Source organism: Rhinolophus sinicus, chromosome 12 (genome assembly GCF_057876585.1).
Source record: "Rhinolophus sinicus isolate RSI-liver-muscle chromosome 12, RSI-T2T, whole genome shotgun sequence".
Classification (NCBI taxonomy): Eukaryota; Metazoa; Chordata; class Mammalia; order Chiroptera; family Rhinolophidae; genus Rhinolophus; species Rhinolophus sinicus.
Window position 1 is genome coordinate 53,142,819 of NC_142512.1, and position 104,449 is coordinate 53,247,267.

At 51.5% G+C, this 104,449-nt stretch overlaps 8 protein-coding genes and 1 long non-coding RNA gene across 28 annotated transcripts; 3 read left to right on the plus strand and 6 right to left on the minus strand.

Moving 5' to 3' along the window:
• Positions 1-527: 527 nt before the first annotated feature.
• On the minus strand, positions 528-5,176 carry TRIM47 (tripartite motif containing 47). 4 transcript variants are annotated; one of them, XM_088802391.1, is made up of 6 exons: positions 4,391-5,176; positions 3,267-3,386; positions 2,628-2,858; positions 2,254-2,452; positions 1,726-1,797; positions 528-1,481 (listed from the first exon to the last, which is right to left on the minus strand). In XM_088802391.1, exons 1-6 carry the CDS (start codon positions 5,069-5,071, stop codon positions 841-843), a joined length of 1,944 nt encoding a protein of 647 aa, XP_088658517.1. In that variant the 5' UTR covers positions 5,072-5,176; the 3' UTR covers positions 528-840. The 4 variants fall into 4 exon arrangements, with proteins under 4 accessions (XP_088658517.1, XP_088658516.1, XP_088658519.1 ...); XM_088802390.1 differs by having other exon boundaries at positions 1,726-1,800; XM_088802393.1 differs by having other exon boundaries at positions 3,291-3,386; positions 4,391-5,175.
• Positions 5,177-10,851: 5,675 nt separating this feature from the next.
• TRIM65 (tripartite motif containing 65) lies at positions 10,852-17,133 on the minus strand. 2 transcript variants are annotated; one of them, XM_019745550.3, is made up of 6 exons: positions 15,804-17,133; positions 14,451-14,546; positions 13,949-14,182; positions 13,689-13,863; positions 13,486-13,554; positions 10,852-12,013 (listed from the first exon to the last, which is right to left on the minus strand). In XM_019745550.3, the coding sequence occupies exons 1-6, from the start codon at positions 16,239-16,241 to the stop codon at positions 11,439-11,441; spliced, it is 1,587 nt and encodes a 528-aa protein (XP_019601109.2). In that variant the 5' UTR covers positions 16,242-17,133; the 3' UTR covers positions 10,852-11,438. The 2 variants fall into 2 exon arrangements, with proteins under 2 accessions (XP_019601109.2, XP_019601110.2); XM_019745551.3 differs by lacking the exon at positions 13,486-13,554.
• Positions 14,542-15,745, plus strand: LOC141568960 (uncharacterized). The gene is made up of 2 exons (XR_012492298.2): positions 14,542-15,227; positions 15,512-15,745. It is a non-coding gene; the product is annotated as an uncharacterized LOC141568960 (long non-coding RNA).
• A 138-nt stretch (positions 17,134-17,271) lies between the features above and the next one.
• On the minus strand, positions 17,272-22,560 carry MRPL38 (mitochondrial ribosomal protein L38). Its single transcript, XM_019745558.3, has 9 exons — positions 22,269-22,560; positions 21,957-22,136; positions 20,563-20,691; positions 20,278-20,486; positions 19,493-19,565; positions 19,310-19,355; positions 18,219-18,377; positions 17,855-17,991; positions 17,272-17,642 (listed from the first exon to the last, which is right to left on the minus strand). Exons 1-9 carry the CDS (start codon positions 22,333-22,335, stop codon positions 17,506-17,508), a joined length of 1,137 nt encoding a protein of 378 aa, XP_019601117.3. The 5' UTR covers positions 22,336-22,560; the 3' UTR covers positions 17,272-17,505.
• Positions 22,561-24,812: 2,252 nt separating this feature from the next.
• FBF1 (Fas binding factor 1) lies at positions 24,813-45,919 on the minus strand. Of its 3 annotated transcripts, XM_019745552.3 has the most exons (29): positions 45,789-45,919; positions 45,243-45,400; positions 44,663-44,748; positions 44,054-44,081; positions 42,795-42,836; positions 42,094-42,187; positions 41,382-41,442; positions 40,783-40,833; positions 39,105-39,246; positions 38,501-38,578; positions 37,898-37,997; positions 36,368-36,832; positions 35,619-35,690; positions 35,196-35,294; positions 34,827-34,915; positions 34,608-34,666; positions 33,661-33,816; positions 33,424-33,524; positions 33,085-33,291; positions 32,255-32,362; positions 32,033-32,172; positions 31,831-31,949; positions 30,798-30,920; positions 30,527-30,712; positions 29,959-30,135; positions 29,729-29,866; positions 29,512-29,629; positions 28,308-28,426; positions 24,813-27,620 (listed from the first exon to the last, which is right to left on the minus strand). In XM_019745552.3, the coding sequence occupies exons 3-29, from the start codon at positions 44,663-44,665 to the stop codon at positions 27,549-27,551; spliced, it is 3,147 nt and encodes a 1,048-aa protein (XP_019601111.3). In that variant the 5' UTR covers positions 44,666-44,748; positions 45,243-45,400; positions 45,789-45,919; the 3' UTR covers positions 24,813-27,548. The 3 variants fall into 3 exon arrangements, with proteins under 3 accessions (XP_019601111.3, XP_019601116.3, XP_019601115.3); XM_019745557.3 differs by lacking the exon at positions 35,619-35,690 and having other exon boundaries at positions 36,368-36,829; XM_019745556.3 differs by lacking the exon at positions 35,619-35,690.
• Positions 45,920-46,385: 466 nt separating this feature from the next.
• On the minus strand, positions 46,386-68,368 carry ACOX1 (acyl-CoA oxidase 1). 3 transcript variants are annotated; one of them, XM_019745477.3, is made up of 15 exons: positions 68,208-68,368; positions 67,782-67,941; positions 63,908-64,068; positions 58,236-58,393; positions 56,201-56,308; positions 54,891-55,010; positions 54,640-54,755; positions 54,062-54,231; positions 52,861-53,023; positions 52,245-52,435; positions 51,796-51,975; positions 51,558-51,663; positions 51,268-51,411; positions 50,928-51,134; positions 46,386-50,268 (listed from the first exon to the last, which is right to left on the minus strand). In XM_019745477.3, the coding sequence occupies exons 3-15, from the start codon at positions 63,970-63,972 to the stop codon at positions 50,218-50,220; spliced, it is 1,779 nt and encodes a 592-aa protein (XP_019601036.1). In that variant the 5' UTR covers positions 63,973-64,068; positions 67,782-67,941; positions 68,208-68,368; the 3' UTR covers positions 46,386-50,217. The 3 variants fall into 3 exon arrangements, with proteins under 3 accessions (XP_019601036.1, XP_019601035.1, XP_019601034.1); XM_019745476.3 differs by lacking the exon at positions 63,908-64,068; XM_019745475.3 differs by lacking the exon at positions 58,236-58,393.
• Positions 68,369-68,483: 115 nt separating this feature from the next.
• Positions 68,484-82,043, plus strand: TEN1 (TEN1 subunit of CST complex). 3 transcript variants are annotated; one of them, XM_019745485.3, is made up of 4 exons: positions 68,484-68,687; positions 75,465-75,599; positions 77,456-77,613; positions 81,604-82,043. In XM_019745485.3, exons 2-4 carry the CDS (start codon positions 75,508-75,510, stop codon positions 81,723-81,725), a joined length of 372 nt encoding a protein of 123 aa, XP_019601044.3. In that variant the 5' UTR covers positions 68,484-68,687; positions 75,465-75,507; the 3' UTR covers positions 81,726-82,043. The 3 variants fall into 3 exon arrangements, with proteins under 3 accessions (XP_019601044.3, XP_074176793.2, XP_088658531.1); XM_074320692.2 differs by lacking the exon at positions 68,484-68,687 and adding an exon at positions 69,760-69,876 and having other exon boundaries at positions 81,604-81,858; XM_088802405.1 differs by lacking the exon at positions 68,484-68,687 and adding an exon at positions 71,245-71,333 and having other exon boundaries at positions 81,604-81,858.
• A 16-nt stretch (positions 82,044-82,059) lies between these two features.
• CDK3 (cyclin dependent kinase 3) lies at positions 82,060-85,796 on the plus strand. 7 transcript variants are annotated; one of them, XM_019745481.3, is made up of 7 exons: positions 82,504-82,844; positions 83,184-83,261; positions 83,341-83,461; positions 83,552-83,722; positions 83,816-83,917; positions 84,197-84,400; positions 85,519-85,796. In XM_019745481.3, exons 1-7 carry the CDS (start codon positions 82,639-82,641, stop codon positions 85,642-85,644), a joined length of 1,008 nt encoding a protein of 335 aa, XP_019601040.3. In that variant the 5' UTR covers positions 82,504-82,638; the 3' UTR covers positions 85,645-85,796. The 7 variants fall into 7 exon arrangements, with proteins under 7 accessions (XP_088658528.1, XP_088658530.1, XP_019601040.3 ...); XM_088802402.1 differs by lacking the exon at positions 85,519-85,796 and adding an exon at positions 82,060-82,198 and having other exon boundaries at positions 82,715-82,844; positions 83,341-83,722; positions 84,197-84,675; XM_088802400.1 differs by having other exon boundaries at positions 83,341-83,722.
• Positions 85,797-86,450: 654 nt separating this feature from the next.
• On the minus strand, positions 86,451-103,837 carry EVPL (envoplakin). 4 transcript variants are annotated; one of them, XM_088802396.1, is made up of 24 exons: positions 103,719-103,837; positions 103,539-103,612; positions 102,858-103,061; positions 100,336-100,435; positions 99,811-99,965; positions 99,582-99,708; positions 98,655-98,780; positions 98,450-98,488; positions 98,148-98,309; positions 97,954-98,061; positions 97,695-97,790; positions 96,474-96,599; positions 95,883-96,029; positions 95,477-95,631; positions 95,216-95,313; positions 94,742-94,914; positions 93,042-93,220; positions 92,797-92,935; positions 92,474-92,667; positions 91,966-92,116; positions 91,210-91,293; positions 90,975-91,085; positions 90,778-90,870; positions 86,451-90,088 (listed from the first exon to the last, which is right to left on the minus strand). In XM_088802396.1, exons 2-24 carry the CDS (start codon positions 103,577-103,579, stop codon positions 86,651-86,653), a joined length of 6,246 nt encoding a protein of 2,081 aa, XP_088658522.1. In that variant the 5' UTR covers positions 103,580-103,612; positions 103,719-103,837; the 3' UTR covers positions 86,451-86,650. The 4 variants fall into 4 exon arrangements, with proteins under 4 accessions (XP_088658522.1, XP_088658521.1, XP_088658523.1 ...); XM_088802395.1 differs by having other exon boundaries at positions 102,858-103,103; XM_088802397.1 differs by lacking the exon at positions 103,719-103,837 and having other exon boundaries at positions 103,539-103,625.
• Positions 103,838-104,449: the final 612 nt, after the last annotated feature.

Sequence of the window (104,449 nt, forward strand, 5' to 3'; positions counted from 1 at the left end):
AGACGTGAGGCAGATTCCAGAGGAGGACATAGGTCCCTTTACTGTACGTGTTCTCGCCTCCAGCCACACGGTGGGCCAGCTCAGTCACAGCCTTCATAGGTTGAGAAGGTGTGTGTGTGAAAGAAACTCTAGTTCTCAGACTTTCTTGCCCACGTCCAGGAGGGAGTGGTGCTCTGCTCCTGGGGGGAAGTGATGTCTGCACTTAATCCTGGGCACAAACACTATAAGGCAGGGCCAGAACTAGGCTGTGGCCTGGAGGATGAAAATAGCTGATGGGAACCAGGACAGCCAAAGCAAACACTTGGGCAGCCAGAGTGACTGGGGCTGGACCCCCATGGGAGAAGCCACCTCTAGCTGCCTCTTCCCAGGACCAGGGAGTAGGTCTGCCCCAAAGGGCCCAGGCTCTCCCTCCCAACAGGGATCCTGGCACCAGGGGCCCCATTCCCTTCTCCTGTCTTTCAAGAGAGGCTCTTAAAAGATAAGAAATACGAGGAATTCTTGGTGGGTGAAGGATAGGAAAGGGAGTCTTTCATTCAACACGTTTATTAAGCACCTACTATGTGCCAGGCACTGTCCTAGGAATCTAGAAAAGTAGGGGTTCTGTCCTCCTGGATCTGTCCCAGCTGTGGCTCCCTGTCCTGGAAACAAGGCCTGTGGGGGAACAGGGTCATTTGAAGGGGTCTGGGGAGCCTGTTCCCTGGGAGGTGGACGGCCAAGTGTATGGCAGGCGGAGGCCTCTAGAAGTGAGATGGCTGGTGCCTTCCCTGGGGCAAGCCGAGGGTGCAGAGACACAGAGTACCCAGGAGCTGAGACAGCCGCAGGAGGCCCAGGCCCCCTGCATCACCTCCTCTTCAGTACAGATATGCAGGACTTCTTGAGGGGCCCGATCTGCAGATGGGCGTCCACACTCTCCAGGAAGAAGGCAGGCTTGAGCCTGCTCGCAAAGAGCCCCGAAAAGTGGCTGTCCAGGCGGCTCTGGAAGGGGTCAATGGGGGAGGCTGGGGGACCACTCCGCCGGGCCCGGGTCGCCTTCAGCCTCCGCAGAAGGCTCATCTTGCCATCCCGTACGGCATAGAAGACCAGGGCTCGGTCGGCGTATTCCAGGCAAATCCCGACCGTGGGAGAGAAGGGGTGAGGCAGAGTCGCCTCCAGCCCATGGAACCAGACCGAGAAGTTGCGTCCATTCCACTGTAGGCAGCAGGAGTGGGCGTTGCGGCCAAGCCGGCCCCGGTCATAGGGCTCTTGTGGGGAGAAGTCTTCAGCCATGACCCCCACGCTGACCCAACCTTCAATGATCTCCACCTCCCAGTAGTACGTGCCCCGGTCCATGGCACCCTCGCCCAGCACCTGCTCACAGTGGGTGAAGCGGGTGGGCGACTCAGGGTAGTTGATGGGACATAGCACCCTTTTCACACCTTTGGTTCCAAACAGCTGCAGGAACTTGTCTGCCGTGTCACTATCCAGGTCCACGATGTAAGCAACTGCTCCCAGGGAGGGAAAAGAGACGCAGGGCTCAGGCCAGGCTCAGATGGGATGGCCCCTTCCCTATGTACCCACCTCCCCAAACACAACCTCTCCTCATCTTTGCAACCAGAACGACTCATCCTTGCTGGAGAGCTACCCATGAGCTGGCCTAGTTCAGCCAATGAACAAGGGAGGGGAATCCAAGAGCTCCTGTGCCAGGGTCCGGCCCGGCAGCCATCGGAGGGCCCAGTGTCTACTTACACTTGAGGAAGTAATCCCTGGAGGCCTCACTCTCCAGGTGGCCGGTGCTATCAGGATCCTGGGACTCAGCATCTGCTACAGAAGATGAGACACTGGGGAGGGGGTCTCCCCAGCTACCTGGGGCTGGGTGCTATGCAAAGTGTCCCCTGCAGCTGTGACCCCAATTGCCTCTGCCCCCCAATTCCTCCCAGCATCCCCAGTCTCCTGGGACAGGCACACACCCAAATATGGCACCCTGTGTTCATATGCATGCCTGGTCCTCAGGTACTCCCCCTGCTCCAATTGACCCCGGACCCCAGCCCCTCTGAAGCTAGAGGGTGGGCTAGGAGAAACCCCCTCTGCCCTGTAGCCTGTGGCCAAAGGGGCTGACTGGTCATTATAGGGTGGTGGCTCCAGTCACTGGCAAGATTTGGGTCCCACCCTGCACCAGGCACACAGTTTCCATCCTCCACTCCTGAATGGGCACCCGGCCTGGGGGCCTGTGAGGGAAGACTGGGGAACAGTGAGTCACTTGGAGGAGGCACCCACCTTCCATGCCGAGCTTCTGCAGCCCGTCCTCGTCACCGCTCAGCCCCCGCAGCTGCTCCCACTGGCTGGCGCAGGCCACACTCAGCACCTCTTTCACTGCCCTCACAGCTTGGGATGACTTAGTGAAGCTGAGCTCCCTTGGGGGAGTGGGCCCAGGGCCGCACCCCTCCTCCAGGGCCAGCCTGAGTGCCAGGAGCTCCTGTGCCAGATAAATGCCCAGTGAGGCCCCGCTGGCCATACGTCCTCCCAGCTGGGGGGAGACAGCTCTGCCAGGAACTGTCTGGTTCCACTGTCTTCTCCTCCCTCTGTTTCCTGCCTGGCCCCCACCCCACCCCACCCCACAGGCCCTCTCTGCTCCGAAGAGCTGCTTTTACCTGTAGGAAGCTGACTGAGTCGGCCTCAGGGACCCGACTGAGGTTGAGGCGGGCCTGGCTTAGCCTGCTGCGCTGTTCCTCCTGCTTCCGCAGGTCGCCCTGGGAGCGGCTCAGCATGGTGGCCTCCCCCTCCTCGATGAAGCCCAGCACCTCCTTCTGGAACCCCTGCAGGGTGGCTGCAGCTTCCGCAAACAGCCTGCTCACCCTCTCCCGTTCTGCCCCGGCTGCGCTCTGTGCAGGACGACAGTGGGGGCAGCAGTGAGGGCCAAGAACATCATTGTTTGGGCCCCATCCTTCCCAGACCCCACTTTCCCAACCTGCCCTGTTGGGGAGACAGAGGGTCCAGCTCGAGCTGCCCTGGGTCTATGTCAAGTTAGGGGAGAGGCTCATGCTCAGTGGGCCGGGCAATGCCCTGAGCACAGGCTTTCTTGGACTGGACTGGATCACGACACTGCCAGGAGCCTACGGCAGGAGAGAACGGGGTTAGGGTGTGGTCTGCCCCCGATGAGGGCCACCGTACTGACCTTGATGAGGCCACTGTCCTGACCTTGATGAGGCCCCTGTACTGACCTTGATGAGGCCACTCTACTGACCTTGATGAGGCCACTGTACTGACCTTGATGAGGCCACTGTACTGACCTTGATGAGGGCCACCGTACTGACCTTGATGAGGGCCACCGTACGCCGGGACTGTGCAATGCGGGCGCCCAGCTCGTCCATGCGGTCCTCCACAGCACTCAGAACTTTGGGCTGCTCAGTCTGTGGATGACACCCTTCATGAGGACAGGGTCTGGCAGAGGCTACAGCCCTGCACTGGGGTCCCAGACCTCACCAAGGGGTGGGAGAGGGTGACCCAGGAGTGGTATCTGTGCACAGGTGGGACTGGGAGTGGCCATGATGTCCCACATTATGCCAGCGGTTCCTCAAGCCCAGGCTGGTGTTATTCCCAAATGCCCAGGGAGAATGCAGGCTGGCTGTGGGTTGTCCGCCTCCCTTCTCTGACCAGTGGGCCAGTACAGGGCCATCCACGGTCCTCAGTGTTGCTCACATTCATCTGGGAACTTCCATCAGAAGGGAAGAGGCACAGAATGAGAGGGGCTGCACAAGAGGCAATCAGCTGATCTGGGGATCTCTGTCCCCAAAGACTCTGTGCCCCCAATCCAGGCTTGAAAAATGGGGATTCCGGGCAAACCCCCTGGGTCTTATGAGTCACCGCTTCAGGCAGGAGAGACGGAAAATCCCAAGGCTGAGGCGCCAAGACTGGGCTGGAGGCCAAAGGAAACTGGGGGAGGAGGCAGCCCGCCCAACTGCGCGCATATGCTCTAACCACGGCCCCCCGGAACAGCTGGACAGAGCGGTCTGTGTGCTCAGCCGCGCTCAAGTGGCCTGCCACACCCATCTAAACCTCCTGCCTCAGGCCTGGGCACATCTGAGCTGGGACCCGCATGAGCCCGGCAGGCGCATCAGCCACGCTGCAGGTACCAGACGCCCGAGATCCTGGCTCCATGCTGCCTTAGATCCGCACCGCCCGCTGGGGCTTCGGCTCCCTTGCCCGCCCTTCGGGTCCTTTATGTGTTCTCACTGGGTCCCCCCAGTCCCCTATCCCATCTTAAGCGGAATGACATTGTCAGGGCTGGAAGGGACAGGAAAGATCCTCAAGTTAGAGGAGGAAGTTAAGACCCAGCCCGGGAAGGTCCATGACCCTGGGCAGGCTCGAGCGGCGTGTCACCCGCCCCGGCCCGCCCGCACTCCCTGAGCCCTACCTCCTGGAGCGTGCGCTCCTGCTCCAGCGATACCAGCTCGTGGCCCCGGTGCTCCTGGGCAGCGCAGGCCTCGCACAGGCACACGCGCTCGGCACGGCAGTAGCGCTCGAGCGGCCGCAGGTGGCGTGGGCACAGGCTCTCCTCCAGCCGACGCAGCGGCGGCACCAGGCGGTGGCCGCGCAACGCGGGACTGCGCTCGTGCGGGCCCAGGTGCGCGGGGCAGAAGGAGGCGAGGCAGGAGAGGCAGGAGAGCGCAGCGGGCAGCGCGGCACCCTCGGGGCACGCGTCGCAGCGCACCGGCTCTTCACCCGCCGGCCACGGCTCGGGCGCGCAGGGAGCGGACGGCTCCGGGGCGCTGGGCGGAGCGCTGGGCGCCGAGGGCTCGGGAGCCGGGGACGGGGCCCGGGCCAAGCCGGGCCCGGGCCCGGGCCCGGAGCCCTGGCGGAGCTGCAGCAGCTCGGACAGCGTGTGGTTCTTGCGGAGCTGCAGGCCGTCGGGGAAGGGCTCCTGGCACAGCGGACAGCGGGCCGCGCCTCCGGGCCCGCCGGCGCCACCCGCGCCGCGGTGCGGCCAGAGCGTGCCCAGGCAGGCGAGGCAGAAGTTGTGGCCGCAGGGCAGCGTCACCGGCTCCCGCAGCGACTCCAGGCAGATGGGGCAGCTGAAGGGTCCGCTGCCGTCCATGGCTCCGCGGCCACCGGGCACCGCCTGTTCTGCTCCCGCCTGGGAGGGACCCGGAGCGTTCCCACCAGGGCACCGCCCCCTGGGACCGAGGCCAAGGGTCCGGCCTCCGTCTGTCCTCGGCTCGGACCGCCCCCCCAGCGCCACAGGCCTGCCCGGCGGTCCCGACACCCGGCCCCAGCTCAGTCCGTTCCGGGCCTCCTCTGGGCCCCGCCGGATTCCGAGCGGATCCTGGGCGATGGTCCCTCCTGGGTCAGCGGGTGTGAGGGGAGGGCTCTGCTGAAAGGGGTGTGAGAGAGGGAGGAAGGCAGAGAATGGAAGGAGGACACACTGGAAGGAAGGTGGGAAGGAGTTCATCCCTCTGTTACCCCTCCAACCCTCCCCCACCCATGGCCAGGCCTGGGGATCCCAAGGCCACTGTGTCACGCCAGTACCTTCCTCCTGCAGACTTCTCTGCACCGTTAGAAAAGCTCCTGAGCTGCTGACTGCAGAGAAAAATAACTGCTGATATATGCATGTGTTTGCCCCTTAGCACTCTGTTTACCCCCCAGTGGGGAACTTGGACTTTTCTAAACCTGAAATGGGAAGTTGATGTCACCCTCCAAGTCTTTGGTCTGAGGAATTCAGTTCCAGGCCATGCACACTCACGGGCACCTATGGTGTGCCTGGGGCCCGGGGTGGAGGTTCCCTCAGTGGAGGCATTTGTTAAGACTCATCTTACTATGCGCTTAAAAAGCTGCATTTTAATCCATTAGTCCATGCTGATCTAAATAAACGACTGGATAAATAAATACTGGGGGAGAATAGACACATTTCCCATTCAGAAGAATTGCAAATAATTTTTGTAGATACTCCGAGGTGGCACATAACCTCCCACTCTTTAAGAGTGGGCTGTGCATAGTAACTTTCTTCCAAAGGGAGCAAAAGAGTAACTCTACAGTGGAGAAATCTGACAAATACTACCTCAGCCAGGTGACCAAGGTCAACATCAAAATGGTAAGTCGTATTGGTAGTAAGCTCCCTCGAGATGATGTGGTCTTCCTCTTCAAAAACCCACCAACCCATTCCAATTATGACTAAAACATCAGACAAACCCCAGTTGAGGAACAGTCTATAAAATACCTGACCAGTTCCTCTGGACACTGTCAAGGTCATCAAAAACAAGGGAAACCTGAGAAACTCACAGCCAAGAGAAGACTAAGGAGACATGACGACTAAATGTGATGTGTATCCTGGATGGGCTCCTGAAAAAAGGACATTAAGGAAAACAGTAAGGAAATTTGAATAAATTACGGAATATACTTACTGAGAATGTATCAATATTGGCTCTAATTGTGACAAGTAGGCATACCACATTCATATACAATGATAACAAAAGGGGAAACTGGGAGTGAGGTATATGGAAACTCTGATTATCTTTGCAACCTTTCTGTAAATATATAACTATTCTAAAATTAAAAGTTTATTTTAAGAATGTAGAATAATGGAGGCAAGTCTTCCTATCCTGAGGACCATGGACCTCCCGCTGATGAGACCCCGAAGTGGAAAGAATAAAAGGGTGGTCCATCTAGAGTTGGGGCTTCACCTTTCTCACCGGGACGCTTCTTGAAGCCTGGTGCAGCTTTTCAAAGTAATGCTTTTAAATGCATCAAATTAAATGCATCAAATTCCATGGAAACCAATTACATTGAAACACAGGTACAAAATATTGAGGAAACAACTTTGTGATAAAGTGATATATGTGTTTCTTTAACACAATAAATAACAAGATCTGATGGGGGCCTAACAATTACTGTATTTTTTAAACAGTGATGAACATACGTGTTATTTCAAGTTCTCTGTCACCACTGCCCCATGCTATGAAAATATCTGTAATTTCTATTGATGACAAGTCACAGGTATTGCTAATAGCATTGTGATGTGTCTTCTCCATTCATAATAGAAAGAAATGCTAAATTTCAGCTAAAGAACCATGAAAATGAAGCCAGAATCCAACCCCCGCCCCTGCCTCCAGAACTCCAGGTTAAGAATGTCTAATTTAGAAAGATGCTGTGCAGAGCCTCCTGACATCTTCCCTGGAAGGAGGGAAGAAAACTAAGATCTATTAAGTATTAAAAGAGGTGCAGTCTATATCTGGGGGATTTATGGGAAAGGAGGGGAGGAATTGTGGAGGCCCGCGTGGAGGAAGTGGCATGTGAGCTGGGCTTTCGCAGACTGCTAGGACTTAGGCATGCATAATAGACGGTGGGAAAGATCTTCGGGCAGAAGGAGTAGCAGAGGGAGATGGCCTGGGTGTGCCTGCTTTGGCAGGAAGGCGGATAATGAGTTCCATACGTTGGTTTCCACAAGGAATACTTGCTCATGACCATCCCTTTTGTACCAAGACCCAGTTACAGTTCAGAGGCTCAGACAAGGGCGCCACCCCGCTCCTCAGCTTGGAAGCCAGGCTGCCTGGGCTTGCTGAGACCACAGACCAGCCTGATTCTGGAGGGGAGAGTGGTACCTTTTGGATTAGGGGGTTCTCAGGGGGAAGTCCCAGCCAACCCTCTGCTCCCCACCTCACATCCTGTTCAGGAAGATCTGCTCCCACAGGAAAGATTGCAATTTGTCAGAACGGTGGCATTTTGATATTTCATGTCCATTATCATAGCTTTAAAGTTGTTCCCATTAATTTAAATGAATTGGCTCTCGAGGGGTTAGCGTAACTGGCATTTCTGAGTTCTGCTGGAGCATGTTCATGCTTGCGTCTCACTCTGCCCTTGCAAGGACTGTGTTGTGAAGGGTAGGAGATGGAATTCCAACAGGTTTCATATCTTGCCGGAGGTCACATACCTAGTCCTGCAGAGGAGGAAAATTTTAAACCCAGAAAGTGCAACCTGAAAATAATCCTAAACCTCATGTATGACCCTGTCTGACTGCAGTTTTGCTTAATTAAGAAAAGAAGTCATACAGAAACAAAAACAAACAAGCAAAAGCACTCCAGCCAATGAGAATAATTGACAAGCCATCATAGCTTTGCTTGCATCTCTGAAAGAAACTGAAATGGGACCTGAGCCGTGACCCACGGCAGCACTTCTTTTTCTTTATGCTTCTAATGTACTTTTAAAAATTGGATTTGTACTTATTTCAAAACATTTAGAGTATTTAAAAAGTAAACAATTTAATGAGGCTTACAATAATATAAACTGGCAGTCCTGTGTCCCACCTACTCCAGATTGTTGCTCCCACAGACAACCAGTCTCAGCTCTTAACTTTCTATCAGCTGTTATCTCCACATCTCTAAAGCACGTGCTCAGGAGCCTTGAACCTCTGTGTGGATGTCGTGCTTGCATTTCTGGAGATTTAGATTCTTTATCAACGCTCTTTTGTGTTGAATTCTATTGCTTGGATCCTGGGTCTTCTTTCCCTTCACTGATTTACTTCTTAATTTTTGAAAAGTCCTTTTTCTGGGAACTTCTGGAGAACGTGCCTGCAAAAGTCTTTGTTCAGGCTTCATCCTTGATTGACAGCTTTGGCTGGGTATGGGATTCTAGAATGGAAATCCTTTTTCCACAGAATCTCAAAGGCCTGGCTCCATTGTCCTCTAGCTTCCATTCCCATGTTACTTGAAATCACGTTTCCTGAAGTTGCCAGGCTGCTCCCTTCCTTCCTTTCCTGCCTGGGAAAGAGTAGTCTCTCCTCTCCACCCTCAACTCTGGCCTCCAACCCAGCTCCCACCAACTCCATTGGCCCCTAAGGCCCTTGTCTTTTAAAATCTCTCCTGGTCTTCCCTATCCTTGCTCTGTGTGCCCATTCTCACAGAAGCCCAGAAAATGGGGGGTGGGGGGCCAGAAATGCTGGGAATACACACAGGCTGTTCAAACGGTACACTCTGAAGTCTATACCTTTTCCTTCTATATCAATGCATTTTTCCTGGAGAGGAGATGGAGAATTCTGTCAGAATCAAGTGGGCTGAGTGAATTTAATGTGTAGTACCTTTCTGAGAGATTTGTAACTGCTTGTCCCCACACCTAGAGAAGCATTGTCCCATTGCACATGCCATAAAATGGCAGTAGCATCTTATCATATGAAATAAAGGTTAATAGTCACAATACAGAACATGCCACAGAACAATATGCAAAGGACCAACAACTTGAAAAAAAGTAAATTCATAGAATAAATGACCCAAAATGCTTCTCACCATGAACAAAGAAAGGGGGCCAGTCTTCCTTTCTCTGTCCCTTTCAGAGTGTGGGCTCAGCCAGCTGGACACACATTGGGTCTTTGGGATCAGGAGGGATGGTAGGAATCTGCATGCGGGGGCAGCCAGCAATGATGGCCACCTGGCTAGCCCAATCCTGCTTCCTACCCCACTGGGCTTTTGGCTCCTGCCCTTCACCCAGCTGTTCAGCTAGGTCCCGACCATCTCCTGTCACTCGGCTGGGCTGCCCAGTGTTAGAACCCCCTTGTCATGTTTGGGGAACTCCTCACCTGAGGAATCTTACTGGAAGCTGCTCGCCCAGGCTGCATCAGTCAGAGGCCTGGCCCTATCCTTGAACAGAGAGCCACACTGCAGAGGAGCATGGCCACAAGGTGGAGTTTGCAACTGTGGCAGTGACCGAGGCCAGGCTGCAATGTGGGAGGGAGACATAGTTTTCACAGATTTAAAAATATTTTGTATTTTTTTGAGTATGTGGTTTTGCATGTTATCCTTCAAAAACCTTTCCATGTGAAATACATGTAAATACATGAGTATGTAAAACCTGTACGTATGAGAGTATAAAATCTGTATGCACAGTATAAAAAGTTATAAAGCAAACACCCTTGTAATCACCACCCAGATCAAGAATTGGGACGTTTTCAGTAACAAAATTGCAGCTGCCCTGACCCGGCAGCTCCACTTCCAGAAACACAAGCAAAAACGTGTGCAGGAATCTTCACGGAAGCACGTGGTGAGTGTCAAAAGCCAAAATAAAAGGACCTCGAGCTGGGCTGGCACCTATATATATCACTGCACGTAATCCCCACACCCATGTAGGGATGCCCGGGCCAAGGCTTGGCGACAATGTGGCTGGTGTGATGGGGGGCGGTGGCGGGGTCCGGTGCAGGGAGCAACCTGACTCAAGCTTGCCTACGGACATGGCCGTAAACATGGCCAAAGCTTTCGGCTCAAAAATATTCATCACGGCAGGGGCCAGCCCGGTGGCTCAGGCGGTTAGAGCTCCATGCTCCTAACTCTGAAGGCTGCGGGTTCGATTCCCATGTGGGCCAGTGGGCTCTCAACCACAAGGTTGACGGTGCAATTCCTCGGTTCAATTCCTCGAGTCCCCCAAGGGATGGTGGGCTCCACACCCTGCAACTAAGATTGAACCCAGAACCTTGAGCTGAGCTGCCACTGAGCTCTCGGATGGCTCAGTTGTTGGTTGGAGCGCAGGCTCTCAACCACAAGGTTGCGGGTTCGACTCCCACAAAGGATGGTGGGCTGTGCCCCCTGCAACTAGCAATGGCAACTGGACCTGGAGCTGAGCTGCGCCCTCCAGAACTAAGACTGAAAGGACAACAACTTGAAACTGAACAGCACCCTCCACAACTAAGATTGAAAGGACAACAACTTGACTTGGAAAAAAGTCCTGGAAGTACACACTGTTCCCCAATAAAGTCCTGTTACCCTTCCCCAATAAAATCTTTAAAAAATATATATATTCATCACGGCAATATTTTTATAGCCCCAAATAAAACCATTAAAGTGTCCACTAATTCAGGTAAATAAATCCTGGTCGTCACCAGAATGACTGATTAAATGGTCATCATTCAGGGGAAATTTTTAATAATATGAAAAATGCTTACATTAAAGAAAAATGCAGAAAACACAATTGTCTATGGAATTCAGTCAGAAAGATGTGCAAAATCAAAGACTAAAATATACCAAAATGTTAAGAAAGAAAAGGAGATAAAAATCACTTTTCTCTAGGAATGGTTTGTGGTTCGCTGCCCCACACTCTGACGCTCCTTTGGTCGACACTGTCTCGGTGGGACGGACACTGGAGCTGGTAAGTAGCCCATTTTGCTGCACTGTGGTGTGTGCAGCACTGCACGTGCTCTCCTGTAGGAGCAGGAGCTCGTGGACGCTGCACTAGCCTCTGAGGGTCAGGCAGCACCTAGAAAGGGGCCCTGCTTAGGGCAGGGTCCTCCCATTTTATTCCATTCCTAGTCCGTCCCCTTCAAAGATGCTGGAAAAGTAAACCCCAGTTTGGGGGTTACCCCTCCACCCCTGCAAGTGGCCCAGCCTGGTCCTGAGTCAGTCTTCTGGCCAAGAGCTGGTCCCATTGTAGCTGTGGCCTCAGGTCCCCAGGCCAGCTCTTGGGGGCACCTGTTTCTAGCCCGGAGTTCCTCAGCTGAGCTCCGAGGCCTCATCCTGGAGCCCTGGAAGGAGCTTGGCCTCGGGCCGATGGCACAAGTTCAGGGTCCTACCTTCCAGGAGCCAGAAGATGGGGTAGAGGGGCCGGGTGAAGATGGCATGAAAGGTATGCAGGGGCTGGGTCTCAGGCTCCAGGCTATAGAAGGTGAGGCAGCCAGAGACCAGGTCCAAGTCCATGCCCAGGAGATTCCCTGACACGCTTGGGAGGCGCTGGGCCTCCCCATTGTGCCAGGCCTGGGCGCTATCCTCCTGAATGCAGAGGCCCCAGGAGCTGGGCCCACGGCCAATATTGTCTGTGTAAGTCCCCAGCTTGCGCCGCGTCAGTTCTGGGTAGGCGACGCCCAGTGTCACCGAGTGGTTAGATGTGCGCACCTCCCAGTAGTGGCGCCCAGACTGGAAACTCTGGGCGCACTGCACCTGCCAGAGCTCGAAGCTGTCTGGCCCGGCCAGCTCCCGGGGCTTTCGACGGTGCTTTACCTGCTGGTCCTGTTGAGACAGGTAGAGGTGTCGGTTGGCACTGTCTGGATCAAAGGTCAGATTGCGATAATCTGTTGGGGGAGAGAGGTGATAAGACAGGTTTGGGTAAACAGGACCGAACCTGGGGGGGGCAGCCATTGACTGGGGGTGGGGAGCTCCAACTTCAATTTACATAACACACGCAAAGGTTGCGATAACAAATTTAACTGCACCTTCCCCCACCCCAACAGACAAAGCTGAACACAATAGAAGATTCCACTACCCGCCAACTCAAATCATATCCTGGTTAGAAAATATACGAGGTCGGACAATTAAATTCACAAACTTGTTACAACTATGTTGCTAACCTTTTTTGATATCAGAGGGATTATTCATTATGAATTTGTACCAACTGGACAAACCGTTAACCAAGTTTACTATTTGGAAGTGCTTGAAAGGCTGCATGAAAAAGTTAGACGACCTGAACTTTTCGCCAACAATTCATGGGTCTTGCATCATGACAACGCACCAGCTCACACGACACTATCTGTGAGAGAGTTTTTAGCCAGTAAACAAATAACTGTATTGGAACACCCTCCCTACTGGCCTGATCTGGCCCCCAATGACTTCTTTCTTTACCCGAAGAGAAAGGAAATATTGAAATGAAGACATTTTGATGACATTCAGGGCATCAAAGGTAAATACGCTGACAGCTCTGATGGCCGTTCCAGAAAAAGAGTTCCAAAATGGCTTTGAAAGGTGGACTAGGCACTGGCGTCAGTGCATAGCTTCCCAAGGGGGGTACTTCAAAGATGACCATAGTGATATTCAGCAATAAGGTATACAGCACTTTTTCTAGGGTGAGTTCGCGAACTTAATTGTCATACCTCATAAAACCCCAGCTAAACAGAAACCCGCTGCAACTGTCTACTCTAGACTCTACCCCCAGCAACCCTTCTGCTGGTGTTTCTCTTCTTAAATAAACTTTCTAACTTCTATTTGTTCATGACTCAATAATTCTTTCACAACCCATGAGCGAGCAACACAAGATGACCCGAAGATGAGAGGGCAGGATGCCTGCACACATCCACCCGCCTGTCCCCAGAGGGGAGAGAGCAACTGAAACCTTGTTGCCAGAACGCTAAACGTCTACTACGCATATTGCAAGCTGAGCGAGCACTGCATTCACGTCATCACAGCATTCAGTCCTCGAGACAACCTGAGACAGAAACTTCCAGGAGCCCCATTTCACAGATGAGAAAACTGAGGTCCAGAAAGGTAACCGAACTTGATGGTAAGTGGCAGAATCGTGACTGATCCCAGGTTTGTGTGCCTAGAATCTCCTTAAATCTGATACTGGTTCCACATGTAAGAGGCATGCATTCTGCAGCAGTTGTGCAGGTGGGCAACGCCAGACCCAGGCAAGGGCATGGACAGGACAGTCACAGCAAGTGACACACTCACACATGTAGACAAACATGCACGTATATGCACCCATATGGGTGTATAACACACACACACACACACACACACACACACACACACACACGCTGAGCCTCCTTACTTTGCCAGAGGTTCCTCCTCAGTGGACAAACTGGGGGGCTTGGGACCGGTGCCAGGGGACCTGGGACCTCTAGGGGACAAAGCAGTGTTAGGGGAGTGTGGGTAGCTCACTGGGGGGGGGCCTGGGACCTGACTCCACTCCCACTCCCAATGGGAAGGACAGCTGGTCCAAGAGGGGTAGGGAGAGATCTGAGGTCACCTTACCCATGGGACCCAAGTCAGCAGCCTCAGCTGGTGCCCCAGGGGGGCTCCCCTTGTCCAGCAGGAGGCCACAAAGCTGGCTCAGGGACTCCTTCAGGTCACCCAGTTGCTGGTCTTCATCCCACTGTGGAGGAGTCAGTGGCCCGAGAGGCTCCGGGGGCACGAGGAACTGTGATTCCTGAGTCCCGGGGACAGCTGCAGTAAGCCTGGGCGCAAGGGGCAGGCATGCTGGCTCCCCAACCTGCTGCCCTGAGGCCTGGTACCTGCAGGAAGGTTTGGTCATCCAGCTGCTCCAGCAGGTCCCGGATCCTGCAGTCAGATCGAGCCATGGCCTCCAGGTGGCCCTGTAGTCGCTGCTCCTCGTCCTGGGCCTGCGCCAGCGCCTGTGTCTTGGCCGCCTCGATGTCCCTCAGTGCCAAGTTCCGACGCATCTCCAGGGCCTGCAGCAGGCAGCTGAACTTGCCAGAGACCATGGAGGCCAGCGTGCAGGCCGAGCTCTGGGTGGGCACAGGTGGAGCCTTGGGTGACCAGGGCCCTGCCCCATACCAAGGCAGGTCAGGGCCACAGCTGCCCACTGGGCTGAGGGGTGGGGACGTGAGGAGCCAGGGCCCCTGGAACTTCTTCCCCCTGCTCTGCACCTCACTTCATGCTTCCAGGAAGCATTTTCAAGGTAGCTCACACCTACTGCCCAGTGTCCCAGGGACCAGCTGGTGGCTGCCTGAAGGACACAACATGAAGACGTGGTGGGGACAGACAGGCCTATACCTGGATCTGGCTGCTTCGCTGTTGCAGCTCCCGTAGCTGGCTCTCAGCCTGGGTGGCCTGCTGTCGGGTGACCTCCAGCATGGCTCTCAGTCGGTCCTGTGGTGCCCACCAGGGGACGTGGGACAAGTGACAAAAGGGGCCAGGATTGGCGATGAAGTCCCCACTCAGTCACTCAACAAACAGCTGCAGATGCCATGCATACCCTTCTTGTGCCGCCCCAGGCGAGGCTGACCAGAGGGCCAGCACACAGAGCACTGGCCTTGGTCTGAGCCCCTGGAGAATTGGGTCAGAGTCCCAGGGAGGCATAAACAAAGCCCCTTCCACACCTGGAGCAGGGCAGTGCAGAAGCCTTAGGCCAAAGATCTGACTTCCAATCCCTCTTGCCATCTGAGCAACCTGGGGCAGTCCCCCCCGCCCTCTGGGCTATAACCAAACCCCGCCCCCCACACTGCCCCTAGTCAATAAATGAGAGCAATACTTCTGGCTTAGGTGGCCTTTTGGGGAAGGGGTGATGGCCCAAAGCACCAAAGCGGTTTCCGTGCCTAAGATGGGCTCTTCCAAATGCCTGGCCGGTTCTCAGCCCCAGCTTTGGGCCCCAGGGGAAGAGAGCACCACTCTTTGCTTGTGCCCCCCGCTGGCCCCCTGGAGGATCACACTGCTGTAGTCTCCTGGGAGCAAGACAAATCCCGTTCCCTGCCCTCCCTCCGGCTAGGACTTGGTTCCCTGCACCTGATCAAGAGCCTATCTTCCTTCTTCTCCACCCAGCAACACTTTAAGGTAAGGACTGCTGCAGTCCCCACTTCACAGATGAGGAAATGGGTGAGAGATGTTGATAGTTTGGCCAAAGTCATCAGATCTTCCTAAGTCCAATGCTCCACCTTTGTCCAGACCTCGCGTAGGATGTGGGAGGGCAGCCTTTCCTGGTTCACCTTGACTCTCCTCAGAGGACACCCATCTGTCCTCTCACACCATCATTTCCTCTCCCTCTAGCAAAATCCCAGCGCCTTTGGTGCACATGCCATGTGGTTGTACCACCTACCCCCCCTCCTTTTGGCTACTAGGTCTTCGTGCCACCAGCTGGAGCATCCCCACCTCATTCTGGGACTTCCGGAGCCACAGGGATTCTCCTCCAACACTCTGGCTCTGGGTTCCTCGGCCTCCTCACTTGCAGAGCCCTTTGCTATTCACTCCCGTAAGCTCACCCTGGGCCTGTCCGCAGTTTCCAAATCTCTATTCCAACTATGTTTTCTGACCACCACCACCTTTTATCTTGGAATAAAACATTCCAAAGCCGATTCCTGCCAAAGCTGCCCGCGCAAGGGGAGAGCAGGGCGGGGGACCCCGGTGTGTCACCTCGCGCTTCCGGCGCTCAGTGTCCAGCAGCGCCCGCTCGTGGAGGCGACACTCGCGCACCGTGCAGGCGCTGCACACGCTGCGGCCCTCGGTGAGGCAGAAGAGCTCAAGCGGCCGTCCGTGCCGGGGGCAGCGCGCACGGGGGCCCAGGCCCGGGCCGGGGTCCAAGGCGGGTCCCGGGTCCCGGCCGGGGTCGGGATCGGAGGAGGGCCGAGGGCGCACCACCTCGACCACGCCGCTGAGCGCCACATTGCGGCGCAGCTCGGCGCCGTCGGGGAAGGGCTCCCGGCACTCAGGGCACGCCTTCTCCTGGTGGCCCCACCAATCCCGGATGCAGCCCCCGCAGAAGTTGTGGCCGCAGGGCAGCGTCACCGGGTCCTGGTAGAGCCCCAGGCAGATGGAACAGGTCAGCTTGTCCTCCAGCATCTGAGTGGCCATGGCAGTAGCAGTTGGGAGGCAGGCCAGAGGCGCCGGGGGAGGGCCGGGTCTCTTAAAGGGCCCGCGAGCCTCGCGAGTGCAGCGGGGAGGAGCGAGGACTCGCCTAGGGAGACTAGCGTGACAGCCCTTCCCCGAGGACCCGGACTTGCAGCCACTCCTAGCGTCCACCGGCCGCAGCGCACCCAACCGACTCGTGCGTCTCCGCCCACGCCACGCACAAGGCCTCCCGCCTCCATCTAGGTTCCGAGCCACCTCTGCCTGCCTCCTGCCACCCCAGGCTGGGAGTGGGGATCTGACTCTCTCTGGTCCCAGTCTGGGACCTACATCCCGTTTCCCTAGACCCTCAGGCCAGCAGCTCCGGTGCAGGGGATCCTGCCCCAGCCTCTAGACAAGAACCCCACCGGGCCTGGGGCTTCTTTCTGGCGTAGGGCATCAGGAACCTCTTCTGGGCCCATCTGAAAATCTAGTAACAGCATCTACCTCCCAGGGCTTTGGGCGGTTAAATGAGATAGTGCAGGTGGGAGTGCTTGGCAATGAGCAGGGGACACAGTGCTAAGTGCTCTCTGCTGACCTGAGGTGCTCGGCTGCACTTGTCCCTTGAGCTGTTTCAGGCATTTGCCAAACCAGGGTGCCTCCCTTCTCTAGGCTTCTCATAAAGAGGTGGAAATTTCTGGTCACCGAGAGACGGGGACCAGTCCACAGTGTTTTTTCATACCCTTGAAGAGAAACCCAAAGCGCCCTTTCACTGCACTTGCAATCCCCTGGGTGTGGCCCTCTGCTGGGGACTTCCTTGTTAGCAGGTCTAGGCTGTTCTGGCACCACTCTTCCTGGAAAAAGGGCACAAATCTTGTGACTGGCTACTGGGCAGTCTTTTCCTTCTGTACTTGTCTTCAGCCACTGGATCACCCTCCCGACACCCTCAGGAGGCAGAGGTGTGGAGCCACCTCCTGGGGTGGGAGGCACGCATGAAGCAAACAACTCCATAGGTGGGGGAGTAGTCTGGAGGCTCTTGGAACAGACCCAGGTCAGCTACAGCAAAAATCAGCTTTATTCACACACCCACCCCCGAGGCAGCCTCCTCACTCCCAGGCCCTGGACCTGCTGGGAGGGCTGCCGAGGGGCTGCCTTAGGCAGGGCCTAGAACACCACAGCTTGGGCCCCTGGAGCTGTGTATTTATTGTTCCTGCTGGTGGAACCTGACAGAGTGGTCTGAGAGGCCTGAGAGGCCCAGCCCACTCTCGGAGGTGGGTGGCACTCCGGCCACTCAGTAGATGCCATAGGTGGGTTCGTGACTGTCCCTGTACCGGTCCAGGTAGCGCAGGGGCTGCCGGTGGGGGAAGCGCTTTTGCTTGGGGTGGTAAGGGGGCTGCCGCACAAATTCAAACACGGGCTCCCGCATGTCTGCAAGAAGAGTGAGGGGTTGTGGGTGTGGAATATTGCGGGCCTGAGCCCCTCTCCCTTCTCTCTCGGCTCGGACTGCTCAGGCTGGGACTACCCAGTCAACCCACCCAAGGAACGGCCAACCCTCCGTGGCCCGGGAGAACTGCCTGTCAGGTCAGGAGGTCTGTGAGCTCCGGCCAGCCGCCCCCTCCTCCAGCCCACTCTGCCCTTACCCAGAAGCTGGTGGAAGATGTGGGTAACTGAGTCATCCCAGCGGCACTGGAAGAAGGCCAGGCCAGCTGGAGTCATGGCTTCCTGGTGTTTCTTATAGAAATCAAAAGTGTGGAAGGTCCGCTGGGCAAGCTGGTAGCTGTAAGATGGGGAGAATTTGAGGGGGGGGGGCACCAGAGCCTCACACCCCACCTCTGGACCCAAAGGCAATCCTAATGAGTCCTTTAGGGTCTGCCTAGCACAACGACCATTCTGCCCATCTCAAGGCCCGAGTTTAGAGAGAGACCCGAGCAAGACCGACCATTCCTAGGAAGCGGGCCTGAGGCTGGTGGCGGCGGTGGTGATGTATGGGTTGGGGGAGATTACCAGGGTGAGGGCCGGGTGTCCCCAGAGAAGTCTATTGGCTTGTCCTGCTTAAAGAGCAGAAAGGCAAAGCGGTGGAAGCCGGAGCCCCGGGCAGGAAAGGGGGGCAGGTAGGGACATGTCTCCTGTCCTTCAGCCACTTTGTTGCCAGGGATGTTGGTTCTGGTGGGAGGAAAAGTAATCCGTTAATTGCCACTCGAGGGAGGTGGCAACAGGAGCCTCCCCACCCCCCTACTCCCTAAAGGTTGATACAACTCCTAGGTGAACAGACCCTAAAAGAATCTCTATCAATCAAGTAGGAGGTAGAGATCTGTGAACCTTTGGGGCTCATGGGCTGAGAATGAGGGTCCCAGAGACTGAGCAGCTTGTTTGCTAGGCCCTGGGGAGCTGGTGGAGCTGCCATGGTCATTCAGGCTGGAGACCACGCCACCTTTGAGCAGCTTCTCTCTCCATTTCCTGAAGCTTTGTAGTTTGTCAGAGTGTCGGCCCAGCCTGGCACCAGGATGGCCACTGTACCTGCCTCGAGAGGCAGCCCCAGAGGGTCCTGCCGCACAGGCTGGTAATTGCACTTGAATAAAAATGACAGAAACCAGCCTCCTAGTCACTGGCACCAATTACCCCGAAGTCCCAAAGCTGGGGTCACCAATCTGACTTCTACACCCTGGCCTGGTGCTCGGAGCCAAAGGCCACAGAGAAAACCAAAGGCAGCCCAGCCTGGGCACGTCACAGCTGCAGAGGCCCCTCATGGTCCTTTTCCCACCTGACTGTCACAGAGCCCCTCAGGGGGTTAAAGAATATGGAGGCATCATGCTAGTTTTATAGGTGAGCAAATGAGTACAGGAAGACCAAGAGGCCTGTGGGAGCAGCCAAGGCCCATGGCCTGCGTTTCTTCTATACCTGTCCTCAGCCACTGGATACAGGACCCCTAACACTGTCAGGAAGCAGAAGTGAGGGGCCACTTCCTGGGATGGGAGGTTAATCCCAAGTCCCATTGTTAATCCATGGTGGAGCCAAGACTGAAATTCAGGCGCAGCTCTTCCCAGGATGCGAGGCCTCCGCGCATGCCTCTGCCCCCGTCCCACCCAGGTACTCACACCAGCCAGTGGACATACTCGGCATCCGGCTCCAGCAGGTGTCCATCTGCACACAAACAGACCCACTGACCGAGGGCCCTGCTGCCCCCTCCCACCCCCTCTTTGGCCCCTCCCCCAGCTCCCCAGGGCCCTGGCTCATGGGAGGAAAGGGAGCAGGAGGCCCTGTGAGCCCCGGACACTTACCCAAGTTGGTGAGTAACAGTGTCCACATGGAGCCTTTGTCTGCCTCATAGGTTACCTCTGGGGTCTGGGCAGCCTGACAGGGGGAGAACGGGGGAGCTGTCACTCCAACTAGGGACAGACAAGCTGTTATAATAAAAAGACTTTCCTGGAGGGCAAGAGCCTGAGGGAGCATAGGAGAAGGGAGGGCCCCCTCTGATCCAAACTCCCTTGACACCTCGAGAGGTAGGTCAGCAAAGAGAACCTTATAGAAGGAACCCTGCAGAGTTGCCTATCCAGAGATCCGAACCCCAGGAAGGCCCACCTGTCAATGGACAGGGGCTAGGAGGGCACTCTGAAGACAGCAGACCAGTCACGGGAGTATGCCAAGATGGAGCTTTTTCTTCCATTTCCCTTTTTTGTAATTATCATGGTGGTGTTTACCAGGAATCAAAAAGAGGAGGAAGAGAATAACAAAACTCCGAATCAGGTCACGTAGATGCCATGCTTCTGCCCTTAACCATCATAAAAACCGCCTCTAGAAATGCTTTCAAAAAGGAGTTATCTGGGGCAGCCAGTTAGCTCAGTTGGTTAGAGCGTGATGCTTGTAACACCAGGGTTACTGGTTCGATCCCCGCATGGGCCAGTGTGAGCTGTGCCCTCTACAACTAGATTGAAACAACTACTTGGAGCCGATGGGTCCTGGAAAAACAAAATAAATTAAAAAAAAAGCTTAAAAAAGAAAAAAAAAAGGAGTTGTCTGTGGCCCTGCTCTGTGCACGGCAGGGAGGGGCACAGCCAGCAGTTACCTCGGTTGGAGTGACCTCATTGCCATGGTACACGGGCATCAGGTCATCCTCACCCACGGCATAGGCCACGTGCAGGGGAACGCGGGGCACGAAGGTGGCACCGTGAAACAGGTCTCGGTAGAGGCCACAGTACTCCGCCAGTCGCTGCTTGTGGTAGGGGCCACAGGTCCTCTCCCACTCAGCCCGCACAGCGTCCAGTGGGATGCGCACTAGGAAGGAATAATGCCAGCTGAGATGTACAGTGAGGGCAGGGACACCTGGGCCCCCTCCCCTGGGAGGGCTTACCTGTGCGGAGGCGGGCGGCCCGTTCCTCTTCCACATTGGCCCGCAGCTCCCGGAGGACCCGTTTCCGCTCCAGCAGCTGTTGGGTCCGACAGACCTTAGGTGGAGGCAGCCCAATGTCAATCTTGGGATCTGGGGAGGGAGGATGTGTTGCCAGAAGCAGTATCAAGTCTTGGGAAAGCCACCTTTCCCTACCTAGTCCTCTCACTTGCTTACACTGTGCTGCTAAGGCTTTCCTCTTATTTTACAAAACTAAAGCACACTGTGCAGTCTGCTTCACAGACCTGAACAGGGTCCAGTTGCTAAGCAAATAGGATAAGCTTGAGATTGCATATTTCTGATCCCTAAACCCAGTTAGTCTGTCTAGGTCATGGGACATAGACAGGCACATGGTCTCCTAACTCTAGTTGCGATCACCTTCAAGCTTGTTCACAACTGGCCATGGACACACACCTGTGTCCTCAGTAGAATTAACAAATCATACAAGTTCCCTGGGGAATTTGTTATAATTCAGATTCTGATTCAGCAGGTCAGAGTGGGGCCTGAAACCGCATTTCTAACAGGTTCCTAGGTAATGCCCCTGGTACTGGTCCGGCAACACACTTTGAGTATCAAGGCCCCAGAGAACTTTCAATCCAACACCTTTTTCCATTTACATTAGACAATAACCGTAAGTAACACACACTGAACCCTCATCAAGGCGGACATTAGTCTAAGAATTCCACTGGGTTGTATCCTTTAATCCTCACAATTTTGGACTTGGACACAATTATCTGATTTTATAGTTGAAGAAACTGAAGCTCAGGGAAGTCATTCCTAAGAGGTCGTACTGACGTGGGTTTAAATCAGGCTATGGATTCCATGCCTGTGCCCTTAACCACCATAAACATTGCCTCGCCTCTGTAGATGCTTAAAGACGCACTTGTAAGCTGCTCAAGGACAGGGTCCCAGAGTCACCCTGCCCAGGGCTTTCAATTTCATTCAGCAAAGCACTGTACACCTTTGTGCCAGACACTAGGGCGCAAGGATCCAATGATGGTCAAGACAGGCAGGATCCCTGTCCTTAGAGAAGCTCACAATCTGGGAGCAAGTCAGGATCCAGTGTGATCAGGGCTACATGCAAAGTATTTTAGGAGCACAGAGGGCCTTTCTAACCCGGAATGACAGGGGCGGGGAGGTCAAGAAAGGATTTTGGAGTAGAAATATCTAAGGTGACACTCCAGGAGGAGGGACATTTTCCAAGTAGGAGGACCAGCAGGTGTGAAAAATCCTGGTGGGACTAAACCGCCAACAGAGCTGGCTGGGCAGGAGACTGGTCCCTCCCCCAATGTCGGAGAGGGCGCCGGTGGGTACGCCAGAGGCCGGCGACCACAGCCCCAGCTCCCGTCGCCCCGCACCTGACTTCTCCCCGAAATGCTCCCGGTAGGTCCTCCACCAGTGCGGGGCCTGCGCCTCCTGCTCCGCCCGGCGCCGATAGCGGTCGAAGCTGCGGTACTTCTCCAGCCGCTCCAGGTTGCTCACATCGATGTCCTCGTTGGGCATCGGCCCCAGAGGGGCGGTCCGGCGGCTCAGCGCGGCTGCGGGCAGAGAGCGGGACGTCAGGCCAGCTACTGCCGGGCGCCACGGAAACTGGAGAGGGCATTGGCTCGAATCCCAGGGTTCGAGCTAAATGGGGATCTCCGAGAGCCCCCGACCCCCAAAACCCTCACCCGAGGTGCTGAAGTCCCGCCATCTCCGACTTCCGCACAGCACAGCTCGCCACCAGGGCGCCGCCATCTCCCCTCAGGTCGGCGACGCCGCCTCTAGGACCCGGCAGAGGCGGCCGGATCAACGCCTGAGCGCGCCGCGGAGGCCCCGCCCCGCCCACCAGGCCCCGCCCCCGGGCGCGCGACCTGAGAGCCAAGCCCTCGCCCAGGCCCCAGGCTCCTCCTTCCCGGGAGCCCCGAGCTCCTTCCTCCCGGATCGGAGAGGCTGTGGGCCCGGGGCACCGCGGCTCCGGAAGTGCCCGGTGGACGGCGGGAAGGAGCTGCGGGCGGTCGGCGTTCTTGCCTGCGGCCAGCCACCAGGAGATGGTATAAACCGGGAGCGGTAGGCGGGGCCAGGCAGCCGCTCGGACTCGCGATGGTGAGGGCTTTGCGGGCCTCCGCGTGCAGCTCTGGGCCCAATCCCAAAGGCTGCCGCCCAGTGGTGCAGCTGCACGGCAGGGGAAGGGGTGCGAGCACAGATTCTGGAGTCAAGGCTGCTTGGGTTCACATTGCAAATTGTGACCTTCCGCGCCTTCGCATTTGCCTCATTTGGAAAAAAAACCCAAAAAACTAACAATAGCGCTTATCTCATAGGGTTGTTAAGATTAAATGAATTAATATGTAAAACACTTGCGGTGGTATACGTGTTAGCCTTTGATCGCCTCCACTTTACTAGTGTCCACAGAGCAGCATAAATGACCTGGTTAAGAGAGTGTCTGCCTAAAGCTTTCTCCAGTGCTGTGTTACTTTTGGGATCCAGTGTTAACAAAGTAAAACTTGGTACCCCAGGTGATCTGACTCCTGCCCTGGAACTCCACAGTTTCCATGACACCAAATCTTCACTTACTCAGCACTTTGCTCCCAGGGGCACAGGACCTTTACAGATTGCTGCTTTCCACTCACCTTCCCCCTCTGTGCCCTGGTGGCCTCCCAGCCCCAGTGGAGTGAGTGGTCCCTCCAATAAGACTTCCCTGATGTCCCAAGCCAGGGCTGGCGAGCAACTCAGTTGCTTTGGTACTAGCAGAAGCTTGACCCTCACACTCACACTGAAATGGGACGGGAGGGTCTCCCCATCCAGCAGGAAGTGGCCACACCTTGAACTTAGTTTTCATAAATAGCAGCCAAACAGCTAAACCTCTTACCATCTCTGGCAATTCACCCATCAGTGTGCACTACTGTGTTAAGGCCAGTAAGGCACAGTCCTGCCCTTAAGGAATCATTGCTTATTAATTTGTGAAATCCTGCTAAATGTACAGCAGAACTAAAGGCTGAGGGCAGACCAGGCCCGGAGGAGCACGGGTCATATCTTCTTAATGTTCTGCGTGTGTTTACATCTGGCCTCCTTTGCTATTTTACCTTTTTTGTTTCTGAATCCTCTTCTATATGCTGCTAGCCCTAGCCTGCCCCTCTGCAAATGAGGAAGCACAGGGCCTCCAAGGGCAGAGGCCCAGGGCTTGCTGGTCAACCAGGTGGCTCGTATTTCTCCATTAGTCCTTACCTTTGAGAATCGTTCTTTTTTTGTTTGTTTGTTTTTGTTTTTTAGATTTATTGGGGAAGGGGAACAGGACTTTATTGGGGAACAGTGTGCACTTCCAGGACTTTTTTCCAAGTCAAGTTGTTGTCCTTTCAATCCTAGTTGTGGAGGGTGCAGGTTCAGCTTCAAGTTGTTGTCCTTTCAGACTTAGTCATGGAGGGCGCAGCTCAGCTCCAGGTCCAGTTGCCGTTGCTCCAGTTGCCGTTGCTAGGTGCAGGGGGCACAGCCCACCATCCCTTGCAGGACTCGAGGAGTTGAACCAAGGAGTTGAACCGGCAACCTTGTGGTTGAGAGCCCACTGGCCCATGTGGGAATCGAACCGGCAGCCTTTGGAGTTAGGAGCACGGAGCTCCAACCACCTGAGCCACTGGGCAGGCCCCGAGAATCATTCTTGTTCTCTGTGTTCTACAACCCTCTAAGAGTGGGGTTTGCGGGGCTACCGGATGGCTCAGTTGGTTAGAGTGCGAGCTCTGAACAACAGGGTTGCCGGTTCGATGCCCACATGAGCCAGTGAGCTGTGCCCTCCACAACTAGACTGAAGGCAAAGAGCTGTTGCTGAGCTTCTGGAGGGGTGGCCGGATGACTCATTGGTTAGAGCATGGGCTCTCAACAACAAGGTTGTTCGTTCAATTCCCCCATGGGATGGTGGGATGCGCCCTCTGCAAGTAATGCAACTAAGGATTCAAAACAGCGACTGGACTTGGAGCTGAGCTGCACCCTCCACAACTAGATTGAATGACAACTACTTGAAGCTGATGGGCCCTGGAGAAACACACTGTTCCCCAATAAAATTTATAAAAAAAAAAGTGGGGCTCACTTGGAATTTAACAGATACACAACGCTCATCCCTGTGTGCACTCATCCCTCTGTGCAGTCCTCTACCAGGAAAGTTGATGAAAGTTGATGTGAGCGGATAAGCTACCTGCCACACCTTAATGCCAGTGTACACGGAGCATGAATTAGGAGGCTTTGGCTAGAAATAAATCATAAAGATTTATTCAAGGGTCTTAGGGTTTGCAAACCTGAAAAATGATTAGGCAATATCCAGAGTGTTCCAAAGAAGAAAAGTAAAGAGTACATTCTTGAGAAGAATCAGTGCTGCCTTCTTAGCTTCTGGATTGATCCAAGATGATGATCTTCCAGGTGTCCAGTGGTCTGGATAATGGATGCCAGGCGGTCTGGATCCATGAACATTGTTTCCTAAGTCCTTCAGGGGTAATTAGAGGGTTATCTATAGTGTGTGTGTGTGTGTTTCTATGCATAACTGTTAAGTTCAAAAATTTAAGTTCCTTGGCTAATTAAAGCAAGAGTAGAATCATTTCCTCATGCCTCACCAACTTGATTTTAGTAATTTAGCAGCTTGACTATAGTGACTCCATTTTATTTCTTCTCACCAGGGAGAGTGATACAGAGCAGTGAGTTATAGGCACTGGGTCATTTGTCATTATAACCAAGTGTCTGTGGAACATCTCCGCTTGGCTGATTCATGGGCACTGGTGTCAGCTGAGTGACACCACCCAGTTGCCCGAGCCAGAAACTTGGAGGTCCTCCATGACATGTCTTCTTTCCCTCCTTCCATCCTGATCCTTTCTGTCAAGCACCAGGTTCTGTGGGGGCCACTTTTCTGTGATCTCACTGCCATTCCTGGTACAGTGCTGTCCTTAGTGTCCCCCGCACTGCCAAGCAGCCTTCCAACAGCTTCCCTGTCCCCACTTTTGCCCTCTCCAGTTCTCTACTCAGCCACGATGGGTTTTCTAAAATGCAAATATGGTCCCACCTTGTTTAAAACCCTTCGATGAATACCCATTGTCCTAAAGATAAAAACTCGAACTCTTCAACAAGATACCAAAGCCATATGACCTGCTACCTAATTCTAAACTCATCCCTGTCTGTCTTGAAGGCCAAGCTGTCCCCTGTGGGTCTCCCTGCATGACCTCCCCTGCCCCCATCCCCAGTGCGTGCCTGTGATCACCCATGTTATCTGTCAGGTGGCTGTTTAAACGCCAGCTGCTCCTGGTCTGTGCCCATCCTTGCAGTCCTCCAGCTCTTTGCACAAATGGGAACTTAAGTGTGTTGAGAGGACTGAATTCCGAGCTTCAATAAGGCTTCTAATGGGACACCCGGTGCTTTCTTCCTCAGTGAGGCACCGACCCAGGCAGAAGCTCGACCTTCTTCACAACAGCTCGGTGTGGAACATGCTCTTCTAGAAGGCAGCAGCAGTGATGTGGCTGAGAGCCTGGCGTTTTGGAATCGGCCTAAGCAGAACTCAAACCCAGGCTCTGCTACTTGCTGTGTCACTTTGGGCAGATTACTTAATCTCCCTGAGATTCAGTCCCTTCACTTGTGAAGTAGGGGTGATAACCGTCCCCCTCCCCTTGCTGTGGTCCAGCCACCAGGCATGGAGCTTGTAGGCTGGAGAGTCCCAGCCCTGGCTAGTTTTACAGCAAATAAAGTGCTATGGAGCAAACATTTCTAAGAAATAAGTACAAACGGATGAGCCATGGCAAATTATAAGAATCCAGTCATTAAGAACACAGCAATTTAACGGGTCCAAGAAGAAGGCTGTAAACTGTTGGTAAATAAGTACAACCCCTCTGAAAGCTGTTCTGAAACAGAGATACAAACTAGGCCTGCTCAGCGCCCATAGCACCGCCCTCTGCCTTCCTGCTTGTGCGGACATTTCCTCCCATGGAAGGTGATAGAACAGCTCGCAGAGAAGCTGCTTTAGAATTGTGATTTTATTAGCTGAGTCCATCTGTCGTGGGTCTGCAACCCTCCCACCGCTCTCCTTCTGGCACCTCTCTAGCCAGCCTTGGCCCAACACCCACATGTGGAAAAGTGCCTACCTGGGGTGGGGGCAGCCTGGCTGTGGTCCCTCATGGTTCCCCTGTGCTCTGTTATCTTCGTTCCCACCCAGCTGTGGCTTTGTGGCAGGTGAACAGCACAGACAGCCCCTGGGGAGCCTATTAGAAGAAGCCAGCGAGACCAGTGTCCATGCCAAGTTAGTCACTCAGGCAGCTGGGAACGAGGCGGGGACTTTGTGCAAGCCCACCTGAGAGCATGAAGGGCTGGCTGGGTCCCAAGACCACATCAGATTGTGAGGTAAAGCCGGGCTGGCACGGCACCCTCCCTGCCCCTGCATCTCCCACCCCCTTGGCCAGGAGGCTAGAAGGCCCTTCAAAAGGTGTGGCCCGATCCCGTGTCCCCACTAAGGCGGAGACACCATGTTATCTCTGCTGGGCTCTCAGGCTGGAGGGCAGGAGGCTACTTGTGGGATCCCTCGAGAAGACTCCCTGCGTCAGAAGAGGCCCAGGCGAAAAGATCCCCAAACCATCTGCCGGCCGACGAGGGAAGGGGTCCACAGAGCCCAGGCAGACGCTCGGGTCTGAGCTGGACTTCTGCGGGGCGGGAGAACCAAAGCTGTGGCTGACAGTGTCTTGGGGCTGAGATGCCCTTGGCATTGTGCCTCCCCAGAGGCCATTGTACCTTGAGTCCCAGAGGCACGGGGGCACCTGCCTGCCTCAGCCATGGGCAGGAGCGCTTGGAAGGAATGCGCTTGCACCCTGTCCACAGGAAGAGTTGTGATCAGGCCCTGGGCATCGCAGCGCCTTCCCTGGGTACCCCCTTCCCAGAGCCGGCAGCCAGCGGGGCGGTGGGACTGAGAGCCAGGGTCTGAGGCTTCCGCTGAGGAGGCAGCAGGGCCCTTCAGGTTATGTCATGTTGTAGGAGGTTTTCTTCAGGGTCTCCAGGAAGAACTGTTCATCCTCCAAGAAGTCTCGTTCCTAAAAGGTAGGGCTGGGTGAGGAGTCATCTTTGGGGTCCCTCCTGTACCTGCTTTTGTGAACAGGGACACAGGCTCATGGGACTGAGGACCAGGTGGGCGCCTGGGTGGTAGCTGAGCCAGCCCTCACTTGGAGCCCTTCTCCACTTACTCCCTGGCTCTGGGAAGCAGCAGGGGGAACGGAAAGCGCACACGCACTGGAGTGAGAGACAAGGTCTCAGTCCTGGCAAGGCCACTTGTTAGCATATGACTTCATCTCTCTAAGCCTGTTGTAAACTGGAGATAATAACATTATCTGCCTTGTAAGGCTAGGGGAGGGGAAAGGCTTATAATGCACATAAAGTTTTCTGCATAGAGCCTGACACACTGGAAATGCTCCATAAGTGACAACTGCTATCATTATTATCACAGGGTTATTGTGAGTTTCAACTAAGATGATATATATATATGCAAATTGCTTTGCACAGAATCTGGCCTCCAGGGCAGGTATCAGAGATGCTGAGTAAACAATCTGCACTATTTTTCTCCTCCAGGGGTAGGGGTGAGGGGCTCAGCCCTCCTCAGAGCCAGGATGTGCTCCTCTCTGCCTCTGCCCTGAGCTGCTTGTCACCAAAGTGACCACGAGGACTCCTAGGTCCAGGGGGAGCAGCGGCCTGGGCTCGGGCTGCCTCTGCTCAGGGATGCTTACCTTCTCAGCCATGTGTTTCAGCAGCACCAGCTTGGCGTGGAGGTAAGAGGGACCCAGGCTGGCTGGCGGCTGGCTGCATCCAGGATTGGCAGCATTGGCAGAACCAGGAGTCACAATGGCTGAAACGGCCAAGGAGGAAGTCAGGGACCGAAGCGTTGGTGAGAGAACAAGACAGCCGGCTACAGCCTGTCTCCCCGGGGCCTTCTCACCACTGCGGGTGGGTGCAAACGGGACCAACCTTATGGGCACATCCACCAGCTCTCAAAAGCCTTTGAAAATGCTCATGGAACCTTATCTGGCAAGTCCAATTCTAGGAATTTATTCAAGGGAAATAATTGGGCAATGGTGCCTAGAGGTATATACACAGATTTTTACTGAGGTGCTGTTTATCTTGGTGAAAAAAAAAATCACTCAGTAGAAAATCACGAAAAATATGAAACAGCCTCATAATGGGAAATTATGCTGATTAGAAATTATGGTTAAATATTTAATTACTGATATGAAAACATGTTCCATGTGTATATTTCCAAAAAAAAAATAAATCAATGTACAAAGCAACATACGATATGACCTTCCCCCCCTTTTTGCCTCCCCCCCACTCTGGTTCAAGCCGTTGTTTCTCAGTCTAGTTGTGTAGGACACAGCTCCCTGGCCCATGCTGGTATTATGAGCCTTGCGCTCCCTCCAACTGAGGCAGTTGGTTGCCAGTCGTTGGTCAGCAGCTCACAGCAGCTCTGGCTGGCTGGGGCCGCCACTCCTGGCAGCACACAGCAGCCCAGCTCCAGGGAGAGCCGTTGCTCACAATCTTAGTTGTAGAGGGCGCAGCTCACTGGCCCATGTGGGAATGGGACCAGCAACTTCGGAGTTAGGATCAGTGGTGCTCCAAACCACCTGCGCCACCCGGCTGGCCCTCAATTTTGTTTTTAAAAACATACAACAGTCTAGAATGCTATGCACCAAAATGTTAAGAGTGGCTCTGTATTAGACAGTGGGGTTGAGAGTGACATTTTAAAACATAGTTTTCCTCCATCTATTTTCAAATTTATTTTTCTTTAATTAACATGTATTACTTGTATAAAAAAGTAGTAACAAGATGATTTTAAAACCCAGTTGACCTCCTAACCAGAGAGGAGGGAGGCGTAGGCAGGATGCTCGTGGACTGCCCTACCCGGTGGCCAAAGTACCATCCTCTGGAGCCACTTACCATTCATGCCACTGGCCGCCAGGCCCGGGGCCCTGGTGAGCAGCCCCATGGGGCCGGTGGTCAGGTCCTGTCGGACACGATCCAGCTGCAGCCTCTGCTGGGCCATACTCAGATGCTCCTGTCCCCCGTCCCCAGAGAAAAGGACACGGCTGTGAGGGTGGGAGACTGGGGGCGGGGTGCAATCAGTGGGGGGAGCCGGAGCCGGGAGGGGCCTTACTTGGTGCAGGTGCCGCTCCTGCTGCCTCAGTCGCTCCTGCTGCTCCTGCACCAGCTGTAGCCGGGCCTGCTGCTCCGACTGCACCTGCCGGGCCTCACGTAATGCCCGCTCACCCTCCTCGTACTTCTCCGAGGCCACCTGCGGGGAGGCCACCTGGGTCAGCGGGGCTGGCTGGGGTCGGGGCACTGCGCGTGTGCCGGCCACGCCCCCTGCGCAGAACTCCCTGGCACCTGGCTTAGCCTGTCCACCTCTTCTGCCCGGAGTCTGACGCGCAGGGCGGCGGCGTTGATCCTCTCCTTCTCCAGCCGCAGCTCCTGCCGCTCCCGCTCCAGTGCCTCCCTCTCAGCCGCCAGCTGGTCCTCCTTGGCCCGAAGCTCGCTTGTCCGGATCTTTAGCTCTGCCTGCTCCTGGAGACAGCAAAGCCTGCGCTGCAATCTCCTCTTGGGAGTTAAACTGGGCTCTGTTCTGGGTTCGAGTTCCACTTGACTCTGACCCCAGGAGGCGGTGAGGCAAGGGGTTCCCAGGACCGTCAGAAGGGCCCTGTCACCCCCGGGGCTCACGTCTTCTGAACCCCCGTTTCCTCATCTCTAGAGTATCTAAATCATGGGGATGTGGTGAGGATCGAACGAGCAAATGTGCATGAAGCACCTCAGACAGTAAAAGAAGTTATTACTATATGATTATTTTAATTCTGGCACACCGTTGCTGTGCCCTCGGCTAGGCTGACCCATCCCGATGGAGGAGACGACAGTGAGGACGGGAAGGAAAGGGGCAGGGCTGGGGGCTCCGGAGCCCCACCTTGGCCAGGCTGATGAGGATGCCCTCGCGCTGGGTGTCCACCTGCAGTGCCCGCTCGGCTTCTCGCTCTGCCCGCTCCTTACTCAACTTCTGCTGCGCCGAGAACTCTGCCCATTCGGCCGCCAGGCGTCGCTGCTCCTCCCCACACTTGAGCATGACGGACTTCTGCTCCTCCAGCAAGGCACTCTGGGACAAGGGCACGAGGGCAAGGGGTGAGCATCCTGGGCATGATGGCAGGGACAGCACGGGAACACGGTGTGGCTGGGCTCACCTTGGCCCTCTCCAGCTCCTCCCGCTCCATGGCCATCTGCTGGGCCATGACCTTCCTCTGCTCCTCCAGCGCGCGCTGTGTGGACTCCGCCTTGGACTGCTCAGCGCTCACCCGCCAGCGTTCCTGCGGCCAGGTCACGGCTGAGAGCCTGTCCCCAGTCAGGCCTGACTGCTTCCTGCCCAGCTGTGCAAAGCCACCCACGTCTCCAGCACTATGCCACAAACACCTCCTTTCCAGAGAGGTGCAAAATGAGCCCCCCCCCCCCCCCAGGACCATCAGGGCTCTGCAGCTGGGATTACCTGCCCCAAGGCTAGCCGCTCTGGAGGCAGCAGCATCGTTGCTCCCAGATGACCAACCACAGCACTCAGCCTGCCTGTCTCCCATCAACCCAGCAGGCAAAGCCACAGGGTGGGCCTGACGCTGAGTATGCCAAGGGGATGTGGGGCACACACAGCATGAGGTTAGCAGCTTACCTGTGCCTAGCCCAAGGTGGGGGGCTTAGTAAAGTTACCAAATGAAGACTGAATAAATATGGTTCACGATATGGAAACAGCTATACCCACATATTGACATGCCCACAGGGTATATATGATGCCACCAGTAGCTAGCTCTGGCTAATGGGTAGTTTTAATTTTCTTCTTAATTGTTCCCTGTTTTAAAATTTTTTTCAGTGAGATGTATCATGTTATAAGCTAGTACAAAAGGAAAAAAAGGTATCATTTTTTAAAGAACTAAGCTTCCTCTTATATATGAAAGTTATGTCAGGAATTCAAAATGTACCTGTTACAGATTAGGAGGCGAGAGCATTCCTCCCCGTGTTAGATTTAAGTTACAAGGAGGAAAGTGGGAAGTGCAGCTGATGGGCAGAGAGGAGCTCAGCTGCGGGGGGCGAGGGCACTTCTGGACGTAGGGAAGGTGGAAGCAGAGGCAGAAAGGGGCAGGAAACTCTTCAGAGGCAAGTCCTGAGGCCCAGGAGGCGAGGTCATAGTATCGCTGACCTTCCCTGGGGTGCTCTGGGGGAGACAGGCCCCACCTGCTCCAGCAGCCGGCTCTGTTCGTTCAGGCGGGCCTCCATCTTCCCGATGACCTCCTGGAGTCGGCTCCGCTCTTCCTCCGTGTCCCGCTGCTGCCGGCCCAGCCTCTCCTGCAGTGCTGGGGGCAGTCCACAGGGCGCTCACTGCCTGCCCACCGTCCCCCTGAGGTGGCAGGGAGAAGGGACACAGCCCACACGGTACCTCGGAGCTGCTTGTCCTGCTGCCGGATCCCCAGCTCCCGCTCCTGGGCGGTGGTGAGGTGCGAGGCCTCCACGCGCGACGACAGCTCATTCAGGCTGCTGGAGAACTTCTCCATCTGGTCGATGACGCCATTCAGGGACCTGCGGGAGGACTGGGTCACCCCGGCCTGGGGACGGCAGCACGATCCCCTCGAGGTAGACAGGGCCAGGACCTCCAACGTACCGCGTGTGGGAGGTGGCGCTGGTGACTGCATCAATTTCCCGGTCCTTCAGCAGCTTTAGCCGTTGCAGCTGCTCCTCGTGGTCCTTGCGCATCTCCAAGATGGACGCCCTGAGGGACGGTGGGGAGGGCGGGCTGTGGGCAGCTTCTCCAGGAGGGGGCGGGCCTCTGGCGACCAGTGCTCCCCAGGGCCTCCCCTCCCTCTGGCACAGCCTCAGTTTCCCTGGCTCCTCGGCCTTATCTGTCTTGGTGCCTTAATGCCACCCAGTCTCTAAGGGGGAGATTCCTTCCGTTATCCAGCAAAGGGCACTTTACCCAGAGGAAAAGATAGGCGGGTTGACGACCTTCCGAGTCTGGAATCAGTAGTGTTGAAAGGCCCACTCTGCCCTCATGGGCCAACTTCCTTATGGACCTTTCCTTAGTTTTGCTCTAACACAGAAAGGCAACCAGACCAACAACCCAGGCACACAGTGCGAATCGCTTCCAGGGTTGATCTGGGGACTAGACTGGAGGTCCAGCAGGTGAATGCTTTCACCTGTGCTGGGTTAGCCTGCAGTTGCTTGGGGCTGCCCGGCCCTGCCCAAACAGCCAGTGACCCCTCAGGCCCTGTAGGTACTCCCTCCGCTTCTGTAGGAGCAGGAGCTCCCCCTCCCCCACACTCACGGGGGCAGTGGGGCAGTGTGCATGGGCCTGGGTCCTCATAGGAAGCGAAGGGGTTAAGCCTCGGTTCAAAGGCTGCTGAGCCAGGGCTTGGGATCGCATGGCAGTCAGGCTGCTCTGGCCACCCCTGCTGCCAGCTCCCCTGCCCGCCTGCCCCTGGGCTGCACCCTTACCGCTGCAGCTCCCGGAGCCGCTCCATCTCCTGGTCCTTCTCCTGCGCGGCGGCCGCCAAGCGCCGCTGGTGCTGGGCTGTGAGCTCGGCCCGGGCCCGCTCGGCTTCCTGGCAGTGCGACAAGTACTGGCTGGACAGCTCCTCGTTCTCTCTCCGCAGCCGCTCTTCCCGTTGCTGGTACGATGTTTCTAGCACCTTGATGCGGCTCCTGCCAACAGAACACCCAGCTGTGGGGCTCGGAAGGCAAGGGTTGCCACCTGAAAGGCCTGTCTGCACTCATTGGCTGGGGCAGGCCACGAGTCTCAGGGAGCCCAGGGGCCACAGACAGAGGAAGGGGTACCTGTGAGCATTCTCGATGAGCTCCAGGTCGGCCTGGTGTCGCTGCTGCAAACTTTCCAGCAGCAGCTTGTGCTGGGTCCGCTCCAGCTCCAGCTTCCGCACCTGGGAGAAGGCAAGAGGGACAGCATGGAGGGTGGGGAGGCGGGTCCTTTGGGCCCCTTGGGGAAGCCTTCCAGTCCTCACAGTGACACCCTCCCACTGCAACCTGCCCCCAGTCAGCTGCCCCGCTGCCCCTCACCTGGGCCTCCAAGTCTGCCAGCCGGGCCTGACTCTGCAGAAGCTCAGCCTGGAGCTCGGCAGTGCCACTTTGAAGCTGTATCTGAGCAGCCAGCAGCTGCTTCTGGTATTCTGTGCCCGGTGGTAGGCTCTGCGCCAGGGACTCTGGGAGCAGGGACTGTGAGGGGAGGGGGAGATGGTCCAGGTTGGGTAGGGGACAGGGCTGCAGCTGAGCTCAGCTACCTCTGGCCCTCTGCTCGCTGGACCTCTTCGGCCTTGCACCTGATCTGGGGCTTAGACGGAGACAAGGATATGACACCAAGAGGCCAAGGATGAGGCCTTGGAGAGTCACGCAGTCACTGCAGCTCCCTTGTCAGGTGTGGTTAGGAGAACCTTCCTCCCTCACAACAACAACCATCTTCCCCAGCAGGGATGCCAGACTCCTAGACAGAGGGCTGAGTCCCAGCGGTCTCAGCTACAATGAACGCTTATGACACTGGCCCTTCTGTCAGGCCTGAAGTCCCTGATAGCTACTCTGCCTCCTGTAGGCTGCACACCACCTGCCATCTCCAAAGGTGCTTCTGGGTTACCGGGAATATGCTTCTGTGAGGCTGGGTCTCCTCAGGCCCAGGGGAAACACACCTGGGAAACAGGTGGAGGTGCAAGGATGGAGGCGGCTTTCCAGACGGAACAACAGGATACCTGCAGCCCTGCTTTGTGACTGGGGCATTCCCGGCCGCCCCTGCCTGGGTGCCACCTCTAATTCCCTATTGTACTAGCAAATTAGCACCCAGTTGTGCCCGGGAGTGGCAAGGCTAAAAGTTGAGGAAAGTGCTGGTGGAGAGAGCTGTGGTATCACAACACATTCTTCCCGGCAGTCTGTCAGGTCAAACTGCTGCTGTTGCCTCAGAGCACGGGAGAACTGTTTCGTGGGCCTGAGACCTATACCTGGTTGTCCACCCTCCCTACCTGGACAGGCACAGGAAGCCCTGTGGGTTTCTGGGAGCTCAGGAAACACTTCACAGGCTCTGAAAAAGCAACAGCAGAGAACTGAGTAGGAGGGAAGCCCACCGAGTCCCCAGTCTCGTGTGTGTTCCAGCTTCACTCATTTTTGGGGGGAGCCCAAAGGAAGCTCGAAGTGTCTCTTTCTTACCCAGAGTTAAACCCCAGATAAAGCGGAAAACAAACCAGTGCCAGAGAAGACTCCAGGGGCTGTGTCTTTCTTTGCGTCACCTGCATGGAGGGCCAAGGTGGCCTGATTCGAAGTCACAGGGGACCTGAGGACACAGGGATGGGGAGTGGCATGAGCAGTAAAGGTTCAAATGATGAACCAGAAAAGCCTCCGGCGGCTGGCAGTTCACTAAAGTGAAGTCTTGGGTGGGTGGGTGGGTAAAGAAGACAGGGATCCGGCTTCAAGAAGCTCGGTAATCAGTGGGCCTCATACAAGGTATCGCGCAGCACATACCAATGCACAGCCGTCCATCACCTCTAAGGAAGGAGGCCTAAGCCGGCCCCCAGCCGGTTTCTCATCACACTCAGCCCCGCCTGTGGACATACCCTGAGGTGGCAGGCCTGGCAGGTGGCTTTTGTGCTGCTGTTCCTGAGGTCCCTCCAGCAGCTGCTTGTTCGAGCCCTTGAATGCTGGCAACAGGTAGGCTGAGGAAGTAATCGTTAAAGTGAAGGGGACAGAGGTCCAGGTTAGGATGGACAAAGACAAGACGAGGCCCCTGCAGAAAGCTAGGTGGCAGTTCCTCTTCCTGCCTCCCCTGGGCTGTCCTGTTCCCATGATCCTGTCTTGGGAATTCTCCTCCCAAGTCTGAGCCCCTGGCCTTCCAGATCCCCCTCCCCACCCCAGGGCCCACCATGGCACAGTGAATGGGCACTGACCATCTGACAGCAGTCCAAGGAGGGACAATGGACATGTTATAGGGACCAGAGTTAAGTTCAAGTTCAAGGCCTTCAGTCTGAGGCTCTGCTCACTTTCCTGCCAGGTCCAGCTGCCCTTTGGGCTCCTCTCTGGTCCCGTGTGTTGTCCCCTCTCTCTTCTTGGCTCTGGGGGTCAGTGAGGAAGCTTTCCCTTGGTTTCAGGTCCAGTTCAAAGCCACCTCCTCACTCACACCAACCCCAGGGCTGGGTGATGTCCCCAGCCTGTCACTTTACCTCCCCTTCGCTCTGGCTGCGTAGTACCTGGCCACTTCCTCTGGACGGTCCTGGCCTTGCCCAGCCCCTTTTGCCTTCCTGCCCTCAGGGGTTAATCACTGTCCTGCTCCACAGGATCGCCATTCTGTCACTTGTCCCAGGAGTCACCTCCTGGCCACTATGTCTTCTTTAATACCCCCGAAAAGCAGACAGATCTCCACCTACACATGCATCATTTACTTCAGCTCAGGCTGGAAGATATACTGATAATTCGGACCCTGGCTTTTTCCCCAGCCCAAGGGCACTGTGGGCAGAGCCCCTGCTCAGCGATGGCTGCATGTTTGCCACATGGGGGCATCCTCTGTCTCCTGCCTGAAGAAGTCAGCACCTGTCCCCACAGCAGTTGGGGTGTGAGTGTCAACAGCCCCTCCCCCCAACCCCCTCATGCCGGCTCCTGGGCAAAGATGAGAGCCAGATGCTCTCTCCGCAGCGCCCAGGGGGCGAGCACAGGTAAGAGGTGATGCTCTGCCAGAGCTCCCTGCACCCTGCCCGGTCCTCCCTCCACTAGAGACGGCAACCCAAGCCCGTACCTGCTGGAAAGGGGTCGGCCCACTGCCCCCACCAAGTTCTGGGCCTTAGAGGTTGCAGTGTGCTCCTCTCTGCTTCGACCTTGGGACTTCTTCTGAGACAAGGTATGGCTCAGCCAATCCTCCTGCTTGTCCTCCTCAGAGGCTCCCGGCTGGGAAGGCTGGCTGGCTCCGGCAGGGTAGTCTGCACCCTGGGGTCCTGGCTTTGCCCCCAAGGAGGAGGAGGGCAGCCCAGCTGGGGCAGAGTGCCGGCTCGCAGGACGGGGTGCCAAGGGTGTGGAGAGCGCGGAGCCTCCCCTCCGAGGCTCTCTGGTGGGAGAGGGAGGCAGCAGGTCCAAGTCGTCGTCCTTGAGGCCCAACCAGTCAGCTCCTCCCTTCCTGGGCTGGGTGGGGCTGGACACCGCTGGGATGCTCGGCTTGGGGCCCGGTTCTCCCTTGAGGTCGGTGCCACCTTCTGCTAAGAACCTACTTCAAGACAGAGAGGAGGGAGGCTAAGGCAAGGCAAGCAGCCCATCCCAAGAGGCCCCGACCAGCCTTTCTCTCCGCTGCTGGGGGCTGATTGCAAGGCCCACACAAGAAGTCCCGCGAACACGGCACCTGCACCAGTTCAGGTGGCAGAGCAGGGGCAGCTGAGCGTGTTTGTGAAACACCGTGAGACACAGACATCTTGAATTCCATCACATGAACCAGGGACAAGGACACCCACAGTGAACGGGACCAACTGATGACCATGGGCACACATGTCTAGAGAAAAACCAGCGGGATCAAGAGGCATTTTGCTATCTGTTCATTTATTTGGTTGTTGCCTGTATGTTTTATTGTCCAGTAGCAGCAGATTCCAAGGTTTAAATATACTGGGATTGGTAAAAAATGTCGATGCGTACATAGGGTCATTTAGAGAAAGAGAGGCTGATAAAGCCAGCGTGGCATAATGTTAACACCTGCTGAGACTAGGCGAAGGGTAGGAGGGAGTGTCTTCAAACAGTCCTTACAACTTCTCTGTCAGTTTGAAATAATTTCAAACTGTAAAGTTTAAAATATATACTGGGAGGATTATTCCAAATACAGAAAATTCTATCAACTAACTTAATGTTTTGTTGGAAACGGGGACCGGACCACTGTCAGGATCTGCATGGTAGACCCCAGGAGAGGGTTTCTGGGGAGCAGGGTCTGAGAAACCACCACAGGCTAGCGGCCTTGCTACCCCCAGGACGGGATGTACCTCAGGGAGAGCCCCTGACAGCCGTTCACGGCTTTAAGGGGCTTCCGGAGGAGTCGGGCCCACCTTCTCCTTTTCCTTCAGGGGAGGCCGGGAGCAGAACCCGGGCCCAGGCTCCTGCTGGGGGCTGTCGCTACCACTCGGCCTGTACTGGTGGGACAGGGCAACCTCCCTTTTCCTTCAGCTCCCGCAGAGCTGAGAGCCTTGCACAGCATGGCCTCCCAAACAAGACTGTCAGTGGGACAGGGCGAGGCTGCCATTTTCCCAGTGGGCAGCCTGTCTCCCAGACCAGGCTCCCTGCAGGCCCCGCTTACCTGACTGACTGCCGGCGGGACTGCCGGCTCTCGGAGGAGCCCACGGTGGGCTGATACGCCCCAAAGATGAAGTTCTCGTCGCTCCAATTATCTTCTTTGTCTGTGAATTAAGGAGCCTGTGATCTCGGGCAGGGGAGTCAAACTGTTGGGGCTGCAGAACTCTGTTTTAAAAAGGCTAAACTTGCAATTTGACATGTAACTGCTTTGGAGGAAGCAGAGGTGAGGGGCTGGGCGTCAGCTCCACTCAGCAGAGCATTGGGGAGTTGCTAAAAATGCACTAGTGGGGCCCCGCCAGACGTGCCCAAAGCACCAGGAGAGAAGGAAAACACCCGTGCATTCATGAAGGGAATTCTCCCTCAACTTTCTAAAATCTTCAGTTTGATGCCTGACTTCCAAGCCCTCGCAAAGAGGTTCCCAAAGAGCTGGGTGAATGCAACATCATTAGTCTCTGCCCGGGTCAATGAGGAACCAAGTCAGTGGCATCAGCTGTCTGTTCCTGGTCTGACACAGTGACGTGGCCACAGGCAAAGAAGTAAGCGCTACTCAGGGTACACCACCCTCAAAACTAGGGTCCCAGAAGTGTGCCTGGGGGGCCTGTGGTACCTTCAAAGGAAAACTTCCTGTACTGATGCCCAAGGCTGCCGGGAGAGGCAGATGGCTTCTTGGTGGGAAGGGCGTCCCCTGTAGAAAGTAAACAGAAGGCAAGGTCACAGGTCTTTCCTGGCCACGGTTCTTCTGCCCCACCATGACTGGGGCCATGGGAGGATGTGCACTTCTTCCCGGGGGGGAGGGGCTGAGCGCGTGTGACCATGGACACAGCCAAGGGACAGGTCTACACCACCCCAGTTCTCACACAGGCTTCTGGCAGGGAAATGTGGTCTGGAAGCTACCTCCTGTCCCCTAGTCACAAGTCATTCTAAATAGGGAGCGGGTTTGGGAGAAGCACAGGATACCATCAAATTCTCCAATTTAACCCAAACCACCTAGCCAGGAGCTGCCATGTTGGACTTAGAGGGACTGGAACAGTCCTAGGAAGGGAGGAAGCTCAACTTGTCCCCCTACCCCCACCATAAACACTCACATACACAGTCAGCTCCTGGCCTCTCCATCCCAGGCAGAGAAAACCCACAGCACAGGAAAGCTTCCTTCTAAACATCTCCCACATCCCCAAAGCCTCCCTAGATCTGAGGAGCAATGTCCCACTCACCTTTCTCACTGGCTGTGAACATGCCAGCAGGTTTGGGATTGCTAGGCAGCTCTTCTTTCCCAGAACCCTTTGCAGCACTTTGGCTAGAAGCTAGATGAGACTTCTTCAGACCTAAGAGATCGGCATCCATGTCGTTCAGATCCTGGAAAAGTGGGAAGGAGGGAGGAATTCCCACAGGTGCTCAGCTGGTGTTTGCTAAGTGCCCTCACGCTCCCAGCAGCCTGGTGGTGACGTTGCCTCCACTTGCCGTGGGAGACAAATGGGGACGTGGGTTGGGGAACTGACCAGACAGGGTTAAAGAACAGAGACAGAGGCAGAGCCAAAGCACAAAGTTTCCACATGTCCAATCTCAGACCAGCCCACTGGTCTCGGACCGGGACTGCCTGGCAGCTGCTGCCTCAATACTAGAATGAAAGGGGGCTGGCACCTGCCTTCAGCAGCTTCTCACAAAGGCTCAGCCAATGTTGAAGGTCTGTTTGCAGAGGGAACGAAACAGCACGACCCTGGCGTTTATGGGACGGCTGCTGGGCAGTGAGAAGGGACTTGACACTGTCCAGTTAAAGAAAATTCTGGATTCCTTAGCCTGCCTGGGTCAGGGGGAGGGAAGTGCAGCTAGAGGCAGAAGTGTGATGAGATGTCCCAGTCAGCGAACATTCTACGATGACGTTAAAAACCAGCATGAGCCAAGCCAGGAGGTGAAGGTGGTCAGGGGTTCCGGGTCACCCCAAGCCCTTAGTACGGACTTATTGAACGATGATTTGATAAGGGATGACGACTTCATCTGAGGTGGGAGGGTGGCACCCGAGGGGCAGAATTGTGAGGAAATAAAGGAAAATGAGAAATCTATTCAGAAAAGAAGATGAGACGGGAAAGAAAACGGATCCAAAGGTAAGCAGAGTGGGGTGGGGGCCTAGCTCATGGTTCTGGAATGAGAGACGCAAAGCCACCACCAAAACTGATTCAGAAGACTCGAGGGTCACACCCAGGTCCCAGCTGGTTTGTCTTGGGAAAGAGTGGTTTCAAGCGGAAGTTCAAGAAGTTGAAAATGGAGCCAAGAAAGGAACAGACCCCATTCCTTAGGGCCTCACAGGGCTTAGCCTTGGCCCGGGACTGAGGCAATATGGGTTACTCAGAGGGCCATGGGGCCGAGGTCGGGCAGGAGGGTGTTGCTGGACAGAAGGGGAGGGAGACTTGAGGTTTTAGAATCCGGCCAGGCCACCTGAGCACGGAGAGATTCTTCTCTTATAAAGTCTTCAGAATTTATGTCTTAAAATTCCATCTGATGAGAGGACAGCTATACAGAAGGGGACAGCTGTACAGAAGGTTGTGGAGAGAAATATGGAGAAAGGTTAAGAATAAGCTTTAGAGGACAGTCTCTCCTTTCTTCCCCCAGGTGGTGGTAGGGTGGAGGGATGTGGCCAGGTGACTCATCAGGTGGGAGCCGACCCCACTTCAACAGAGGCCTATGGCACGATGTGTCTGTGGGTGGGTGAATCGCTATAAACCAGGAAAAGTAACTCACATCCACAGGGACAGAGGGCAATAGCTCACGCATGAGCTCCATTCCTGCACTAGGAAGGGCTCAAAACACAAAGTGTAAAGGAGGAAATCAGAGGGAGCGTGAAGGCTTGGCTCGAACCACCCCTGGCTCCCAGAACTGTACAAGCTGTTTCATCACCTTCATGGTTTGAAGCAAAGCCTGTGGGTCCGCTTCTGAGACGTCTGAAACCTAAGTTCACAGGAGGGTAGGGACAAGTGTCAGTGGGTGGCGGCCCTTCAGAGCTCTGGGTTCTCGCCCTTGTGGCCTGGCTTCTGTCAGGGCAGGAGCAGAGCTCGGCCGATGGGGCATAAATGGGAGCGTCCTGCTCTTACTTGGGGCTCGGGTGTTGTCGGAGGTCAAAACTGCCCAGCGGGGGAGACCCAGAAAGTGCTACCGCTTTCTCTTCCTCCCAACCGGAAAGACCACTTCCAGCACAGGACTCAAACTAGGCCCCTTCCCATCCACGTGACTGGACAGCTGTGGAGGTAGAAGGTGGCAACATCCAGGACTCCAGCAGCTGCGGGGAGCTCTACTTTCAGGTCATGTCACCGGCAGGAAGGGAAAGGATGGTGCTTGGGGTGCTTGGCAGCCCCTGGGTACTGTTCTGCTGTGAGAACAAACTGGTTTTGCAAGGACTTCTAAACCTTTCTGTGGGTAGCCCGTTGGTCACAGCACCCATCTCCCTGTTTCCAGAGATAAGTAGAGAGGGTGGGGAGTAGGGGATGGGCCAGGCTCACCTCAGCATCAGCTCCTGCCAGGCCTGCCATAGTGCTGAAGGCGTCATCTTCCAGGAGGGACCTGCAAAGGGGTGGGAGGCAGGAGGAACTGGCACACACCCGCATCCCCCGGGCACTAGGTGATTCCAAGAAAAGAAGACTGGCTTAGAGAGTCCAAGTGAATGTGGAGAGGCTCTTTTCTGGGAGAACAGAGTTGCTAAAAGGAATGTCACGAGCCACCTAATGCAGTGATTTTTAACTTTTCTTAAAGCAGTAGAGCCTCTTTAAAAACAAACTGTTAATAACAACAGGTAAGAGAGAAAAACAGAACTGCTGTAGCTAACATGAAGGTGAGGTGGAAAACTGACAAAGCTCCTCCCTATTGCTCAACTGTCAGGAGAACCTTAGAAGAAGACACATAATCTGAAAATCACCAATCTGGGCCAATCCTCTTATTCTGAGGATAAGGCAATTGAGGCTCAGAGAGGTTCAGGAATTGCCCACGGTCACACAGTAAGTAACAGATGTAGACACCAGAAGCCAGGACTTCTGACCTTGGGTTCTGGTCTCTATCCACGCCCCCAGGCTCCTTCACTGACCAGGAGCTGAAGGAACAAGGAAGAAACCACTAACATCCAAAGTGGGGCACACAGTAAGTGGAAAATGGGGGTGGAGAGGCAGAGACCATTTGGACTGGACTGGGTCACGGATACCCACCCAAACCCATGCTTACTTTGCTCCAGCTCTTGCAGAAGGGAGCGTCTGGGCTACACCTGTATTATCTCTAGCACGTGAAGCTAGTTTAACAGGCTTCTCAGGTAGTGTTGCTGGAAAAAAAGAAACCAGAATAGATGTCATCCAGCTACAGAGAACTGGAGTGAAGATGCAAGGTCCCCACCAAGCTATCCCCCACCTTCCTATGGAAAGAAGGGGTGACGTTATCCTTTGAAAAACCTGAATGTGTGAACCATCCAAATATCCATCAACTAATGAATGGGTAAACAAAATGTAGTCTATCCACGCAATGGAATATTGTCCAGCCATAGAGAAGAATGAAGAAAAGAACCTTGAAAACATTATGGTAAATGAAAGACGCTAGATACAAAAGCCACATACTATATGATTCCATTTTATATAACATGTCCAGAATAGGCAAATCCATAGAAAAAGTAGAAAAGTGGCTGCCTAGGGTTGAAGGGAGGGGAGAATGGAGGGGTGACTGCTAATGGGTATGGAGTGTCTTTATGGGGTGATGAAAATGTTCTGGAACTGTGCTGATTGTACAACTTTGTGACTATACTAAAAGTCACTAAATTGTACACTTTAAAAGAGTAAATTTTATAGAGTATATTTAAAGAGTATATTTGAATTATATCTCAATTAAAGAAAAAAGAACAAGCCTAAATCAGGTGATTCTGGGGCAGGGCCACTTACTCTCATCCCCCAGGAGGTCATCAAGGACATCATCAAAGGCGTCTGCAACAGAAAGGGTGGCATCATGACTTCAGGAAGAAAGACTGGGCCTTACAGCCTCACCTCTTGAGACCTCACCCCAGAACCTGAGCTCTCAGAGGTAGGCTTAGCTCTCTCTTCACTGGCCACGAGATGTTTTCTAACTTTCTTTCTTTTTTTTTTTTAACAGGACTTTATTGGGGAACAATGGTCAAATTGTTGTCCTTTCAATCTTAGTTGTGGAGGATTCTGTTCAGCTTCAAGTTGTTGTTCTTTCAGTCTTAGTTGTGGAGGGCGCAGCTCAGCTCCAGGTCCAGTTGCCATTGCTAGTTGCAGGGGGCACAGCCCACCATCCCTTGCGGGAGTCAAACCGGCAACCTTGTGGTTGAGAGGACGTGCTCCAACCAACTGAGCCATCTGGGAGGCAGCTCAGCTCAAGGTGCCGTGTTCAATTTTAGGTGCAGGGGGCGCTGCCCACCATCCCTTGGGGGAATCGAGGAATTCAACTGGCAACCTTGTGGTTGAGAGCCCACTGGCCCATGTGGGAATCGAACCGGCAGCCTTCGGAGTTAGGAGCACGGAGCTCTAACCGCCTGAGCCACCGGGCCGGCCCCGTTTTCTAACTTTCTAGTAACAAGTCACAACACCTTATTGAAAGACCTTAGCGTAGAAATTGAAAATAACTTTCTCAAAGGATGATGGTGAAGATTTTCAGGAGAACCTAAGTTCTATGTGACACACTGGCCATTGAGCCCGTGTTCCAGACTCTGAACAAAGCCCAGTGTGCTTCTTCGGGAAAAGTGTCCAAGGTTTCTAGGCACATACAAGCTTCTTTCATACTAATAGTCTCCTTGTACCCTTCCATCTGAGACCCCCAGAACTGGTCTGGAGGCACTCTTCCTCGGCCATTTTCTGATGGAGCATGTGGGGAAACCCAAGTGCGAGTACTGAATTAGTTCTCACATCTGCTAACGAGCCTTCACACTCTTGATCTCCATCCAGGTACTTCTGTATACAGAGCCCAAAGAGCAGGATTTTTTCCCAAGTCCATCCCTTGCTCTGTATTACTCTGAGGGCCAATCAGGCAGCATAAGGAGTCCCCTAGATAGACCAGAGCTCCCTATGGAATTATGGGGGCTCCAGCAAGACACATTCAGACACCCATAAGTCTGAGTTATTTTTAGACCCAATGTGTGGTAAATATTTTTGGCTTAAGGATGATGTTCCATCTCTTCACTCACCTTTCAATCCTTTCTTGACTTTTGGTGCCTAAAATGGGAAAAACAAATCACTTTAACAAAATCAAACAATGAACATGTGTTGAAACCGAGAACGCAGAATGGATTGCTTTGCCTTTTGCCAAGTCACCAGGGGAAAAAGGAACACCAATGGCATTTAGAGACAAGAGGCCCTTTGTACTTTCCTAGAGTTTCTGAGAATAGACTCACTCAAGAGCATGAAAACAGTGCTCACTAACTAGCAATGGATGCTACTGTGGGTGCACCCGCCACGGGCACAAGTCTCTTTTTTTCTGATTTCCAGATGCCACACGCAAACCCTCCCAGACATGATGTAATGAGACTGAATGTTTTCCTCTATTTCATGTCCTCGAATCCTCAATACCAGGGACAGATTTAAAAATGATTCCAGCTGGACATTCAGAGGCTCAGAAGAAATGCTTGCTCATTGCTTAATAAGAAGTTTGATATCAATGCTACGTCCCATTATTCTTCTCCAGGGACCACATCTAGGTCCTTGTCACCCAGCCCCCTCAGCACTCCATGCAGTCAAGACACCGGGGGTGGGGACGGATTCACAGTTCCATACGTCTTACTATGCATTCTGCCTACCATCTCCAGGCTCTCGAGGCTGCTTGCAGCTCCTGCACAGTGCTGTCCAACTCATTTGAATTCTGCACGCATCACGCCCATGCTCCCTAATGAAGAAAATTAAAGTGGATGCTTGAGTCCATGGCCTGTCAAGGCTTCTCTCACTTTACCCATTCAAGAGGTCAAAACTTAATTCCATAAATTAAAAATTCCTCATAGAGGGAGCAATTCACATGAGAAGCAAAGTGTTCTGGGTAACTTGAGCTTTCCCAGGTCTGGAGATTACCCGCATAAAGTTCATTGCTCCTCATCCCCTACCCTGAAACAGGACGCCAGAGATGACAGGCCCCCACCTCAGAAAGGAGGTGGTGCCTGGCCCTATGGCCAATACACCTTCCCAGGCAACACCCATGACTACTTTCTAGGCAGCATTTGGCACAAACAGCTGATGTGAGTGCCTGTTATTCCTTGACAGTGTTTTCACCAACAATGGAAATTTTCCCCTTCACACTAACTAAATCCGACTCACCCCATTTACAGAGAACTGTTTTCCCCAGAATTATCACTCTCCCTGCCCCTCCTCAATGTTATTGGTACCAACCTCTGGCACGCCTTGGAAGGAAGGAGTCGGAAGGGGCCATCTCTATTTTCTGGTGATGGCCTGTCCTGTTATTAGACTGCAGAGTTTATCTGGGGGTTACATACAGGGGCCACTCGGAATGTTTGTTTCTCTTTCTCTGCAACGGCAACTTGCACGACCTAAAAGTGTAAACACGATTTGTCTCATATTTCATCCAGGAACTTCCAGTCATCTCCTATCGATCGCGTCCCAGCCTCCCAGACCGCGAGAATTTCTGAGAAGTATGCAAAGGCCACAAGGCCACAAGAACCACCACGTCGTCGCATCTACCCAGCCAACTCCGTGCCAGTTATTTTAAAATCCCGAGCCCGCCCCTTAGCAAGAGCCCTCCCCTTAGCAAGGACCCTCCCGGAGGCACCCCTCGGTCCTGAGACTCCGCGCCCCTCCAAGCGTCATCCCCTGCACGCGCCCAGCCCATCCAGACGCCGAGAGCAGCCTACGATCCTCCTAGCCCCTGAAATTCCCTGGGTTACGAGCTATTCCCTTCCGGAGAGCAGTAGCTGGGACCTGTCCGAGCCATAGCCGTTGTTCCGGGTTCCTCCAGAGCCCAACTCGGTCAGACCTCCCGCTTCGGATTCTCGAGGACGCCAATCTCTCAGTCGCCCGGCCTCCGACAAGGCGAGGCGCGAGGCATCCTGGGAGTTGTAGTCCGAGGCCCCCTCACCGGCCGGAGCCAAGCGAACAGGGGACGCCAAGATTACCTACATTTCCCAGGGTGCCACGCCGCGGCCGTTAGTCCGGGTCGGTCATCTGTTCGTGGCTCCTCCCGTTGCTAGGAGCTGCCTCAACGCCTTTGGGAAGAGGACTCCCGGCTCCGAGGCCAGCGGACTTCTTCCTCCTGCCATTCATTCCATGGAGGCCTGGGCTCCAAGACTGAACGCTTAAAAGTCCCTCCAATACTCTCCTGAGGGCTGACTTGTGGCAGGGTGGAAGGCGTGAGAAATGTGTTAAGACTGGAAGATCGATGTGTGAACCGATATTACGTGTTTATCCCACTCCGAAGCTTAGGGAAGAGACCTTTCTGTTCAATTAAGAAAATCAGATGCAAAGCCAGAATAAAACCCAACAACGTAAGCAATGAAAACATGTAAAACAGTGAAAACAGTTTTTGTGTTAATTACAGATTTTATTAAGGGTCTTTTAATTTTACAAAGGAAAAAGGGATTAATGGCTTGGCTTACCGGAAGGCCAAGCAGTGCTAGCGGGTCACTGCCACCTAACCATGATTCACACGCTCAGGACCCTCAGGACCAGTGAACCTCCTTGTACTCCCACCCCCACTGAAGGGCCCAGTCAGGGATGGGTAACAAAACATACTAAATGCATCGTCAGGCAGGAACCAAACTCAAACCACAACAGTAAAAGGAGGAAGGGTAGCAAAGTAATTATACCTTCTAAAAGATGCAATTGTAAATAAAGTGGTGTTTACAAAGCAGTCAGCAGTCTGAGTATTATGTGGAAGATCACATATTTATCTAATCTATGAAAATCAACAGTACTGTGGCAAAACAACTTATTTTGGTTCAGAATTCTTAAAATCACTCCTAATTTTCCATGATCTTCCTGAGATAATGAATGGCCCACTTAAATGTAAGGCAAAATCAAACAAAACCCCCTTGGAATCTAGTAATTTGCAGGTCTGCAACAGCTAACATCTGGTAACTCCTAAGTTTCCTTATGTTTCTGTTTACTATCATGGACCACAGGAATAGTTACTGAAAAATTAGGAAGTGTGGAGAGCTAAAGGAAGAACTCCACCACTACTATGTTAAAATGAAAGAACGGAGCATTTTAGTCATTTACATGATTTGGTCTAATCCTCCAAGAATGCAGTAGTAAATATTTAATTAGCTGAAACGACCTCCACATTATTCTATTAAAATGATCAAAACCTTTGTCTGAGTCAGGAGAATCAACAAGACTCTTGATCTCAGGTAGAATAATCAATTTCCTGGCACTACTCCTCTTGAGCTGCAGTGGGAGCAGGTACTGCTTGAAGACACCCTGGAACCGCAAGGTATACCTTCCACATATTTTAAAAGATTAGCAGGTGTTACAGACCATCTGCATCTCTTCTCTTCCTTCCTAATAAGATGGATGCAAAGAACTCAGACAGGGGGAGGAGGGCCTGAGCAGCAGTTATCTAAAGAAATTTCATTCCCCAGGCAACTCTAGGATAATGAATTTGAAGTTGTATTTCTTCAGCCAAAGCCCTGCACTGAAGAAAACCAAGAATTAAGATCTGATATGTTAACTTTAGGAATAAGAAACTGCTTCCAGATACATACAACCTGAAATTACAAGAAGTGAGTTCTCAGAAAACACATGAATATATTGCAATTAAGCAAGTATTCTGAAGATAAGCTGAGACTTATCAGTGTTATGTTCTGAAGACAAGAACATGAAGGGCCACAAGGCTTTGGGACTGTGTATAGAGGTCACTGTCTCATAGAGCGTAAAATAGAACACTTGAGGAAGAATCAACCTTCATCTGTTACAAATAGCAAAACATCCCTATTAAATCTCAAATTTTCAATTATGGGTACTTTTTAAAAGAGGCTTATATCAATATCATCTAGTAGAAAAATCTCATTAATTCTACTCAATATTTATCATCATTTTGGAGAAGTCAGGGTGAAGTTTATCTTTGTACTCTGTGAAAACAGCTCACAAAACAACACAGCACAACTAGACTTATCTACGGCCAAGTCTGGCTTCTTAGGGACAGCAAACGACCTGTGTGCTTTGTAGCAGTCAACAAAAATTTCTCAGAAATCGACCAGAGCACTCGACCTTTGTGACAACGACAGCAGTTGAGGTGGATTTCAGCGCGATCTGCTGCGGCAGGTCTCACTCCTTCCTTTTTTTGTTCCTAGTGTTACCTAAACTTCATAAGCCTCCATCTTACAATTCTTCATAATTTGAACTAATGTTTAATTATGTGGTACACTCTTTCCCTCAATAGAGCAAATTAGTGAGGTTTTACTACATCTTTATTCTTTGATCACAGTGAATAAAGTTCAAGACAAAACATTACAATGTTAATAAAAGTAGTCTCAAATATCAGATTTAGTTTTTAAATAAAACTCTAGGTGCTGGACTAAAGGTGGCTCTGTTGTATCTACCACCTGTTCAAATCTCCTAAGATAGTTCCCAGATCTATGCAGCTAGATTAGGTGGGTGTCATTTCAAATACCCTCAGATGCTGATTACAGGTATTCACCTATGAGCAGGTACTTAACGACTGATTTTGAAACAATTCTACACTTAACAGGTCACTATTAAGCAATTTATATTTACTTTCTGTTACTTCCCAGAATCTAAGCTACTGTCAAAACGTGCCAAATGAGATTAACAGAGTGCTTTTTACTCCAATCTTAACACACTTATCAATTAATTCTCCTAGTGTAAAGATTAAGGCTTGTGTCAACAGACAGTATTTCTGCTGGACCTAAAATACTCATATTACCGGTTCCACTGGAATAAGATTTTATGTCAGGTCCCAAGATAGGAATTATATTTCCACTGAGTTATACTACATTCTCAAGACTGATTCTAGAACTGGTTTCATGAGGCAGATGTCACAGATACAGTTAACAGGTTAAAAAAAAAATCAAGTAACATGTTGTTTTGCATTGATTTTTAAGAATAAAATTCACTAAGAGGTACACGTTTACCCTTTAAATATAGAATGATTGTGTAAATTAGATTTCAGCTGAAAGGACAATTTAGCAATTCAGATAAAGCTCCTAGAAACATACTGAAAATAAAGCCAAACATATAAGAAATAATTCCATGGAACTTCCATTTATCCTTTAGCCGTAGTTTCAATGATTATGTTTTCTGATCCAAAACCCAGAACACATGGTTTGTCAAAGGATTTTTCTGTGCTACTCCTGGTGGTAAGAGGTAACCTGAGTGATTTACTTTTGTAATGCCAGGCACTGTAAACTCCAAGCATTGTAATGGTTTATGCCAAAATGACATGAAATCTGAATTGTTCCAGATTATCCAGTTAATACGGTCACCAAAGTTACAGTAACTATAACTGAGAGCTCTCCCTACACTTATTCTACTAGGAAGGAACTGTGACTCTCCTTTCTTCCTTCATTATCTCTTTCGGGAGAGGTTAAGGGACACGGAGGGAGGGAGATCAAATGCCACCGACAGGTTCCATCAGTTGCCAATAGTCCTATGTAGAGATAATTTTGCTACCCACCCCTTCCCAAGAAGTTGCTACTACAGTGACAAGTTAGGGATCCTTCTAATGGAAGATTAATTCCCAGTTACACAGAACAATGATCCTGCAGTAGGCCTGTGCTGAAAAAATTCTTGTGTCAGAAAAATGCTACCGTGAGCAAACAGAAACAGTATGTCAGCAACCAAGGGCAAGCAGGCAGAAAACGTGTTAAGCACAAACTCACACTAAATTTCCTGATTAGTTTCCTTCCCCCGATCCGTTTTCTGCAGTCCTGCTTTTAAGTCAGGGCCCATGGCAGGAGCAGTAGGGTGTTTAGCACAAAAGCTTGGGAGGGGTGTATCTTTGCTTAAAAACACATATATCCAGTGATTAGCAATTAAGACGTGAAAATAATTAACTACTTAGTAGTTAAGTTCTACTAATTATCAAAAGTTATGGCCTACTGGGGTCAGCAGCGTTACAAATGGATGTCATACTGCATTTCTTAAAGCTTTTTCTGAATGCTTGACAGGTCTCTTTCAGTGTTAATTGCACTTAAAACACATCTATTTTTTCATTTAATCTCTGAAAGCTCTTCATTTTTTTCTTCATTAATAAAGAAGAAAGGGGTCAATTTGTCATCTGCTCTATAGCTCTCTGAATTCGATAAAGATTCCACGCAGCTTTGTGTGCCAGGTACAAGGGGAGTAGAAGAGTCCAGCTGCTTCCTGGAGCAGATAAAACGTGCCATGACATTCAGAGCTTGGACTGCAGAGGCTTCAGGTGCTTGTAGTAAGATTCATGGACCTGTGAGGAAGGGAGAGAGAAGAAATGCCTCATCAGGAAGTTGCTATGTAAAAGAGCATACTTTTAATCAAGAAATTATCCGGACCTTATTTGGATCCCGATCCAAAGAAATTGAAGGGGGAAAAAAAAATGAGCCTACTGAGGAAATCTGGACATTGGGTAATTCATGATATTAAAGAATTATTGTTAATTTGTTTAGGTGTGAGAATGGTATCGTTATGTTTCTGAAAAAAGTCCTTATCTTTTAGAGATACATACTGAAATATCTATGGACAAAATTAACTGATATTTTGGATTTGTTTCAAAAAATAATCCTCGGAAGGAAGGGGTGGGGGTTTCAGATGAAACCAACTGGCCCGAAAGAGATAGTTGCTAAAGCATGACAAAGGGCATATGGAGGTGTATTATAGTTTTCTAGTTTTGTGTGTGTTTAAAATTTTTCAATTAGTTATTAAATAGTCAAGGAAATGAAAAACCTGCCTACTGTAGGAATGACCCAGTTCCCTTAAGAACCTGTTGGTCAAATACAGTGACTGTCCGAAGTGGACAGGAACTTTCAAAGCTTTCACAGATGGACCACTCTGAGAGGTTTTTCCTGCCTTAATATGTAAGTGAAGAATTTCAAAGGGGGAAAAGACATTGTGTTTTTTTTTTTTCACCTCTGTTTTGTTCAGCGGGGATTTCTTGGCCCACTCAAACAAGTTTTCATACACATTCCCATCATAGCGGCCAAGCACAGAGCCCAGCGACACATCCTGAAAATCAAACGCATCAACCAAAGCAACAGCATCTGGACGAATCACAGTCAGTAACTCCTTGATACGCTGGTGTACTTGGGTAATTTGAGAGTCTGTTAGGATGCCCTCCTGGAAGAAACAAAACAAGCAAATGATAGATATATATGTATATAAACAGATGTATGTGTACATGCATAGCTATAAAGCAGATCATTCTTTTTCTACAAAAAAATTAAAAGCCTTACACTTAGAAAATACTGACCTGAAGAAAATCCCCTGACTTCTGACTGATTCCATATAAAGAATACAACAGACATAAATTCCTTAAGACAACCTGGATGGATTTATCTTGAATTTTGAGGAGTTTTTCTGTAAAGAGCTTAACTGTCACATAGTGGCAATGTGCCTACATAAAAAAACAAACAAACAAAGAATGCCAGAATGTGAGAACTGGTGAAAAAGATTCGACACGCAGTGACAAGGGTTTCTGCACTAAGACGACGAGGGAAGGCAGTGGCGTAAAGGACGGACGAGGGGAGAACTATCACTGACCTCACTTGCTCGAACGAGGTCGACGGAAGTTAGGTTCCATGCTACCTCCTTGCTTTTTCTGTGAATCACTTCAGTTTGAAGGTTTTTTGCAGCAATTTCTACCAATCTGTTAAGCAATAAAACAAAAGCAAGCTCAGAGGACGTGATCCACAGCACTGGCGGCTGCCCCACATCCACCAGGCCCCTTCCCAGAAGCCCCCACCGTCGGCTGCCTAGTCCAGCCGGAGCGTGAGCTCACCTGGCTGCACGGAGTCTATAGGCTTCCGTTAGGCTGTCGGGGCTGTTGATATCCACTAGCGTTGGCCAGACAGCCACCTGCTGTGGCTGGATGCGCTGACTGGGCAGGTCATTCAAGTAGGACACCATGCCACACACCAACTTCCCTGAGTGCACCTGGTCGTAACTCTTCATCAGGAACCTAAGCCATCAGTACACATGCTTTCAGTAACTATGCTTCTTGTGAAACAGAAACAAAACCACCTCTTGAAAGGACTTGAAGCTACGGGACAGGAGATTCATACTCGCTAGTCTGAACACAGCACAAAAACAGTGGGTCAGGACAGAAGGCAAACGTGACTTCTTTCAGGAACAAATATAACGGGAAGAGAAAACATGGGAATAGCAACCGATGAAAAGGACTTGAATTCTTCTTCTCAGGGAAGAGTAATCATGAATTAAGATTCTCACCTAGCCGTCTGTAGCATCATGACAGTGTTTTCTCCCTCAAAGGTGCAGGTTGGGGTAAAAGTGACATAAATATTTGGAAGACCGCTGCAGTGAGAATAGCCGTGCCCACCACAAGCCATCCGACATGCTTCAATGGCAGTGTTAGTTGTCCAGGAGGTGAAAGCCTTCAGGCCGGCGGTGAGCGCATGAAGCTGGAGGGGAAAAGCACCAGCCATCAGAACATCTGAGATGGTGAAGTCCGAGTTCCAAGGAGAAATGCTTATCCTCAGCTACCAGCGCTTCAAAATCACTTGCCACGCATGTAACTGAAGGGGCATGGTCATCGAATTGGCCTGAATTAATGACACTCCCACACTCGCTTCTGAACTGTTCTACTTGGCATAAAGTCTCTGCTTATGTTCCTTTGGTTAACAAATGACCAACATGGTCCAGCACTTCTGAAACTTAAAGGAAAAACTGGTATGTCTTCACATCTAATCCACTTTCAATCGGAAAAATCTCTGTATCTTTTGAGACTATATGGATCTTCAAGAAATCCTAGAAGTTTTCTCTGGATATTATCCAACAGGCAAATGTGAAACAGAAAGGTGCCCACAGTGAATGAGAGAACACGTACCTCGGGCAGTTCACTCAGGTCCCCTTGGCCAATGCCTTCGTTAATCCGATGATAGGTCTCCTTCATGTACGCGCCTACAAAGTGGAAGGCATAGGCCGTGGCCAGGAGTGGAAAGAGTTTATACTGCTGGGTCTGAAAATCCAAAATCTGCGGTTCTGGCTCGCTAAAGTATACCAAAAAAAAAAAAATTAAGCACCCAGAATTCACTGTGTGCCAGGTTCCAGTCTACGCACTGTAGTATGTGAATTTATTTAATCGTCATGAACACTCTGTGAAGGGAACACTTACTACTCCCACTTTATAGATGGGGAAAATCAGAGATTAGGAATCTGCCTGCAGTCACACAGCTAATGAGTGGCAGATCCTTGACTGACTGATTTTGATTTAATTTTTCTTTTTGTCTCTTTTCTTCTTTTTTTCCCTCTTCTTTCTTTTGTTGGCACATCCTCGATTTAAGAGCATGGCCTTCTTGGGCTATATAGGTATAGAAGACCATGCTCTTATCTACCTTGTTAAGCTGACTTAGGTGGACAGAATTTTCTAGCTGTGAAGTTCCGATCTTTCTTAGTCTTGCCAGTATGACTAAACAAACTATATCTCATGGCAACACACAAAATCAAAGTTAGTCTGCTTCACCACAAGAAGGCAATGTTAAGGAGACGTAACCCACTAGATGGCTGAACAAACTATATTTTGACCATAATTTTGGAGAAGACCCAATGCATAGAATTAAACATTTGAAGTCTAGGAGGTCTGCTCTGATTTCCTTATTCCTTCTTTAAGAGCAAAAACAGTTATCAGGGAGTCATGCCCAAGTGGAAGGCAGTTGTGGGAATAAGCTATGGGAATGAACACAACAGGGAATCAAGTTTAATGTCACTTTCACCATACCCAATTTATAGTTGTTAGTAGCCATTAGAATTCCCAAACTGCCTTCAGTGTTTTGAACATTTCATTGATAGAGCCCAAGTAATATCATTATTGTTTTTCTTAGAAGGTTAAATATAATAATAAGGCAGTATTCTCATCTTTCCACTTAAGACAAGGAAGTCTAGGTTTTAAATAACAGACCCAGGGCACTGCCCTCTCTTAGCTAATTTTATAGCCAATGCATCTTTTCCATAAGACATTTGGGAATGTTGGTATCTGAAAGGGCTCCAAGCACGTCTGCAGGAACGAGCCCATCAGACTCCACCCTTACTCTGGCTTGATTTCGGACTGGTGCCTCACAGCGCTGTATCGGATGGCAATGGTGCAGGCCTTCGCCAGGCTCCGGGCAGCTTCTCCCACAAGGAAGGACCTGATAAACACCATGGTCCCGTAGGTTAGCTTGTTGCTCACAGGTTTCACATACGTGCCATCGGGTTTCACCTGGAAAAAGAACATGGGACTGATGCTTCCTTCTGTTAAACCCAAGGGGCAGCTTAGGCCCGTGGTTCTCAAAGTGTGGTCCCCAGAGCAGCAGCATCGGCACTGCCTGGGGAACTTATTTGAAATATAGTATCTCAGTCCCCACCCAGACCTATTAAATCAGGAACTCTGGGGGCCAAGCAATCTGGGCTGTAGCCAGCCCTCCAGGGGATTCTGGTTTAGCAAACCAGAATATGCGCTTCATACCCGCCAATGGCTTTCCATATCACCGTCATCAGAAGCCTCGGAAGTAAAACTATGTTATTACCTTCTAAAACAACTGACCTTCTAATTCTAACCCTGAGGTTATCAACAGCCACTGCACCCCCGTGTTTGACACCTCTGCTCCTATTTCCTATCTAAGTATACCTGGGCATACTTCATGAGCATGTTTTCTCTGGGAATGCGATAATTGTCCATCTTCAGGTAGCCATTATCCATCTCGTCATAGCCAAATTTGGGGCCGATGTCGCCAACGGTAATACCTACCACAGATGAAAGGAAAGTCACCAGATGTTTATGCCTTGAATCCCCGGCTTTCTCCCACTCCTCTTTAGTCGTATATTATACATTGTGCTCAGTTTAAGTTTTCATCTCAATATCAGAAGAACAAGTCTAACCTGGCAAAGGCTTATGGGTTCCCATTTCACGAAGAGGTACAATGAAGGCATGTAATCCATAGCATTTCCCCTTCGTGTAGAGTTGGGCAAGTACTATCGCATGATTTGAAGTCTTTCCAACTGCAGCATCAACGAGAACAAGAGGGGAATGAACCACCATTCTCACATTTTTGAAAGACAGAACCAAAGAGGAAGAAAAGCCTATGTTAAATATAACACTCCACTCTATCAACAAAGTCTGCCCAGAGAGCCTTTCTTCGGACAGGGCCACAGCTGGTTTACAGACATCTATGTAAGCTGAGAGTTACTAAGATTTATTGAATTCTGGCAAAGCAAACCTTCATTTTATTTTGATATGTACATAAAAACCTTTCACTGAAATAGAATTGACACATGACACCATGTGAGTTTAAGGTGCACAGCACGCTGATCTGATAGCAACCCTTCCCTTTAAAAGACAGCTTTACTTTTCTACTTATTTTTGACTCATTTATACATAAAGAAAATGATAGGATAACCAGAAGAACATCGATTTACATTATTTCCTTTTTCTCCCTTAAGGCAGTGCTTTCCAAAACAGTAGCCATAGCTACCTGTGGCTGTTTACATTTAAATTAATTATACTGAAATAAAAGATTCAGTTCCCTAGTCAACCAGCTACATTTCAAGTGCTCACTAGGTATACGTGGTAAGTGGCTACTGTATTGAACAACAAAGATAGAGAGTTATTTGCATCACTGTAGAAAGTTCTATGGGATAGAGCTGCTGTAAGAGATTTTCGGTTAGTATATCCAGAAATATTTATCTTTTCTTGCATTCTAGGTTTTCTCCTATGAAAATGTAATGTCACATACTAAAATACATAATGCGAGTAACAAAATTATTTGACCACTAACGCCATCTGAAATATATATCCTAAGACAATGACTCAGAATGGAAGATATTAGTTTAATGTCAAACTATTTACAATAAAAATTTGAAAATAAATGTTTTTCAATACGGAAATGACGAACCCAACTGAGAATACGAAGTTACTTTAAATGACAACTAAGGAAACTACTATGCTGATATGTGGAACTGTTTAGATGAAACACTAAGAAAAGCAGAGTAAGACTGCTGTCCTTTCTGTGCTTTTGTAAAGTGGTTAAGAATCTGTAACACGCACCACGAGAATGTGAAATAGCTTACAATAGTTTAAGCCTTAAGAATTTGTTCTACATTTCAAAATTGTATTTTCATGGAAGCTCTACATTCTAAACACGATCTTATAATAGATCTTGAAAACATCCAATAACTGTTAATTCACTCACGTCCCCCAGGCCACCACTTGATGGAGGTCACGGTAGGACTATTGAGAATGAACTCCTGGGTCTCAGGGTCATAAGTGGCGGTGGTTTCCAAGCCTCGAAGATGAGTTCCTAAGGAAAATAAATTACATGTACTTCAGATAGAATATGGGGGAGAAAAGGAAAATGGTAGACTCTCCTGCCTAATCCTTTAAGCTGTTGCATCTCAGAGAACAGCAAAATCTAACGACAACAAAACATTTGTAGATGAGCTAAAAATTTTGATAAGCAAGATACACAATTCCCTATACTTAAATCAGATAGTTCCTATTAAGTTGAAAATATAAATGTCAAGCACGTTCCATTTCTATCCTTGATTTAGTCCACATCTACGGCAGTGGATACGTAACATTTAGATCAAGCAAAACCAAAAGTAAAGGCAGCTTAGAATCAGTGTCAGAAGATCATGGGATATGAATTTCACAGGAATGTTCACTGCCCTTTTAAACTCATCTCTAAGTTGCGAGTGTGCTCATTTCAACTCACAGGTATTGTGTTTACCACATCAACCACAAAGAATAAGGTAACGTGTGACAGGAAGAGACTCTAGCTCAAGTTCTTGTCAATTGAGAATTTATTTCAGAATGATTGCTTGGACAGAAAACAAGAGCATAAAAAGGTATAATCATCACGGGGAAAAAGACCTGGAACAATCACTTGTTTGGATTCAGAAAAGGCCAATAATAAGGTCTGAGTTCACCCTGCAGATTTCCAATGCTAGGTCTTGACTTTGTCTTGGCTGGTTCACTATGTGACCAGGAAGAGCTCCCAGTTTCACATGTTTATTGAAGAGGAACAGGGATTCATGTTTGAAATCCTAGTACAAATGTGCCAAAATTCTTTGAAAAGAGTTACAGAGAAATGTTCTAAGTGACATGCTCCCTAATAATATTATTCTAAAGCCAATGCTGAGAGCCTTTTCCCAAACTGCTCTGATAATGTTAGATCTCATCAAACACTTAAACTCTGGGACATTTAGGAACTTCCAAGTTGAACAACAGGCATGGCCAGCTGACGTGTGATGCACCTTCCAGAGTGAGGAAGCAGACATATACACTTAAGACTCCCTTCACCAAAGAAGAAGCTGTTTTAGAAAATGAGGTAACATTAAACAGAAAAAACAATGACAAGAATGTTTGCAAACACACAATTGAACCAAACAGTGTTCTACTTTGAGTCTTTTGAAAATCCCGTAAAACACTATTCAGCAAAGCTGAAAGCCAAAGAGGCTATAAAATGAAGATGAAGTCACACAAAAATAAGGAGCAAAAATAAGGGCAAATACACATTAGATCAGTTGTTCTGAAACCTGAGTAGAAAAAGAGAAGCCAAAAGCCAATGGATGTTAAACACTGACGAATTCAGAATAGATGGAAAAAGGTAGGTGGGGGATGGAAAGAAAAAAGAAAGGCAGTAGATATAGTGTGAAACCAACTGCCTGGAAGTACAGCTTACTCTATTTTTTCTAAACTTTGGCCGAGCCACCTTCAGAACTTTACTGAATCAATGCACAAATAACGCCAAGGTATAAAATGCGGCATATTTTGGTTATATAAGCCACTCATTTCCTGTCAGCACACATACTGTTAATCTGTATTTCTTCTGGAATCAGTGCAACTTCACTAATTATCCATAGTAAGGGTGATCAGACAGCAACAAAGAAAGATGGGTTCAGATTCTATATGCACACAAATTCTATACAATTTCAGTGAACTTGAAAAGCCACTTAGTAAATAAGGCCTGACTTGTAATTCTTGACCTCCTGAAGGGGAATCATGAAAAAAAAAAATCAGCCTATCTCTGTGATAACATAACCTTTAATTTCCACTGATCAAAGCAGTGTCTTTGCCAAGACTTGTCCGTGTGAAACACCTGGCCTCTGCAGAAAGATCGCATTTAAACCTCGGAGATGCCACTGTTAACACATGGTGGGCATGCCAGCCACACTAAGCTCGCGGGAGCCCCGCCCAACCCGGAAGAAAGACTGAAAGCACCGTACCATGACCCATCTCTGTCTGGGCATAAGTGCCAGTGATCTCCAAGCTCCAGGCGGGCATGAAGAAGCGCTCCTGCTGTTCCGCAGTGGCCTGGTGAAGCAAGGTGGGCAGGAACATGCCCAAGTGAAGGTCCAGAGGCGAAGGCCCTCGGTGCACAAAGCTTTGAAGAAACACCAAGGGTGTGCATTTGAGAGAACAATCATCAGGGGTGAGAGAATCAACAATGTGGACAGAGTGAGGGAAGGAGAAAAAAAAAACCTTCTGTAAGTATGATTTAGTTGGGTAGGCTTGATCATGGATGGATGGGAGCACGGCCTCTTTTTGTATTACTTTGTTATAGCTTTTGGCAAGTTGCGTTTTTCTTAGGTTGGCGAGAAGTATTGTCTTGTACTACTCACCTCTAAAATAATTCAGTTTGGCAGGATTGGCTGCCAATTCCAAAGCCCGTGTAGCACAAGACCACTGGAGCAAGGCAGAGGATTCTAGCCTTGCCATTAAATCACAGGAAACAAAATTTGAAGCGGTCATATGAAATGGAGAATTTCAGTTGTACCATGATTTACACTGATGAGAAGTTGAGGCAAAATATAGTAGTTCTCTCAGAGGAAAGCTTTTCCTAGATGCAATTTCAATAATGCTGGAGTCTTTTCTGTTTGTCCACAAAACATCCAACATTGAGCCACATTCATCATCTAACTGGTCATTTCGTTCTGATTGATCATAAATATCCAGCTACGTGCTACTGAAACAATTTAATACAAAAACTGACAGTGCTCTTCACCCCTAAATTTCAGAAATAAAAGACATGCAATTACTTATGTGCTGCCGAAGCGAGCACAAGACACACAATTTCTAAAGGCCATAATAATTACAAATAACAGATTCATGCATAATGAGCTCTCCATTACAATCATGGGAATTGTCACTAACGATAATAGAAGTCTTAGTACTCATTTTAAATCCACTTTCTAAAGTCCTTATTTTCTAAATTAACTCTATCGTTCTTAGTTTTCTCTTTAATTATCTTAGAAATGAGCCTAAACAACATTTCAGTTTTCAGATCTCCGGACTGGCTCCATATAAGGTGAGGAAGAAAACAACCAGGGTACCTGCTCAGGCAAGGGTTGATCAATATGTCTTCCAATCGGGTGGCTGTGCTCTCAGTTAACCAATTACATAAAAATCAAAGAATGTGGTGACTGACTTCCTCATTTTACAAAGGAATTAAGGCTGAGAGTGTTAAGTGCCTTCAGGGCAAAAAAAAATGGCAAAACAAGGACAAGCATCTTATCGCTTAATCACATCTTCTGCTCTAGGGCAAGGGGGCTGAGGACAGTAGAAAGACTTGCCAAAAAACCAGGGCTGTCCCGTAAGATGTCACCACTGGTGGACATTGGGTGAAAGGTCCACAGGACCCATCTGTGCAATTTTTATAACTTCCTATGACTCTACAATGATTTCTAAATAAAAAGTTAAAACATGAGAGGGTCTGTATCAGTGCGTGGTATTATGGAATATTATGGAATAATACCAAACACCAAAGTTTACCACAAAATATACTCATTAGGGCAGGCGTAAACCTACTATGATCAGAAACTGTTTTGAGACTGAAGAATGTTCTCAGGAGAAAAATGTCTCTTGTGACTAAGATTATTCAGAAGTGGGTGGAATTTAGAAATGTTATGAGGAGAAAGTGACCTAGATAATTTTTCACTTAAATCAAGGACTTGTTGCAAAAAGTTAGTTATACATGATAAAGATTATGTATTATTTTTAAGTAATTTATTTTAAAATGACAAAGTGCAAACATTTTGTGTGAAACACTAGAGTTAATTCTTTTAAAACTGTAACACCAAAAGGCCTTCCCAGTCTCTCCTATTCCTATGTGATGACACAGGGCTGGAAAGGCTGGCAGTCAATACCGAGGACAAATGATTAGATTAATAATACATGAGAAAGGAAGAAATCAAAATAGCATCTCCGTGAACAGTATGAATATTATCTTAGGTAATCAACAAAATGTCATCAATAATAAATGATTTTAGAAAAGCTGTAGGCTATTAAGGAAAAAAAATCACTGCATTCTAATCCATTAGGACCATTCCAGTAGGAACCCACTAAAGAGATTTATAAAAGCAACAAAATATTTAAAAGTTAAGTAACTTAGCTAAGAATAGTGAAAATTTAATTAGGAAAAAATACAAATACTTAATGGGATGAATAAAAGAAGATTTGAATAACAGGAAATAAACTGCTAATGCTAATTCTGGGCTAAAAGAACTAAATGAAGTTACTAAAATACAAGGATTTCATGTAACATAGATTTTAAATTCCTATAGAACACATTTTAGAACTTGACAAATTGAGATCAGAATTCGTCGAGAAGGATAAGTATGCAGGAACACCCAATACATATACCTAGAAATGTAACAACAGTCGGCTTATCCTATGGGATTTTAAAATATCTTACAAAGCAACAATAAGCCAAAGTTTATGATGTTAGGAGAAAAACAAGCAAATCAATGTAATATATTTAAGGTTCCAGAAATAAATACAAACTGTTATAAAACTCTAAGATGAACCAGAGAGAACTTAACAATGGCAAAAGGGCTAATACTTAATAAACATAAAAACAGTATGGAAGTCATTAGTCACTCTGTATCATACACAAGTCAAAGCATTAAATATAAATAAAAAATTTAAAAAAAACCTGAAAGGAAATAGAAGAAAACTTATACCTACTAAGAGACGAATTCACTGAGTACATAAGGCCAAAACGTTTAATGAAACAGAAGGCAACAGAAGTATTGGAAGGATACATTAAATCATATAAGATCAATATGCATATTCCATTTAATCAATATTCAAAGGAGAAAGACCCAGTTTATACATGGGAAATGCAGACAGTAAGCCAAAACAGGCAGTAACATCGGCTCACAAGCATTGGAAAATTGAAACTTGAACTCTTAGATATACATTAACGTAGCAAAACAAAATTAAAGTACCCATGTTGATGGGGCTATGGAGATACATGTGTATTAATAAGTTGCTAAAAATACTGTGAACTGGCTCTATGCTTCAGAAAAAGTCTTGAACTATGCAATAAAAGCTAGAAAATGATCATTTCCTTCAATATAGTAATTCATTTCTGATAAAGATATTCCAGAGGCATAACCCTAAAGAACATAGTTTTTGTAAGTAAGTTAATATTGTTATTATAATAGTGGGGAAATCAGAATAGCTCAAATACCTAGGGAGTAAGTCTCATGGGAAGTCCAACAAGAGACTCCTCCGAACAAAGGACAGGAGACGAAGCAGTGAAGATACAGGGAGAGAAAGATCGTGACGTACAAAATCAAGTTTACTATCGATTTTTCAAGTTTCAAAGGAAGAAAGGTGCTCTAGTTCATATTTGGGTACTAATGGTGGGAATTGTAAAGATACTGCACCATCTTCCAGGATGATAACTATGTATTACAGCTCTCGTTTCCTTAACATCACTAACAATAATAGAAAACGCTGTGCAAGAAGAATCCCTAGGAAGGGACCAGAACTTGAAATGGTCAAGTATCTGTGACGATCATACATACTACCTGCCTTGTGAGCTGGCGAAATGTCTGGTCAGGATGAGTGACAGTAGACCCCGTTCTAGACGGTCCCTTCCACACCAGAAGCCCAGGGACAGGGTGCCCACCTCAGCCCAGACCGCTGCCTTTGATTAAGACGCACAGAGCCACGGACCAAAGTGTGTCAGGATTTGTGTGCCTATACACACAGGTGAGTATTCAGAGGAGGTAAGGCACGTTCTAGAAGGAGAGGGAAAACTAGTGACCGAGACTTTCTGATTGAATTTTAAGATTCTCGAGGATCCTGGAATGAGCCGGAGCAATACTGAGTCTTTTCGCTTCTCAGTGGCTCCCCAGAGGTGGAAGAACCCCAAACTCAAAGATACAACCAATTCTGTGAGAACACTTCAGACAGTCACTGTTGACCAATACTGCCAAGTCTCAGAATTTAAATAGTCAAATATTCATCTTGTACAAGCTGTTCTACCACCAACCTCTCCGATGTTGAAGGGCATTTTATGTCTTCTCTGTAAGGTTACACTGTCACATGATGCAAATTAACTAATAAACAGACTGGCTTCCCTGGAAAAGAACAGCAGTCAATGAAACACAACTAACAGCAACATGAACTAACAAAATTCCAGCAAGAAACAAGACCTATATCAAGTAAACTACAGAGATTAAGACCAAGTTGGTTCCAATACAAGAAGATATCCGAAAACTAGAAGCAGTAAGGGAAAGAAAACTGACAAATGCAAACTCGCTCAGAATGACACAGGACCTTAGTTCAATTTCTGGACCCCTCAAACCAGTCAAGTTCATGTCTTTATTTCTTCCTTTCTTCCTTCAATATTTAGGGCAAGTATATATTTGGAATGTACTTCATAAATAGAGGCAGAGGGATTAGACCAACAAGAGATAGCCATATCAGACCCATTTAGACTCAGAGTAATAGCATAACTATGAATAGCATAACTATTAAGACAAATAAATTCTACAGTGATAAATACTGAAAGAAAAAAAGGGTTCTGTACCACAAAGCTGAGATTACCCCCGACACACACACACACACACACACACACACACACACACACACACACCCTAGACAGAAGCACTGTATGAATGTTCTCTTCCTTCCCTAGGACACCTTTCTTCCGGCTTTTCAGTTGTAGCCATCTTGAAGCTAAAGCCTTGGCTATGTGACGAGGTGTGCACAACCCCACATAGCAACCAGAACCTGCAGGCCCCACGGTGATTTTGATAAAAAGCACTTTCTTAAACCAATTCACAAATCAAACTGCACCAAATCAAACACAGAAATGAAGCTTTCCTGATATCTGCACCCTTTCCTCTTTCCCTTTCTTTTTCTTTATTTACCTAATGGAAGCAACATAATGAGGAATGAGACTGGGCAGCTCAAATTCAAGATACTCAAACCTGCCGATTGGCCTTGTCCATGAAAACAAATGTATTTTACATCGAGACCAAACCCACAACTTTTTTAAAGTAGCCAGGCTTTTAGGTACAAGTGAACCAAGAATTAACTAGTAATACAAAAAGCCCATGAACATGTATAGAAAAGATGTACCAAAAGAAATGGAGAATCGTGGACTTTTTCCAAACCACCTATAACCCTGCTAGTGGGCAATGTAAGAGTGTGACACTTAACTGCTCTAACCCTCTGCCCCATTAAAATCCACACTTTTCCTCAAAGCAGAGAGGAATCATCCCGAGGCTGCAGAGGCACGGCTCCCTTCAAGAATTTCCAACCAAGACTTTAACAAACATCAACACAGCGGGTGCTTTGCCACATTTGCTACCCCACCTTTGGACCCCACAAACTGCTCAACATCTGTTAAAATGGGGACGTGTGGCAATGATAAAAGGCTCGAAGAAATAACAATAAAGGACATTTCAGGCCAGAGTCCTGGCCCAGTTTACGGGGAAGTGACCTAAGAGAAGAAGAGCTGCTGAATTTTATTTAAGATTCAACAATTTAAAAATAAAATCCCAAATGTGCAGCAGCAGAAAAAAATCAAATGCCAGGAGTCATCTGTTAATTGAAGTCCTGAGGCGGGTTACCCACTGACCCTCAAATGTGGACTAACCGTGGCCCAACTCCGTCTGGGCGTAGGTGCCAATTATCTCGAGTCCTTTGGATGAAAACAGCCATTTCTCTTGCTGAGCAGTGGTGCCCTGATTCAGCAAGGTAGGAATAAACATGGAGTAATTGAGGCCCACAGGTTCCACAAAATTGATCATATGTAGTCTACAGGAGAGAAAAGAAAAGGGTCTCAGGCTTACTCCAGAAACTGCATGCTACCACCCATTCTCGCCAGGCAGCTGTACTTCTCAGGATGAAGGTTAGGAAAATTTAAACCCCTTTCTTATGAAATCAAATGTAAACTTTACCATTTTACTACCTAAAAAGCCAAGAGCAGAATCTAGTGGTATCTTTCCTGCCCCCCCCCCCCCATCAATTCAGGGCCAGAATTCCTCTTTAATTCTATTTAACCCAGAAAGCCAATTCTATCCATCGTTTTAGCCTAAAAACACTTTTTGTTTTGGGTTTTGAATTGCTTGCATTTTTTGGAGTTTGGGTTTGTTTTTGCTTTATTCAATTAGAATCAAACAAACTCCACAGAACACTTATTTGTAGAGCTGTTAACAAAAGCTCCTAAAGAAGAATTTAAGCTATCTTTCCCTAGATAACCGAAGCAAACATCCAGGGTGGTAAATATAAATTCCAGTGCCAACGCACAGATCTCTAAAGGTCTTCAGAGTTTCCAGGTGGGTAAATAGGTAACGTGAGGATATGAAACACCCAGCACCAACGGTCTCTGAGAATTACTCCAGATTAAGGGCGCTCCAATCATAATGAAATTCAGTCTTCAACTATTTTCTCATAAAACAGAATCTGTGAAATAGTCGAAATATAAGTTTTATATATAGTCAGCCTTCGCCATGCTTACAGATTTTACAGGGGTTTATTTTATCCATCCATCTATCTATCTGTCATCTAACTACCCATCCACCCAAAAACCACAAAGTTAATTTCCTCTAACTCATCTTCATGACCTCTCGAGGGATGAATAGAAAGTGATACCACCAACTTATCCTGGTCCACACATGCAGAGCATGAATTAATGGAAAGAGGGGGTAGGCTGTCAGTTCACTTTTGCGGAGGCCCTGAGATCACCCCATCACCTTTAGGGAGGGAGGTCACCTTTCAGAGGTGTCACAGACATACACATCCAAGAAATGCCCAGACTAGCCAACATCAAAAATGCTTTTTAACCCCGAGGTTCCATGATTTTTTTTTTTACACCCGTATCGGATGTTGATTAAACTGAATGGAGGGAAAGAGGGGAAAGGAGGAATTGGAACACAGGAGGTGAGCTGCTTTCCCAGTAACTCGGATTAGCAGCAATTCACTCCTGCATAACCGGAGAAAAGGAACGCACTTCCCAAGACGCAGGCCCCTCACTGAAGTGGGAGCCACAGCCTAATGAGTAGATAAGTGTAGAATCATCATCTCGAAGGCAAGAGCACCACAGGTTTCCCCGACAATCATGTCTCACCGAAAGAGGAAACGAACCTACACGAATTGCTGAGGAATACAAGCAGTAATTTAAGTGCTAAAAAATGGTGGCAACATAAAACACTCTTATTCCTATGAAGGGGAACTGAAGATGGTCTGGGTGTATAAAATGATGACACTGACACAAAATAATTCTAGGAAACAGAGGGAAAATATGCGACACAAAATAAAGACTGTCAAATATTTGTTCTCAGTAAACATACTGGGGTGTGTTTTTTTTGTTGTTTTTTTGACTGAGGCCACTTGAAAATCAACTCAGGAACAAAAGCTCAGGGCTTGTTTTTGAGTTATGTTTAATCCCTCCTGAAGATGCTTCTCAAGGAATCAGCTTTAAAAACCTAAGAAGGATAACAATAACCATGACTGATTCTCATTCAAATTTTAAATTACCCTTAAGAACATTTACAGTTTTTTTTCCACAGCAATCAGTACACTTAGCTAAAAGACAAAATTACAGAAAGGAGATTAGGAAAACAACTTGTATATTCCCCAAACAGCGAGGTCTTTATTTGCTCAAGGACTTAAAAGTTCTTTTATTGCTTAGGTTGAGAAATCCTGAAGTATTTTACTAATATTCAGTCAACTTCAAGTCTCATAAATGAGTTATGTTGATAGGACAAATGGATGTAAAAGAGACCAGTAATTGCCCAAAGTCCCCAAAAAGAGAAATATTACTGTTTTTCATCAATTCTCGCACGCCCTCCCATCCCACTATTTAAGAAATCCAATGCATCTCACAATTAATGCTATGTCATCACTAACTTTCTTACATAAAACGGGTGTGCGTTACAACCAACGGCAGGCTTCGATTCAATAGCATTCAAGTTAATTGCCAAGATTAATTTTCAATCCCATTCTCTAACATAAGTTGATCTCCTCATATTATGGATATGGGAAGGATGCCAAAAGGTGTGTTAAAGTTTGGACCTACATTCCTCAAACAGCAAGGTCTGTTATCATGAAAAACCTTACACAAAATAACTGGCTGATCCACTTGATCTTTAACCCACATAAAGGACTTTGTTCTATTTCACTGTGACTTCACTCGAGTCTAGTTATGAAACCTTATGAACCACAGATTAGGAAATCTTCTAACCAACTCTTAACCACACTGCATGGATCATTTAAAGCAAAATAAAACAAACCTCTCCTGTGTTGTTTTAGGGACGAACAACATCTTACTAATATTTTAAGGTTTACAAACCTAACTCAGGTAATTCAGAAACTTAATCTTCTAAGAGTTGCTTTACCTTAATATCCCCACAGCTATGAGCCATAAACTTTAAAAATAAAAAAAGAACATTTGAAAGTTAGTAAGTTCTCTGGTTTGGGCTACCAAAAATAAATTAATTGTATTTTTATAACTAAAATGGAAAGGAATTTTGAGGGTAGTCCTAAGGGCCAGAGTAAATGATTTCATCTTAACAATAATAAACAGGTCAAATTGAAAATAATTAGATACCAAATGTACTAGAGGCAGTAGAATAAAGGAGGAATGATTATGACTACATAAAGGTGGAACCTGTAACATATTTCATTTTCCTTGGCTCTTGAATATACACCTTCATGTCATTTAATTTTTATTGATGAAAATACTAGTTCTTCTAAAATGCAGAAACCTAAAAGAGGAAATGCCCAAGAATAAATAAGTGTAAGAGGTGCTACAGGCCAAATTGTAGAGTTTATTTAGATAAAGGCCAAAAGAAAGTGCCTTTTTTTTTTTTTTAAATAATTAAAAAACAAAACACAACAAAAAATGGATGGTCTGAAAAAAGAACCTACTCTTTTCAGAACTAGGACCAAGGAGTGTTTTTGTGAGGTCTCATATGCGCCTGAGAGCCATTTAAACACTGACCCCAGATTCAACAATGCTGGGTTCTTAGAATACTTTATATTCATTCTGAGGTTTGACTAATGGTCTTCCTCATCCATCCCATATTTTCCATTATTTAAAACTCAAGATGTACACTATCATATAAAAATATAATGTTATTGCTCCAAACTAATGTTTGGTCTTGCAGCTGAAAAAGCCTTCCGAATTCAGCTTCTAAAGTTAGCAGTACTGCTTACAAACAGCAAAAGCATTTTTGACTATAAATCACTCAAAAGTGAGCCGCCTGGACAAAAGGAATTTGTATGATTCTTGAGACTGAAAATTGCAGCAGCTTCATTATCAGCATTCTACAAATGTCATCCCTTTAACAGGCTTGACTACAAAAGAAAACATTATTTCCCACACCTGTAACTTTAAAATGGCATGACAAATATGCCAGTTTGAGTCTTTAAACGCCAAGCACGATGAAAAAGGACACCACAGACCGCGGATTTCATTTGGGCTTTTATCATAGATAAAAACTTCATCTATGCTAAGGCATACCTACTTTTTAAACCACATGATTTCATCAGGGTCTGAGATGCCAAACTCCCTCATCTTCCTCACCATGGTGGCACTCTTCCTGACAGCCACCTCGTAACGCTGGCTGCGAGTGAGGAAGTTCAAATCCTCATGCTGGAAGTCTGGGTCGTTCAGAATCAGGTTCTCTGGAAGGGATTAAAGGGCATCAAAAGGAAGACAGAAATTCTGGGCTCCGTTACACTTGCCTGGTTTCGGAGTCACGGGCACAAGTCCCATCTCCGGACGGGATCCTCCCACCCCACCACAGGCCACCCCCGGACGTGGGGGTCCCGGCTCCCCTAAAGCTGGGCCGGCGCCTACGGCCTACGTCGCACAGCAGCCCCAGACTCCTTATCGAGGGAGTCTCAAGCCTTGTTCGGGGAACGAGGGAGGCCTGCACCGCCGCCCTCACCGATCTCTCGGCGGCGCCGGGTGTTCTCCGGGCTGCCGTCCAGGATGTACGTGAGCTGATCCGGGTTGAAGCTGGCGGCGGCCCGCTCCCTGCGCAAGTCCTGGTTCATGGTGACGGCCATCGGAGGCAGCGGAAGCCGAGAGGTCAGCGACGACGGTGTCAGCAGTTCCAGCTCGGGCCGGGCCCTAAGAGCCGCCCTAGGACCGCACGAGTCCCCGCCCCCGGCCCGCCCCTTCCCCTTCCCCACCGCCCCTCGGCGCGTGACCGACCGCGGCCAAGGAAGAGGCGGCGCCGGCGAGGGCCACGGGGCGGGCTAGTTCTCAGCGCTCGGCCACGAGAGCCGTAGGGGAGGAGACCCTGGAAAAAAGTCCAGAAATTGCCCGGGGAGAAGGCGAGCGCGCTCGGGGACCCGCCCCTCCGTCGTCACGTGATTACGCGGGGCGGAAAGAGAGAAGCGAGGCCGCCTGGACGTCCAGACAGGTTGGCGGAGGGTTGGGAGAGGGCGGGACAATGAGACCGAGGGGGATTGCGCCTGCGCCGTGAGACTGTCACTCCCCGCCGCTTCCCGGCCCCGGCGCCTAGGACTGCGGGGTAAAGGAAACAGACTGAAGAGCTTCTCGGCTTTGTGGAGTTGCTAGGGGCGGTTGTAGGATTTTCCAAAACCCTCCCGAATTGGATCAAAAAGGACGGGGACAAAAAGTAGCACTGTGGAGAGGCTCCAGTTATCTTTTGTTAAGTTAATGGCATCTTTGCTGCCCGAGGCGTGGGCGGCGGCGAGCTGGGTATGGGATTGAGGGCACTCCTCCCTGTTTCAGGGATGGGCGGCAGCTTAGAATGCGACCGACCAGCCCTGCGCTTAGAGATCTTGGAATCCGCACTGCACTGTTTTCACCATTACCGTCGTCATCAGAGCTGTAAATGCACACGTTCTAAAAATCTAGTGCAGAAGGATTTGTGATGAAAAGCAAAAGTTCCCCATTCTCAGAAGCAGCTACTTTTCATTAGTTGTGTTTTTAGTTCTGATTCCTAAAAAAATTGCTAAGTATAATACTTGAATGCTGTTTCCTTATTTGTTCGTTTTACTTTTGACTTCATACCGCGGTAATGAGGATAAAGCGCTCTACACCGTCCCCTTTATATTTCCCGAATTTTCCTTTGTAACTTTAAACAGCATACTTAATCCCGTTTTTTTTAGACTCTACATTTTAACACTCGTCCTTACTGCATCAGTTTTTAGTAACTACTGGGAATAGGGTAAGATGAGTGACGCATTCGCCTCCGGCACAATTTAAGGGAGCGCCAAAAAATCAAGATTAATAGTGTTTTAATGCACCACTTAAACAAAAATTAATGCAAGAAAATCCACAGTAAACAAAATACCAAATTTTTAAGTAAAGACAAGATCGTTATTACTGATTGTTCCTTTTGTCTCAAGCTCCTGGCAAAACACTGTCACTGATGCTGTTTTTAATGCTCCCCCTCTCCCTTCCCGCATTAACATATTAGTTTGGCTGCTGTTTTTGGACTGTATTCCAAAAGCTGGCTCCAACACAGCCTATGTATACAACACAGCCAAGTTTATTGCTTAGTCATGTAAGGGAAAACGCTCCAGTGTCTCAGAGAGCAGAAGGTGGCCAGAATTTTTTGAGAAGACGAAGTTTGGTTTAAGGTGGGTCTTTTCGTTTAGGGTTTTGCTTAAAATTGGGTAAGAACCACTGTACAACAGTCCAAAATTGGTGGAAACAATCAGGCGAGAATCTCAGTGGGCAAACTGTTGATTTTCACACCATTTGCCTGGGCTGGATGGTCTAGGAAGAGTAAAAAAGTGCCCACAAAGGTATGGTATCACAAGTCACATTCATGTAGGCAGTTAGGTGTGGTTTGGGTGCTCTGTGTCCAGGCCAAGTGTGGGAGTAGATGATTATGGTTTCACTCTCCTCTGCATGAATACCTTCATCCACTCACTAAATGTTTACTAATGTTCCAGGTGCTGTATTAGGCACAGAGATACACTGAGGAATAATGCAGAGTCCTGCCCTCGTGGAGCGGACAGTCTAGTGGAAGGTGTAGACATTAACCTAGTAAACAAATCACTGTTGGAAATTCTATTTAGTAAACTGCAACGAAGAAAATAAATCAAGATGAGGGGATAGAGGGACTGGGTGTGGAGAATGCTATTTTAGGTGCGGTGGACAGGGAAGGTCTCGCTGAGGAGGGGTTAGGTGAACTGGGAAGCGGGACCTGAGTGAGGAGAGAGAACCAGCCATGTGAAGGTCTGAGGTGAGGGTGAGCTAGGAGAAGGGTGGTGGCAAACAGTGGCAGAAAGGTGGGCCAGGTGCAGACACCATGTGGCATTATGGCCCAACATGCAGACTGAATTTAATAGTTATGGTAGGAATCCTTTAATAGGTTTTTAATGAGGCTGTGTGATCTCGCTACACTTTAAGACCTTTTATTATGGAAATGTTCAAACCTGTGCAAAGAGAATAATACAATGATCCCCACATAATCCCCACTCCCGCCTACTCTCCCACCACATTAATTTTAAGCAAATCCCATATCAATCAAAAATACTTGCACTATGTCTCAACGTTTAACATAATCACGATACCATTATCACACTTAACAAAAATTCCTTATTGTCATCATGGATCCAGTCAATATTGAAATTTCCCTATTTCATAAAAAAATTGTCTACAGTTGGTTTGTTCAAATCAGGGTCTCCACAAGGTTCACACATTGCAGTTGGTTAATATGAATCTTAAGCTTCATTTAATGTATACGGTTACCCCTATACATTATATTTTTTGTGAATTTGTTGGGAAACCTAGTTCATTTTTCATGAGAATTTCCCACAATCTGGATTTTGCCATCTCAGTGATGTCTTTCATATGTTCCTCTGTCCCTGTATTTTCTGTAAGCTGTTAGTTAGATCTAGAGGCTTTATTAGATTCAGACTTGAGGTTTTGGCAAAAAATATCCCCTGTGGCATATTTTCTATTTTAAAATATCACTTGGTTGGTATGAAGAGAATGGACTATGGAAGGACAAGAGTGGAAACGACGAGAAACATTATAAAGCCGGTGAAGACTTGGACCAAGGCTGTAACCATGGAGATGGCGTGAGGTACATACATTCAATATGTATTTTGAGGTAGAGTTGACAGAAATTTGTGGTGGTTTGGATGGGGCTATGAGAGAAAGGGAGACATCAAGAGTGACTCTCAGACTTGAGCAGATGGAAGACAGCGGTGCTATGAGGAATGGAGAAAGGTGGCTTTAAAGAAGGGACTTGGTTCTGGTTAAAACATCGTCCATCTGTGCCTATTTCCTCTCCCTCTCCAGGACCCACCTAAATGGAGAAAGAGAACAGGAGAACAGCAACTATCAAATTAAGGAACCTTAATATTGATACAATACTATTATCTGCAAACCTCTCATGGATTTACAGTTGTCTGATAGTGTCCTTTGTTTAACAGTTTTGTCTCCCAACCAAGATTGAATCCAGGAATAAGAATTACATTTAGCTGTGTTATTTGCTCAGGCTGCTATAACAAAGGACCACAGACTGGGCGGCTTAAACAACAGAAATATATTGTCTCACAGTTCTGGAGGCGAAGTCCAACATCAAGATGTGGACGGGGTCAGTTCCTTCTGAGGCTGATGGAGAAATTGCCCCAGGCCTCTCTTTAGCTTCTGATACCATGTTTCCCCGAAAATAAGACCCGGTCTAATATAATATAATATAATATAATATCGGGTCTAATATAATACCGGATCTTATATTAATTTTTGCTCCAAAAGACGCATTAGAGCTGATGGTCCAGCTAGGTCTTACTTTCGGGGAAACACGGTAGTTTGCTGGCAATCCTGGGCGTTCCTCAGCTTGTATACACATCACTCCAAGTGTCTGCCTTTATAGTCACATGACCTTCTCCTGGTGTGCATGTTTGTCTCTGTGTTCAAGTTTTCCCCTTTTTACAATCCCTAATGAACTGATTTTGACTTGGTTACTCTCTAAAGACCCTCTCTCCAAATAAGGTGACATTTTGAGGTACGGGGGCGGGGATTAGGACTCCAACGTATCTTTTTTGGGGGGACACAACTTAACCCATGAGTTTTCGTATCATTTTAGTCTCCTAACTGGAGCAATTTCTTTGTCTTCTTCTGTGACTTTGACACTTTGGAAGTATGTAAGCCAATTATTGTGTAGAATGTCCCTCAATTCAAATTTGTCTGCTATTTTTTCATGATTAGAATCAGATTGTGCATTTTTTGCAGAAATACCAAAAAACCAATGTGTCCCTCTCAGGGCATTGTATCCAGGAGGAACATGAAGGCTGTATTTGCTAAGTTTCTGTGAAGTAGACGATTTTTCTCTTTGTAATTAGTAAGTAATCTGTGGGGAGACAGATACGTGAATATCCTGTTTCTCAAACTTGTACCCAGTACTTTTAACATCCATTGATGCTTCTCTGAATATATTTTCCCCCGGTGATTGCAAAACTTTGAAAGACATAGTAAAATAATCCTTTGATTGGTTACTGTGGAATGCATTTAGTAGAGATTCCATTTAAAATCTGTAATAATGCCCATGTGATAGAACCTTTGGAGGCCATAGTTCAAACCACATGGTGTAACTCGAGTTTTCATGTTGAAGATTCATTGTGCAATATAGACTAACAAAGAATTGTAACTTTTAAAACATTCGCGAGTTGTTTCTGGGTTGGTGAACGTGTGGAGGTGCTGGGAGAGTGGTGCCTGCAGAGGGCGTGGAAGCTCCACGCCCCTTCCCACATAGCCCGCCCTCTGCATCTCTTCCATCTGGCTGTTTCTGAGTTACATCCTTTTATAATAAACTGGCAATCTAGTCTAATTGTGGAGTGGTAAACACATACAGTCAAGATTCTTGTCTTCAGAAAAATAAACCTAAAGCTGATAAAAGCTATATTGAACTTGGTTACTTCTATGACCTTCAATCCTACTACAGAAATCTTGGCCATTGCTTCAGGAAAAAATGGAAGAAGCAGTCAGATTGGTTCACCATCCTTCCTGTACAGTATTTTCAAACTTCCCAGTCATTAAAAAGGAGAATATTTCTCTTGTTCATACCATGGATTTTTTTTTTCTCCCGGAAGTGCCTTGGAGAATGAAAAGGGCAAGGCCCTGAATTACAGGTTGCAGTATTACTAAGACTTCTAAAGAGTTTATTTGAAATCTAGTTGAGCCACAAGACGAGCCTGTCCTGATATACATATCTTCTCAGAAACTTTATTGAATGTGTGATAATATGTGGATAATGATTTATTGAGCCAGCTGTGCTTATTCAACAGAAATGTCTTAAACACATAGCAACTTTTGTTTGAAAAAAATAATGAAATTAAAATCTATAAAAGTGTGTGACTCCCAAAGAGTCAATTCTACTGTATGATAATGTTAAAAATAAAATAATAAATGTAATGACGTAGTTACTTATAGCTTAGCTCGTAATATATACGTGCTTGAGAGTAGAAAAATGACCTTAGACAAGATTCTGAAGTTTCAGTTTTTTCCTAGCTTGGACAGGATTGTCTCCATTATCCCCAATAGGAAGGAGTACAATCTCTTGGCGATTTTGTTGTTGTTGTTTGGGTTTTCTTGCTTCTCTTTCATGCCAAAGATGATTAGGGGGCTGTCTCATTTCTGGTGACACAAATGGCTCTGCTCCCTGGTCACAGCAATGCCGAACATCTAGGGGGAGAGAGGTGGACCTTGGCCAGTTGCTCCTGTGCTGCACCAGTCAGACCCGTTCTGGGCACACTGTCTTGAAATGACCATGGAACATGGACTGAGAGCAGTGCCAGTGACCTCCCTGCAGAGGACACCGAAACCAATTGTGCAAGATTCTAAGTTGCATTGAACTTCTGGACTAAAGCTGTGTCATCTGATTGCTGCAAGGATCGTCATTGGGGTTATTTAATTACCATTTTCTTTGTGCAGATCTCCATTTCCTTGTCTATCAAGAAATAGTTGAAGGCGCTCACCTTCAGGATCCCTTTGTCATTGAAAAATTATTGCTTAATCCCCACTTGACTAGCCTATTCTACACATAGCTTCTTGTGTTATGGAGTTTCTCTCTCTCTCTCTCTCTCTCTCTCTCTCTCTCTCTCTCTCACACACACACACACACACACGCACGCACGCACGCACAAATGTACATGTTATACACACACGTCTGCTCCTTACTTTTTTTCCTGGTAGTATATCTTGGAGATCCTGCTATATGAGTATATATAATGCCTCATCTTCTTAGAAAGCCTGCTGAGTGTTCCATTTTATTGTTATTACATAACTTATTTAACCGGTCTTCTCTTTCTCTTTTAAAAATTATAACAAAAATCCATAACCGCAGTCTAACCATGAGAAAAACATCAGACAAACCCAAATTGAAGGACATTCTACAAAATAACCTGACCAGTATACCTCAAAATTCTGATGGTCATCAAAAAACAAGGGAAGTCTGAGAAACTGTCACAGCCCATAGGAGTCTAAGGAGACAGTACAACTAAATGTAATGTAGTATCCTGGAAGGGACTCAGTAACAGGAAAGGGACATTAGGGAAAAGCTAAGGAAATCCAAATAAAGAATGGAGTTGAGTTAATAACAACATATCTGACTGGGTTCATTGTGACAAATGTGTCACTGTCACGTAAGAAGTTAATTATAGGAACAACTGGGTGTGATGAAATGTAGGAACTCTGTAACATCTTTACAGGTGGTTTGTTTTTTAATAAATCTAAAACTATTCTAAAATAACAAGTTGATTTTAAAAAACGTGAAGACTCCCTCTATGTACAACAATGAAAGAGTGTCAAAATACAGTAGTGAAAAAAATCGCAATGCAGAACAGCACGTATACATAGTAGAGAGGGAAATAATTAGTGTAGAGGGAAATCAAAAGTTTGAGGAACGAGCCATGCTCGTTTGTTAGGTACTGTTTGTGTTTTCACCTGCTAGTGGCAGAGTTGAGTAGCTGTGACAGACCACGTATTACTATCTGCCCTTTTACAGACCCCTTGCTTCAGGGGGTTAAGGAGAGAGTGGTTGCACAGGAACTGGAGTAGGAACAGTACTTCTCCACATAGAGCTTTGCATGTTGTTTGTTTTTCAAAATATCTGAATGCATAACCTATCAAAAATTTTTTTTAATTTTAAGCCACCACCCACTGAGTCTCAGGCATCTGCTGACCTCCCTCTCGTGGTCTGCTTGTTTATTAGGACTCTTCAAAAATCCATCTGAACTCTTTGGTGACAAGAACCAATGATGTTACCCAAACCTGGGACCTATTACTTCCCCTGGGAGGTCAGTACTGGCCAAGTTCCTGACGGGGTCGCACTGAGAACTTTCGGCAGGTGAGAAGGATCGTTTTCTTTTTCAAGGTGGGGGGATGTTTAAGTGGCTCCCCCCAAAAAACAAAATTGTTTTATTATAATCTCATCTAATTATTTTTAAATGCTAAAAAATTAATATACATTCACTGTGAAAAATGTTGACAATCCATAAAAGTGTAAAGAAAGCAAGCAAAAATCACCTGTAATCCCACTGTCTGAACAACCACTGCTAACCCTTTGGTGATCACTTTACACACTTTACATATGTGTATATATGTATATGCGAGTGGGTGTGTATACACTATCTGTATACACACACACACACACACATATATACCATGTTAGTCATATATTGCTGTGTAACAAATTACCCCAAAATTTAGTGGCTTAATATAACAACAAAAGCTTATTATTTCATAGTTATTGTGGGTCAGGAACTTGGGAGTGATTAGCTGGGTGGTTCTGGCTGATTAACTTACCAGATAGCAGTCAAGCTATTGGCCAGGGCTGCAGACGTCTGAAGGCTGGTCTGGACTTGGAGACCTGATTCCAGGGTGACTCATTCACATGTTTGGCGAGTTATTGCTGGCTCTTGTCAAGAAGACAGTTCCTCACAATGTTGATTTCTCCATAGGGCTGCCTGTGGGTCTTCATAACATGGCAGCTTTCCCCAGAACGAGTGATCCAACAGAGCAATGAGGAAGCCACAATGCCTTTTAGGACCTACCCTGGAAGTCACTCTCAGTCACTTCTGCAACATCCTGTTGGCTACAGGGTTCACTGCTCAACAGGGTGCTAGGGGATATATAAAAGGATGCAAATCCCGGGAGTCACAAATCACTCTCTTGGAGACATTTATGTACATATAGGTAGAAATATTTTCACCTAAATGAGATCCTATTATATTACTATATGGTACAATTTATTTATTTACTTACTTAACTGGATGGTAGACTTAATTCCATGCCAAGTATATAGATCTATGTTAGCACTCAATATTCGGTTGGTGCAAAATTAACTGCGGTTTAAAAGGTTAAAAACAATAGCAAAAATCGCAATTACTTTTGCACCAACCTAATAGATCTACTTTATTTCGTTGCATAGATATACTGTATTATTTAACCATAATCCATTTAACCAAAATCTATTGATTTTGGACAAAGACGTCAATGTACTTGAGTGGGGAAAGGATAGTCACTTCAACAAATATTGCTGAACAACAAATGTTTCATGTGTTTATCCATTCAACAGAGTGCTACCGAGCAATGAAAAGGAACAAACTACCAGTTTACCCAACAACTTAAATGAATCTCGGAGCTAGGATTGCAGATAGGATTCTCAGTAAAAGAAACTAGACACTGATGTAATACAGAATTGTACACCTGAAATCTATATAATTTTACTAACAATTGGCACCCCAATAAATTTAATAAAATAAAATTAAAAAAAAAAAAAAAGAAAGAAACTAGACACAAAAGAATACATGCTGTTATAATTCCATTTATATGAGATGCTTGTGTAGGAAAACTCAGTTCTAGAGACCAAGGGCAGATCTGCGGTTGCCTGGGGTGGGAGATGGAGAGATTGGGGCACAAGGGAACTTTCTGGGGTTATAAAAATACGCTAACTCATGACTGGGGTAGTGATGACACCAGTGCATACTTTTGCCAACACTCATTGAACAGGTACCTTTTATGCATGTAATTTATACCTCAACAATGTAGACTGAAAACAGTATTTCTGATTGGTTGCTGCCATTTTGATTTTGTCTGATCAGAGTAAGGCTGACGATCTTCCCTTGGATTTACTGGCCTCCCCAAACCTTTCAAGCTTTGTGGCGGTTGTGTCTATGGATAGAAACTTTCTCTGACTTCCAGGCTGTGCGTCTACGACATGACCCAGTCCCGAGTAACCCTGACGGCTCAGCGTGGATCTGACCAGCACCAGATTGTCATCTGTACCAAATTGGTGGAGCCACTCGAAGCCCAGGTGGGCTCCCTGTACATTGTCCTGGGGGAGCTGGAGCACCAGAAGGGTAAGCGGGGGCCTCACACACGCTTTTTCACTCTGGGTCCTGGGTCGGGCAGTCTTTTGGGTGACTCGGTTAGCACTGGGCCTGGCTTCTGACCCAAAAGAGTTCCTCACCAAGGTTAACATTCCCTCCATTTATCTTTCCTGATTTACACTACCGACTTACTTTCTAAAAGTCACAGTGATTTTTAACTCGGGATGAAATGCACTAGGAAAAAAAAAGTAATTAAATGGTGCTGACTTTAATTCCAGTTGATTTAATAAAAGTTCATCTTTATTCAGGCTAAAGCCTTTGTGTTCACAGAGCTTCTGCCCTCATAATTGATTTGAAACAGGTACCAGGAGGGCTGGGCGTGGGTATAAAGGGCCTTTGCCCAAACGATTTTCACTTTGACTCGGCCCGAATCACCTGAGGCTTTCTCCTGCTCTCCTGGCCTTGCAGTAAGTCTGGGGAGCTGCGGGGAACCAGTGTCTGGAACTCTAGACCCCCCCCACACACACACACACAAATACAGAGAGGGGTTGAAACTAAGATGGGACAGCAGGTCATGACAAGTGCAGGACCTGAGTGGACATTTAGAATTATTTGTAGGAAGAAAAAAATGGGGAAAAAAAGTTAAAGTATAAATTGAGAAAGAAAAACAAGGAAGAGAGAAATTGAGAAAGAAAAAATGATTGCCCGATCGATACAACCATGACCCAAGGCAGAGCGGTCAGTCGTGGGCCTCTGCCGTGACACACAGGTGGCCACACTCTGAAGTATTGTGTCCAAAATAAAAAGAAGAAAAATCGAACCTGAAGAATCAACCCCCAGATTAGGCAGCATTCTTCCTAGGTTCTGGCTAGTTTACCGCTTACATCATAACCTGTATTTTCTGTCTTAAAAAAGAGTTTTCCCCAAGTTTCTAAAAGTCATACATGCTCATCATTTGCAACTGATACAGGGAAAGAAAGATGACAACGAGCAGGGAGGGACAGAACCCGGGCTGAGCACAGAAGTGGGCAGAGGGGACACGGTGTAGCCGCTTTCAAACCTCCCTCTACGTGTCTGGCCCCCAGTCAAATCCAAAGTCATGTGGGGACACAAAGGTCAACCAGATACCAGTCATAGCCTGCGACAAGGTTGGCAGTTCTGAGGACAGACCGGAGGCCACCTGAAGTCACCTTTCTGAAATGTTTGCACAAAGAGCTTGCAGAGGAGATAGAAAAGGTGAAGAAATGCCTGCTGTGTGCCGAAACTCGCTGGCTATGTCACTTCTTGGGGCAACAGCCAGGGGCCCACGAACTTCCTGTTCAGGGATGAAGGTGTTGGGGTGCCGCCTCTCCCCACTCTGCTCCAGAGTCCCTAATAGAATTCCCAAGCTTCAGGTTGCTTGCCTACAGCACAAGGCTGCCTTGGAGCTCCCACCATAAACCCCATAAATCCCACCCCTTCTGGTTTTCTTCCACCTGATCTCTGGGGCCTGTGCTTTTCCATCTCCAAGCCTCCTTTTTATGCTCTCACCTTCTCAAGGTCCTGCCTGAAACCTGGCTTTTTCCTGGGACAGCAGTTCCCCTCCCTCCGCTCCCACCTGGAGGCCTGGTGAGCTTCCCAAGTCACACACGCCACAGAGGTGGGGCCTGAATCCGGCTTGCTCCTCAGGTTTGTCATTGCACACCTTTCCCCTTCTCTGTGGCCGACCAGTTCTGCCACCGTGTGATGTATCCCACTTCTGCCTCCTCCACCCCCAGCCACTCCCAGAACGGCTCCACCTCTGCTACCTGAAACCTCAGCGTGTATCTTTGTGCCTCCTTCCTCTGCAGCCCCATCAGGGCCCTGGGACTTTGGACCCCTGTGTTTCCTCCTGTCTTCTCTGTCCTTTCCTCCCCTCCAGCTGGACCTCACTATCCCTTCGGTTGCTTTCCTGGCAGAAGTTTCAACCCCTTGCCTTCCATCACTCCTGCCAGATTAAACCCTCTTGGGTCCCACCCAACTGTTGATGGAAGACATGGACAAAGCTCAGCGGGTTCCCAGCACAATGATGTCAAGGTCTCTTAGCTCACCAGGGCCCTCCATGCTGCCTGGAAATCCTCCGTCACGTCCCTGGCAAAGCCCTCTTCTGCGATCCAGCACAACCATTGCAGACATTCACCTGGTACCCAAGGCCCCTGTCCCTTTCTGCTAATTACCTCCCCCTCCTACATCCCCAATGAAGTTGAGGCCCCAGCGGCAGTTCCTCATAAAATTATATGCATCCACACCCACCCGTAGCTCCTTTCCTCCAGAAGGGTCCTTCCTGCCTGAGGCGCGGCCCCTGTGAGGTGATCATGGCCTGCCCTCCGCGGGGACTTTGCTCTCCCAACTGAACCCTTAACCTGTTACCACTGGTTCTTCCCTCTCAGCATGTAAAGCACTCGAGCTTCTTCCATATTAAAATAAGGTAGGGCTGCCTAGCCCTACCTTGCTGTGACCCTCCTTCCCTTCACCGTCAAACTTCCTAAAAGAGGGTCTGTTTTCCATATCACCCCTCCCTTATCTCCTGCTCCCTCCTCAACCCACTGCTTTCTGACTGCTCTTGTGACTCAGTCCCTTCTTGCTCCAGGGTCTTTATCTTGGCGAGAAGAAATTCCCCTAAAGGACGAGTTCTCTAGCTGTCTTGTTCATAAACTCCTTTCTCCCTTCCCTGTTTTTCAAACGCTGTTCCTTTCATGCCATTGACCTTTTGCCCAGTTTGGTCTTTGTGATAATTGTCTTTCTTAAGCTCACTTCCATATTTAATAACTATGAATTTTCATTCCCGGGGAGAAACAACACGTCATCCACTATATAAATCTAGAAGGAAGGGTCTCCTCAGGCTGAGGGGAGGAAAGACACTAGTGTAAGGAGAGTGCTGTGAAATGAAGCCGAATAACTAACATCTTGTGGTCAGGAAACATCTGACCTCGGCTCCTATGTTGAGATTTTTAACTGTGAAGGAGACTCCTGATTTTTGTCCTTGCTCGCCTGTGTCATCCTGAACACATGCAGCTGCTCTGTGCAAACTACTCAGGGCTACATGTGTCACAAGAAAAGGTCTAGGCCTCTCAGTGCCAAGAGAAGTTCAGGCAAATACCCTGTTTGATTGATCAGTATAGACAGCCCAGCTATTCCAGAAGAAGCCGGAGGGATGCAAATCAAGTCTACACTGATCAATAGATCCAGATGCTGTCATGTGCCCACTCTACTCTAGGCCGTATAGTCTCTATAACCCAGCACTGGGGTCAACAGAAGCCGACAACACACAGGTGACCTCATGTTTCAAACAAGGTCATCTTCCCGTATTGAAGGATGGAATCAAGACAGTCCAACACTGAATTCTGCCCCCACTCTGTGTTAAGTCAATAAAGTGGCCTAGACTAGAAGGAAGCCTAGGCATAGACTTTCAAAAAGAAAAGAAAAAACGATTAGGACAAACCCCAGATGTCTTTCCTGTTTGACGTCACCTGAACATTTACGAACCTTTCTATCAGATCACACAGCATCTTCTGGAAGCCCCGCTAGTCCCTTGACCAGGGTGGCATGACTTGCCCCTATAAGGACACTCTCCCCTTCCATTTATTAAATATGGGGTTCTCTTTGCCCCAATTTCCAATGCCACTGGGTCCCAGGATGCCCAATGGGCCCTTCCCTTGGTACAAATGGAGGATGAGCATGGTGACTCCTCCACCCCAGGCACTTGGGACCTACAGAGAAGGTGGCAGGAATTAAGATGACAAGGGAAGGAAGTGGAAGGTACATCTCTCTGGCCCTTCCTCCCTGGAGAAGTGGAATTTTCAGGCTACCCCTAAGTTCCAGACATGTGCCTACAGCGCATGGCGGACCCATAGTTCTGAGGCCCAAGTAGACAAATTGCCAGCAGCCTGTGTGCCATCCGCCTTACCTGTGCCCTCAAAATTCAGGACTGAGAACCAGGTAGTGGGGAAACAGCTGAAATGCATCCGTCACTGCCAGTGCCTTCGTGTCTGTGTCTTTCAGATGGAGGTTCCGTGGTGAAGGCCCGGGTGCTGACATGCGTGGAAGGAGTGAATCTTCCCTTGTTAGAACAAGCCATCAAAGAGCAGAGGATGTACCAGCGGGAGAGGGACAGTCACCAGTAGGAAATGGCAGCGGGGAACCCCACCCTACCTGCTCCTGGAGCGAAGCCCACTGGGGACACCGGAGCTGCTGCAGAGAAGACCCAGGGGCTTCCTCAGGGTGACAGCCTTTCCTGGAGCTGGAGAGAAGAGGGGAGGGGTTGTTCATTTGGGGTTGTCCCAGAAATGAGAACCTAGAGAGCAGGTGCCAAAGCCTGACACCTCCCCCCACCCCAGGAGACCGCGGGTGGCTGAGCCCCTGGGCGCTGGGGGGCTGTGCGTCGTGTGGAGTTATAGAGATTTCCAGAAGGACCTGGTGAATAAAGGCTCCAGTTGAAAGACCTTGCTGTGTGCACGTGGTGCAGTGCCAGTCCTGGCCAGGAGGGGGAGCCATGGAGTACGCAGCCTGCCGGGCGTGAGGCTGCAGGAGCGCAGGGTTTCTGGTGAATTCTGGGCTGGGGGCCCGACCGGAAGGGGCTGAGGGGCCTCGGGTACAGGTAAGGGGTCCAGGTCGCAGGGGGACCGACTCTACCAAGATTCTTCCCTCAGAGGAGGCTGAGCGTCCCCAAAGAGGCCGGGCCTAGCCCCTGGCCCTGGTCCTGTGGCGTAGAGCAGGACTTGGGTTTCAGAAACCCGCCCTGAGCTGACCTGGGCGCCCCAGGCAGCCTTCAGCCCCCAGAGCCCGCAGAGACGGGTGCAGTGGCATTCGAAGTTTGGGCCCTCCTGCGCTCTGTAGCCAGTCACCTTCCTAGCTGGGCACCAGGCAGGTGGCCTGGGGGTTGCTACCTGGTTTGGGCTGGGCCAGGGGCCACCCTTCTCCAAGCCAGTTTCCCAGGGATGGGGGTGGGGGCAGGAGTTGTGCCTGAGCCTGGGCGTCCTGGCAGGCAGAGCCAGGCCAGCCCTGGGGGCCACACGCCTCAGAGCCAGGAAGCCAGGTATGCCATGGAGGCTGGAGGGTGCAGCAAGGGCACTGGGTGCGGGGACGAATGCCCCAGGTGCCATCTGTTTTCCAGGCAGCTCTGCGGACATGGATATGTTCCAGAAGGTGGAAAAGATTGGAGAGGGCACCTATGGGGTGGTATACAAGGCCAAGAACAAGCAGACAGGGCAGCTCGTGGCTCTCAAGAAGATCAGGCTGGACCTGTGAGTGCTGGGACGGCCCCGGAAACACCCCACCCAGAGGTGACCCCCAGGCCGAAGCGCCCTCATCCCTCCCTCATCTCAGGGTTTTATATTCAGCTTCTTTCCCGAATGCTGCCCAGTTACACTGGGGCGGCCACAAGGTGCAGCCCTCACTCGTCCTCACCCCGACTGGGCTTTGCCCCGGGCGCCTGGTGGTAATAAGTATGTGCCCAGGAGCACAGCACCCCATCACTGAGGGATGGGCCCACCTTACAGAATAAGGAACACGAGTACTCCCCCCAGGGCACAAGCGCCCCTCTTGGCTCCCTGCCTCCACTGCTGTATGCTCCTTTCCTGCAGGGAGACCGAGGGCGTCCCAAGCACTGCCATCAGGGAGATCTCTCTGCTCAAAGAGCTGAAGCACCCCAACATCGTCAGGTGAGGTGGGGAAGGAGGCGGGGAAGCCGGGCCTGTGTCAGTCACCTGGGAGCGCATGCTGACTGGTGTCGCCGGCCAGGCTGCTGGACGTCATGCACAACGAGAAGAAGCTGTACCTGGTGTTCGAGTTCCTCAGCCAGGACCTGAAGAAGTTCATGGACTCCACCCCAGCCTCCGACTTCCCCCTTCACTTAGTCAAGGTGCGAAGGGAAGGCCAGGGAGGCCAGGGCGGCCTGGCGCAGCGGCCCCACATCCGCTCGGCGAGCTCCCTCTCACGTTCACTATTCCAGAGCTACCTCTTCCAGCTGCTGCAGGGGGTGAACTTCTGCCACTCGAATCGGGTCATCCACCGAGACCTGAAACCCCAGAATCTGCTCATCAATGAGTTGGGTGCCATCAAGCTGGCTGACTTTGGACTGGCGCGAACCTTCGGGGTGCCCCTACGTACCTACACCCACGAGGTACCGCAGGATGAAGGGGAGAGAGGGGCAGCTGAAGGGATGTCCCCCATGCCCTCAGCCATCGTGAATGATGCTGTTTTCCTGTCCCCACAGGTGGTGACACTCTGGTATCGCGCCCCCGAGATCCTCTTGGGCAGCAAGTTCTATTCCACAGCTGTGGATGTCTGGAGTGCGGGTTGCATCTTTGCAGAGATGGTAGAGAGAGGCACTAACATGGCCACGGGGAGTCCCCAGGCAGGGTCCTACTGGGATTGGGGTGGGACTCTTCATTCTCCTATTAGAAGGGGGTTAAGGGGCATTTGGGACTGGTTAAAGGACTGAGGAAGAGGGCCTTATTCCAGAAAGACCAGGATTCTTAACACAGCCCTGGGAAAGAGATCTTGAAGGTGCCTGCCTGGTACGGCCTCTTATCTGGTATGGGATTCCGAATGACAAGGGAGTGGACCCCACACCTTCTCCTCACCCCCATTCCAGGTGACCCGCAGAGCCCTGTTTCCTGGTGACTCTGAGATTGACCAGCTCTTTCGTATCTTTCGGACCCTGGGGACACCCAGTGAAGCCACGTGGCCAGGAGTCACCCAGCTGCCTGACTATAAGGGCAGCTTCCCCAAGTGGACCAGGAAGGAGCTAGAGGAAATTGTACCCAATCTGGAACCGCAAGGCAGGGACCTGCTCATGGTAGGTACAGATAGGCGGCAGGGGAGGGCAAGAAAGGCCTCCTACCTCCAGCTGCTGCTCCACCCAGAAGTAGCCCTTTTGGTAGCCAGTGTCTTACGTAACTGGCTCCTGCTGAGTCCAAGCGGGTCGCTTTGCTGACCTCTGTACACACTGGCTTGTCCCTCTGTTCCTGTGCATGTTCCTTGTTCCACCTGGAGGCCTCGGCTGTGATAAGTCCAATGTTTCTGTTCCCTTTTAAAACTTCTGTCTTCTAGTTAGCTTTGTTTTTACGCTGAATCTTGCCCCTTTTTCCTAAGTTGCCTTGTGTTTTGGGGAATTTTCACTGTGGACATTATCACCCATCTAAGTAAGCTATAAGCTTTCCCCAGCAGGGACCACACTCTGACTGCCTCAGGAGTCCCCACAGTGCCATCCACAGGGGATATTTGCTGTGCAGAACAGGCTGTTTCCCGCTGCCTGGGCACTGCCAGGCCTCCCTCTGCTCTCCTGTTGCACCATCTTGTGCCTTGGGCTGGCCCAGGCCAGACTGTCCAGAAGGCCTTAGGCAGATGGTCCATCTTTGCCCACAAAGACTCAGAGCCACATTTCTCCCTTTAATCTGGAGCTGGATCTGAGGAAGGGGCAGCATTTTCATCTTCAGGCTATGTATCCAGCTTTGCACAGCCTTCCAGCCCAGGCTCCTGCCACTCTCTGTCTTGGCTGCTCTGAGGCAGTGGGTCCTTGTTGGCTGGCTTTAGGGACTCGGAGTCCCTGCCCATCCTCAAGTACACTCCCTGGCAGGTTTGGCCCCCGACTTCCTGACACATACAGAGAAGTCTGTCTCAACTGGTAGTGGGCTGGGACTAGAAACCTCAGTAAGGTAGGGAGAGACAGACTGAGCCTCAGTAGCCTGAAGGAGACCAGGGTGACTCAACAGGGCTAGACCAGAACTAATTCTGCCTCCACATTCCAGGAGTGTCTTCAAACTGGGAGGTAGTGGCTTCCTGTAGTTCTGGGTCTGAAGGCGGAACTTTGGGGCTTGGGGCCCTCCAGCCCGGTTTTACCTGGGAGGGAAATTCCTCTCCCAACTGTGGCCACACCCAGGCCCAATCTCTTGTCCTTCCTTCTTTCCTTCACAGCAACTCCTACAGTATGACCCCAGCCAGCGGATCTCAGCCAAGACCGCCCTTGCTCACCCATATTTCTCATCCACTGAGATCTCCCCGGCTCCCCACCACTGTGTGCTGGAGCATTTTTGCCGCTGAGAACGTGGCCTCAAATCCTCTCTCCAGCTGCTGCCTGAGCTGTCTCTCCACACATTTCCCAAGAAAGAAAATATATCTGAGGGGAGCAAAGCTCTAAGGAATTTGGCATCAGCTGTCAGAGGGCTGAGTTTGGGTTAGCCCTGCCTCAGGTTAGCAAGTTCCTGTGCTGTTTGTTGGGTTTGACGGTGCCATTTCCACATGGAGGCACAGAAGCCCCATGTATGAAGCGGTTAGAGACTGGGTCCCTTGGCAATGGAACAACAGGTGCCAAGGAGAGTGGGAAGCCTGCCCCAGCTGCCTGCGAGGTACTCCGGGGAGTTTCACCTGCCCAGCCCTCAGCGACAGTCAGAACCTGAGGGAAAGGGTGCCCCCTGCTGGTCCTTTTGGCTTTAAAATGTTTGGGAGAAGAGTTGAGTTCCTGTTAAGAGTCCCAAGTTAAACAAGAAGCAAGATGAGGAAGAGAGGGGACATTTTCCTTGTCCCAGGGGAGGTCGGAGTGTGTGGGTTGTTCTAAGTAGTTGTTATGGAGGATGTTACATTTGTTTGCCTGTGGCTTTAAGATCAGGAAATAAAGGTGGTGCACTCTGAGTTTCCCCGTGGTTTTCTGGGGCAGCAGGAAGGACAGCAGGAACTTGCCATTCGTGGTTTTCCACCAGCTTATCCTTCCCAGAGTCAGAGGAGCCTAGCCCTCAGAGCACCTGTTTCCTGGGAGGGCCAGTGGACATGGCCACTGCCCACCTGGGAAGGAAGCAGCACTGGTGCTTTTTGTGCTCATGTCCCAGACAATCCCATTCTGTATTCCCACATGTGAACAAGACACTGGGAGAATTTGTTTATTGGAACTCCTGGGTGGGGGAGGAGGGAGGAAAACAGGTCTGCTGATCACCGGGTCTGGGGGTGGACTGGGCACCAAAGTTAGGGGAACATGGAACACTGAGTAATAGAACAGCCATCAGATGGAGGGAAGACCCACCGCCTAGGATACCCCGTGAATGCTTGGCCAGCATCAGCGCAGGGCGCGCGGTACGGTGGGGGAGCCTGAGCGGTAGCAGCGGTACCCCTCCAGCGTGGCCGGGAGCAGCAGCAGGCCGCTCAGGGGGTCTCTCCGGCAGCGCCCCATGGCCTCCTTGTAGCTCAGCCGCTCCTTGGAGATGGGGTCTGTCAGATCCTTCTCATAGCTCGACTCATCCTGCAGGAGCTGGGCCAGCTCTTCACTGATCATTCCGGAGAGCAGGGCCTGCGGGAGGGGGATACGGCCTGTCCTCTTGGGGTCGATGAGCCCCCCGGTCAGGTGTTGCACCTGCAGGTGTGGGAGCACGCTCTCCCGGGGCATCCAGCCCTTCTGGACAGCCTCGCCCACCGACAGCCTCTTCTTGGTGACGGGGTCCTCAATGCCAGTAAAAGCCTTCTGCGCGTTGAGCAGCCTCTGAGTGGACGTGTTGTCAATCAGTCCCCGCTCCATGGCCTTGTGCACGGAGTAGCGCTCCCGGCTGAAGAGATCCACGATGCCCCCGGTGGCTGCCTGGGCCTCCAGCAGCTTCTGCCCAGTGATGGGGTCCAGCATGGTCTTGGCCATGGCTGTCTTGATGGTGCACTTGTTGTCTGTGGTGGTGTCGTAGACCCCGGCGATGGGGAAGCTGTCATCGCCAAGGCCGAGAGAGAAACTGTGAGAGAAGCAACTGGAGGTCTGGGGACCTGGGGAGGCGACTGGGGACTTGGAGATAATGGCTCCAATGGAGAGCGAGGAAAAGGGCTTGGTCTCCCCCGCCACGAGCAGGGCGAACTCGGAGATGGGCAGGTGGCCATCCTTGTAGAGATGGTACTCCTCCTTGGAGATGCGCCGGCAGCGCAGGGCGGCCTCGATGGAGTACTGCTTCCCGCTCTTGCGGTCCAGGAGCACCGACTCCTCCCCACAGGGGCCCGAGGTGGTGACCTCCTCCCAGTCACACTCGAGCTCCTGCAGCTGGAGGTACTGGTCTCGATCGATGACGCCCCTCTTGTAGGCCTCATAGGGGGACATGTCCTTCCCCGTGTCGGGTTCCAAGATGGAGATCTTGGTAGAAAGGTTGGTCTCTCGCGTCTGGGTCTCCTGGCTAAGCTCCTCCCGGCAAGCCTTGCTGTGCAGGTCCCGGAGGGTCCGCTCCTTCTCGTAGATCTGGTCCTTCTCATGGAGGATGGCCGCCTTGAGCTGCGAGAGCTCCTGGCTCTGCTGGGCCACCTTCTGCCGCTCACTCTCCGTCTTCTGGCTGAGCAGCTTCGAATTCTCCTGAAGCTCTAGCGCCTTCTGCTGCTTCTGCCTCTCCAGCTCCCGCAGCTCCTGCTGCAGCTGCCGGCCCTGCTGACTTGCCTGCTTCTGGACCTTCTGGAGCTCGGCCTCCTCCCGGGCCCAGGTCCTGCTCAGCGCCTCTGCCCTGTCGATCCGCTCCCGGAGGCCCTGCACCACCTCCTCCCGGCCCTTCCGGGCGGCGCGCTCCCTGGTGAGCATCTCCCACACGCGGGACCGCTCGCCCTCCAGCACCGGGTCTTTCTCCACCCTGATCACCTCTTTGTAGATGGTCTTCTCCTGCGATTTGGCTTTCTGGACGTCGAGCTGCACCTGCAGGTTCTTGCACTCCCGGTGGAGCTCCTTCACCTGGCTCTTCTCCTGGTCCAGCTCCTGCCGCAGGGCTTCTGTGGACTTCTCCAGGTCCGGGTCCTTCTCCAGCTTGACCACCTCCTCCATGATGATCTTCTCCTGCACTGCAGGCGGCCGCTGCTCGAGCTCCTGGATCCGCAGGGTCAGCTGCCGCAGCTCCTTCTCCACGGCCAGCTTCCTGTCGCGGTCCTCCTGGAAGCTGAGCAGGCCCTCCTTCTCCTCCACGCCGGCCAACAGCTGCTGCACCTCACGCTCCAGCTGCCGCCGCCGGGCCACCTCCTCATCCAGGCTCCGGCTCAGCCGGCTGTGGTCCTCATGCAGCTTCGGGTCCTTCTGGGTGACCACCACCTCCTGCACCAGCACCTTCTCCTCAGGCCGCCTCCTCTCCAGCAGCAGGTATTTGTTCTGCAGCTCGTAGACCACATCCTCGGCGGCACGCCGCTTCTGGGCCGCTTCCCGCACCTCCTGGCGGAGCCGCTCGGCCTCCTTCTCCAGGACCGGGTCCTTCTCGTGGCGCACCACCTCCTTGTTCACTGTCTTGGTCTCCACCTTGGAGCGCTCCCGCCTCCACTCGTCACGCTCCCCCTGCAGCCGGATGCACTGCTCCTGGGCCCGCCCACTGGTGTTGACCAGTTCATTGAGTTGAGCCTTGAGGCGGTCGATTTCCCGCAGCACCTCCGGGCTCCTCTCATGCTTCACCACCTCCTGCGTCACCTCCTTGTACTCCACCTTGGGCTTCTGGGCCCGCAGGGCTGTCAGGTCAGGCAGCAGCTTCTCCACTGCCTTCTCTGCATCACGCCTTCTACTGGCGGCCTCCTGCAGCTCGGTCCTGAGCCGTGCGATCTCCCGCTCTGTGTCCGGGTCCACTTGGAAGGTTTCATGGACGCGCTCTTGGAGCTCCACTCTGGGCTTCTGCTTCTCCACCACGTTGTACTGCTCACGCAGCTTCTTCAGCTCCCCGGCCAGCGTCACGTTCTTACTCTTTTCCCCCTCGAGGAGGCTCCGCAGCCGGGACACCTCCTGGAGGAGGCCTGGGTCTTGCTCCACCTTCTTCACCTCCTTCACGATCACCTTGGGCTGCACGGCAACAATCGCCTGCTCCAGGTCCCGGATGCGAGCCTGCAACTTGGCCACGGCCTCCTCTGCCGCTTTCCTCTGCGTAGTGTCCTCTACCACCTGTAGCCTCAGAGCCTCAGCTGCCTTGACCATTTCCAGGTCTCTCTCCACCTTGACCACTTCCTTCACCATAACCCTCTCCTTCACGTTCACCTCCTTCTGCTCCAGGGCCAGCAGCTCCTTCTTGAGATCCTCCAGCCGGGCGGAGACGGCAGTGTTCTCCCTGCTAAGGTGCTGGATCTCACTGCTGAGCTGAGCCACCTGGCTGTCCAGACCGGGGTCCTTTTCGATCTGGGTCACCTCCTTGGTCAGCAGGTGAGGCTGCATGGCCTTCCTCTTGCTCTCCAGCTGGACCACCTTCTGGGCTGCTACCTCCAGGTCTGCCTGCAGGCCGGCCCGCTTCTTGCCCTCATCCTCCACCTGGGCCTTCACCCTGGACAGATTGCTCTCCAGCTGGGGGTCCCGGTAAAACTCCACCACTTCCTTCTCCTCCAGCCTCTCCACAGGCCGCTGGGTCCTCAGCTGCAGCAGCTGGTTCCTCTGTTCCTCCAGCTCGCGCTGCACCTGTGCCACCCGCTTCCTCTCCTCCTCCAGCTGGGACTTCAGGGCCTCTGACACCCTCCCTGCTTGGGCTGGGCTCTCAGACCCCTGCTGTGCATCATGGGTCATCTGGATGTCCTCACTGAGCTCCTTCTGCAGAGCGAGAGGAAGAAGGGGAGAGTACTGGGGGGTGGGGCGCTTCAGAAACAAATGAGCCCGTTCTTCTCCCTCCCTGGAGATCAGAGACCTCTCCCTACTTCCTGAGACTCCCTGGTAGGTCCCAGGAGGTGGTGCTGAAGTATTAAGATGCTTGGATGAAGGACTTTGAGAGGCCCTGTCAATCCCATGATGTTAGGATCCAAGGCAGTGTCCAAGTTTGCACTAGAATGAGCAAATAGGACAGGTTCTGCCTTCCAAACCTTTTCCCCTCCCCTTCCATCCAGACTCCCAGAAACGCGCCCGCACTCCTCTGGGGGATGCTGGACTACTTCTCTGGGTAGGAGAAAGCTGGCAAGTCCCTCGGCCAGCCACCAAGCATCATGGAGAGCTTCCGGCCCAGGGAGGAGACCTAGGTGGCCTCTTGCCCACTGCAGCTGGGTCCTAAGGCGGAAGACTTTGTGGGGATTTTCTCCTGTCCCCACTGGGGGACTGCCCAGTGGCTAAGCTGTGACTGCCCTGAATGACATCTCCAGGGCCTAACTCTGAGACAGAGACCAGCCTGTAAGAGCTGCTGGGAAGAGAACTGGGGGAGGCAGAACCCCAAGGCTACAGGTGGCAGGGTGAGGAGGAAAGGACAACTGCCAGGTCAAACACCAGAAACTGAGTGGCCATCTTCTCCATACCTTCTCCAGCATCTTTCTGGCAAACTCCAGCTGCCGCAGCTGCTGTTGGTGTGCAGCTGCAACCTCAGTATAGGCTTTGGTCAGCTTCTTCTCCTGGAGAGGCCACAGGGGGGCAAGGGAGAGTAGGGTCAGTTCCCGCCTCAGAGGCTGCAGAGCTGGTACCCAGGGACGCCAAGCCCCACTGGGTCCCGTCTCACCTGGGCCTGGATGCTCTCCTGCAGGGGAGCCACCCGGGGTCTCTTGGGGGCCGACCCTGCCTGGGTGGGCTCCAGGGAGCAGCGGTAGGTGTCTGCCTGCAGCTCGTAGTCCTGAGCAGGGAGGAAAGGACAACAGGTTAGCAGTCAGTGGGGGAAGCTGGGTGGGGCAGCAGAGGACTGGCAGAGAAAGGAAGCATGAGTGGATAAAGGGACAAACTGAAGTAAAACTGCTTACCTGGAGAGCCGCCTGCAGGTCCCGGGAGAGGCGGGATGCTGTGGCCCGGTCCCGTTCCCGGCCCTGGATCTCCTGCAGCAGCCTCTGCCCAGGGAGAGGTGAGAGTCAGGGAGGTCAGGTAACACCACTCACTGGACTCGCCTCCAGCCAGGCATGTCCAGGGCCACAGGCAGGGGCAGGAAAGGTTGTATGAGAAACTGCCCTTTCCCTCCCCCGACCCACTGTGGCCTCGGCTTGGGACGTTTCACCTCCACCTGGCTACCCTATCTGTTCCTCAGGCCTCGGCTAGGATGTCTCTTGCCATGACCCCCACACATGTCTTGTCATGGATCCCACAGCACTCTGGCTTCTCCACCAAGCACTCAGCAGCAGCATGGCCTGCGATGCACTGGCCTCCCACCAGCCCGAGCTGCCCGAGTCCAGGCTGCACCCCCAGCCTTTGGTTCATTGCCAGTGCAGAGTAGGGGCTTGGCAAGTACGAGGAAGAGGATGCAGCGGGAGTCGGAACCTCTAGGAGCATAGAGCCCACTGCTGACCTCGGGCTGGCTGTTTCTGTGGGCACAGTGGAGCCTTTCGGGGGCGGGTGGTGGTGGTGATCCAAGGCCTCTGTGGTCAGCTTTGAGGTCTCTTAGAACTGGCCACTAGGGGGCCACACATGCACAGGCAGCTCTCCCTGTGGGAGGATGCCACATGGGCAGGTGGACTTGGGCAGGGGCCTGACCTGCCGTCGGGTCGCCTGCAGCCCCAGCCGCTCACCTTCTGTGCCTGCAGCTTGTAGGCGATCTGGCTGGGCCCGTCACTGGGCCGCACCTGGCTGTGGGGCAGGTGCTCCAACCAGGAGCTCAGGTTGTCCCTGCAGTTCTTGAACTGCTGGTAGGTGAGGCTGGCGTCCTGCATGGTCTTCTCCCTGCATGAGGAGGGGGCCCCAGGCAGAGGTGAGAGCTGCCCTGTGGGGACAGTGAGGGGTGCACAGAGGAGGCTGGAGGGCGCCTTCCTCCCGAGTACAGGTCAGGAGGCCAGAGTAACCGCGTGCTGATCCCCTTACTCTGACCCTGTGCTGGAGCTGGGCGTTCAGAGATGGACAGGACAGCCTCTGCCAGGCACCACCCTGGGGGGTAGGTGCTGTTATCATCTCATTTTAGAGGTGAGGAAACAGCCTCAGAGAGGTGAAGTCACCAGCCCAAGGTCACACAGCTTGTCAGCAGCAGCTGCTCTACACACATGGTGGGGGCGTGCCTCAGGCCCTGATGGCTCAGCCACTCACCGCAGGTCCAGCTGGTCCCCCACGGCGTGGTAGCGGTCAGTGAGAGCCCGCACCTGGCGCTGCTGACGCGGCAGGTCTTGGCAGAACTCGCGGAAATTGTTCTGTAGCGCAGAGCATGCGTGCTCGACGGCCTTCAGCTCACGGTGCAGCCCCAGCACGCAGGCCTCTTGCTGTAGCAGCTCCCTCCGCTGGCACTAGGGGGGGAGGGGACACAGCCAGGTGCACCCTCATGCTTCCAGGATTCCACACATCTACCTTCCACCTGCCTCTGAATGCTTGTTCAGGCTGTGACCCCTCCCACCAGGAGTCCGCCAGGCCCTTACCTGCAGCTCGCTGACCCTCTCCTGCAGGGCGCCCGGGCCAGCGGGGATGAGGGCTTCCTGCGCCAGCGTGGACTCGAAGCTTCGGATGACCCTGTCCGCCTCCTGGATCTGCCGCTCCAGACCCAGGGCAGCCTTGGCTCTGCCAGTGGGGGTGGGGGTGGGGGTGGGGCGGAGGGTTCGTCATGTCCTGGCCACACCCCTGCTGCCCCCCCAGCCATGCCCTCCCCAGTCCCCAGAGCACTCACTTCTCCCCATAGAGGCTGCAGCGAGTCTGCACATCGCTGTACTTGTTCTTGACGTTGTGGAGGATCACGGGCAGGTGCAGGGCGGCAGGGCCCACTGGCCTCTCTGACAGGAACGCCTCACACTCCTGCTGGGCTGCCTCCTTCTCTGCTCCCAGGCTCTGCAGTTGCTGGGCTGTGCCCTGGGGAGGAGGAGGTCAGAGAAGTGCACACTGGGCAGGTGGGTTTCAGCCCAGCCCTCCCGCCAGGTCATCCTAACTCTGCCCCCCAGCCTGAGAGTGTGGTGCAGACGTGCTTGAGCCCAGGCTAGTGATCTGGGAACAGTCCAGGCCCTGCTAGTCCCACTAGCATGACCTTGAGCAAGTGAGCCTGGGTGAGCCTCAGTCTCCTCATCCACAGAGGGACTGATGGAAGGATGAAATGAGACTGTGTGCCAGGCACGCAGTTGACCACTACGATCTAACGTCACCGTCCTGTTCACAGACCTTCAGTCTCCTGCCCCATCGCTGTAGGTCAGGCAGCAAAGCCCCACTTCATCTAATGGTGGTTATTTCGTTCATTCTTGTATCAGTTTCTCATTCATCCATAAGTCATAGGTGCCGACCTGCCACGCACTACCCACCTTCCAGTCTAACGGCTTCTCATGGACCCCCAACACCGCTGGTGGTGGAGACTGTGATTTCAAACCTCGAGGACCTAATTGGGGACTGCCTAGACCCAAGGGAGGTGCCATGTCCCGGGGCAGTGCAACCAGTGACAACGTGGGGTATAAAGGCCCAGCCCCCTACTAGATCCAGCGGTCCCGTGGGTTCAGCAGAGGTCTCTGTTGAGATGGCACTGGGGACAGTGCCTCCTCCCGCAGCCAGGCCAGCTTTCTCCCCCACCCCCACAGGTAGCCCCCATGGGACACCTTAGGAAACAACCTGCATACTCATGTCCACCTCAAAGCAGCCTCTAGGACCCAACCTGCAGTGGGGAGCCCTCCCGCCTGCTGGCCCTCTGACCCACTGAAATGCCACCTCCTACACCTCCTAAAACCTGTGGTATCTTGTGCAGTGAAAGTCACAAGTGACACAACAATATGAACGACAGATTGTAATTTTTCAGAACCAAACCCAAACAATACATTTGAGTAGAAACTGGTTTGGGAGGCTACAATCCAAGCTGCTACCCCCACTCCCACCCCCAGGCGTGGGGAAGGGCTGCTTTCACTACCAGCACCTCGGAGGACTGAGTTCTTTTATGTCATGGTTACACTCACTGCAACCTCTTCAGGGGGCTCCCCCACCCAGACCCCGCCAGCCTCTCAGCAGAAATCACCCCTACGATACTCCAGGCTTCCTTCTGCTCTCAGCTCCGTCCCAGGACACCTCCCAAGGGAAGGTCATAGGGCGTTTACTCTGGGCCCTGCCCCTCTAGAACCTTCCTGGGCCTTCCTACACTTTATCCTCAGGACGAGAGGATATCAACTGGGTATTATTGTGCCTGGTTTCAAGGAAACCAAGGCCCAGAGAAGTTAAGTGAATTGGCCAATGTCACAGAACTGGTTAGCAGAGGAGCGGGGATGGGAACCAGCTCGCATGAGCCTTGGACTGGGCATTCCCTTTGCCCACGTCGGGTCCCTGTGGCTGCTCCCACACTTGCCTCGTCTTTAGTTCATGCACCCCCAGGGTAGAGCCACTTCTGATCCCTCGCTCACCCACCTTGTGGCTTCGGATGCGGCCCTCCAGGTCCTCCAGGGGTGTGGTACGGCTCAGCGGGGCCCGGGCCAAGGCCAGTATTTGCTTCTCTATCTCCCCCAGGTCCCCATCCAGCCGGGTCATCTGTGTCAGGAGCTTCTGGGCCCGTGGGTCGGCTGTGGCTAAGTCACTCGAAGCTGGGGGCATAGGGTGCCTGTGAGGGCCCAGGGCCTCCCTCACGTCTGCACGTCTGCCCAAGGGGCTCCTCCCTGAGTGCCGAAGAGGGTCCTGTGTGGGGGTGGGAAGGGATGGGCAGGCCTAGCTGAGGGAGCAACAGCCCCAGGGGCTTGTGAACCAAGCAGATGGAATCCCTAGAGCTGACATCCCTAAACTAGGGCCACCCTCTGCCCATCACAGCCCCCCAGCAGTGGCCAAAGTAGGAGTCTACTCCCTGTATCCCAGCAATGCCCCACCCCACTCCCCGGCCAGCCCTGGTACCCTGCTGGCTAGGCCGTAAGGGCTCTGCAACACTGGCCTTCAGGCGGCTCTGAACTGTGGTCAGTTTCTGCTTCAGGGCCTGCAGCTCCGCAGCCAGCCTGGATCAAGGAAAAGATCAGAGAAGGATGACCCTCCTCCGTCTCTCCCCCTACCCCCCCCCAGACACCAGTCCAAGTGAAGGCCAGGCAATGGCCTCAAACCCCACGGGCTGGTCTGGGCCCACAGCCTGCCTCCCGCCTGCGTATCCCCAGGGAGACCCACTTGGAGGCCCTGGCCACGGCTTCAGGGTCCGGAGCTGGGATGCAGAAGCAGGCGGCCGGGGCACGCTTGGTCTCCCCGCCTGGGCCCTGCACGACCCAGGTATGTGGGTCAGTGTTGTCCATCAGCGTGTACTGCTCACCCCGCAATAGCTGCACCTGGGGGACAGGTGGGGAGGGGCTCATGTAGGCTCAGGGGCAGGGGCCAGAGAAGGGACCAAGGCCAGGATGGGGTAGGGGCTGGGGACAGGAGCTGGGGCAGGGACAGGAATTGGAGTGGATGGTACTGGGGTTGAGATAAGGACAGGCCAGAGGCAGGGCAAGGCTTGGAGAGGAGTAGGGCAGGGGTGGGGCTGGAGGGGGCAGGGGTGGGGCTGGAGGGGGCAGGGCGGGGTGGGCGGAGCCTGTACTTCTCCAGACTCCCAGTCACAGATGCTATCCACACGCAGAGGCTGCTGGGGTGGGTTCCTGCGCTGTGGCAGAGGGGCCACCTCCTGACTCCGCCGTTGTAGGTCCCCAACAGTTTTCTCGGCCATGGCCAGCTTCTTCTCCTCGGCCTGTGGGGACCCAGGAAGTGGGGGATCTGGCCAGGCCTGCCCTACATACCCCCCTATCCCAAGAGAGCCAGGAGTCTGGCCGTCATGAAGACAGGGTCTCTAGGTCAGCAAAGTAAAAGGAGACCCGCTCTGGGGACCCAGGACCCTAGGGTCTGTGGGGGGAGGGAGGGGGCTGCCCAGCATCACCCAGGACTCTGGAGTGGGAGCTGGAGGGCCTCAGAGCAAACCTGGAGGCCCTGTCACATTACAGATGGGGAAACAGGTCCAGAGAGAAGAGTTTGCTGGTAATAGACTAGCCTCCTCCTGCTGGAGCGGCGCCCTTCTCCTGACCCCCCAGCCGGGGCTCCGGGCAGGACTAGGTCCCTGGGAGAGGTGAGACCCAGACACATGGGCAGGCCCCATTCCCAGGAGTGGGGTCCAGGGGGCTGGGTGGGGCCATCTCACCTCCAGCTGTTGCAGCAGCTCTGTGGGGGTGCCAGAGGCCCCCCCGGGGGCAGGGTCGTACTGGGTGTCCAGGCTGGAGTTGAGTTTTGCCAGGGTCTGGCTGACAGAGTCGGCCTCTTCCTGGAACTGAAGTCAGTGTGTGGTCAAGTGCAGAGTCCAGGGTACCACAATGCCCACTGAGCCTGCAAACCAGCTAAACGCAAATCGCCTCACCCTAAACTGCCACTTGTCCCCCATACTGTCAGCCTTTCTACCCAAGCAGTGGGGCCTTTTTAACTGGAGTGTTCTGGAAATGGGGCATTTTTGGTTCACTGAACTACAGTTCCTTTAGCGTTATGAACACTTTGGGTTCGTTCTTCCTGCACAGATGAAGGGTGGTGCCTCTGCTGCCTCACCCCTGCATCTGGAATCGTCCTGGCTGGGATCTGGGGTGGTGCCTGGGGTGGGTGCCCAGGGCGTCTGGGCTGCACTTCTCCTAGCCCCAGAGAGGAGCTGGGGATATGCTATAAAGAAACATTCCACAGTCGGGGTGCGTTACGAAATTCTTGACAATGGGTATGATATGGTTATAGTGGTTATATAGGAAAATGCTGGAAGGAAGGAAGGAAGGAAGGAAGGAAGGAAGGAAGGAAGGAAGGAAGGAAGGAAGGAAGGAAGGAAGGAAGGAAGCTCTTTGGCTTTTGTCTCTTTCAAGGTATATGAAACATTACGGATGGAAATTACCCCTCAAAATTCCCTGTATAGTTTCTCACTGCTTTTTTTTTTAATCATTATCTTTTCTAAAGAGGCTTTTTAGATATTTTTTCCTTAGTTTTCCCACCATCGCCATAAAATTTTAACACGACAGATATGCTGCATATCCTTTATGTGTGTATATCTATGATTTACATGTAAAAAGAATAAGATTATTTTCCACCCATAAGAACCAACTTTTACCCCCCTGGGAGCGATATCACCCTGCTGAGAAAGTATGCGTGACATTATTTCCCCTCTGGGACCTAATCACAGAGACACAGCTCTGCCATTTTGATGAGATGCCTTGTCTCCCACAACGCGAGCATGTCTTGTGGTGTCCTCTGGGCGCCTCTCTCTGCTCCAGCCTGGGCCCTGGTGGCTGCCTCCACCCCCGTGCCCCCTGTCCGGCCCTGCCATACCCCTAGCCCTGTGCCCCCTGCCCAGCTTCGTATCCCCTCCCTCTCCAAACCCTGCCCACAGGCTCACCCGGCGGTAATCCTCAACATGCTGCAGCTGGTTCTCCTGGCAGATACATAGGTTCAGGAAGTTCTGCCACTCCATCTTCAGGGCCTCCTGGTGGACCTGGGGACAGCAGCAGGAAGTCCTCGGACCGTGCCCCGGCCTGGTGCATCCACCATCCACGGCCCACTCAGCTGGCCCTGCCCGCTGGCCCTGACTTGTCCCCTCTCAGCCTCCCTGGGAAGCCCCCCGATTGAGGCAGTGGAGCGGGTCTGGGCCTTGGCACCTGGATGGGCGTCACGGCCGGATGCCCGAGCTCCAGCATGCGTTCCCCATCGTCCTCTAGCTGGTTCACACAGTGCTCCTGGCTCAGCAGCTCATGCTGCTTGAAGTGCTGGGGGCGAGGAGGGAGCAGGCAGTGAGGATGAGGACGTCCTGGCCCGCCCCCCACCCCGCCTGCCCCCATTCTGCCCCCCTGACCTCATACTCCCGCCTCACGCCCATGGGGTCTGCCATGAAGTCGCTCCAGTCCTGCTGCAGGATGCGGTGCTGCTGCTGGGCCAGGGCACTCAGCTGGCGCGTGCAGCCCTGCAGGTGTGTGTACAGGCTGCCCAGGCTCTGCCCGCGCCACGAGGCCGCCTTCTGCGCTCGGCGAGAGGTAGGGAGCAAGGGGTGCCATCAGGCTGCACCCAGCAACACTGGCCCCAGCAAGGGTGCAGGCAGCTAGGCCTGCCCTGCTTTCAGCTCCCCCAGCCAGCCCGCCTTGCCCTTCCCCTGCTCACCAGTAGGTCTCGGTATTGGTTCCGGATGGTGGCTGAGTCCTGCCTCGACCAAGGGGGAGAAAACGCAGGTCCAGTGAGAGGCGGGGTGCAGGGAGCTGGCACCCCATGTGCTGGGCCCGCTGGGCCCCCAGCCTCCATCCCTCGCCCCAGAAGCCAGTGGGCCCAGCTCTGGCTGTGATGGAGAAGGGCAGGGATGCTCACGCACCGGCCCCACGAGGTTCCGCAGCTCCTGCCCGTAGGCGTCGATCTCCTTCTGCAGGATGTTGTGCTCGGCGACCTGCTGCTCCAGCTCCGTCATGCCCGGCCCGTACTGGCCCTCGCGGACCTGCTTCTGCAGAAGAGCCAGCGGCTCAGCTCCACCTGGGGACCCGGCAGGAGCCCTCCTGCGCCCTCCCTGGTTCCCTGTCAGCAGGACCCAAGCTAGTCATTTGGGCAGCGGGTGGACAGGCCAGGAAAATAGTCCTGGTGAACAGCCAGCAGCTCATTCTGGGGCACATGCCACTCTCCAGTGGCCCTGGCTGAGGCCTTGGTGTCACCATGACTGCAGTGCAGCCCCCGAATCCCACTGGGCCCCAGGGTTTGGGGCTCAGCCTCTGAAAAGTCTCCCACTCTGCCCTGCCTCTTCCTGGCCCCGGCCTCAGCGCCTCCTGCCTGTACACCTGCAGCCAGGCTCCGGGAACCTGCGCATGCCCTTGCTCTGCCCATGGCCTCCCCACTGTCCCTTCATTGTCATCACTGCACCCCTTCTATTGTGGCCTCAAAGCACAGTTCCTCACTCGGGCGGAGGGTTCAGGATGCCCATGATCTGGTTCTGCCCACTTGCCCAGAAAACCCCACTGCTCATGGCACCCAGGCTACAGCCTCTGTTCCTTCTTTCTGGACTGTCCTCTCCTCACCACTTCACCCCAACCCAACCAAGCCGTCCCCCCTGAGGCCTGAGCCTCCTCCTGCAAGAAGTCTTCCCGGACTGCCCTGTGTCCTCTGCTCTCTCTCTTCCCAGACCCCTAACTACCCCTGGGGTCAAAGCACACTCTCCGGCCCCCGATGACACGCTGTATTGCTGTGACTGCTGCTGGGGGTGGGTGACTTCCAGCTCCTTGAGGCGTCTCCAACACTGGGGGTGGCCCCTTACCTGTTTCTGCTCCAGCACCCGTGCCCAGTCGACCCTGGGCCCCACGTTGGGCGGCAGCACCATCTTCTCGTACAGGGCGCGGTACTCGGCACATTCCTGGGTCACCCGCTCATGCAGTTGTTTGATGCTGCCAAGGAGGGGGCCAGCAGGTCAGAGCTGGCCAGGGGCTCCCCTGGGACCCCCAGTGCCTCTGTCCTTGGTCTCCAGCCCCTGCCACTACCCCACTCACTCCCTCTCGATCTCCTCGGCCTGCGGGTGCTTGAGCCGCCGGGCCTTGTCGATGTCCAGGAAGAGATCTTTCAGCAGCACCTCTGCCTCCTTCAGGCTGCGGCCTGTCTCCTGCCGGTACTGCAGGGCCTCGTTCTGCTCGCTGTGCAGCCGGTCCTGCAGGCGGGGAGGCACGGCATCCTCGCTGCCCCTCGCTGCCCCTCACTGCCGCCTGAGTCCCACCCTGAGGGACCCTGGCTGCCATAGCCAACCGTGGTGCTCACGTTGGCAGAGGGACAGGCTGAGGGCATCTGCGGGGTGGGCTCAAGAACACAGGGGAGGGCTGGGCCGCCCTCAAGCCCCTTTGATCCCCCAAATTAGGAGCCCAACAGAGAAGGATGGTGAGCCCTCATTCCACTGTTTGGGGAGTGGCCAGTGAAGGACAAAAGTCGTCTGTCCCATCTTCACCATGGTCAGTGGGCACACCTGGGCCTGACAATGGGCCTCCCATGGCTCCACACCTTGCTATCTGCCCGTCAGGCCTCACCTGCTGCAGCCTCTTCTGGGTCTCCAGGATGTCTCTCTCCACTTGGTCAGCATTGGCCTGCATGCGGGAGATGAGCAGGGCCAGCTCCTGGGTGGCAGCTCTATTGGGTGGTGAGGACAGAGGGCAGCACAGTTGGAAAAGGTCCCTCCCTCTGTTCCCTCTGGGCAGAGATCTACCCACCTGAGTGGAGCCCCCCTCCCCTGCCCCGTCCTGCCCTACAGCCAGGCTCACTGCCTGGAGGGAAGCGTTCAAGACATGGGGAGCTCTGGTCTCTCTCTGTAGGAGACTCTGTGAGATACCCTGTCCTGGGGGAAGCGCTGCTGCCAGTTAGGGTTCAGAAAGTGAGGGTCCCAGGTGTGTGGCACTGTGGAGCAGGCTGACCTCACTGTCCTGGCAGAGAGTTCCCAACCCCACCCAGCTCCCTGCCTGGCGGGCAGACAGCCCAGGGAGTGAATCACCAGCTCTCCCTAAGACCGCTAAGACCATACCAGAGACAGCCTGGTTGGGCTTGGGAGGGGCAGGTGGGCTGGCTGGGGGCGGGGGAGGAGCAGCATATCCCCACCCCAGCTTCCTCCCACCCCAGCCCTGTCTCTTCCCAACCCTCTTTGCCCCAGGCTTTGTCTATGCCCAGGCTAACAACCATCCAGTGGAGCCACACAGCACTGGGGCAGGGGGAGGCCAAGAGATTCCTGGGGCACCCCAACATTTTCCAGATTTGGGGTTCAGAGCCCAAATTGGAACCTGACTTGCTCCAGGTCACACAGCCAGGAGGAGACTATGAGCCTGAACCGGGTCCCCAAGGTCTTTTTCTTTGCACTCATCCAGCAGCCTCTATAGGGCACCATCTGTGTGCACTCACCCAGCAGCCTCTATAGGGCACCATCTGTGTGCACTCACCCAGCAGCCTCTATAGAGCACCTGCTGTGTGCTTGAGCTCACTCTCTGGGGCCTAGTGGATCAAGCAGACCTAATAAAAGGCACAGTGGTCCAAGCCTTAGGAGCACTGCTGAAGAGAAGGTTTCACTGAGCTGGCCTTGGACCAGGGGCCAAAGGACAACCCCCACCACCACCACCCCAGTCAGAGGGGTGATGCAGCAAAGATCCAGTCTGAAGGAACTCTGGTCACATAGTGTTGGTTTGATCCTTCTCCGTCACTACTGCTGTGTAGCCTTGGGCAAGTTACATAACCTCTCTGTGCCTGCGGTTCCTCACTTGTAAAGTGGGCTTTAATAATATCTACCTCGCATGTTATTAAGAGAACTAATCCATCTGAAATGTCCAGTACAGAGCTTGTGCAGAGTCAGCACCCAGTAAATGTTAGTTTTCATTCCACTAGGATGTAAGTGCCATGAAGGCAGGGACCTGTCAGTGCCATTTGCAGTGATATCCCTTGTGCCTAGAATCATCTTAATACACGATAGTGCTTAAGAAATATGTGCTGAACAAGTGGTTTGCACACGAGGGGAATGAGGAGCCCTCTTTGGAGGGCCTGCAGCCAGAGGACAGAGCCACGTATACCCAGCTGCCCCTGGCCAGGAAAGCGCTGCCCAGGAGCTTGCCCAGGGCTGAGGGGCTGCAGGTGCTGAGGCTGGAGCACCCTGTCCTCAGGCCTGGCCTTCTGGGAGGGTTGCTCCCACTTGGAGGAGCACGCTCCACCCTGGGCAGGGCTCAGGAGCCCCAGGGAGGACAGGTCACTCCAGCGGGAGTCCTAACTGCCATCTTTCCCGTCCCGTCCGCCCAGAAGCCAGGCTCCACGTTGTCGCTCTGCAGCCTGATCTCTATCGGGATAATAAGCCTTTCATCTCCATTCTCACCTCCACACCCGGGACCTCAGGTGAGCTGCCACCCGCCACCTGCGGAGCGGGGCTGATGGCCAGTGAGCTGGACGAATGCCAGCCAAGTCTGTCTGAAGACCATGGGGCTCTGGGGAGCCCGGCTGGGCCCTGCAGAGAGCTGGGGGAACTGAGGGAAGCTCTGAGGCGGTCTGGAGCCCGTGGGGTCTTCCTCTTGTCCCACAGCACCCGCTCCACACACCCACACGGTAAAGGAATCACCCCGACTCTGTGACAAAACTCACAAGACCCCAGGTGAGAGCCACTCGGGGAAGCTGCAGCACAGCCCCATCCCCCCACCTCCTGGCTCCTCTGGCCTCAGGCCTTCTGCCCACCCTGTGCCCAGGTCCCAAGGGTTATCACAGAGCTGAGGACCCGATCCAGGCACTCCAGTCTCCCAGCCTCCCAGCAGAGGAAGGCAGCTGCTCAGGCCCCTGTCCAGCATGTTTCCTGCAGAACAGCCTCCACTCGTGGCCCTCAGGCCCCCCACAACCCAGGAGAATGCGGGGAGCCCTGGGCCATCTCTCTGGCCTCCTCCCAGGGCTGGAAGTCAGCTTGGGCTGGGGAGCAAGTCCACCCCCCAGGCCCTCTGGCTTTGGGACACCAAATACCAGCACCGGGCTGGTTCTGGGCTCTGGGCTCTTGGTCAGCAACCACCCCGCCCCCGGCCCCCGCCCCGGCCCTGCTCACCGGCTGTGCTTGCTGGGGGAGCCTTTGGGGGAGCCCTTGGATGGGGAGCCCTTGGGGGACCCCTTTCCCTGGGTGCCTTTGTTCAGCCCCTTGAACATGGTCGTAAAGGCAGGTGCCGGCTCAGGCTGGGCTCGGCGGGCAGCGGGCGGCAGGCAGCGGGGAGCGTCCTTGCTGGTAGCTTGGCTGGGCTCTGGCGAGGTGGGGCTGCCGGACCAGGAGGGAAAGCAGTTTCTGGGAGGCCCCTCCCTGCAGGTGAGGCCCTGGCTGTTGCGCATGCACACACACTTGCCCACACTCACACCCGCTCCTGCACAACCAGTTTGGGAGGAAAGGGCACAGCCCAGAAGGCAGGGCGCCCGAGCCTGCCCGACTGCCAGAGGAGGTTTGGACTTGTTACACCCACAGGCCCAGAGAGTGCCAGCAGGGATTACACCCAGATGGGGAAACAGCCAGGCCCAGGAAGACAAGGCAACAGACAGACAGATAGACCCAGGCATGCGCAGGCTCAGGGACAGGCCCAGCCTCAGAGCTCAGGCTCCGGTTAATAAACACCTCCAACCAGCACAGAGGCGGCGCTCTCAGGCGTGTCCCCATCCATGGCTCTCGTCCCCCACCCCCGGGGAGGGGAGGCCACTCCCTGCCAGCCCAGGGTGGGTGGATGGGCCCTGGCTCTCCGCTCACCACCGGGGCATCCGGGTCTGCTCCGTGTTCTCCTCCGACATGGTGGGGAAGCCAGGGACATTCACCCTAGAGGACTGGCACAAGGTACATTTTTAAAGTGGGCACTACCCAGCTGGCTCCCCAGAGCAGGACCAGCAGCCCCGCTGCACCATCTTCCGGGCTGGCGCAGGGTCCTCCCACCTGTCTGTGGCTCCAGGGTCAGATGTAGCAGGATGCACATGGCTGGGATCCTCAGGAGAGTCTCAGCTCCAGAGCGGCGGGGACGACCCCTGGTCGCCTCCCTCGAGGACCCGCAGCATCAGCCCTCAGCTGCTGCTGAGCCCAGGGTCCGGCTGAGCCCCTGGAAACCCACTCTGCTTGGGTTTTCCTGCCGGCCTCTCCTCACTCCGTTCCCCAGAAGTGGTCCCTGTGGCTTTTCTAAAGTCAGATGGAGTGGCCGACAGCAGTGCCAATTTATTGGACTTTTCTTCACACTGAGTGCCAGGAAGGTCATCTTGGTAGCTGCCTTCTCCTGCAGTAGCTTCCAGGGTCTTCAAGAAGAGAGTGTGTCCCCCATTTCCAGGTACTCACTTCACTGGCCCAGCTCAAGGTCTTTCTACAGATCTGGAGTCATTCCCTGGAATCATGACAGTCTGGGCGCAGGAGGGATGCAGTCATGCTGGGTTTGCAGCACTGGGACATCTTGGCAGGCCTAGCTGAGGGCGACAAACATCCAGAGGAGAGAGAAGGGTCCCAGCAGACTGGGGAGACCAGGGACAGAGGCCTGAGACTGGCCACATGCCCTGGATAGAAAAGGTCTGAGTCCCTTTCGGTTGCATTTCTTAGACAAAAGCCACTGCATTTGGCCCTGGAGAGAGGACGCAGGAGTCACCTCCTGGAGGGGGAGGGGCTAACAATGGCAGTGGGGTGGG

Bases quoted from the DNA above. Each gene is read 5' to 3' on its own strand.
- TRIM47 (XM_088802390.1), bottom strand. From the start codon at position 5,071: ATGGACGGCAGCGGACCCTTCAGCTGCCCCATCTGCCTGGAGTCGCTG. The intron at 2,859-3,266 runs GTCAGTACAGTG...CGTCCTGCACAG, and splicing joins GTACGGTGGCCCTCATCAAG to AGCGCAGCCGGGGCAGAACG. The intron at 1,801-2,253 runs GTGGGTGCCTCC...CATCTTCTGTAG, and splicing joins GCAGAAGCTCGGCATGGAAG to CAGATGCTGAGTCCCAGGAT.
- TRIM65 (XM_019745550.3), bottom strand. From the start codon at position 16,241: ATGGCCACTCAGATGCTGGAGGACAAGCTGACCTGTTCCATCTGCCTG. The intron at 14,547-15,803 runs GTGACACACCGG...TGGGCACCACAG, and splicing joins CTGAGCGCCGGAAGCGCGAG to GACCGACTGAGAGCCATGCT. The intron at 13,555-13,688 runs GTAAGGTGACCT...TTTGTCCCCTAG, and splicing joins TGCTGACTTGGGTCCCATGG to AGGTCCCAGGTCCCCTGGCA.
- MRPL38 (XM_019745558.3), bottom strand. From the start codon at position 22,335: ATGGCGGCGCCCTGGTGGCGAGCTGTGCTGTGCGGAAGTCGGAGATGG. The intron at 17,992-18,218 runs GTAATCTCCCCC...CCCATCTTACAG, and splicing joins GACACCCGGCCCTCACCCTG to CTACCAGCTTGCCCAGCGGA. The intron at 17,643-17,854 runs GTAAGGGCAGAG...CTCTTCTTGCAG, and splicing joins CATCTTCCACCAGCTTCTGG to ACATGCGGGAGCCCGTGTTT.
- FBF1 (XM_019745552.3), bottom strand. The intron at 35,295-35,618 runs GTGAGCAGAGCC...TTACTTCCTCAG, and splicing joins CAGCTGGACCTGGCAGGAAA to CCTACCTGTTGCCAGCATTC. The intron at 30,921-31,830 runs GTGGGGCCTGTC...ACCTGGCCGCAG, and splicing joins AGAGCCGGCTGCTGGAGCAG to GAACGCTGGCGGGTGAGCGC.
- ACOX1 (XM_019745475.3), bottom strand. From the start codon at position 68,328: ATGGCCGTCACCATGAACCAGGACTTGCGCAGGGAGCGGGCCGCCGCC. The intron at 51,412-51,557 runs GTCAGTGATAGT...TTTTTTATGTAG, and splicing joins ACCTCGTTCGAGCAAGTGAG to GCACATTGCCACTATGTGAC. The intron at 50,269-50,927 runs GTGAAAAAAAAA...CCTTCCTCACAG, and splicing joins CCCCGCTGAACAAAACAGAG to GTCCATGAATCTTACTACAA.
- TEN1 (XM_019745485.3), top strand. From the start codon at position 75,508: ATGATGTTACCCAAACCTGGGACCTATTACTTCCCCTGGGAGGTCAGT. The intron at 75,600-77,455 runs GTGAGAAGGATC...TCTGACTTCCAG, and splicing joins GCACTGAGAACTTTCGGCAG to GCTGTGCGTCTACGACATGA. The intron at 77,614-81,603 runs GTAAGCGGGGGC...TGTGTCTTTCAG, and splicing joins GGAGCTGGAGCACCAGAAGG to ATGGAGGTTCCGTGGTGAAG.
- CDK3 (XM_088802404.1), top strand. From the start codon at position 82,639: ATGCCATGGAGGCTGGAGGGTGCAGCAAGGGCACTGGGTGCGGGGACG. The intron at 83,462-83,551 runs GTGCGAAGGGAA...TCACTATTCCAG, and splicing joins TCCCCCTTCACTTAGTCAAG to AGCTACCTCTTCCAGCTGCT. The intron at 83,918-84,196 runs GTAGAGAGAGGC...CCCCCATTCCAG, and splicing joins GTTGCATCTTTGCAGAGATG to GTGACCCGCAGAGCCCTGTT.
- EVPL (XM_088802394.1), bottom strand. From the start codon at position 103,354: ATGCCTGGGTCTATCTGTCTGTCTGTTGCCTTGTCTTCCTGGGCCTGG. The intron at 100,436-102,857 runs GTGAGCAGGGCC...ACCACCCAATAG, and splicing joins TCCCCCAGCAAGCACAGCCG to AGCTGCCACCCAGGAGCTGG. The intron at 91,294-91,965 runs GTGAGCGGCTGG...CTCCCTGGGCAG, and splicing joins ACAAGCTGCAGGCACAGAAG to AGGCTGCTGCAGGAGATCCA.